This window comes from Sorex araneus, chromosome 5 (assembly GCF_027595985.1).
Source record: "Sorex araneus isolate mSorAra2 chromosome 5, mSorAra2.pri, whole genome shotgun sequence".
Taxonomy (NCBI): domain Eukaryota; kingdom Metazoa; phylum Chordata; class Mammalia; order Eulipotyphla; family Soricidae; genus Sorex; species Sorex araneus.
The window spans coordinates 29,211,425-29,333,320 of NC_073306.1; the positions used below are offsets into that span (position 1 = coordinate 29,211,425).

Consider the following 121,896-nt stretch of genomic DNA (forward strand, 5'->3'; position numbering starts at 1 on the left):
AACAGGTGGAGTGGGGGGTTGGGCGGAATGTGATTGGAGGGTGGGAGGGACACTGGCTTCATTAGTGGTGGAGAATGGACACTGGTGGAGGGATGGGTTCTCGAACATTGTATGAGGGAAACACAAGCATGAAGCTGGGTAAATTTGTAACTGTACCCTCACGGTGACTCACTAATTTAAAAAAGAAATTAAAAAAAAAAAGAAATGTATGCATGAAAGTTTGTAAGTCTGTAACTGTACCCCACAGTGATTCATTTAAAAAAAAAAAAAGAATCTTAACCTGAACTAATCCTCAGGCCTTCATAAAAAGTATTTTAAAGGGTCAGGGATGAAGCTCATGGAAAGAACATTTGATTTGGCTTGCGTGCGTGAGGCCTTGAGTGAAATCTCTGGCACCACCAAAAACAAAAGAAGAAAACTTTGAAAAGTTGATTTTTGGAGGGCTAGTTGAAAGGTAGAGCTATTTCAGTATTACTGCTGCGTGTTTATAAATTACTAGCTTTACTTTTTTAATTAGTTTTAGCAGGTATGGTAGCACTGTAGCACTGTCATCTTGTTCATCTATTTGCTCTGAGTGGGCACCAGTAACATCTCCATTGTGAGACTTGTTGTTACTATTTTTGGCATATCAAATACTCCACGGGAGCTTGCCATGATCTGCCCTGAGCAGGTATGATGGGAAGGGTAATTGAAGCCATTGTGGAATTCATAAGCTAGAAGCTATAATAGGGTCTTCTAATCTCACATTTATATCTGTCATTATTTCTTACAACTCTTACAACACTAGTTTAAATATGCATTCCCCTGCAAGTATGTATACAGAAGTTCCAAGAAGTTAAAGTGATTTGCATAATATAATGAGGGGGAAGGGGTGTGTATACACATACATGTGAAGCTTTCCGTGATTACAAAGTGAGGTTTTCATCACATGTGGAGAGATGATGTGACATGATAATTTAGAATACCAGTTTTGTAGCCTGGGTTTGAATCTCAGAACTGGTACTTAAAGCTTTGTGAGTTTCGGACAGCTCACAAATACCAAATTTTTTTTTTAATTTTTTAATTTTAATTTTTTTTTTTTTTTTTTTTTTTTTTTTTTTTGCTTTTTGGGTCACACCCGGTGATGCACAGGGGTTACTCCTGGCTTTTCACTCAGGAATTACCCCTGGCGTTGCTCAGGGGTCCATGTGGGATGCTGGGAATCAAACCCGCGTCGGCCACGTGCAAGGCAAATGCCCTACCCGCTGTGCTATCTCTCCAGCCCCCTACCAAATTTTTTTTTGGCTTTTGGGCCACACCCAGCTGTACTCAGGGCTTAATTTCTGCCTCTGAGGGATCACTTAGCAATCACTCCTGGGTGGTGCTCAGGGTACCTCTTACAGTCTGGGTGATCCAGCCCTGGTTAGTTGCAAGCAAAGCATAAGCTTTACCTGATATTCTATCTCTTTAGCCCCTACAGGAAGTTTTTAGATGAAATTAGGTGCTCTTTTTTCATGTGAAGTAGAGGCACTAATAGCATTTTCTCATGGGTTATTGTGCGACTAGATAATGGTTTTTAGTAAGAACATCATTATTATTAAACATATAAAAACTATCTCTAATGAGCATCCTTTCACCACACCTAAACAGATGAAATCTAAACAGAATGTTGTACATAGTGGTGTTTTTCTCCCTTTAGATAATATGATTCTGTGAACTTTTTTTTTTATTGTAGTTGAGGTAATATGGTTACATTATGGATTCTTCTATTTTATTTGACTCAGAATTCAGGTTCCACACACTTGTAATTGACTCTTTCAAATCTCTTAATTTGTTGTGTGTTTCTCGTTTTTATTCTTTGCAGTTCCTCAGAGAAATCAGATTATTTGTCTTCAGTTTCCGACTTTATAGATTTTCTTGATTTCCTAAAAATTGATAATTGAATATAGAAGCTTAGATTGAGATTTTTCTATTGAGGGAAATAGAGCAAGATGACTTTGTAGTTGTGATTCTTTAGATATTTTATTTTTTCTTTCTGTTCATTGGTTCCCATCCGTATAATTTTTTTTTCCGCTTTTTGGGTCACATCCAGCAGTGCTCAGGGGTTACTCCTGGCTCTGCACTCAGGAATTACTCCTGATGGTGCTTGGGGGACCATGTGGGATGCCGGGAATTGAACCTGGGTTGGCCACATACAAGGCAAATGCCCTACCTGCTGTACTACAGCTCCAGCCCCATCAGTATAATTTCCTAAGTTAATTTTTATTAAAAACACCATGATTTACAGAGTTGTTCATTATACAGTTGTTTCAAGCATTTAGCGTATCCAAACCACCAGTGTGACTTTTCCTCCGCCAATATCCCCAGTTTCCCTCCCAATCCCAACCTGCTTTCCTAGGCATATAACGTTAATACCATTTTCTTGGGGGCTTGAGTGATAGTTCAGCAAGTAAGGTGCTTGTCTTGCACATGGCTGGTCTGTGCACCGCATATGGTCTCCCCAGCCCTGCAGAAGCGATACTAAGCATAGAGCCAAGAGTAAGCCCTGAACACGACTAGTATGAACCAAAAGCAACAAAATACCATTTTCTTAAAATTTCTCTATTATCTAGTGTATATTATTCTACGAGTTACTCTCCTTCAATATTCTTTTTTTTTTTTTTGCTTTTTGGGTCACACCCGGCGATGCACAGGGGTTACTCCTGGTTCTACACTCAGGAATTACTCCTGGCGGTGCTCAGGGGACCATATCAATGCTGGGATTCGAACCCGGGTTGGCCGCGTGCAAGGCAAACGCCCTACCCGCTGTGCTATCGCTCCAGCCCCTCTCCTTCAGTATTCTTGTCAAAGACAAATGATTTGGTTTATTCTGTGCTCAATTCATTTGTTTCCTTTCTAATCAACCCCCTGCCCCAGTTGAGTCAGGGATACATCTAGCAGTTGGGTGCTTGCTTTACATGTATGAGCTAAGTGTACTTAGTTTGCATGTTTTGGGATTTTTTTTAAAGGGGAGGGTCTGTTTTTAGTTACTATCCCTGTTTGATCTGAAAACTTTACAAAACTACATTTTTCCTCTCCCGCCCATAGTTTACTCCCCCAACTCTCATTTTTTATTATATTTTCAGTTCCCCCCTTCTCTTTTGTTGATGTTGTGAAGAGAAATCATACAAAATAGGGTGATTTGCATCCTAGCCAGAGGCTGTCTTTCCCTCAACTGCTCACTAAAGCTCAGGCACTACTTTTGTTCCCTTCAAAAATGTTTAGGCAGTTAACATTTATTCATTCATTTAACCAACGTTTCAACAATCTCCAAATTACTTGAAGCAAAAAAGAGATGAACGTGTCTTACCCAAATCACACAGCTATTTCAGTAGCAGAGCCAGCTAGGTCAAAAATCTGCTTTTTAATATAGAATAGTCCTTATTCTTTCAGCATCACTGACTGAGACTGGACTGTTCCTGAGAATGATTTTATGCAGTTGTATTTTTGTGATACCACTTAGAATGTTCCCCTCTAATACTTGAATTTTTCCTTAAGCTTATTGCTAAAAGTGTTGAACTTTTTTGATTAAAATACATTATCCCTTATATTTCCTTTTGTATCATAGAAACCCATAATATTTGTTTGACCTTATTATTGCTAAAATTGATCATTGGATTAAGATACTGGTCTAATCTAGTGTTTCTCATGGATGCCATAGGACTCCCCTGTGGCGCCAGGATATGGGGGGAGGATGTTAACAAGTTTAAAAAATTCACATAAATGGAGAGGGGTACACAGCTTGAGACTAGATGGCCACCTGAAAGACAGGGGGGTTACAGGAAGAGAGTAGGTCTGAAGGAGGCCGTAGTCACAAATAGGTACAGAAACATTACTGTTTAATAAATGTTTTTATTTATTTTGATTTTGGGTCCACACCCAGCCCAGTGCTCAGGGATCACTCCTGGTGCATATGGATGACATACAGTACCTTAATATGCTTAAGTATTTCTAGCCCCTAGACAGTAAGTTTTTTCCCCCTTGGAAAAGAAACTTACTTGCTTAAATGCTACTTTGCACACATGTTCTCCAGTCCAAGTCTGGGGAACTAGCTCAAAAAGGCAGGAGATAATGTAGCAAGTAAGGTGCTTGCTTTGCACTCTGCATGCTCAAATTTAATACTCTGCACTGCTGTTGTGCCCTGCCTCTGCTCCACTAGAAATGATCCCTGAATGCAGCCAGGTGTCCTCCACCCACCCCCACTCACTAAGAGGGGAAAAAGAAAAGAACCACTAACCTTCATGCACAAGATCCGTCAATTTGACAGTCAGGACAACATAGCTCCATAGCACTGCCAGGTAAAGCCTTGGTGGCCTCCAGGACCACTAGAACTGACCATCTAACCATCTTAGACCAAGAATACCCTAGTATAGCTGGGGAGATGGTAATGTTTTTTGTTTTGTTTTTTAAGTGAGCCAGAGCTATAAACATTAGGTGGATGTACACAGCTGACCTGATACCACTTATGGTCACCCAAACACTGCTAGGATTGATCCTTGAGCACTTCTGGGTATGTCCCCTCTCCCCCCACACCCGGCAATATACAGGGGTTATTCCTGGTTTTGCACTCAGGAATTACACCTGTGGTGTTCAGAAGACCATGTGGGATGCTGGGAATGGAACCCGGGTCTGCATGCAAGGCAAACGCCCTACCTGCTGTACTATTGCCCCAGCCCCCCTCTTTTTCTTTTTGGGTTTTGGCAAACAGCTTTCAGAATTTGCTCCTGTGCTGTGCTCAGGGATCGTGTGTGGTGCTCGGTATCAAACCAGAGTCAGCCATGTACATGGCAAATCCCTTAACTTCTGCATTATCCCCAGGACCCCAACCTAATTTTTCAAAAATAACTTTATTGAGATTAATTTACATTAATAAAATTCACCCACTTTAGATCTATAATTTATAGAATTTTAGTAAAGTCACAGAGTAGTTACTACATAGTTTAGTAACCATTTTCATGATTTCAGAACATTTCATCCCAGAAGAAAACTCTGATCTTTATCAGTCATCTCTGCAGCCCTAGTCAACCACTAATCTACTTTCCATTCTAAATTTGCCTGTTTGGACTTGCAATTTTTATACTTATTTATTTTTAAAATTTTTTTCTTTTATATAGTCTAGCACTGTCATCTCGTTGTTCATTGATTTGCTCGAGCGGGCACCTGTAACGTCTCCATTGTGAGACTTGTTACTGATTTTGGCATATCAAATATGCCCCGGGTAGTTTATTTTATAAAGTAGTTCACAATATTTGATTACATTTAATATTCAAACACCAATTCCACCACCATCACACCTTCCCACCACCATATTTAGGATGTTTCCATCCCAAACCCTAATCCCTGCCCCAAAGCAGAACTGAAATATATTTTGTATTGCTATGGAAAAAAAACTGAAAATGCTACAAAAAACTATTCTTTGTGTAAAGGTTGTTGTATTTCACCCAGGGGCCATTAGGCCCTTTTACAAGACATCACTAACATGTTGTTAAAGATTGAGCCTTGAGTGCTTTTATATATATATATATCTGTAAAAACATATATATATCCCTCTAAGATTGGTTGCCTCCTACTTTGAACTCCATCAGATGTGGTACGGTACTCTTGGAGTATGGGTAGTGTGTGTCGTATGAACTGTCGCGCAGCCTTAGATGTAGCTGCATGGTCCAGGAATAGGTTCACTTGTGGTTGAGGCTTGGCCGAGCATGTGGAGAGTGGCTGAGCCTGGTGCAGTTGAGTTCTGGAGGTTTTCAGCTGCCGTGCCTGGGTCCCTTGGGGCAGGGAGGGCTCTCACCCTCCCTCCTACCAGGCACCCTGAATTAAACAGCCTGGCATGGGGTCCTGTGGCATGGTCATTGCAAGTGTCACATTATGCTCCCTTCAGGGAGAAAAGGACATGTGATCTCTATTCTGGACATTTTAAACAAATAAAATTATACACTACAATGTCTTTGTGGTTAGTGTCCTTTGCTTCAAATGTTCTTACCTATGTTGTATTAGGCATGTATACCCAATAATATTTTTGTTGTATATATCACATTTTGTTAGTCTGCCAGTTGATGGACATTTGAGTTATTGCCACTTTTTGTCTGAGTATTGCTATTATAAGCATTCATGTACAAGTTTAATGTGGTCATCTTTCTTGGATTTTTCTAGGAGTAGCTGAATCGTGTTTGGTGCAGAATAATAGAATAATCTCTGTACTATCTCTCCAGCTCCTCTGTCCACCTTATTGATGTATTTTAATGAAACACATCAGTAACCTAACTTAAAATTACAGAAGTTTTTCCCTGTATTTATTTTTAGATCTTATATCCAGGCCTTTGAGTCTGCTGCCCATACCTGGCAATATATGTGCACCCCAGTTTGTGGTTCAGAGCTGAGGTGTGTGGATGAGTTGCTACTCAGGCTATTATTCAGTGCTGAGAACACCAGTGCAGCGCCACCCCAAGGGGTGCTCAGGGACCCTGACAGTGCTCACGGGATTAAATTTGATTCCTAGGATTAATCTTGGTTTCTGCCTTTGGCAAGGCAAGTGCCTTAACTCCTGTATTATCTCTCCAACCCACACCTGCCTTGCATTTTAGGAACATCTGTCCTAGCTAATACCTGTGTAGTTCTGGTTTATTTCTGGTGCAGTTTGTTTTAAACTTTATTTTTACAGTAGACTTTGTAATATTTTGTATATGTGTGATAGGAGTATAGTGAAGCGCTTGATGAATGAGAGTGAATTGGTGATTCCTGTGAAAATAAAACAATGTAGGTTTACACTGTCTAAATCTTTCAATAAAAAGGTGATTTTAATTGTTACTGCAGTTTACCAGTTTACCAGAGTACCCAGGGGTCACACCCATAAGCCACCGCCTTCAGGCGCCAGCCAGATAATCTCCTCATCGGCCACCCTCCAGAACTCACGCCTGCTTTTCCTGGAAGGGAGCATAAAATGAAGCCCCTATAATCATGCCACTGGACTCCACGCCAGACTGTTTTCACTCAGGGTGCCCCAGAGGGGGCGGGTGAGAGCCCTCCCCACCCCAAGGGACCCAGCCCCGACAGCCGACCTTTACTACCCAACTGCTGCCATGCTCCAGGCCGCTTTCCACACTCAGGCCGAGCTCACGCATGAGTCAATCTATTCCTGGACCGCGTGGCCACAAAGCAGCCATGCAACACGTAATCGTAAAGAGAAATACATATATGTAAATATATATATATATATACATATGCATATTTGTATATATATACCTCTCTCAGAGAGCCTGGCAAGCTACCGAGAGTATCCCGCCCGCACAGCAGAACCTGACAAGCACCCCATGGCATATTCGATGTGCCAAATACAATAGGAATAACAGGTTTCATTCCCCTCACCCTGAAAGAGCCTCCAATTGTTGGGAAAGAGGAGTAAGGAGTGGTTGCTAAAATCTCAAGGCTAGGACAAATGGAGATGTTACTGATGCCCACTTGAGTAAACTGATGAGCAGGGGAATGTCAGTCATACAGTGATCGCAGTTTATAACACTATACAAGGTTCAAATGCACAGTTTAGGGGCTCAACAAGTCTGTATATGACATAATGCCACCACCAAATAACCAGTTGCTATCATCACCAGGGCCCTGAGTGATAGTGCAGTGGGTCGGGGTGCTTGCCATGCACGTGGCTGACCTGGGTTCGATCACTGACATCTCATACAGTCTCATGGGCCCCACCAAGGAGTGATCCCTAAGTGCAGAACGGGGAATAAGACCGGAGTACTGTTGGGTGTGGCCAAAAAACAACCAGAAAGCTCTCCATTACTAGCCAGTTAACCCCTCTCTGTTTACCTGTCCTCAGCCCCATTGTTGAGTCTTAAGGGTTTGTTTTTATTTTGTTTTGTTTCACATGAGTGAAATTCAGTAGTTGTCTTTCTCCTGACTTTCCATTTAGCATGATTCTTTCAAGTTCCATCTGTGTTGTTGCAAAAGGTAAAACTTAATTTCTTTGCCAGTGTCTTATCCAGTCATCTGTCTTTGGGAGCTAGGTTGCTTTGCATCTTTTATGAATAGTACTGTAGTCAACAAAGGAGTGTGTATGTATGTATATGTATATATGTACATATACAAATATATATTTTGGAATTGATGTGTTCATACTCTTCAGATAAATACCCAGGATCTGAGTAGTTTTGTTGTTGTTGTTGTTTGTTTTTGTTTTTAAGTTTTGGAGCTACACCCAGCTGTGCTCAAAGTTTAGACCTGGCTCTGCATTCAGGGATGGGGAACCCTGTAGGGTATCAGGAATTGAAACACCTTACTCACTGTACTGTTTATCCATTCCTGATATTTTAAATTATTTTTAGGAACTTTCATATTGATTTTCCATGGCAGCTACATTAATTTACATTCCCACCTTATAGAGCATAAATGTTACCTATTTTGTGTGGGAAGCTAGTTTTTTTGTTCGATTTTGTTTTGGGGCCACACTCAGCTGCACACAGGACTCACTTCTGACTCGAACCTCAGGTTTCACCCCTGCTGGTACTCCAGGGACCATATGAAGTGCTGGGAATCAAAGCCATGTCAGCCATGTGCAAGACAGTCATCCGTACCCTCTGTACTATCGCTATGGCCTCAAGATAGTTCGAGTTGAAAAAAAATTTACTTGTGAGGGGAAAGGAAAAGAGGAATACTTGTTCAAGAAAGAACACAGGCTTCTCCAAAGTGGGAAAAGCAAGCAAAGCAAGAAGCAGAGATAAACTTTTTTCTTAATATAAATTTATTTATTGAATCACTGTGAGAGCAGTTACAAAGCTTTCAGGTTTGTGTCTCGGTCATACAGTGATGAAACATCTCTCCCTTCACCAGTGCACATTTTCCACCACCAAAAACCCAAGTATATCTCCCATCTCACACCCCCCCCCCCAACTGTCTGGCAGACAATATCCACATTACTCTCTCTACTTTGATTACATTCATTATTTCGACACCAGACCCACCGTTATTATTGGGACCCCAGTTATTATTTTACCCCAATACTTAGATCTGCCGAAAAGGCAACATTAGACAATTTGTTTTCTACTTCTGCTTATGAATAGCATATGATGTCACGCGGCCTCAGTAGCGGCCGTGCAATTTTGGAATTCTGAAATTTTAGAGATAAACTTCCACAGGAGAACACAGGCTTGAGATGATAAGCTCCCGTTTTTACCTGACCTCCTCAGCACTTGGTCTTTCTTTTTTGTGTTGTTTTTTGTTTTTCTTTTCCCTTCCCTTTGTTGTTGATGTTGTTGCAGTGACTGGTGCTGGAACACTTGGTTGTAGTAATTACACACTTTAATTACAGCTTTCAATACATACTTGGTTGTAGTGCAGTGGATATTGCCCCTTTGCCCCTTTGCCCCTTGCAAGGACGACAGCTTTATTGATTGAACTTCGGCTTACTGGACCTCTTCTAGCCTTTGGATAACAGCCAGCTGTTCTCACCAATATGAGGTGAAATCTCATTGTGATTTTGATTAAATTTCCATAATGATAAGCAATGTATAAGCAAAGCATCTATTACCCCATCTGTATGATTTTGGTGAAATGCCTCTTTAGATCCTTTGCCCTTTTTTTTAATTGGTTATGTTTTTGTTTGAGTTGTTATTTAACATATTTTAAATGTTACTCCTTTCAATGTCTGAGATAATGCTTTACAGATAGTTCCAGTGTATAAATTCCAGTTTATAAATTCAGTAAGCTTCCTTCCCTGCCCCCTCCCCCCCGTAGCACTGAGGATTAAGCCCCTGGCTAACATGTGCAAGACAAGCAATCTATCAATGAATTACATCCTGCCTTTTCATCTTAGTCATTTTTTTTCCATAAAGAAGCCTTTAATTTGATATAGTCCGGTATATACATGACTTATATTCTCTTTCATCTTACTATTGGAGATGAAACCACAAACATCACTATGGTTGATACCAGAGAACTTAATTAACTGTTTTAGTCTAAGGAAAAGTTAGTTTTAAAAAGTTTCAGGGAGTTTGGCAGATAGTATAGTAAGAAGTTTGCCTTGCATGCAGTTGACCTTTGTTTGACCCTGGCACCTCATATGACTCTAAGTACCTCCTTGCATGCAGGAGGCCCAGGTTTGATCCTTATGTACCACCTGGTATGGCCCAAAAAAACACAAAAGAATTCTTCCTTGATAAGCAAGGTGTGTATGCACACACACACTTTCTTCCTCCCCCACCTCATGTATTATTTCAGTTTATATATTTCGCTATTCAAATCTTTAACCTATTCTTACTTTTGTGAAGCACAGTAGTTTTTAAAAAAAGATGTGAGGGTAAAAGAAGAGAGGAAATATGTGATTGAGAGAATAGAGTGGGAAAAGCAGGCTAAGATACAAGCAAGCAAGATGCATGTTCAAGGGAGAAACTAGCTTAAAGAATAAGCACTTTTTTTTTTTTTTTTGGCTTTCATACCCAATGATGCACAGGGGTTACTCCTGGCTCTGCACTCAGGAATTATTCCTGGCGGTGCTCAGGGGACCATGTGGGATGCTGGGAATCGAACCCGGGTCAGCCAGTGTGCAAGGCAAACGCTCTACCTGCTGTGCTATTTCTCCAACCCCAGAACAAGCTTTTACTTTACCCATATGCTTGTTCTGGCAATACTCTTTTAATTATTACAAGTGTAGAAAATGTACGGAGATAAGTCTTGTACCCATCACTTAGGATATAATGTATTACATATGAAGTCAGAGTTTCTTGGGGACTTTTTTTCCTTCCCACATTTCCCCAGAGATGCTGTCTTGAATTTGTTGTTTCTTATACCTCTGAACCTAAAAATATATGGAGCAAGCCAAATAACCTTCAAATTAAAATTAACACTGTTGAGCAGAATTCCCCACAGATGCAAGCATACTTTCATTCTAGAAAACTTTCTTGAAACTGTAAGAATGTTGGAAATTTACCAGCTAAATCTCTGTCATCTCTTAACTATTAAGTCAAAGTGTAAGAGTCTCAGTGTCTTAATATCTAGATGTCTTTTAAGAAGAAAATACGGGGCCAGAGCAATAGTACAGTGCTAGGGCATTTGCCTTTCCGTGGCCAACCCAGGTTCAATCCCTAGCAGCCCTATGGTCTCCTAAGCTCCCCTAGGAGTGAGCCCTGAGTGCAGAGCCAGGAGTAATCCCTGGCCCAGTATTGCCCCCAAAAAAACAAAAGAAGAAAGGGAAAAGCATGAGAAATGTTATAATTGCTGATGTTAAAATTTTTATTGAGGTTAACAAGATTATAGTAGGAGTAACATGTATGTTTTAGGCATACAGTGTTACTGTATCTCTCACACACATGTATATCTCCACCCTAATTTCCTTGTTCTTCTTTCCCCCCTTTTCTTCTTTTTTCTTTGGTGGATGCAGTGTTCAGGGACTGCTTCAAGTGCAGTTCTAGAGGGACCATGTGCTCCTAGGACTCAGATTGGGGACTCCTCCATGCAATGCAAAGCATGCTTTCTAGCCCTTTGAGCCACCTCCTTGGCCGTATGCCACAATTTCTTTATCTACACATCTGTTGTTGAACACTTGAATTTTTCCCAGGTCTTGACATTTGTAAACAAATGCTGTGGTAAACGTAGGGTATATATGAATCTTTATGAATCAGTGATTTTATTTTGGGGGGGTTAATGCAATGGAGTGGGATTACTGGAGCATAACGTAGTTCTGCTTTTAGTGTTTTAAAGAAGTCTACTGTTTTTTGTAATCTTTTTTATAGAACTAGATTGCATTTTTAATGGTGAATAAGCAAGCATTTCTTATTCCCTGGTTTATTTCTTTATATTGCACATAGGAAAAATACACTCCAGATTCATCCATGTAGTAGCAAAGTGCATGATTTTCCTTTATCCTCACCAGCACTGGTTGGCTGTAGCCTTTTTGATATAGGACACTGGTGTGAAGTAATTTCTTTTGGCCTATCTTTTTTGATTTGCATTTCCTTAATAGTGATGTTACGGTTATTACTAAATAATTAGGTAGTTGATGACTGTGATGAACAGAAAGTTAGATCATGGCAAGCTCTTGCTTATATGAGGATATAAATCTGACATAATTTGCATTTCTGGATTACCTTTGTTAGCTAATTGGAGAAATAGTTATATATAAAAACAAAACTTGGGGGCTGGAGCGATAGCACAGCGGGTAGGGCGTTTGCCTTGCTCAGCCAACCCGGGTTCTAATCCCAGCATCCCATATGGTCCCCTGAGCACCGCCAGGGGTAATTCCTGAGTGGAGAGCCAGGAGTAACCCCTGTGCATCGCCGGGTGTGACCCAAAAACCAAAACAAACAAAAAAAAAAACTTGACAGCTCAGGGGGCTAGAGCACATGCTCTGTGTGCAGTAAGCTTAGATTTAATTAACCCCAGTACTAGGTGGTCCCCCAAGTACCACCAGGAGTGACCCTGTGTAGCCAAGGATACTTCCTGAGGCCCTGCTGGGTGTGTCCCAAACACACACGTCTCCCCTGAGGAAAAAAATAAACCTTAGGTTCAGGCAGCTTTTGTAAATTTTTTTTAATCATTAAAATAATTATAAGCTATTATGTTGTTGTTATCAATGGTGGCATGTTAATGTCTAAATCAAAATTAAGAGATTATTTCACTTTGCATTTATATATATAGTGATTATTCCTATGTGATAATTTTTATTTGTAGAAATTGATTCCTGTGGCCTTTTAAATGATTGAATGATGATGGAAATGGATCCAAAATAATACGTGATTTCTATACTGAAGACATAGAAGAATCTTCATATGACCTTCCAGTAGTTCGATTCAGTCTTCTGGAAGGAACAGAAGAACCAAGTGACATACAGAAAACTGAAGAGAAGAAAACCTCACTTTTGGAACTGTTTTTCTCCTTTTCCCTTAACATTTTTTCCCTCCCCATTCCCACTCCTTTCTACTTGTTTTAAATTTGCTCTGAGTTTATAGTGAAGACCAAAGACATAGAAGATACATTTGGAATCTTTATGGCAGGAAATTTACCTTGAAAGCTGCTATTCTGTGGAGAAGAAAGTATATGAAGTTCCTGTCTTTTTTTTGTTATTAAGATTTCTTATATCCTTAGATTTTGAAGGATAAGACAAATATTAAGAAAATAATACACCTGTATACTTTTTAGCAGCTGCATAAATTATGAGATAAGTAAATCAAGGGCCTTTCATGTCAGTGTTTTGCCTCTGGAGTTGACTTCTCAGAAGATCTTTATAACTCTTTAAGATTTTTTATCTTTTACTTTGATGACATTATTTGCCCACATGAGATTATTTCTTTTTCCAGTTATGATCTTGTTATGAACAGTATTTGCACTCACTGTGCAAATGTCCATGTATTATCTATTTAATAATAGAAGTGTCACTCAAGAGAATTGAATGAGGTGAACATAGACTTAGCTTTTTCCCCTTTCCCCCATTTTTTAAATGTAACAAATACTTTTTATGTCCCCCTTCCCCCTCCCCCTTTCCCTTTTCCCCTTGGAAACGTGTCAGAAACTAGATAGTAGTTTAAGATGAGCTATCGAGGGAACTGAGTGGCGACACAGAACCCAGCTTCTTAGTGCTTCATCACAAGGCTTTGGACAAGGCTCGCTGCTGGCCAGCCTCATTAAGCACCCTTTTAACAAGAAAACCTCGTGGGAATTCCAGCTTACAGTCAAGGCGTCAGGAAACAGGACCACAGAGGTTACACTCTGGGGTAAATATTCTTCTCTATTTAACTTTGGAAGAAGGATTATCACAGACTCCTTTACACATTGGTATCAGGTTCTTGCAGGTGTAAGTGCAAATTTCTTTTTTTCTTGTTTTCAGATCCTGGCCATGAGGTTGGATGCCTCACCTTGCTGAAAAGAGACACTGGACCTAAATGGCGCAGCATGACTTTGTTCCTGCTTGGCTAAATTTCTCCACACCACAGTCAGCTAAGGTACTATACTCTGTTCGATAGTGATTTTCCAAATATTATTTCTTCTCATCTCCAACTGGTTTATTCTTTTGAGGGTTTTTGGGGAGTCACACCCGGTGGTACTCAGAGCTTCCTCCTGGCTCTGTGCTCAGTGATCACTCCTGGAAGGGCTCAGGGACCGTATTGGGTACCAGGGATCAAACCTGGGTCATCTATGCCCAAAGCAAGTGCCCTACCCACTGTACTGTCCCTGAAGCTCCTTGTGGTTTATTCTTCATGGATATTGACAGAGTGGGTGTTGTTGTTGTTTTTTTCCCCAACCTTTCTGTCCTGCAAATTTACTCTTTTTTTGGAATAAAGGAAATGAGTTAATGATTAAATGTTTAACCTAGGATTTCTCGATCTCAGAGTTCTATAATATCCATATGGCTCATGCTCACAAGTGGGGTTTCAGCCATCATTTCTAAAAGTCTAATGCAAAAAATAAAAATTAGAAACTGATGTCTACATATGTTTCGCGTCTCTGTATCATCTCAGTCATCTACAGCCACCTTTGAAAAACACGGAGAGCACCTACCACGAGGTGATGGTAGATACGGAGTAAGCCGTCGTAGACATAATTCCTCTGATGGCTTTTTCAACAATGGACCTCTGCGAACTACAGGAGGTAAGCCATGCCCAACTTCCATGAGTACTTTTAAGCGAGTTACAGACCTAACTGGGAGATGTATAGTTGTAACTTTAATAATCTTTTGGGAGGGAATCTCACAGGCAGTGCTCAGGAGGTCCAGGGACACCCTGAATGTGATGCTGCTTGGTCCTGAGATGTCGGGGATTACTCCGGTCACCTCAGTGGTGCTTGGTGGCCTCCAGGGCTGCACTCAGCAGTGTTCAAGGGACCACAGTGGTGCTGGAGATTGAAGTAGGGTTGACCTCATGCAGAACAAGTACTGTCTCTGGTCCTTAATAATTTTTTTGTTTGTTTTGTTTTGGAGCCATACCTGGTGATACTCAGGACTTACTTCTGGCTCTGCACTCAGAACTTACTCCTGGTGGTGTTCAGAAAGGGAATGATGGGATCAAATCTGGGTCAGCTGTGTGCTAGCTATCTGCCCTACCCAGGCTGTAGATGACTGTAGATGACTATACTATCACTCTGGCTCCTGAGTAATAATCTTTTAAAAACAATTTTTGGATCAGAGATATGACTGAGTGGTAGAACACTTGCCTTGCATGTACAAGGCCTTGAGTTTAGTTTCTGGCACTGTGTGGTCCCCCATAGATGTGATTGCTAACCAAAATTTTTTGTTCTGTTTTGTTTTGGGGCCATGCTGGCAATGCTCAGGGGTTATTCCTGGCTCTGCACTTAGGAATTACTTTTGGCTGTGCTCAGGAGATCATTTGTGCTATAACTATGGTCCCCAAAACAAAATTTTGAATAAAAAAACAGTTTTGGGGTCTGGAGCGATGGTACAGTAGATAAGGCACTTGCCTTGCACATGGCCAACCCTGTTTCAATCCCCAGCACCCCGTGTGTTCCCGTGAGCACTGCAAAGAGTGGCTCCTGAATGCAGAGCAGGAGTAACCCCTGAGCATTGCCAGGTGTGCCCCCCCAATAAAAATCTTAAATAAAAACACAATTTTCAGGTCCTCCAGTGGTCATTAACTATTGACTTTCAAAGTGTGCCATTCTTATCCTTAAGTGCATCATTTATTCAGTTGAGAAATGTAGAAATTATCTTAAAAGAAATATATTTTGATTTATTTTGTCTCCGGTAACAAATGGAGACATTCCTGGCACCCACTCGAGCAAATAAAGGATCAACTGATGACAAGTGATATAAGTGATTTGTGGGTTTAATCCTTTAGTAAAAAGATCCCCTGAAGAACTTTTCGGCAGTCCTGTAACCAGATCAGGAAGCATCCAATCCAACTCTTGCTGAATTTCCAGGAAGCAAACAGCCATTTCTCTTTCTTTTTCTTATTAGATTCCTGGCACCAGCCCTCCCTGTTTCGTCATGATTCTGTGGACTCTGGTGTTTCTAAGGGAGCATATGCTGGAATCACAGGGACCCCGTCTGGTTGGCATGGCTCTTCACGAGGTCATGATGGCATGAACCAGCGTAGTACAAGTGGCACAGGGAACCATCGCCACTGGAATGGCAGCTTCTACTCTCGGAAAGGCTGTGCCTTTCAGGAAAAGCCTCCCACAGAGATTAGGGAAGAGAAGAAAGAAGACAAAATGGAAAAGTTGCAGTTCGAAGAAGAAGATTTTGTAAGTATGAGGATTCAGATGTATACTTGAAATCTTACGAAGTCTCAGTAGAAGATGCTCTAAACTGGCTCTGGAGCAGTAGTACACAGGTAGCGTGTTGCCTTGCTCATGGCCAATTGGGTTCGACCCCTGGTCCCCCAGCACCACTTGGAGTGATTCCTGAGTGCACAGCCAGGAGTAAGCCCTGAGCTCCCTGGGTGTGGGGCACCTCCCCCCAAAAAACCCTCTCCAATAATTAATGAATCATTTTACCAGTTTTTAAAAAATGAGTTCCCTGAGCTTGAGTTATTTCTTTTTTTTTAATTTCTTTTTAGAGAGGAGTGTGTTAGTTGTTAGCATGAATTTTTAGCAATTAGATTGCACATCTCAGTTTAAAGTATAAAGGTTCCTAGTGATCAGCAACCACATATGACAGTGGCTACCCTATTGAATAGTGCGACTTTCTTATATATAAATAGCACATTAATTATTTCTGTGATGGCCATTTTTTAATACATTAATAAAACAAGGTAAAGAAGTGTGGAATTTAGGGACTGAGGATATGGCTTAGTGGTAAAGCACATACTTTACCTGTAAAGACTTACGTTCAACCCTTAGCCCTGAAAAATAAAAGTGAAGTTTAGATGTCTTTTAAGATTGTCCTCTCTTCTTCTTAAGACTAGCAAATGTCCAGGGATCTTTTTTTTTTTTTTTCTGTTTCTGGACCACTCCCAGTGGTTCTTAGGATACCGTATATGGAAGCAGGTCACAGAAAGACCAGATCTTGCATGTGCAGCTACATGCAAGATAAGTAAGTACCATGACACCTGTATTATCTCTCCAGTCAGTTTTTATTTTCAGTGTTAATACTATGTGATTCTACCTCAAGGCGCCTATCCTTGCAGCTTTTACTCAGAGCGGCTGGAGTGAGAGTAGAGTGGCATTTGCCTTGGATGCAGCCAATCTGGGTTTGATCCCTGACACCCAGGCCCAGGTGTGGCCCAAAGGAGAATTTTTTTTTTTTAAAGACCTGTTATCTTAGAAAGGTCTGTACTGCTCTAAAATGCTGAATATTTGTCCAGAATGTTCTGAATTTCTAGCGGTCCAGAAGTTACCACAGGGGCTGGAGCGATAGTACAGTGGGTAGGGCATTTGCCTTGCACGCGGCCGACCCGAGTTCAATTCCCAGCGTCCCATATGGTCCCCCATGTACCACCAGGAGTTATTCCTGAGAGTAGAGCCAGGAGTAACCCCTGTGCATCGCCCGGTGTGATCCCCCCACCCCCGCCAAAAAAAAAGTTACCACACAAAACAAAATTTTTATTTAATAAACTTCTCAGTCAAGACTAATAGGAATTGTCAAGAAATAAATAGTCTGTGGTATTGAGTTAGAGAGAAAGCTTAAGGGACTTGAGTAAATACATATCGAGGCCTGAGTGTGATCCTTGGCACCCCATGGTACCCAAATACTGATAGCAGCAGACCCTGAGCACTGCTGACTATGGTCCTCTTCTTCTTTTTCCCAGTTTTTGGGTCACACCCAACAGTGCTTAGGGATTACTTCTGGCTCTGATCAGTGCTTTACCTGCTGTACTTTCCAGCTGTGTGTGGTCCAAAACTCTTTCATGAAATTTTTTTTTTTTAAAGACGTGTTATCTTAGAAAGGTCTGTACTGCTCTAAAATGCCCTGAATATTTGTCCTCCTCAAGATGTTTAATTTATGTCTACTATGAAATCCATAATACGAATATTTACATTAATGAATTTTTTTATCCTTCTGATTTTTTTTGGTGGTGGGGGTGAGCATAACCAGAATACTTAGGGGACTGTGCTGTGCTGGGGATTGAACCCAGACCTTCTGCATGCAAACCATGTGCTCTAGCCTTTTGAGCTGTCTTCCCAGCCTATACCATATAATAATAAAATAAAAAACTTGATATGATTATCTTTTTTGGGGGGGGGTCACACCCGGAGATACACAGCAGTTACTCCTGGCTCGTGCACTCAGGAATTACTTCTGGCGGTGCTTGGGGGACCATACTGGATTCTGGGAATTTAACCCGGGTCTGCTGTGTGCAAGACAAACACCCTACCCGCTGTGCTATTGTTCCAGCCCCATGATTGTTTATCTTATATCTTACTGCAACCATCTAAGCACATAGAAAAATTGTTTATTTGGATCTAACAGTTTAAATTTATTAAATATTTTAGTAAAGAGATTTTAACAAGCTAGAAGTAATGTGGCTAAAAGTGGAATTTATTTAGCGTACCTTTTAACATATGGCAGTGTACTGCAGATGGGCATAATTTAGTAACGTGATATTCCCTGTGGAAAACGAATTGACAATGAAAAGAAAAAATATAAAGGCAGCCAGAGCTCATACTGTCTGGAACTTTGGTTGTTGCCAGGGTATCTTGTGTCAGTCTAACTAACTAACCTTGAAAGCCACAGCACCAAACAGTGCACTGGAGATGTGATACTGTGGACTTTTTTTTTTTCTCTGACAGCAATGGCTACTAAGTCATGCTGCTAATTTACCTCCGAAGGTTTGTGTAGTAATTCTTCTGACAGTGCTGGAGAGATAGCACAGTGGGGTGGGTAAGGTGCTTACCTTGTACACAGCTGACTTGGCTCCATCTCCAGCATCCCATATGGTCCCCCAAGTACCCCCAGGACTGATTCCTGAGTGCAGACCCATGAATAAACACTGAGTATCACTGGGTGTGGCTCAAAAACAAAATAAGAAATTCCTCTGACCTCTTTAGTGCTAGAACTCAGACTGCAGGCAGTTCTGCTCTGGTGGCAGAACACAACATCGAGAATGTACTGCCGAGACCTTTGCTAACTTGGAGAAACTGAACCACATTTCTCTTTAATATCTGCCTACCAGCATAATCATCACATCATTTCATGCTGGTGACAGGCAGAACTCAGCTGTACAGAAAAAGCACTAAAAACCCAGTCATTTTTCAGTGACTTGAAGACAACCAGAAATAAATAGCCAGCTCCTGCTCTGGGTCATGGAGACCTATAAGCGAGATGTCCTTGCCCATCTGGATGCACAGTTGGGCATTCGGGTATGGTGATGCCCTCAACCTATCTATGCCCATAATTCCTTCATTGGACAGGGGCACGTTCCCCTAGAAGCTAGCAATTCTGGAGCTTAACTGTCAGGATCTCCGCATTGTAGAGGAAGGGGAGGCTAGTGTTCCCTCTCCTGCCACCACCCAGTCATCAGTCATTGATAGTCCCTACAAGGTCCCCATCACGTCACCATGGTAACAACATTTCTGATAACAAAACAAATGCTAATGGCCAGGCCTGAGAGATGTTGACTCCCATGCCTGTGAGGGCCTCACTAATCAGAACAGTTACCTGTGCCTGGCAGTTTTACCAAATCACTGATAATTCATCATAGCTCTTTCTTGTTTGCTGTCATTGTGAATACGAAGCCACCTCTTCCCTAGCTGAACTGAAACTGAAGCTACAGAGCAGAGTTAGGGACAAAAGAAGAGAAACATTTGGCCTCAGTCTAGGCCACCCTGAATTGAACTTTTCTTCTTGGTCAGTGACCACAACTTTGCCAGGCCCCAGTCACAGCACCCATGACTCCAAAAGTGGGGATAAGGACAGAAACTTGGGGCCAGAGAAATGACTCAATAAGCTGAGTGCATGCTTTGTATGCTGAAGTCCAAGTTCATTAACCAACACTGTGTCAGCACAGAGCTAGGACACAGCCCATGAGCATTGCGAGGGATGGCCGCAAATCCAAAAACAGTGGACATACACACTGACACAGAAACATGACTGACAATTTGGACCTCTTTAAACTAAAATCCCTGTATAAGTTTGATTAGGTAGGTTTTGCCATCAAACCTACAGAGGAGCCAAGAGGCCTTCTCCAGTGGAGCTGATCGATGTCCAGACCACGTGAATGGCTGAAGATTGAGCCATCTTGAAGCAGCCACGTTGAACATCCCGGGAACCAAGGGAAGGAACTCCAGTCGACCATAGGACTTACATCTGTTCACAATCAGTGGCTTCTATAACTTCATTCCAGGGATTGAAGAAAGGATGTCTGATTCCCTGTTAGCCTTAACTCTCACATAGGAAAGATTTATGGTGTTGGGAGGTTTTTTAAAATTTTCTTTTTCTTCTGAACTTTGGGTGTCAGATAGATAGTTCTGGGAATAAGGTGCTTACCTTTCACATGGTTAACCTGAATTTAATGCCAGTACCACATATAGTTTCCCGAACATAGAGCCAGGAGTAAGTTCTGAGCCCTGTTGGGTGTGGCCTCAAAATAAAAACAGACCCCCTAAAAAAGCTTCTAAGCTGAGGTTAAAACTGATTGGAGTGACTTGGGAAGTGATGGTTTTGGGGCTGCACCTGGCTCTGCTTACAGTTCACTCCTGGCCATTCTTAGGGTGCCATTTGTGGTGCCACTGATAGAACTCTGGTTGGCTTCAAGCAAGGCAAATACCTTAACTCCCTGTACTGTATCTAGGACTTCACTACCTTCCATTGTATTGTTGAGCCTAGATACAAATTTTGTAATAATAATCAGGGGCTGGAGCGATAGCCCAGCGGGTAGGGTGTTTGCCTTGCATGCAGCCGACCCGGGTTCGATTCCCAGCATCCCATATGGTCCTCTGAGCACTTCCAGGGGTGATTCCTGAGTGCAGAGCCAGGAGTAACCCCTGAGCATCGCCAGGTGTGACCCAAAAAGCAAAATAATAATAATAATAATAATAATAATAATCTAGGATGTGATTGAGATCTGGGTACAGTTCTGTTTGCAGTCAGGGGACCCCCTTCCTCTGCAGTCCCATTTCTGGTGGAACTGAGAATCTTGCTCTCCTTTTCTCACTGGTCAGAATAGCTTTTTTCTTACTCTCTCTTGGCCCAGTCCTGGTGGAGTGACACTTCTCTTTCATGTCATGTAATGAACATAAGTTTTCCATCTTTGTTGCCCCTTTTTTGGTGTGGGGGTGAGGGGCACACCCAGCATTGCTCAGAGCCTACTGGCTCTGTGCTCTAGGATCACTTCTGGCAGGCTCAGGTTACCATATGGGGTGCCCGGGATTGAACCCAGATTGGCCACTTGCAAGGACAATGCCCTACGCCCTACTTGCTGTACTATCACTCTGGCCACTCTGTTGTAGGGAGGGAGGGAGGGAGGGAGAGAGGGGCAAAGCAGTTTTGTTGCAGCTTACTTAGATGTGAGCTAGGGAGAAGGAGAAGTACATGTTCCAGAGAGAACACAGGCTTCTCCAGAGAGGAAATAAGTAAAGAAACAGACAAGCAAGTGAGATATGTGTTCAAGAACATGTGCTTGTAGAGCTAGCTCTATTGCACTTCTTTTTTTTTCTGTCGCACTTTATTTATTTATTTATTTATTTTTTGCTTTTTTGGTCACACCCAGTGATGCTCAGGGGTTACTCCTGGCTTTGCACTCAGGAATTACTCCTGGCAGTGCTTGGGGGACCATATGGGATGCCGGGAATTGAACCCAGGTCGGCCGCGTGCAAGGCAAATGCTCTACCCGCTGTGCTATCACTCCGGCCCCGATTCTGTTGCACTTTATTTTTTTTTTTTTTTTTGGTTTTTGGGTCACACCTGGCGATGCACAGGGGTTACTCCTGGCTCTTCACTCAGGAATTACCCCTGGCGGTGCTCAGGGGACCATATGGGATGCTGGGATTCGAACCCGGGTCGGCCGCGTGCAAGGCAAACGCCCTACCCGCTGTGCTATCGCTCCAGCCCCTCTGTTGCACTTTAAATTGAGATTCACTCCAGTTTGGTTGAAAACTTGCAAAGGGAGAAAAACCTTAGTTTAATGGTTTATAGAGATAGGTGGCCATTCATCATACTTTTTTTTAATTAAAGAAGGTGGGAAGAACAGTACTTTTTTTCTGGGGGGGGGGGTTCACACCCAGCGATGCACAGGAGTTACTCCTGGTTCTTCACTCAGGAATTATTCCTGGCGGTGCTCAGGGGGACCATATAGGATGTTGGGAATCGAACTCAGGTCAGCTGTGTTCAAGGCAAACACCCTACCCGCTGTACTATTGCTCCAGCCCCAAGAACAGCACTATTATTGGATTTAGATACTTGTAAAACTAGTCACCTTAGTTTGATTTTGTTTTGTTTTCTTTCTTTTTCTTTTTTTTTTTTTTTATTTTTTTTTTTGCTTTTTACTTTTGAGGTCACACCTGGCCACCCGGCGATGCACAGGGGTTAGTCCTGACTCTGCACTCAGGAATTATTCCTGGCAGTGCTCGAGGGACCAAATGGGATGCTGGGAATCAAACCCGGGTTGGCCACATGCAAGGCAAACACTCTACCTGCTGTGCTATCACTCTGTATCCCCCTTATTTTGATTTCCTTTCAGGCCAGGCTGAAACGTTTTCTGGGTAGTCGAAGAATTAGTAATTTTTCTGTTAAAATCACTCTTCTCTCCAAATGAGCCTCATTGTTTTGTTTTGTTTTGGGGTCACATCCAGCATGCTCAAGGCCCTGACAGGCGCCCGGGGGTCAAACCCGAGTTGTCTGCATGCAAGGCAAACACCCAACTCCTGTGTTACCACTTGGCCCCGAGTCTTACCTTTATAAACATACACCTATTTGAGTAAAGGAACTGGAAAGCCTCTTTGTTGTATCTCTTATCCAGGTGTATGTTCAGTCTCTGTCTCATATTTCTATTAATTTTTGTTAGAGACAGTATAATATCTTCCTAAATAAATGAGCTAACCTTTCTCTGGTGAATGGCCCCCGAGTCTAGATTGATCACAGCAATTAATTGGTATCTTCTGTTAGGCCTAGTTCTCTTTTGTGCTCTGGAGTAAGATCTGAGCACCAATAGGTGTGGCACGAAAATGGAACAAAACAAAGCAGTACAATAGAGTTAGCTTATGCAAGTTGAATAACCCAATATTTCCATACGCTCTTAGTAATGTCTGCCCTGCAGCTTTCTGCTAAGGAATGCAGGTCACATGTGTTGAATGATGTGCATGAAATAGCACAGACCCTGACATAATAGCTGTGTGAGTTGTTTGTTTTAATGGTGCCAGTGATCAAACCCAAGTGTTATTCATGTAAGTTGAGCCATGTTCTTCCTCTGATACAGGTTTTGGCAGTTTGGGGTAATTTTTTTTTTTCTTTTTGGGTCACACCAGGCGATGCACAGGGGTTACTCCTGGCTCTGCACTCAGGAACCATTCCTGGCAGTGCTCAGGGGACCCTATGGGATGCTGGGAATCGAACCCGGGTCAGCCGAGTGCAAGGCAAATGCTCTACCCGCTGTGCTATCGTTCCAGCCCCCAGTTTGGGGTAATTTTTTAAATGTTATTTTCTTTGTTCTTGCTTGGTCTCTCCTCTTTTCTCCCACTCACTCTCTCCCTTTCTTTTTTCCCTTCCCCCTTATTTTTTTTATTTTTTTTTTTTCTCTTTGGATCACACCCGGCGATGCACAGGGGTTACTCCTGGCTCCGCACTCAGGAATTACCCCTGGCGGTGCTCAGGGGACCATATGGGATGCTGGGACTCGAACCCGGGTCAGTCACGTGCAAGACAAACGCCCTCCCCGCTGTGCTATTGCTCCAGCCCCCCCTTCCCCCTTATTCCCTCTCCCTCTCCTCTCTCCTCATTTTTATTTTCCTACCTTGAGTTGTGGTATTGCCCAGGAGCGTTCAAACGCTTAAGCCCTCAAGTGTCATTTTCAAAAGTGAAGGACTTTGGGGGGTGAGCAATAGCTGGTATCAGGCAGGGCATTTGCCTTGCACTCCACCAACTAGGTTTGATCCCCAGAACCCCATATGTTCCCCTGAGCACCCCTGGGTCTGCCCCTTACCCCGACTCCACCACCACCACTCCCCAAAAATGTGAAGAGCTTGGTTGAAAGTATTAGAGAATGATTGGTAAGTTACTCTTAAAGTAGTCAGGTATAAAGGTAAAATTTTCAGGATAGAGAGACCTAGTATGTGACTTTTGTAGTAAGAAGTTCTGGAAGAAATCCTAAGAGAGAATTAATTCTGACAGGATGGCAACAGTGCCATAACTTTTGAATCCATTCAAATTCTCCAATAAAAGCAGAGCTCTGGGGGCTGGAGTGATAGCACAGCGGGTAGGGCGTTTGCGTTGCATGCGGCTGACCCGGGTTTGATTCCCAGCATCCCATATGGTCCCCTGAGCACCGCCAGGGGTAGTTCCTGAGTGCAGAGCCAGGAGTAACCCCTGTGCATTGCCAGGTGTGACCCAAAAAGCAAAAAAAAAAAAAAAAAAAAAAAAAAGCAGAGCTCTGTTTATTATCATGTGCTCTGTTAGGATATTTATTTTCACTGCATATATTTACCTTTGTATTATAGTTCCTAGAAAGTACAACAAGGGGGAAAAATTTTTTTAAACACAGCTTAAAGGAAGAAGTGAAACTTGGCATTTGTAAGGCCAAAGAGCTAGTACAGTGCGTAAATTATTGCCTTGCGCACAGCAAGCCCAGGTTTCCTCCCCAGCTCCACATTCATTTTTCTGAGCCCTGCCAGGGCTGGTCCTTAAGCACCACCGGGTATGGCCAAAAAACAAAAAACAAACCAAGTAAAATATAACTGTTCTCATAGAAAGTAATAAAGCTCTACAAAGAATTACAGGATACAAGGTCAGCATTTAAAAAAAAAAATTGTCACAGCTTGCAAAACAATGGTCACAGCTTGCAAAACAGTTGTCACAGCTTGCAAAAGGGGGGGGGGGGCGAGAAAAATTCCATTCTTTGTATTTTTATACACTAGCAAGGAATCATTTTTGAAACAAAGTTTTGTAATGTCTTTGGAGGGGGGTGTGGAAGTTTGGGCTACACCCTGAAATGCTCAGTGTTACTCTTGACTCTGTACTCAGGGATTATTGGGATGCTAGAGATAAAACCCGTGATGGCCACATGTAAGTACTATCATTCTGACCCCTAAAATAAGGAAAGTGGGTCATTCCTGGTCGTGGTCAGAGCTTACTCCTTGCTCTGAAAATGAGGGTCACTCCTGGCGGGGCTCAGGGGACCTTGTGTGGTGCTGGAATCAGACCTATTTGAAAGGCAAGTGCCCTTCCTGCTGTACTGTTTTCCTGGTTTCTTGTTGCTTTTAATAAAAATATGTTACTGGTTTAGCAGTTTTCTTTGTTTAAACTGAATGGTAATTGCAGGAACTTCGGTATACTTGCTTCCTACACTTTTGTGTATCTGACATTTTTCTGCTTTTTCTTTTTTTTGGTTTGGGGGCACACCTTGCTTTGCTTTGAGACTATTCTTATCTGTGTGGTCAAGAATGATCGCTGGTGGTGCTTGATGAACCATATGTGATTCCAAGAATTTGAATCAGGGTTGGCCAGTACTAAAAGCAGACACCTTAGCTCTTAACTGTCTCTCTGGACCCATGTTTACTTTTTTCAAAATTCAGGGGGAGATGGAGATATAAATAGAGGGAACACTTTTGATTGTTGTGTAGAATGTGAATGAGAATAAAAGAACAATACTAGAAGAAAACCACCATAGTTTCTGATTTTACTATTGTGAGGGGCTGGAGATAGCACAGCGGGTAGGGCGTTTGCCTTGCACGCGGCCGACCCGGGTTCGAGTCCCAGCATCCCATATGGTCCCCTGAGCACGGCCAGGGGTAGTTCCTGAGTGCAGAGCCAGGAGTAACCCCTGTGCATCGCCAGGTGTGACCCAAAAAGCAAAAAAAAAAAAAAAAAAAAAAAAAAACCACCATAGTTTCTGATTTTACTATTGTGTGTAAGAGTATTTTTCTGCCTTTAGTGTTTTGTCACTTCTGTCACCATTTGCCTATTTCAGTTGTGATTTGTTAATTCAGTATATAGTTTGTGTGTTTTATGCTGAAGCGATAGCACAGCGGGTAGGGTGTTTGCCTTGCACGCAGCCGACCGGGGTTAAATTCCTCTGTCCCTCTCAGAGAGCCTGGCAAGCTACCGAGAGTATCCTGCCCGCACAGCAGAGCTTGGCAAGCTACCCGTGGCATATTCGATATGTATATGTAAACAGTAACAAGTCTCACAGTGGAGACATTACTGGTATCCACTCAAGCAAATCGATGAGCAGTGGGATGACAGTGACAGTGACAGTTTTATGCTAGTAGTTCTCACCTTTAACAAGTTGAAATGCATAGCATGTGGGGCCAAGCCCTTGAAGAAGACTGCTTCAAATGTTCTAGTAGACTCATGGGCATAATGTTCCACTAATAGTTTTATGTTAAGAAGCTATTTTCCTACATTGTTACCAGATTGCAAAGTCTGAGTTTGGACACTACTGTTGTTCATCCTCATATGTCATATCTTATGTATTTACTGGATCCATTCTGTTGTTGCTAACAATTCATTCCCTTCTATTCCCTTAATCTTCCTTCCTCTCTTAGACTATGGAATAATTCTCCTAGTATATATATATATTTTTTTTAACTGATACTTACACATCAAACTTCTGCCGGACTGTTGTAAATTAATAATCGTGTTAACTGCACAAAAGATGGATTCCCATATGTTGGGACTAAAATTTGGTTATTCAAAAAAAAGGGCAATTTGACTCTTGCCTACTTTGACAGATAACTAACCTTCCATAGTACTAATCCTGTTGACTTTTTGTGTTATTTTTTTTAGACATCTGAATATTCTTTTTCAGACTTCTGTAACTTGGTATTCACTGAGCATTCAGTCTTTTCACTCATTTTACATCTTCCCCCCGCCCCCCAGGAATTGTCTTAAAATTGTCTTAAGTTGATGTCTTTTTAGTCATCAACTCTAATAAAACTTTCTCATAGGTCTTCTCTTCACTCCTTCATCCCTAATGGGAATTTTTTTGTCACAGCCCCTGTTAACCTTTGATTGTACTTCCTTATCTACAAGTTTATTTTTTATTGTGAGACTATGATACTTATAGGAACAAAGGCTTCTCTTGTCTTATTTGCATTTGTGTTTCTAACTGTATCTGGCACATGGTCTGCCTTTGCCCTAAAGCAGTCTTAGAATTTGAATACTACACTGATGATTTCTCCTTAAATCTGAGAATAATCTATATTTTTGTTACTTTAGTTTCTCATGCCCCATCATTTGGCATGCATGTATAATGATGAGAACTTAGCTTGTAGTCTTTTTAAAGAAAAAATTAATTCTCTTATATTGGAAATCAAACTCAAGAGAACCTTTAGATTATTAGAAACCCTGTTGATATTGCATTTTAATATCTTCTGTTTATTAATTGGGAATGCAGTGTTAAATAAGTGCTTCTGATATATAATTATAGGTTTCATGGGTGATGGCTACTTTGTAAAAAGTGCCAAAATGATTAGCTTTCTGTATCAACCATTAATATCCCTTTTTTCCTAGCCTTCTTTGAATCCAGAAGCTGGCAAACAGAATCAGCCATGCAGACCTATTGGGACCCCTTCTGGAGTGTGGGGTAGGTAGTTTTTGCCACTTTAAAGGCAAAACTTAAAATTTTTCTTAGAGGGGAGAGGAGCAAAAACTCTTTATCTTTTTTATTTGTGTCCTTATCTCTTGTTTCTCTTCTCATCCATTTTTACATGGTAACTAACATCTATTAGATATACTGTGACGCCAAAAACATCACTAAATATATTAGTGAAGTCAGTACATAGACAGTTGAAAGGCATAGAATTCTAGATTTGGAAGGCATACTTTAAACAAGGGTGAATAATATAAACGTGTAATAAGTAATTTTAACTTTGCTAATTTATTTTACATCATTTAAGTGAAATTTCATGTGTTGTGGTTGTCTTTTAAATATTTGGTTTATGAAGTTTGTTCTGAATGTTCTTCCATGTTACTAAATGACTTGCCTAAAGTAGTCTTTGAAAAAGTATATAATAATGCATCCATCAGACCATCCTTTTTCAACCAGATCCTAGTTGTTGGGTTTTTTGTTTGTTTTACAGTTATAAATGATGCTTGCTACATAGACTAAGGAGAACACATAAATATTAATTGTATATGTTGGGAATAAGTACCTTATAAAATATTGACAAATCAGTTCATTTCAGCTGAACATGATCTGTGGCATTGAAATATTTGTTATTTCTAAATTGAACTCTATTCAATACATTAGAAATATTTACTAGCCTCGGCATCTTAATGGGAAGAGTTTGTATCTAAGAATTGGTTTTGAATTTGAGTTATGGGATTAAGGTTGATTATCATTTTCCCTTTAATGATACATAACTTTACTCTAGTTTTTCTTGCTGGAAGGTCCCAGGGGAGATTCCTTTCCCCATTTCCTTACTTCTCCATTTCAATGACTGATAGGAACTGCCGTCCTTGAATTTATTCTTTTTGGCCTGTGTGAGTGATTATGTAATACACTAATTTGTTATGCTCCTGAAGGAACTGCTTGCATGTTTGGTTTTTCTAGTTTATTTATTAATTTAAAATCAGGAGCATCATGTGCTGCTTTCCACCCTTTCAGATCCCTTCAAATTTAAAGCTATCTGTAATGTACACACCAGGAAATAGTTGTCCTTAGTCTCAACTCTCAGCTCTTTATTGAAATTGAGTCCTTAATATAAACCATGCTCCATTTAAGCTAAAGGTTTGACACTTTTGTCTGTCCACTGTTGTATTTCACAGAAAACCCACCTTGTGCCAAGCAATCCTCGAAGATGCTAGTCATCAAAAAAGTTTCCAAAGAAGATCCTACTGCTGCCTTCTCTGCTGCATTCACCTCACCGGGATCTCACCATGCAAATGGAAACAAATCATCAACTATGGTTCCAAGTGTGTATAAGAACCTGGTTCCTAAGCCTGCACCACCCCCTTCCAAGGTATGATTCTGAATCTGTACAAAAGTTTTAAGCGGAGTAGTGTGTCTCACCAGTAGGTTTACACATATTAAAGCACTGACTCAGAGGATGATTCTTACATGTCTGGTGGCAGCTGGCCATACCGTACAACCCACACCACAGGGTTGTAAGGCATGGTTTATGTACAAAAATAGAACCAGAATTGGCAGTTGCATAAGCAAGATTGTAACTATAAACAAAATATGGTCGCATGTCTTTGGTAGTCATAAGTAGCTGGCCAGGGAGCCAGCATGACCTTGAGAAGGAGGCTGTGAAGTGAATAGCATAGCTGCTCTCGGCCTCAGATGTGCATGACTGCTCTGGCTTCTTTTCTTTTCCAGATCAATTTATAAAAATACAAAGCGGGCTGGAGTGATAGTGCAGCCAGTCTGGTACTTCCCTTGCATGGAGCCAATATGCACTTGATCACTGGCACCCCATCTGGTCCCTTGAGCTCAGAGCCAGGAGTAAACTCTGAGCACCATTGGGTGTGACTCCAAAAAACATTATTAGCTCACAGGCCGTACGTATGCAAATAGGCATCAGGCCAGATTTAGACTATGGATCGTAGTTTGACTTTTTGTGGGTTTGTTTTTATTCCTGGGCCACACCTACATTGGTCAGGGTTTGCTCCTGACTCTGCACTCAAGAATCACTCCTGGCAGTGCTCAGGGGACCATATGGGATGCCAGGGATCCCAGTTGGTCACTTGCAAGGTGAGCACCCTACGCACTGTACTATCTCTCCAACCCCAGTGGGTTTGTCAATCTGACCACAGAATAACTAGTACCCAAACTACTTAGCGTGAGTGATTGTTTTTTTTTTTTGTTGTTGTTGTTGTTGTTGTTGTTGTTGTTGTTTTTGCTTTTTGGGTCACACCCAGCGATGCTCAGGGGTTACTCCTGGCTCTGCATTCAGGAATTACTCCTGGCGGTGCTTGGGGGACCATATGGGATGCCGGGGATTGAACCCGGCTCGGCCGCGTGCAAGGCGAACGCCCTACCCGCTGTGCTATCGCTCCGGCCCCTGTTTTGTTTTTTTAAGAGCCTAACTCTAGTTCATTTTACTGCCCTTCTTTCCTCATCCATCAAGTTCATGTTCTCCTTTGGATACTTTTTAAAGATCTAGTTCATAGGGCTGGAGCAATAGCACAGCGGGTAGGGCACTTGCCTTGCACGTGGCCGACCCGGGTTCGATTCCCAGCATCCCATATGATCCCCCGAGCACCGCCAGGAGTAATTCCTGAGCGCAGAGCCAGGAGTAACCCCTGAGCATCGCCAGGTGTGACCAAAAAGCAATAATTAATAAATAAATGAACAAACAAATAAATAAATAAATAAAGATCTAGTTCATATAGGGGCTGGGAGATGTGCATCGACAGGTGTGACCCAAAAAGAAAAAAAACAAACTAACTAACTTGCAGCTGGAAAGATGGTACAGTGGATAAGGTATTTGCCTTGCATATGGCTCTCCAGAGGTTCCCTTTCCCGGCATCCTATATCGTTCCCTAAGCCCAGAACCAGGAGTAAGCCCTGAGCACCACTAGGTGTGGCCTCCCCAAAAAAACTAACTTGACTTGATCTTTGGAGAATGGTCCAGAGTTAAGCTGGCTAGAAAGTTAATAAAAACTGCAAATTTTAAGAGAAAGGGGTGTTTAAAATTTCTAAAGCCAGGAAATTTGGCGTATTGGAGAGGTAGTGAATGAATTTACTACTTCAGTAGCACTGGGAATTTAAGAAACATCAGGACTAAAAGTTATCATGATAATGAAGTTTTCAGAGTAGTAAGAACTTGAAAGGAAAACAGTAAGAAGAGGAGGCTAAGGGAAATAGCTCAAAGGGCTGAAGCCCATCCTTTGCATGTGGAAGCCCCCGGTTTGACCCTTGGCAGTACGTGGGCCCCTGAGTACTATCAGATATGACCAAAAAACAAAATTAGTGAGGATTTGTATATGTAAAGAGATAGAGAATGAGACTTGGAGGACATGTTGAGTATTTTATAAGTAGTAGGAAGGTACAATAGAGTCAGTGGGGCCAAGAAATTGTAATTCAGGCATAGCAGAAGCAGAGCAGAAATCTTGTTAGGTGAGTTAAAGATAAGCAGCAGGGGTTGTCAGCACTGCTTAACTGCCACTGACTAGTTAGTGTTGTTGACAAGTTACAGAAAATAGCTGAGAAATGGTTTTGAGTTTAGCAGGTGTAATTGGTAACCTTTGAGTTCTAGGTTAATAAATAGGATTTCAGGGGATTATATTATTTTGTGGATGGAAATGGAGATAGACTTGAGAAAATCTATAGAAAGAATACCTGGGAGCATCTGATATCTATTTACAAGGGAGTATCAGAGAGATCATCACAGTCCAAGAAGAAATTAGTGGGAGTAAAACAGTGATTATTGAAGTTGTCTTTGGAAAAAGTTCTAAGATAATGACTCTTCTCTTGTAGGAGAAAAATGAGTCAAGAGAGCAATTATTATTTTGTAGGTAGAGAGAAGTTGGCCCCATCTGGTCCTGTGCTGAGGCATTGTGTGGTTCTGGAGACTTAACCAGGATCCACTGCATGCCTCACCCCTATGTCTCTTTCTTTTTTGGGGCGGGGGTTACACCCGGCGTTGCACAGGGGTTGCTCCTGGCTCATGCACTCAGGAATTACTCCTGGTGGTTTTCGGAGGACCATATGGGACGCTGGGAATCGAACCCAGGTTGGCTGCACGTAAGGCAAAGCCCTACCTACTGTGCTATCGCTCCAGCCCCTTAACATAAATTTTTTTTTTTTTTTTTTGCTTTTTGGGTCACACCTGGCAATGCACAGGGGTTACTCCTGGCTCTGCATTCAGGAATCACCCCTGGTGGTGCTCAGGGGACCATATGGGATGCTGGGAATCGATCCCGGGTCGGCCGCGTGCAAGGCAAACGCCCTACCCGCTGTGCTATTGCTCCAGCCCCTTAACATAAATATTTTTTAAAAATAAAAAGTAACAGTGTAGGGGCTGGAGCAATAGCACAGCAGGTAGGGTGTTTGCCTTGCACATGGCCAACCTGGGTTTGATTCCCAGCATCCTATATGGTCCCCCGAGCTCTGCCAGGAATAACCCCTGTGCATTGCCAGATGTGACCCAAAAAGCAAAAAAATAATAATAATAATAATAAGTAGCATTATATTGTGGAAATTAGCAGGAGAGCTTTGGGATAGACAGATTCTTTTTTGCATCTTCTTTCAGTTATGACCTTGGGCAGTTGTCTTACATTCTAAATCTGGAGAAATGGCCGAGCTGCACAACTAATCTCCAAAGAACATGAGAACATGATACCATTAAGGTCTAAATCTCCATTTTATTATCTATAATATGGAAATGGCTTGCTTTTTTTTTTTTTTTTTTTGAGGTGAGGGGTATTTTACACCAGGCGATGTTCAGGAGTTACTCCTGGTTCTGTACTCAGGGATCACTTCTGGTGGTGTTCAGAGGGCCATTTGGGGTACCAGGGGTTGATCTTGTGTTTGTCGGCTACCTCTGTACTATCTCAGGCCCCCAAAAGTATGTGGGATTACATGAGGACATGATACTGCACGATCTGCAGCTGTAGAAAAACTCTAGCCCTGAGAAAGTTCTAGCCTTGAAGGCCAAGGAGGAATGTTCTCAGGAATCCCACATACCTCCAAGATAGATTATCTTGACCTTGGCTCTACCCAAAGCACGCAAACACTGATGGCGCCAAGCTGCAGCTGTGCTGAGACACCCCACAGAAACAGTTACCACTATTAATAAATCACTGAAATTGGGCTGCCAGTGGGAGAAGGAAAAGTAAGGGTGTAAAATTAATGACTGAGAAATAAACATTGCCTTGGAGCTCCCCTTGGTCTGCTGTTCATTCTTTAGGACCACCATGCCCAGGTCCCCTGACCCTCTTCAGTGGGTCGACACTCAAAGGATGTGACCCCTTCAAGAGAGGAATAGTTGAGCCAAAAGTAGCCGTCTTTTATATATATATATATATATATATATATATATTTTTTTTTTTTTTTTTTTTTTTGGTTTGCTTTTTGGGTCACACCCGGCATTGCACAGGAGTCACTCCTGGCTCTGCACTCAGGAATTACCCCTGGTGGTGCTCAGGGGACCATATGGGATGCTGGGAATCGAACCCGGGTCAGCCGCGTGCAAGGCAAACATCCTATCCGCTGTGCTATCACTCCAGTCCCTGTCCTAGTATTCTCCCCCTAACTTGCCCCCTACTCCCAGCATTCCAGTGGCAAGCTTCCAACTGAAGACCAGTTTCCCTGTGCTTTTGCGGCTTTGTTATTCTCTTACAAAGTTTCTTTATATCCCACATATGAGAAACTTTTAAGGTTTTTGTCAGAGGTAAATGAAATTTTGGGGAGGTTGAATTGGAAACTACTCCAAGGTTAGTGCTCAGGGGTCTCTTCAGAGGTGGTGGTCTGATAGGCCTAAGCGTGTACCCAGTTCTTTGAGTTATCTAGTGACAGGTAAGAAATGGTATTAAATACTTAACTGCATGTAGTTAAGTGTTTACAAATGTAAATATTAGGGGCTGGAGCTATAGCACAGCAGGTAGGGCATTTGCCTTGCCTGTGGCTGACCTGGGTTCGATTCCCAGCATCCCTTATAGTCCCCCGAGCACTACCAGGAGTAATTCCTGAGTGCATGAGCCAGGAGTAACCCCTGTGCATCAAGGGGTGTGACCCCAAAAAAAAAATAAACAAAGAAAACGAAGGTAACTATTAGAAACATACCAGCACACTTTGTGTTTGTTTCATTCCTTAAGAGTATAGAGTTTGGGGGCCAGAGTGATAGCAGTTAGGGCATGCAGCCGACCCGGGTTTGATCCCTAGCACCAATAAGGTCCCTTATGGTGTCTCTCTCTCTCTCCATCCATAAAGCGACCTAGCTGTTTGTAGACTAAAAGAATTTTATTAGATTAGGATGTTAAAAGTAGGTGGAGGAAGTAATTGTTAATTGTTAATTCACAGTGAGAATTGTGGTTGGGGCCAGAGTGATAGTACAGTAGGTAGGGTGCTTGCCTTGCACACAGCCAAACTGGGTTCAATTCCTAGCATCCTATATGGTCCCCCAAACCAGGAATAACTCCTGAGTGCTGAGCCAGGAGTAAGCTCTAAGAACTGCCAAGTGTGGCACAAATAAAATTACAGTAATTCTGTAGTTCATTTTAGAATCTACATACATAATTTCTCTATTAACATGGACATTTTGTTACATAGATATTCCCCAGCCTAGGGTAACACCCAGGAGGAGAGGTCAGTAGGCACAGCTGTCAGGGTCGGGGCGCTGGGCTGGAGAGAGAGCACAGAGGGGAGGGCACTTGCCTTGCGTGGACCCAACCTGCAGATGGCTGCTCAAATCCAATAAGTCATATTGGATATAACAACATATCATAGCTGAAAATTAAGATTAAGTTGAAGTCAGTTAGACAGGACCCTTGCATATAAAACTTTAACTACCGGCAAGCCTTTAACTACTGTGATAGAAATAAAATTATTTCTAAAGGGCTAGAGAAAAATGTGACAGGTAAGGTACTTGCCTTGCTTGAGCTGATGTTGGTTCAATCCTGGGCATCGATACTGCCAGGAGTGATTTCTGAGTGCAGAGCCAGGAGTAACCCCTGAGCATTGCCATGTGTGACCCCAAAATAAAATATTTCTGAGATTGGAAATAGTGCAAAGGAAGCCATCATTTTCTCTACAAACCGGATAAACTATTAGGCAACTTAAGAGTCTTGGCTAGTTAATTGAACATAAGCAGCCATCTTTAGATTTTCATTGGTGTGAGAAGATTAATCTGTGTTCGGTGGTTTTTTTCTACTTGCATGTTCTGTTTGGAGATATTGAGAAAAAATATCACATATTAGAAAAAATACCACATATCACAAGTATCCTTATTTTTATATTTTTATTGTTCTCAGTACCATTCTCTGTAAAACGTTGACATATTAAACCTGTTTTGGGGTAAGATTTAAACAGAGCCTGAGGATTTTGCTTAGTGGTTGAGTATTTGATTAGCATGTATGAAGCCCTGGGTTTGATCCCCAGTTCTTGGGGTGGGGGTAGAGGGAAAAGATGTGCTGGGAGACAGTACAGAGGTGAAGCTTTTGCCTCTCATGCTGGTGTGGTTCAGATTACAGCATCACATGTGCTCCAGTACTACCAGGAGTGGCCCAAGCAACGTAAGATGTGGCCTATATACCAACAAAAAAATGAAAAGAAATGTAACAGTCTGGTAAGCGTCTGTTACATGGTAGATACTTGTTTCCATTCTAATGACTCCTGAAAGAACATAGAGCTTATGTTCTTTTATATAACTGGAGGATAAGGAACTCATCTTAATGTTGCCTGCCCTCACTTAATCCCTGACATGAAGCACTGCCAGATGTGGCCTAATCGCCAGCCCCTGACCCAGCCCCCCCCAAAATCATAATACTCTTCCTTTGCCCTAGGGAACTCTTTCTGACAAAATTAATATTGTCTCTTGATTTAGCTTCAGTCTGTTCATGTGCCCTGACCTCATTGTTCTCAAACTGTGTGATTGACACAATGGAATATTCCCACTAAACTGTGTTGCTTTGTTCTCATAGTCGAGGCCAGGGCCAAAATGACCCCACAAGCCTCCTGAAACCAGCCTCTGCAGTCTTAAATTTCTGAAAATCAGTATTTTTGTAAGCTGGTTTGTTTTTTCCGGAGTAAGCACAGTGACACCAGCCACTCTTTTTTGTTTGTTTATTATGGGCCACACCCAGCTGTCCTTAGGAATTACTCCTGGCTCTGCACTCAGGAATCACTCCTGGCAGTGCTCAGGGGACCATATGGAACACTGGGAATTGAACCCAGGTCAGCTGCATGCAAGGCACACGCCCTACCCATTTCCTGTCACTCTGGAAGACACCAGCCTTCTATTCCACACAAGGGCAGAGGGCATGCTGCTGTGGAGGCCTTGCAGTGCAGAGAAGCACGGGCCACCCAGTACTGCTGAGGGCCTCTGGGGCTGCACCCAGCAGTGCTCAGGGACACACTAAGGTGTCAGGACTCAAGCCCAGCTGATAAGGTCCTGGCATGCACCCCAACCCCCTCCGGGCTGTTGGTTTGGGGGTCTTGGGGATTGTTTGGTTTTAGTTTGGCTTGTTTTTGGTTTGACTTTTCCAGTTTTCATACTAGAGGTTAATAAGCACACCGTAAAAGAAAATAACAGGTTAGGTTTGGAAGATTGTATATTTTATTTCTCTCAGATTCATTTTGAGAAATAGTACATTCATTATTTTGAGAAATAGTACAGTAGAGTAACTTATTAACTTATAAACTGATTGAAGCTTATTCATCCCAGCATTTCTAAAACCTTTTTCCCCTTTGGGATGGAATTTGGTTATATATCCAGCAGTGCCAGGGCTTTCTCCTGGCTCTGTGCTCAGGGATCACTCCGGCAGTGCTGGAACTGAACCCAGATTGATCACATGTATGACACACCCTTTGCTTGTGTACTATCTCTCCAGACCTTGACTTGTGGATTTTGTTTGTTTTGGGACCACACCTGTGTACAGGTGTCTGAGGCTTTTTATACCAGAAACCTTTATGAGAAATAACACTCAATAACTAACCCCATGGCTCTTTTACTTATTTTTTGTCTCTAATCTCCAAAAATTGTTTCAGGGGCTAAAGAGATAACACAGTGGGTAGAGAGCTTGCTTTGCACACAGCCAACCTGGATTCAGTCCCTGGCACACTCCATATGGTCCCTTGAGTTCCATCGGGTAAAGCACAAAATCCGGCAGGATGGGGGAATATATATGTTTCATATCTCTGAAACCGGTTGAGACAGGTTAACTCTGGAAACTCCCATTCTATATGCCATTTTACTCTGACTAAGCAAGATAGTTTTTATTGAGAGAATGTACACGTGGCCTTGCACGTGGCCAACCATGGTTCAAACTTCAGCACCGCATATGGTCCCTCGAGTCCACCAGGAATGATTTCTGATTGCAGAGCCAGGTGTGGCCCAATAAAACAAATTAAAAATGATCTAGTTTTTTTTTTTATTTATTCTTTTATTGAATCACCATGTGGAAAGTTACAAAGTTTTCAGGTTTAAGTCTCAGTTACACAATGCTTGAACACCCATCCCTTCACCAGTGCACATATTCCACCACCAAGAATCACAGTATACCTCCCCCCACCCCCCCATAAAAAATGATATAGTTTTTATTGAACAAAATTTACTTAGAGCTGAAGGAAGAATAAATGTTTAAGAGAGAACATGGTCTTCTCTAGAATGGAAAAGCAAGCAGTGCAAAGATACATGGTCCAGGGGCCAGAGCAATAGTACAGCGGGTAGGGCATTTGCCTTGAACGCGGCTGACCCAGGTTCGATCCCTGGCATCACGTATGGTTGCCCCAAGCACTGCCAGGAGTAATTCCTGAGTTCAAAGCCAGGAGTAACCCCTGAGTATCTCTGGGTGTGACCTAAAAAGCAAAAAAAAAAAACAAAGTTCGTGATCCAGAGATAATATGGGCTTGAGAGGGCAAGCCTTGACTCTTATTTTAAAACAAGCAAAACCAGAAAGAAAAAGAGAGAGAGAAAGTGCACAAATAGTAGTAAAGGGTGCATGCTTTTCATGCATGGGTCCCCTAGTTTATTTTATTTTATATTTTTGCTTTTTGGGTCACACTTGGTGATGCACAGGGGTTACTACTGGCTCATGCACTCAGGAATTACTCCTGGCAGTGCTCGGGGGACCATATGGGACGCTAGGATTCAAACCCGGTTTGGCCTCATACAAGGCAGATAGATGCTGTGCTATTGCTTCAGCCCGGGTCCCCTCGTTTAATACCCAACATTGTTTGGCTCCTGAAATGTTGCCAAATTTACCTTAGTAGTCTCCAGCGGCACTGCATCTTTAGGTTTCAGCACTGAACCATCTGACCGTTTGACTAAATACCACTGAGATTGGCCCCTTGACCCTTGAGTACTGCTTGAAAAACCACATACACTCCCCTCCTTAACCCCTTCCCATGAAGAAGAGCTTACACACTGAACTCCTATTTGCATGAATGATTTTTGCCCCCTTTTTGTTTTTCCCGTGTAGCCCAGTGCATGGAAAGCTAACAGAATGGAACACAAGTCAGGATCCCTTTCCTCTGGTCGGGAATCTGCATTTACCAGTCCAATCTCTGTTACCAAACCAGTAGTACTGGCTAGTGGCTCAATTCTGAGCTCTCCCAAAGAGGTAAGTAAGGATCAAGCTGTACTTCAGAGCTGCTTTACTAGACTTAAAGACATGCAGAGCTATAACTCCATATCCTTTGTAGATGTCCTTCATCCGTAGTTCTTATCTGATTCACCATTAGCATTCAAAAGTGGGCAGTAGCAATGTGGGAAAGTTGTGTGCCCTGTATTAGACTAACCTACTGATGTCTGTGGAAAAATTAATGTACTGTATAAACCAGTATTTTAAAAGCTCTGTAAAGCTTAAGTCTGTCAAGAGAAAAGAATTAATTGTACTTGGTAAAAGCTAGGAGCTTCTGGAGGTGACCCATACAGAAATGATCCAGAGAATCCCAGTTCTTGCTCTTGTTAGTATTCATCTATTCCTGTGTGTTTATTTGCCTAGAGTCCATCCAGCACCACTCCTCCCATTGAGATTAGCTCCTCTCGCCTGACCAAGTTGACCCGCCGAACTTCCGACAGGAAAAGTGAGTTCCTAAAGACTCTGAAGGATGACCGGAACGGAGACTTCTCAGAGAACAGAGACTGTGACAAGGTAGAGGATGTAAGAGCTTACGGGCTTTTTGGAGACAAATTAGTGTTTTTCCTATGTGGGTTTTCTTTTTTCTTTTTTTTTTTTTCCTTCTGAAATTTTGGGCCACAGCCTGCAATGCTCAGGGCTTACTCCTGGCTCTGTGCTCAGGGATCACTGCTGGCAGTGCTGCAGACTGAACCTGTATCAACCACTTGCAAGACAAGTCCCCTACCTACTGATCTCAAAGGGGTTTTTTTTTCCTTGGGGAGAAGACATGGCATATTTTTTAAGTATACAAAGATTTCTCTCAAGGAATAATAGCATGACAAAAATGAGGTGTTTTTTTTTTTCTTTGCTTAGCAAATTTCAGCTTAGGGTTTTTTTTAGTTGCAGTTGTCTTGGTACGTGGTTTTGTGGTTTTTTTCTTTAACAGTAGAATCTGTAGTTGTTTAGTATGTGCAGTGCTAATATACCGTGCCCAAATCCAAAGTACCTGGATCCCTCCATCGTTAGCCTGTCATTCCTCCCCCTCCCCACCCTCATGCTCTTAACACTTGTGTAAGCAAGGGCAGTAATGTCATTGAGTCTAAAATTGCTCAGTGCTAAAAGCTGATAATTATATAAATGTTGTCAGTTATGATTATCTTTCATTGTAAATAAAATCTGGGCGTGAGGGATATTGGGAACATTGGTAGTGGAAAATGTGCACTGGTGGAGGGATGGGTGTTCGATCATTGTATCACTGAAACTCAAACATGAAAGCTTTGTAACTGTATCTCACAGTGATTCAGTGAAAAAATAGATAAAATCTGAGGCTGGTGAGACAGTACCAGGGGTTAAAGCTCTTCCTTTTATTGCAGCCAATTATGGTTCAGTGGTTTCCCCAAACACCACCATGAGTGACCCCAAAGCACAGAAGCCAGGAATAGCCCCTGAGCACTGCCATTACAAACCCCCAAAAATGTTTTTTTATATCCTGCAATAAAGGCAATAGATTACTGATATTATAAGGAAATTAACCCACCTTGGGCATTTTATCCACATTTAAAGAAGGTTCACACCAGAAACCTGAAAAAGAACCAACGATATAGCCCCTCTGTTTAATAAATAATTATAATAATACTGCTTTTTTTTTGGGGGGGGGGGGTCATACCTGGCGATGCACAACTGTTACTCCTGGCTCATACACTCAGGAATTACTCCTCGCAGTGCTCAGGGGACCATATGGGATGCTGGGAACCTGGGTCGACCCTGTGCAAGGCAAACGCCCCACCCGCTGTCTATTGCTCCAGCCCTATAATAATAATGCTTTGTAGTCACACTTCTCAGCAGCTGTCATATTTGGCTGTCAGAATATCACTCCTAACTGGTGTCCGAGAAAAGTGAACTTCCAAAAACTGAACATTTCTTAGTCCATATTGGTGAAGGAAGAACAGAATTGTTATTTATAAGCCTTTGTCTGTTGGGTAGTCTGTGGATATCGTGGGTAATTTGGATACTTTGGTAGCCTTTGGATATCTGCAAAGCAAACAGGTCTGTGTTTTTAACTGGGGAAAGACTTAATAAGGCTGAGGTTATCTTCTCCTGGATACTCTATGGTTTTTGTTAGCTTAATCTTACGAATTACTTATCTTGCTACTAGGGTTATTTTAAATCCATTATATTGTCCTTCCCTTCTTATTGCAGCTGGAGGACAGCAGCACACTTGAACCAAAGGAAAATGGAGAGGAAGGCTGTCATCAGAATGGTCTTGCTCATCCTGTAGAAGAAGAAAGGGAGGTCCTCTCGCACTCTCTGGAAGCGGAACATCGGTGAGGATCAGATCACAGGGCACGCTCTGTGTGGAGTCTGAACATACTTACAAAGTCATCTCAGATCAGATCTAACCTACAAGTCCCATAAACTTTGGGGGCTGGAGAAATAGTACAATGGGTACTACCTTTTGCCTTGTTTGAAGCCAATTCAGGTTCCGTCCTTGGCACCCCTCTATAGTCCCTAATTACCACTTAGAGTAATTCCTGAGTGCAGAGCTAGGAGTAAGCCCTGAACATCGCCATGTGTGGTCCAGAAACAAAAAAGAAAAGTATCATAAATTCTGTTTCCCAGTGAGCATTACATACTTGACCAGTTTTTGTTTTCATTTTTTCACATTTTCCTTTCCAAGGCTTTCATATATTTTAGCTTTACATTCACTCTATGGCTTCATTTTATTTTATTTTCGCCAGTAATAATTTATATTTTAAAATTATTGCATCCGTGACTATAATTGAGCATCCCAAAAAATAAGTGGGAGTGGGGATTCCAGCATGGGTGAATTGCTTCAAACAAAACAAACAACATGAAATCTACATTTAGGTCATGATGATAAATGAAATAAGACAATCAGAAAAAGACATTGTTCCATGATTCTGATATATCTGACTTCCAGAGAAGCAGATGCCCCATTAGTAGGAGACAGAGTAGTACTTTTCACAGCTCAAGTGTCGAGGCACAGAAGATTTGTTTGTTTGTTTGTTTATTGAATTGCCATGAGAACAGTTACAAAGCTTTCAGGTTTAAGTCTCGGTCCTACAGTGATGAAACACTCGTCCCTTCACCAGTGCACATTTTCCACCATCAAAAAACCCCAGTATGTCCCCCATCCCATACCCTCCCCCTACCTGTGTGGCAGATGATTTCCACATTACTCTCTCTCTACTTTGATTACATTTAATATTTTGACACCAGACCCACCATTATTATTTGGGATTTTCCCCCAACACTCAGACCTGCCAAAAAGGCAACATTGGACAATTTGTTTTCTGTTGCTGGTTATGAATAGCATATGATGTTTGAAATTTGGAATTCTGAAATCTTAATAATTAAATCTGGAAGGATTTCCGTATGGCTTCATTTTAAAAGGAAACCTACTTCCTCATTCAGTTCAGAGATTCTGTGACTCTCTTAAGAGATAGAAGGTATGATAGGACTCCGTGTAAGGACTGGCCGGGTAGCTCAGTGGGCCTAGAGCACATGCTGTAAATGCTGGAGGCCCAGGTTAAATCCCTGGCACCACCTGGTCCCTGAAGACCCTTGGAAGCAAATAATGAGCAACAGGCAAGGTAGTAGCCCATGAGCACCATTAGGTATGATCCAAAAAGAAAAAAAAAATTATTGGGTGAGAGCAATAGTACAGCGGGTAGGGCTTTTGCATGCGGTTATACTGTTTTGGATCCCCAGCATCCCGTATGATCCCTCAAACACTGCCAGGAGTAACTCTTCTGTGCAGGAGTAATCCCTGAGAATCGCTGGGTGTGGCCCAAAAACAACAACAACAACAACAAAAACCCACTATTGGGGTCAGAGATAATATAGGTGTTTTAGTGCTTGCCTTGCATGTGACCATCCCAAATTCAATCCTTGGCACCACATGTTCCCCCAAGCATCACCAGAAAACAAGGAAAAGGTTGTTATATCTTCTGTTCAATCTCCACCAGGTTACTGAAAGCAATGGGATGGCAAGAATATCCTGAAAATGATGAGAATTGCCTTCCTCTCACAGAGGATGAACTCAAAGAGTTCCACATGAAGACAGAGCAGGTAATGTGTATACTTTTTCTGGAGACTGGTTAATGACTGAGGGAGAAAAGAGTTAGGGCGGTCTTTGCTTTTGGGGATTCACAGTGTCATGTGAGAAAAGAACCTTGAAAGAAAAAAATAAAGTCAGTTGCACGTGGCAGTAAGAGACAAAACCAAGCCATTTGCTGCTATGTGAATGGATCTGGAGAGTGTCCTACTGAGTGAAGTTAGAAGGAGAAGACATCTAATAATCTCTCTCACATGTGGGATAGAAAGAAACAAAGTGGGGCTGGAGCGATAGCACATCGGGTAGGGCGTTTGCCTTGCACGCGGCCGACCCGGGTTCGATCCCCGGCATCCCATATGGTCCCCCAAGCACCGCCAGGAGTAATTCCTGAGCATCGCTGGGTGTGGCCCAAAAAGCAAAAAAAAAAAAAAAGAAAGAAAGAAACAAAGTAGGGAAATAACCAATGCCCAGAGCAGCAGAAACTGGGCTCAGAGCAGCAGAGTGATAGTACAGCAGGTAAGCCATTTGCCTTGCACATGGCCAACCTGGCTTCAATCCCCGGCATCACCTATGATCCCTCATAATTCCTGAACACAGGACCAGGAGTAGCCCCTGGTGTATCACCAGGTGTCACACAAAAAGCACCTCCCCCCCCCAAAAAAAAGCAAGTTGCCCAGGAAGATCACTTAAAGGTCTAGAGCATATCCTTTGATGTGGATTTAATCCCTGGCATCACGTGGTCTCCCTAGCACTGCCAGACGTGGCCACAAAGAAAGGGACTAGTACAGCAGATACTTATTTCCTTGTACATGATTTCATCCTGTGCACTACATAATGGTTCCCCTCACCAGTTCCCCCAGCACCACCACTCCGGTAGTAAACCCAGAGCACAGCCAGGTATGGCCCCCAAATTTACAAATGCACGCATGCACGCACATACCAGGATTTGCAGCAGTGAAGAAGACAAGTGAGTCTTGGGGCCAGGGAGGTAATTCCGAGGACTAGTGCCATGCTTTGCATACAAGGGACCAAACTTTGATCCCTGGCACCACATGCCCTCTGAGTAGCAAGCAAAATCAAACGCAGATAAGTGGTTCTCTGCAAGCCTCATAGAACTCATGGCTTGATAGTGTAGATTTAAACATAAATTACAATTAAGTATTGTATGAGAGACAGGTTAACTAAAGACGTATGTGGGGGAGAAAAACAGTTTGCTACTGAAAGTTTTGTTTGCGATTTTCATCACTTGAGTACTGGTAGAAATAGGGAATCTCAAACCTTACCGAGACATATTGAATCGGGACCTGCATTTTAAGAAGATCTTAATAATCAGGGAGGCAGCTTGTAGGACAAGTGCATTTGCTTTCCACGTAGGAGATCTGGTTCCCTGGCATCACATAGCCCTCCTGGCACCTCCAGTAGCAGCCGCCAAGAACTGCCAGGAGTGACCTCCCAAAAGTGGAAAATATATATATATATATATAATGTATATATATATATATAATTGAAGATTCATTTGTACATTTTGAAAAGCTCTACTCTGAGGAATCTTCAGTCTCATATAAGGGTCCTTCTCTACATTCTACCTGGAATTTAACTAAGGACTAACCTTTTCCTGGGGCCTTTCCCAGTTCTTCATGGTGTTCATTTTGTTTGTCTTTCTTTTCCCATCTTATCCACAGCTGAGAAGAAATGGCTTTGGAAAGAATGGCTTCTTGCAGAGCCGCAGTTCCAGCCTCTTCTCCCCTTGGAGAAGCACTTGTAAAGCAGAGTTTGAGGACTCAGACGCAGAAACCAGTAGCAGTGAAACATCAGATGATGATGCCTGGAAGTAGGGCGTGTAGATGCTGGTAGTTAAATCTGGTCCAGGAAACTCAGCTTACGTGTTTAGAGAGTGTACAAAAGAAATCATTCTTTGCCTTTGCCTTTTCCTAGGTTCTTTGTTTATATTTCATGCACAAGGGAAGTAATCATATCCCAAAGAGCAATTGTCTTGTTTAGCTTTTGTTCTTTTTCCCTGTTTTCTGCTTAATAGAAGTTTGTGGTGGGAAAGATTTTAAAATGCACACACGTACACAGTATAGATGGGGCAGTGCACAGGTGGGAGCTGGCCATGCAGAGGAGATACTGGTCTGCAGCAGCTTCTACTACCAGCCCTTGGGGCATGCACCCCTGTGCTCAAGCAATCATTGTCAATGACAAAGTGACTATTGAAGTTATAATTGTATTAAATTAATGCTAATAATTTGGATATTTTATTTTTGGCTGCTCGGGTAACATTAGCCCTTAACCAAGCATACGTGGTTTTCTTTATTTTCCCTTTTTGGGTACAGCTGTAAAATATTTGGATATAAGAAATGTTGTTATTCTTGCAGCCTTGATATTCAGGGTGGATTGTAAAATATAAATTTTTGTGAAATTTCAAAGATTAAGATTATTTTGATAACATTATTTACAGATTTAAAAGAAGTGGTTATCACAAGCCTGTTGAGGGGGGAAAACTACTGCATAAAATAACTAACTTGGAATAAATATTTTGCATCAGTTTTGGATTGTCTTGTGTAAGAAGTATATTTTCTTTAAAATTAAATGAGTGAATTCTGGGAGGGGGGATACTCTGTGAGGGGAGGTCTGAATTCAGACACACCTGTTTCTCCTTTTAGCGGATACTTTTTCGATGCAGAAGAACCTGTGCAATAAATTACCAGTAATAAAATCAGAACCCAAGTTTCCTTCCTGAAATGTTTTCACTGTTCGTGTATTTATCAATGCGCATTATTTTAGTGAAGTGCTTTTTCTTAGTTTTCTTGCTAAATAAGAACATTTGTGGCCGGTTTGAGTTGATGCTGACTGGGTGACCAGTGAACAAGTAAATCAGTAAATAATTTACCTTGCTTTTGTGTCCCAGACATTGTTCAAGACTCAGGGGATATAAGAATATAGCCCAGGGGCTGGAGTGATAGCACAGCGGGTAGGACGTTTGCCTTGCTGGCAACCCTGGTTCGATTGCCAGCATCCCATATGGACCCCTGAGCATCGCTGGGTGTGACCCAAAAAGTTAAAAAAAAAAAAAAGAAGAAGAAGAATATAGCCCAGGGCCAGTGATAGTACAGTAGGTAGGAATTTGCTTTTGATCGTAGCCAACCCAGGTTTGATTCCCAGCACCCATATGATTCCCCTGAGCCCCCCCAGGAGTGTTTCCTGAACACAGAGCCAGGAGTAATGGGAGACAGAGGAACAAGAAGCCTGATTGCATATTATAAGGATAGCTTGTTTAAAAAATTAATCACTTGTACCACTTGTCATCCCACTATTCATCGATTTGCTTGAGCGGGCACCAGTAACGTCTCCATTCGTCCCTGTCGCGTGCTAGTGTAGCCCAGTGGCATCTGCTCGCTCCAGGAACATGAAGAGCCTCAAACCATTTATTCAGGGTCTTGGTGAAGAAGTCTGACCATCTTTCAGGTGGGCAGCCACGTGGTCTTTTGACGTCCCGTGGAACCCAGTCAGTAATAGCTCTAGTTCAGTGGTCGTCTCTGAATCGCATTACGTGTCCAGCCTATCTGAGTTTTGACGCCTTGGCAAACAAGACATTGTCCCTGATTCTCGATCGTCGACAGAGGTCCGAACTCTGGATTCCTTCTCTCACTTGGGTGGAACCTGATACTCCAAGCATAGCTTGCACACTATGGTTTGTGCTATGATGTTGCGCTATGGTTTGGTTAGGCGGTCTGAGGCTCTCGAAAGAAAATTATTTACGGAGGATCACAAACTATCTCTGGTATTGTGACCCAGAGGAGCCTGTTCAACCTCTCTTTATTAACTAGCTTAATATTATAATCAATAATATTCAGTCACATAGGCAGAATATGTGAATTAACTTAGTGAACAGAAACAGAATCAAAGTCAGTTACCATAACGGAAAACATAGTTAAAGTAACAGAAAAACAATTTTTACATCTAAGCCTAGCTAGGCCCGAGATATGTGAGATGTTGTACACCAACATTTCCCCCTTTTTTGTTTAAAATGGCCAGTAACAAACAACACAGACATTCTCATTTACAAATCTTTCCAACAATACCTCAATGTTGTTTTAAGAAAATATAACCTTTTTCTACAGAAATTCTTTTTCATTACACAATAGAGTTTACATACACAGAGTTTACACATATTAAGTATTATTACACAGTTCCAGTCCTGGCTCAGAGACATTTGTCAACGAAGACCTAGACATTTGTCAATGAAGCCTCTAAACAGAAATAACACTTTCATGCCGTTTCTGGATGAACTCCACAGTCCAGGTTTTTAATACTTAAGTATTAAAAAATTAATATTGAAGTTAAAAAAGAGATAACTTGTTAGGCCAGAGAGCCTTCATAGGGCCACCCCATTCCATCCCTGGCACTGCAGGGGTCATTTCTAAGCATAGAGCCGGGACTAGCCCTATATACTGCTGATTGTATCCCCAAAATCTAATTCACATGCCACCAAAATGCTAGCTTTATTTTTTATTCTTTGAATTATATGTCACTCTATTGAGGGTGCTTGCCTTGCACACAACTGACCCATATTCAATCCCCAGCACGCCATATGGTCCCTTGAGCCTAGTCAGGAGTGACCCTTAGTGAAGAAGCAGGAGTTAAGCCCTGAGCACAGCCAGATGTGGCCCAAATACACTAAAACCGATCATGATCCCCAGCTCTACAAGTGAAATCTCCAGCATTAAAATCTAAGTGTGTGCAGGGGCTGGAGTGATAGCACAGCGGGTAGGGCGTTTGCCTTGCATGCGGCCGACCCGGGTTCGAATCCCAGCATCCCATATGGTCCCCTGAGCACCACCAGGGGTAATTCCTGAGTGCAGAGCCAGGAGTAACCCCTGTGCATCGCTGGGTGTGACCCAAAAAGCAAAAAAAAAAAAAAAAATCTAAGTGTGCCATATCACCACAACCCCCAGAAAGCAACCGGTAGGACGGGGAAGATGTCTCACCTGGATCATATGATTTGTTGCAGAATTCAATATATAATATCCAATATCCAGAACCACAAGATCCCTGACTACCAGTGGGAATGATCTCTGAGCCAACTCTAGGCCTGCCCCAAAAGAAACTACAAAATAGATAAGCATGCAACTTTTAAGTCACTGCAGAAACAAAGGGAGTAAAGGAGAGGCCTCTGGCCTTGATGCGACTTGGTTTTGTGAATGCTATGGTTGCAAATGAGTCAGAGATAGCACATGAGGTAATGGCACTTGCTTTGACCCAGGTTTGATCTCCAGCACTGCAGATCACCTCCCTAAGCACCTCCAGGGGTTACTTTTTTAGTTTGAGGCTATACCCAGTGGTTCCTGGGGACCATATGGAGTGCTGGAAGCACATAATGGGTCAGCCACATACAAAGTTAGCACCTTGCCCTCTGTGCCCAGCTACTATTTTTTGGTTTTGTTCTTTTTTTTTTTTTTTTTTTTGCTTTTTGGGTCACACCTGGCGATGCACAGGGGTTACTCCTGGCGGTGCTCAGGGGACCATATGGGATGCTGGGATTCGAACCCAGGTCGGCCGCGTGCAAGGCAAACGCCCTACCCGCTGTGCTATCGCTCCAGCCCCCAGCCACTGTTTTAATTGATGAATTTTGTTTACTTATTTGAGGTCATAATTAGTATAATCTCAGTTCTGGAGCATTTAGAATCCTTTGGGGAGCAGAGGGCAGTGCTCAGGGGTCACTTCTAGCAGGGCTCAGGGAACCATATGCAGTGCCAAGAATCAAACCTATGTGGATCAATTGTATACAAGGCAAATGTCTCTCCCTTATCCACTGTACTCTCTCTCTCCAACCCCAGGAGTTACCACTGACCACAGTGCTGGCCAAACTCATAGTGCGAACCCCCCACTTCCCTCTCTGAAGCTGTAGCTATGGACCAGAGAGCTCAAGGACCATACACGTGCTGTAGGAAGCCTGGTTTGTGTGACCTTCACAAATACAGAGCTGGAAATTGCTTTAAGACCACTGGATACAACCCAAGATATTCTCTGGAATGATAGTGACATGGAGTATACTGTCCCTTGAGCAAACACCATTCAGAGGCTTATATGACCAGTACTATGAGATGGCCCCATCTAGTCTGAGGCAGTCTGTTCCCCTTTAGGTAGAGAAACTGGCATAGTGTTAACCAGTGCTCACGCAAGAACAGATTTGGTGACATGTTTACAAGGGCTCCTCCCAATGATGACCAGCCTTCTCCACATTCTGCAGACCTGCCCAGACCTGTAGTTGCTGCCCAGGGAACTGAGGCTCCTCCCCAAACATAAACTTGATCTTGTAGACACAATAAGCCTGGCCTTTCCTCTCTGCCTTGGCTCTTTCATCCGCTCCTCTCCCCTTTGCCTTCTTTCTGTCTTGTCTTCTGCAAGTCTTGGTTGATGTCAGGGAAGGAGGCCCAACCCGTGGCTTCCTCCACCAAGGAATCAGGACTCCTCCCTTGTGGGTCCTGTGACATGGTTTTCCGTTCCTGGACCCTGTTGGCCACCCATACTCAGCGTTTCTGCATTGGCCGTCTGACCCAGGAGGTGACACTTGGAGCACAGCCTTCAAAGGCCACAGAAACGGACCCCTGTGCGGTAAGGGTCTCCTTTGAATTCACAGATAGGGCTTTGCCAGCAACCTTGATCCTCCGATGACCCCCTCTTCACCCCGTTCTCTGACTCAGGTTTTGTCACAAGAACCCCAGGGCCTTTCAGATCCGGAAGCCAGTAAGTTAGCTCTAACAAGGCTGACAGAGGAGGTATGCCTGGCTTAACCCATGGATTGAATATTCTCCCAACATCTAGGTCTTCTGTTACCCTAACAGTGAGTGGTGATTTATCTCCAGGTACAAAGGCTGCGGCTGTATCTGCAGGATGTGCAACCCTGGATGAAGGAGGTTCCTGGGGATTCAGAGAGACCCTGGAAGCCTTCAGAGGCACCCACTCAGAGTCCTGCATCTGAGGCAGCAGGAAGCCCTGATGAACGTTTGCAGACGCCGTACAGGATACATGCAAGACGCGTGGCAGAGACCGAAGCACAGGGCCCGGCTCTGCAGACACGTGGCGAGGGTGAGGGTATGCGAGGCACAGGGACCCCATTCAGGCCCTTGCCCTTGGACTTGAGGCTGCTGCTGGGCCACATTCCCATGAGTCCCTTATCCCCTCAGAACTGAGCAGGTGCCTGCAAGATTTAGCCCCGTCGCAGGGCGGATTAGCTCGCCCGCTCAGTGTGGAGCGGGAGCTTCGGGAACTGCGGGCAGAGGCCAGGAGAACTAAGGGAGCCCTGGAAATGTTGGAGGAACAAATCCAGCAATTACATTTGGAGCCCGGGTGAGATCCGAGCTGGGCGGGTTGGGCGGGGCGCAGACTCTACTGGAAGGCAGGTGTGCGGGCGAGAGGGGCGGGCGGAGCACAGGCACCGTCCAGGGTCTGGAGCCAAGCCCCCTGGGTGTGTCCTTCCCGCACTCCAGGATCCCACTGAACTCCTTAAGAGCAGCAGAACTTTGTTATCCGGGGCTACAGACCAGCGCGGGGACTCTGGCTGCCGAGATAGGGTGAGGCCATGGACCTGGGTGGGGAAGGGAGTGAGGACAGTGAATCTTGCAGAGCCGCAGCTGCCTCTTCCTTCCTCAGCGCTCTGCGGGAGGCCTACCTTCGAGGCGGGGGTCGGGACCCGGGCCTGCTGGGCCAGATGTGGCAGATGCAAGCGGAGGCGTCAGCCCTGGAGCAGCGGCGGTCGCGGATTCGCAGGGGTGAACAGAAAGCACCCCTTTGAAGCAGTGGTCTTAGTCCTGGCAGAAGAGGGGCATGAGGGAGCAAGTCTAAATCGCCAAAGCCGCGAAGGGGCAAACTTGGATGGTCTGTGTGGCAGTGGATAGATGAGCCTTGCCCAGGCTCCTAAGGTGCCATGGTGAGCCTGCCAGACCCCTATGCCAGTCACCAGGTCAGAGGTAACAGGGCTGACTTGTTCATCACAGGAAAACATGCAAGAGATGCATCCGGGGAGCTTCTGGCAGTGGAAACTGAAAACCAGCGCCTGGAGGCTGAAATCTTGGCTCTGCAGATACAGAGAGGCCTCGGCCCATTCTTCCGGGGTTAGTGAGTACCCACCCAGCCTTGTTGTCCCCAGCAGGCTGGACTCAGAGGAAGAGGCAGAGGGACAATGCACAAGAATGGTCAGGGGCAGGGCCTGGAGCGCACAGCAGGTAGGGCGTTTCCCTTGCACCCAGTCAACCCAGGTTCGATTCCCAGCATCCCATATGGTCCCCCGAGCACTGCCAAGAGTAATTCCTGAGTGCAGAGCTAGGAGTAACCCCTGTGCATCGCCGGGTGTGACGCAAAAAAAAAAAAAAAGGTCAGGGGCAGAGGGGACAGTGCATGGACAATGATCGCTATTTGTAGCCTGTGTTCACCAGCATCTCCAGATGCCCTCTCTTGACTTCTGCTGCATCCTCTGCTCATAGCATCCCAGGAGAGTGGACAAGTGGCAGCTTCCAGCTCACGCCTGAGAAGATGGGGAGATCCCCCACTCCTTCCACCATCAGTAGCTCCCCCACTGCCACCATTTCTACCCTCTACAGAAACCCTCTTGGATGGCAAGGAAAAGGCTGTGAGGACCCAGGGTTTGGGGCAGGGCTGTTCTGTGCAGTTGAGGGACCACTCTAAGGAGTCAACTCTTACCCCACAGCCACAGCTTTCTGGAGCTAGGACCAAGAACCTGGGCCTGGATCCCTACTTCCTCCTACCCTCATCTGATGTTCTGGGCCCTGCACCTTATGACCCCGGGTGAGGCCTGCTGCTTCCCTTGATGAACTGATATGGTCACATTACTGGTTATGGAGACATACTAGGGCGGTTGGAGAACAGCCCAGAGTGGGTGAGAAAACGCATGTGCACTGAGACTTATGTTCCCCAGGACTGGTCTGGTCATTTTCTATGACTTCCTGCGGGGCCTTGAGGCTTCTTGGATTTGGGTGCAGTTAATCTCTGGCTTGGCACGAGATGGACAGGATACAGGAAGGAGTACAGCATTGCCCCCAGCCCTTTGCTTGCCCCCACCGCCAGCTCCTGGACCCATGGGCAATTGTGCCATTCTTGCCAGCAGGCAGCCTATACCCAGGTCAGTGGAAATAATGGGTCCCCTGCTCGATTGAGGCTTGTTCCTCACTCAACTTAGATCTGGTTGTTGCAGGTTGCCACCCTCACCATCAGTGTCCTTGATCTGTGAGCTGCAGGCGTGGCAAGGGCCATCATGGTCGAGGGCACCAGAACCAAAGGCCTGGGCCTCACTACACCTATTTGACCGGGGTCAGAGGGTGTTAAGTGGTCGATGGCGTCTCCCACTTCGAGCCCTTCCTCGGGACAACAACCTTAGCCTTGGGCAGCTGAATGGAATCCCCCAGGTGAGTGTGGATAGTGGGACTAGGTCTACTCCTTAAAGTAGGTACAAAACCATTTCACCTCTCCCCAGGTTGGACAGGCTGAACTTTTTCTGCGGCTGGTCAATGCAAGAGATGCAAGTGTTCAGACACTGGCAGAGATCAATCCAACAAGTGCCCAGGAGTACCAGTACCCACCTCTGGTGAGTACAACCTGACTAGAGCTAGCGGCTCCACAGATGTGGTTGGTATGGTTATTAGCCTCGTTCAGTTAAAATACTTTATCACTACCAAATGTTTGACTTTAACTCATGGGACCTTCATGCACCCTATTAAGTGGATACTGTCATAAGGTAACTTAAAGGTGAAGCTCCAGATTCCAGTAAACATGCTGTTACCCTCTAAACTATCTCCCTTTTCCCCATCCACAGATGTCCAGCTCTACACTGGAAGCCAGCAACTTGGCTCCAGCAGCTGGCTTTGTTGATCCCCCTCCTCCAGAACCCCTCACAGACAGAGTAAAGGAAAGAGATGAAAATCTGAGCCCTACAAGTGTTGACCCACCAATTTGACTTCCTAAAATGAATGTGGATTGTGAGTACTTTCTGTGTGTGTAGAACTAGAGGCTACAGTGACTTTTACCAGATCTAGAGCTTTACTGCTCCATATCCTGATTAACAAATAGCAGGAACAGACTATTAGCACCAAGCATACTTTTACCACCTTACCTCAATACCGTCTGTCCTTTTTCTAATTTTCAAGTTCCTGGGCCACACCCAGCAATGTTCAGCAATCACTCCTGGCAGGGCTCAAAGGGCTACGTGGGGTGCCAAAGACCAAATCCATGTCTACCTCTTATAAGGCAAGTGCCCTACCAGCCCCCTGTACTATCTCTCCACATCTACGTCTTGCAAGGCAAATGCCTTACCCCCCTGTACTATCTCTCCAGTCTTTTAACCACATGGCTGAGGATTAAATGAGTATTGTCAGTTATCTGCAATATTGCTTGGTGTATAAAAAATTTCACTCCTGGGCTGGAGTGATAGCACTGCGGGTAGGGCATTTGCCTTGCATGTGGCCAACCCGGGTTCGATTCCTAGCATCCCATATGGTCCCCCCCAGCACCACCAGGAGTAATTCCTGAGTGCATGAGCCAGGAGTATGCACTCAGGACCCTGTGCATCACCAGATGTGACTTCCCCGCCTCAAAAAAAAAAAAAAAATCACTTCTCCCAAATTATAACTGGGGAAAGAGGGAGGTGCTAGTTTATGTAAAAGAGGAGCTGAAAACTAAGTGCTGAATGGATCTGCTCCATTGATGACCAACAAAGGTCAAAAGGGCTAGCTAGAAGCAGCATAAGCCTTAGTACATGCAATATCCTTGCAGATGCCACCACTCATCTAGTAAAAAGATTAATATTTAAGATATTTCTTTATATAAACATTAAATGTTTACTATATATTTGTTAAATCTATTTATAAAGTATATATTGAATATTAAATGTCAAAATATTAAAATATTAATGTTAATATATTAACATTATATATTAACATTAACACATAAAAACTGGTAGGATTTGACAAGAACAGAACATACCAAGAGCAAGAGGCAGGGGTGCTTGCCTTGAATGTATCCAACCCAGATTAAATCCTTGGTACTCCATATGGTCCACTACAGACAAGTATAAACTGCAGGATGTGACCCAAAAATCAAAAATGGCCAGATAGTACAGCAGGTAGGGTGCTCGCCTAACACGCGGCCAACTAGCTTTTAATCCCCAGCATTCATATTACATCTGCCAAGAGTAATTCCTGGGCATCACAGGATATGGCCCTAAAACCAACATATTGAGAAACTTTGAAGCAAAAGATTTGTCATGAGTTCTTGTAACCACCCCAGAAAAACTCCATTTTACCTTCTATTTTCTTTTGGATTTAGGGGTCACCAGGGCTCCTCTGGTTCGGAGGGCTATCCTCCACTTGTGTATGGTGGTCACATATAGGTTCTATCCTGTTCTGTCCATTGTAACAGCAGCCGTCAGAATCCTCAGGTTGACTTTGGGCAGTTTGGAAATTAAATTCAAATCTGAAATCCCAAATCACAAAGCCTTGTATATGCAACTTCTTTTTTTTGCTTTTTGGGTCACATCCATTGATGCACAGGGGCTACTCCTGGCGGTGCTGGGGGACCATATGGGATGCTGGGAATCAAACCCAGGTCAGCCATGTGCAAGGCAAACACCCTACCTGCTGTACTATCGCTCCAGCCCCAATTAGCAACTTCTTAAGGGTCAGTCAGGTGTGAGTGCCAGTTGCCTTGAATGGAAAAGCCAAAATATATCCTCAATCCTAGAACCACACATTTAAATGTTCTAAGCCACTGTCTTCAACTGGGGCCCATATGGCCCCTAACATGAGCCCTCATGATAGTCAAAGAAGGCCCTATGAGACTAATAGTACCCCTTTAGTACCAAATAGCAGGAAGAGAAGCAACAGGACAGAAACAGGATCAGAAGGGGGCCACGGTCAGGAAGAGGCTGTAAAACACTGCGCTAGGCAGTCCAAGACCCCACTGATCTTTCAAAACAAGTCCAGACCACCTTTTTTTAAAGCATGTTTATTTGAGCCAAAACTTGGCAGATGTGATTAACAATTTCAAGAGTTGGGTGATATTTATCCTTTCTATACATAAAATAACAAATATCTTATTTGCCAATTCCCCTCCCTACCAGTCTTCCAACAACATCAAACTGTCCAGACAGTTCCCAGTTACCACTATGTGTTTTCCTCAGGGTCCCGTTTCTCCCCACATTCCCCAGTCCTCTTTCTAGGACTAAAAACCGGCCCCAAGTTAAACATGTTAAAAAGCACAGATACCACCCAGGCCCAGCAGTCAAAGTCCAAATGACATCAGCACCAAAGAACAAAATCTTCATGGCGACTTGCTTTTGTTGCTCCCATCCAGACAGTGAAGATGCTTAAGGTTTGTTTGCAAGATGGCTGGATCCAGCCAAATATTTGAAACAGAAAAATATAGCACCATTGGAAGACAGAGTGTCCAAAGCCACTGGCTTTCACGGTCTCCACAGAAATCTGGACAAGAACTTCCAACGCAGATCAGTACAGATGGTGGAAGAGGAAGAATGGGTATACCTTTGGTCACTATGTAAAAACCAGAGGCAACACTTAAGGAATAAAAATAATCAAAGCCTCAACCTTTGCTTATAATCTTTATTGAAGTTATACAAAAAGAATTCCCCCAAAGTGAAAAAATACATTATATACAAAAACACTTTCCCTCAGGAGGAAGGCTATCCGCTCCCTTTCTTAACATGCAGTGCTCTCAATTGTAGCTCCAGCCTCCACTGTCCCCTCCACTGCTGCCTGACTTTCGGCCTGATTCTCGGTCTGGAAGAGAAACAGGGAACATCAGCCTAAGTGACCGTTCTTTAGTCCTTCCATCTCAGACAACTGAGTAAAACATGAGTTCCTGCCAATTGTGCACATGAGCGAAAGAGTACATGGTCATTTCCAAAATGCTTGATAATACTGATTACAAAGGCAACACTTATATGGAAATCAGAGAGCGGCAGGCCAGAGCACTTTTTTATTAGCTGGGAAGGGGGTGCAGGTGGGTTTGTTTTTAGGCCAAACAGAGATGCTCAGGTCACTCTGGGCTCTACAATCAGGAAATCACTCCTGGCAATTCTCAAGGGACCAAGTGAAATGCTGGGAATTGAACCCAGGTGGGCCTCATACAAGTGGTGCCATCTGTCTGGTCCCTGGAGTCTTTTGGGGGGTGGGGGTTTAAGCTACACTGTATTTGTGGGGCCTATTTTCAGCCTGATGCCCTCCTTCGGGGGTGTTCTATAGATCATGAAGTGACCAAGGTCAAATTCCTGCATGCAAAATTATGTGCTCAGCTCTTAGAATTCTCTGGCCCAGGATCATATGATGCATACATGCCTCTGATCCCTAACCTCATATGTTCCTCAAGCATAGTAAGGGGCAACCTGAACCCAGTGCCGAGCAAGGTGTGACCTACCACACTCAATATACAGTGAATATACACACTTAATATACAGTGAACTGTCAATATATTCATTACCTACAGAACATGTCCCATTTGCTTGAGGCAGATTATACTCATTCCATACCCAGTTTCCTGAACAATAATTTTTTGATCATTTAAGTAATCAAATAAGATGGAAAACATACATTGGAAGGAGTTATTTCCCTGGGCCTTGAGAAGGGAGAATTAAAAGGGAACAAATTTGCTTTTATCCACTCACCTCTTCCTGCATGTTTTCTAAAACTTCATTTCCACTGGAAACAGTATCCCCACTGCCTCCATTCACCTCTGGCTCTTGTTTGGCTTTCTTTGCATCCTCTTTCCGAGGGCTTTCTTCTTCTGGTTTCCGCTAAACATATAAATCATGAAGGGTTTTGTCTTTTGTTTTTTAGTTTTTTTCTTTAAATCATCAAGATTTTACAAATGAGCCTAATGTTTTTAAAAGAAAAAGAGCAAAAAACACCTAACACCCTTCTCCCCTATCCCCTCTTCTACTCCTCAGTGCAGATTCTGAACACCAGGATTCAATGCTTCGCTCCCAGGGTACCTTACCTCCCTTACCACAGAAGGTAACTGCCAATCTGTACTCTGCAGAATAAACTGGTCTATGCCAACATACCAATGTAGCACGCCTAATGAAATGGTGATGTACGGGTGACAGGGAAATATGAAAATAACATAATCCCATGTATGAATCCCGTTATTTTAGTGAGGAAATGAAACAAGAGTTAAGATTCTTCCATAAGAGGGAGGAGACAGGACGTGGGGGTCTGCTACTGAAAAACAACGTTGTCAAAATTGCAGGTACTTGCTACCTTTGCATGCAGCAACTCATATATATGGTCCTGAGTCCTGCCAGGACTGATACCTAAGCACAGAGCCAAGAATAAGCCCTGAGCACCATGGGATGTGCCTTTGACCCCACCAAAACAGTCTCATCACCACAAAATGAACTTTACCACATCAAATATTGGAAAATTTTACAGAAATGTTCAGATGGGGGTGGGGATGTCAAGTTAGAAGAAAATAAATGATAGCACACAAACTTACCTTCTTTCTTACAAGGTGGGAAATATCAGTCACACAATTTGATGAGGAAGCACCATCTGTTGGTTTTCTACTGGCAATCTGCCAAAAAGGAAGCATGTTAACAAGTGGTCTCATTCCCTTGACCCTGAAAGAGCCTCTAATCGTTGGGAAAGACGAGTAAGGAGAGGCTACTAAAATCTCAGGGCTGAGTGTAATAGAGATGTTACTGGTGCCTGAGAGTAAATCGAAGACAGTGATACAGTTACAAGAGACAGTGATACAGACAAATAATAAATACTAAGGTCTAATATAAAATAACAGGTCAGGACAAAAGCTTATATCTTGCATTCAGAAGGCTAGATTCAGTCCTTGACACCACATAGACCTCGAGTACCACCAGAATGTCCACAGAGAAGGAAACGAGAATATTGCAAGCACCACTAGATGTGGCTTCCCCATCAAAATACTCACCATGGAGACCGAGCTATCTCCTCCACTAGGAGTGAAACCTGAAGTAGCGCTCTCCACCTGTATGCAAGATGATAGATCCAAATGAGTCCTCACAGAGAACCAGAGTTCAGTCATCGTCCTATACCAAGTACCTGCCATCCAAGCAACTAAGAGCTCAAATGCTAGGACTCCATACAGCAGATGTCCAGACAAAATGCGGCACACAGGAAGGATGCAGGTATAAAATAAAACCTCCCATACCTGTAACTCCAAAACAAAGTTCAGAGATCTCTAAAACAGTCCAATGCAGACATATCTAGAATGACTCACTAATCTATATAGGAGTTCTGAAAGAAGGTAACAGCTACATTTAAGTAAATACCATCTGTCTCCTGATGTCTGAAGTATTTGAACACATAGGTGCTACCACTCCCATTTTGCAGCTGAAGTCAACTAGGAAATGTTCTTCAGCTGCTGTTGATCCACAAGTATAGAAAAGTTGAGAACCACTGGTCTGCCACCTCCTTGATCATAAGCACCAATTCCACGGACCATACGGAAAACAGGTGCTGGTTTTCAAGTGTAAAACCATTATGGAATGCTGAACTAGAGCATCTTTGTTATAGTTAATAAATGCTAAAGGAACAAGAGCAGCTCATTAGGGAAACTGAGATTTGATATCTCACGGTCCCTGAGCAGACTAGAGAGTAGCATCTAAGCATCACTGGTGGACACAAAACCTAAGTAAATGTTAAGAATCATGATCAGTCACACAACAGCAGAAACAGAATTCAAGGGAGCTGGAGTGATGTCTAGCGGGAAGGGAGTTTCCTTTGCATGCGGCTGTCCCAGGTTCGATCCCTAGCATCCCATATGGTCCACTGAGCAACACCAGGAGTGATTCCTGAGTGCAGAGACAGGAGTAACCCCTGTGTAGTGCCAGGTGTGACCTCCGCCCCCCACCCAAGAAAAATAATTTAAACACACAAACCCTTCCTCACCAAAAACTTAGAGAGGCCAGGGCTGTGGCTTGGTGGCCAAGTTTAGAATTCAAACCAAAAAATTATGCTCTAGAGTAACCTCTCAACTGGCAGTTGGGACTGGCAGGATATTTAAAAAGAGCCAAGGCAAACAATATGTAAGCAGGGGCCACAAAAAGGAAGCAAGGGGCGGGTGGGGCAGAGCAATAGAACAGTAAGTTGAGTGCTTGCCTTGCACGCAGCTGACTCCAGTTCGATCCCTAGCATCCTATATGGTCCCCCAAGCACCACCAGGAGTGATCCCTGGATGCAGAGCCAGAAGCCCTGAATACCATCAGGCATGTGCCCCACACAAAAAAGGGAAGGAAGCAAGGTCAGAACCAGGCCAAATAAAATTGAAAAGCATTTAACCGTGTGGGGGCCACACCCAGCAATACTCAGGGTTCACTCCTAGTGGGGTCTGGGGGGCAATATGGGTAGATTCAACTAAGTCAGCCATAAATCCTATTCACTGTACTATTTCTCAGGACCTCCAACCCCAGAGCATATTCTCATCAGGATTATACTATTATACATTATATTCTTTAATACTAAGTTTCTGGTCCATACCTCGAAGTGCTCATGGATCAGTCCTGGTGGGGGATCACTAAGTGGTGCCCCAGATTGAACCCAGGTCAGCTGTGTAAAAGTGCCCTATCCACTGTACCATATTCCCAGCCTCCCCTTAAAGTTACAGTTGTCTTTAATCACCAACACCCTGGAAACTAAATCATAAACTAGGATTCCTGGAAAACAGAACATTAGTTTGATGCCTTCAGTATTATCAAATGGTTATCATAAACTTGAAAAGAAACCAAACCGGGGCTGGAGCAATAGCACAGCGGGTAGGGCGCTTGCCTTGCACGCGGCCGACCCAGGCTGACCCAGGTTCAATTCCCAGCATCCCATATGGTCCCCTGAGCATCACCAGGAGTAATTCCTGAGTGCAGAGCCAGGAGTAACCCCTGTGCATCGCCAGGTGTGACCCAAAAAGAAAAAAAAAAAGAAAAGAAAAGAAACCAAACCAACCAAAGTTGCTTTCAGAGCTAATTCAGCTACATTCCCACTACGCTGGGACTCTTTTGCATCTTCTATCTTCTCTCTAATTTCAGGTAGCAGTTCCTTTAGTTCCTCAATTTCTTTCTCACATTCAGTCGAGGAGTCTCCCGCCTCCTTTACCTGCTCACTTAGTACAGCTACCAAAAAAAAAACCAGAGAACTGCTCAGTTTTAGTTACCAGAAAAACTCCTTTAAAATACAAAACTATCCATACTGGTCAAGATCACTGTGAAACAGTTGACACTCACCCATTCTCTTCTCAATAACCTCAATGGATTTGCTAAACTGTGCCACTGCTTCATCGTACTGAGAGTTGTACCCATATGCCAAACCCAGCTGATAGTGGGTCTCAGCAAGTAGACGATCATGGGCATCCAGGTACTGCTCTTGCAGGTTTAGGCAAGCCTGGAATTCCTCCACAGCTTGGACATAATTCTCTAACAAAGAGAAAAAAGAACAGCAATGGACACCCCTCTAATATGTAGCACTTCTAAAATGTAGGCCGTTCTGCAGTTTCCATTTTCAGGATCCTTAAGTATAATAATTCCCCACCCCCAAGGGAGTTTAGGGAGGGGGGAGGTGCAACAACACAGAACAGGAAGCAAGGCCACTTGCCTTGCATGTGACCAATAGCATTTTATCCCCGGCACAGTATATGGTTCCCCCAAGCCCACACAGCCCGAGAAACAATCATCAGATGTAGCCCTCAAACCCCAAATAAGCAAATAAAATTCCACCAATTTTTAGTAGAGTATATTACTAACTTTCTTTTTAAAACTGTTTTTGGGCCACCCTTGGAGATACACAGATGTTACTCCTGGTGATGCTCAGGGATAAATATGGGGTGCCGGGGATCAAACCTAAGTCGTCTGCATGCAAGGAAAATGCCCGATCTGCTGTATTATTGCTCCAGCCCCCATTTTAGTAAATTTCAAGAACTAAACCTCTTGTCATTTGTTTTGGGGCCACACCTGACAGTGCTCAGGGAACTGTATGTGGTGTTGGGGATCAAACCCAGGCCAGCCACATGCAAGGCAAGCTATTACCCACTGTACTACCTGATCCAACCCTGCCATCATTTTTAAGTCAATCACACATAACTACCAGCTTAAGTTTTAGCAATTCAGGGAAGGCAGGGCACTAGCATTGAAAGAGTTGAAATAGAAAATTTATTACCAGATTCAACACTAACTTCTCCAAGCTTAAGATGAGCCTGTGCAGCATAAAGCTGAGCTTCTTTTGTTTCTTGCCTAAAAGGAAAGGTGATCAGAATCTTAATGTCATTTGTGAAATTCCAACTACTATTTTCAATCAAGATCCCTACCTGAATTGCAAAAGCACCAGGATTTTTACCTTTTAAAAATGATCTTTGCTAAGTCCAGCATATCCCAGGCAAGCTCTAGATTCCCAATCTCTTCCTCTTCATTTTCATGAAAAGACTAAAATATATTCAAATCATTGGTATTAGGATTAGTACAAGGCTGACACCTTTACGTACAAATATAAATTTATACGTTAGTATTTTTTTTTAAAGAAAACAAGATTAAAAATTGACTTCCCCCTCTAACCCAAAAAATAGATTCTCCCCTACAGTTTACATACAATCATTACTATGTCACTTTTTTTTCTGTGCTGGGAACTGAACCCAAGGCCTTAACATGCTCTACCACTGAGCTACATCTCCACCCTCTTGTCTTATTTGAAAGATGCTGGGTCTAGAGATACAACAGACTACTCATCAAGAGTCTCCAGTTAGTAAACATCTATTCCCAGTCAAGCATATGCCACTTTTTTTTTTTTTTTTTAGTAAGCCACATTTCTTTAAGAACACAATGAGTGACAAGAGATAGTACAGAGGACAAGGAACTTCCCTTGCATGTGACTGACCCGGGTTTGATCCCCAGCATCCTATATGGTCCCCTAAGCACAGCCAGGTGTGACTCCTGAGCAGAGCCAGGAGTAAGCCCTGAGCATCACCAGGTGTGGCCCAAAAAACCAAATAAAAAAAGAAAAAAAGAAAACAATGACACTGAATGAATTCACCTTGGTTTCAGTAACTGAATCAGCTGGTGTTTCTTTAGCCTTGTCATTTTCTTTGTCTTCCTCTTCTGAGCCTTCAGTTTCTGTAAGAAAAAATACCTCAATATTGAGAATACTTAGAATTATCCTCTGATAGAAATTCCAACCAACATGTGTCAACTTTCTCAGGTTGAACAGGTGAAATGCTCAGCCAAGTCAGTTATAAATATAAATAGTTAGATATAAATATAAAGCCTGTATGTAATATATCTTAAATGGCTACAGTGTCAACCATCAGTACACCCTCCCCACCACAAGGGCTGAGTGTTTCTCTCATAAAAGTGAGACTGGCCTTTATAGGGAATCCCAGTTTTATTCAACCAAGCAGTGGAAGCTTAGTCAGTGTTCCTGTGTCTTCAGGTAACTTGTTTCATAATGTGAATGGTTAAGAAGGTACCAAAAAATTGTCATTCCAATTCACGTAAACAATACTTGAGACCAGCTTTCCCACAACAAAGCTGACAGAGAGAAAAAGCATAGCCCTCACAATGGACATGCCACAAACGCCAGCCAGCTCTAGCAGGTGAACTTGGGTGAGCATTACCACAATCAGTTATTTATTCCAGTAACAGGTTAATACTTGTAGATTGATAAACACAGGTCACTGCCTATAAAACACAGGTCAACTGCTTCTAATAAACATTTAAGTTAGAGTGGAGTATCAAAAGACTGACTTTTTGACCGACAACGCATAAATTGGGTATAATGACTACCTCTGAAATCTTCCATAAGCATTTTTAATTCCACCAAGAGTTCAATTTTTAACTCCTAATAACCAACATCAAAGGGATGTACATATATGGCAATCAGGTTTCAGAACCATGAAATGAGGTGAAAAGACTGTAATCTGTCTAGCAATACTGAATGAATGGATGAATGAGTAGGTAAAGATGCACAGAAAACTGCTCGATTTTACAAGATAGTAAGACAAATCAAAAAATCTTAGCAAGAAGTCAGTTACAAGTTATAAACTAACCTATACAAAACTGTCTTCCTCCTGTTGGCCATGTAATTTAGTGGTTGTTATTTATATATCCCTACAACACACATTATTGATGTACAAATACCCAAGTGGGTTACATAGATGTGAAGTTATACTAACTGGCAAAAAAAAAAAAAAAAAACTCAAAATTCAGCAGAATATGCAAGGCAGGAAATACCTATATATTTATTGAAAAGGAATGTTTTTTAAAACAGGGGAAACATGCAATTTGCAGGGAAAAGCAGCAACTTTTTTTTTTGCTTCTTGGGTCACACCCAGAGATGCTCAGGGGTTACTCCTGGCTCTGCACTCAGGAGTTACTCACAGTGGTGCTCGGGGGACTACATGGGATGCTGGGAATTGAACCTGGGTCGGCCACATGCAAGGCAAACGCCCTACCCGCTGTGCTATTGCTCCAGTCCCAGCAATACATTTTTATCCTAAATATCACTTTGGAGTTGGGGGGCGCACATCTGAAGGTGTTCAGAGAACCATATGGTAGCAGGGATCAAACTAAGGCCTCCTTCATGCACACCATGTACACATGCTATCTCCCGTCCTTTTATTCATGTTCTGAATAAAGCAAGCAACAGATATGGTTGTTGATTTCTAACCATACAAGAATGCTACAAAGTTTAACTTCAAATTTGGCTTATCTATTTGGGAATTAATTTTAAATTACACCGACCTAGTCTAGATATATAGTAAAGGAAGAAAGCCTGGACCTTAGTTCAGGTCCATAGTCTGGTACCATAAAGACTTCTAAGCATGACCAGAGGTCTCTCCTGAACTTTCAGTGATAGCCCCTGAGCACACTGGCTGTGGTCCAAATTGCTTGTCTCCCAAAATTTATACTAACTGTAAACCATTACAGAAATTATAAAAATTAAAATTTTAGGACCTGAAAAATAGCACATGAGGCACTTGACTTGCATGTTTACTAAATCACATCTCCAGCTCCACATAGTCCCCTATGCACCACTAGGGATCACTCCTAAGCACAAATAGCCAATAAGCCCTGCCAGTGTGGCCCAAGCCCATCCCCCAAAAATCTTATCTGTACATGCAATTTCTCACACAATTCTTGGTATTTACAATGCACTATGCAATTTTAATGTTTCAGGTGAACCAAATGCTGGGAGATGAACTAAGGGATTGAAGCTATCAGGACTAGTTTAATACTCAGCAATGCGTGGAACCCAGCACTGAGCTAGAAACAGCCCATGAGCATCATCAGGTCAATCAAAAATCAATCAGCAATCAGTTACTTTTTATTAACAGTTTACACCAGTTTGAGAGACACAACTCAGAGAGTATGTATTACCTTTGTAATGGAGTCAGATTAATGAAAGACATTACTTGATGCACTTTTCAATCTGAGAACTTACATGCACATAATTAATGGAAATGCCTTAATGTTCTCAATAATGAGATCTTAAAATATACCCCAAGTTTCTTGGGGGTGAGGGATATATAGCTATGCTCAGTGCTTACTCCTGCTGGGACTCAAGAGGACTATATTGGGGTGCCAGGGATAGAAACTGAGTCAGCCTGGTGCAAGGCAAGTGCCCTACCTGCTATACTATCACTCCATTCCCTGAACACAGTATTCTGAGTCAATGCACTTTGTTTTAGAAAAATTATATTTTACAAGCATTTCTTGATTTTGCAGTCTCACCAAAATATTAACAGCAGAGAGATATATAAATCTGATTTACTTATAAAGGCAATATGCAGATTCTTTGGTTATTCCACATTCATGTCAGTTGATTTTATTCTATGCACTGATTGCATAGAACAATAAATTTATCTTATAGACTGGAAAATCTTTATGCCCTAAATCTTTTTCACTTGAAAATCACATTCATTGGTGGTGAGGAATGTGCACTGGTGGAGGGATGGATGTTTGATCATTGTGTGATAGTAACTCAGACATGAAAGCTTGTAACTATATCTCACGGTGAATCAATAAAATTAAAAATTTAATTAAATAAAAAGAAAAATCACATTCACTCTGTTAGAAAAAAGCAGACCATTATTTGTATTAGAGACAGGGACAATCCAAAAGGTGTTTGTGGCAAGCTAATTCTGCTAGAGTACTAAAAATGCCAAACACCATGCCAGTCAGCAGTAGCCAGAGTATCATACCACATGCTACTATGTATGGCCCAACTCCCAAAGTACTATAACACACACAGGGTCAGAAAGATAGTACAGGAGGTAGGGGATTGCTTGCCTTGCACACAGCTGACCAAAAGTCCAATCACCAATAATCCACATGAACCCCAATCCCACCAGGAGTGATCCTTGAGCAGTCAAGACTAAGCCCTCAGCACCCCAAGGTGAGGGAAGGGGAAAGGGGGGAAGGAAGAAAGGGAAAGAGTGATGGTAGGAGGAGAAAGAGGAGAGACAGGGGAAAGAGAATTGAAATTAAGATCCCAAAGCCCATGTTCTTTCTCTCTTGAATCTTTTCCTTTCCCCTTCCATTTCTGTTAAATTTCTTTCAATAAATCTATTTTGCTTCGCTCAAAAAAGACAAAAAAACAACCAACAACAACAATTAATTAAAAGCCTGACCTGCATTCTCTTGCTATGTAACATAAGGCAAATTATTATTTGGGGGGGGGGGGGGGGTTGTCACACAGCAATGCTCAGGAGTTACTCCTGGCTCTGCTTTCAGAAATTATTCCTGGAAGTGATCAGCTAAAACTAAAATTTGAAAAGGAGCTTCAGGCCAGAGATGAAGCTCAGTTGTAGTGCACTTGCCATACATACTCATGAGACCCTTAGTTTGATCCCCAGCACCCCCATCCCCCCCCAAAAAAAGAGCACAAGGGTCGCTAAAGCAAAAGATATAATATGCCCTTTTGATCCCTAGTCCCACCAAGCACTGCTGGATGTGACCCTGGAAGCCCTAGCACCTTGGAACACAAGATCCTTGCAGCACTGCATCTCAGGCCCTCACATTTAACTGTAGGCCATCACCCCAGATGCCCCAAAAGCACCACCAGGAAATCTGAGATGGGTAAAGAGAGAGATAAAAGTTGCTTCTTACTCAGTGTCAAGGTAATATAAGAACAATACATTTATATCAGATTCGAAGACAGAGGGATTTAGTACCACAGGTAGGGAGTCTGCCTTGCAATGGTCAACCCAGGTTCGATCCCCAGTATTCCACATGGTGCCTCAAGCTCCCTACGAGGTGACCCCTGGGGAACAGACAGGCGAGTCCCCCACCAACCCAAATCATCAACATCAGATCTAGGGTTGGAAACCTGTATCCTGACTTACTGCATGACCCTAAACAGGTAACGACTAAAGTTAAATTTACAGTATGTAAATTTACAGTATTTACATACTGTAAATTTAACCTTAATAATACTACAAAGTATTATTTTCCAACCAAAAGTTACTATGTCAAAGATCAGTGTTACCTGTGATTCAAAGTCTAAACTAATTCAAAGTCTGTTATATACCACAGACCTTTGTATATAAAATATTCATCATCATTAAGATCAAGACATGGAAGAGTTTGTGTACAGTTTTATTTTCTTAATAAGAAAGTCAGTTTTGTGCTTTTACCATAAAGAATTCTTTGTCTAATTGATAGCCCAATCATGATGCCATTTAACCAATTCACTCCAGGTTAACAAACTTTCACTGGCTGGAGTGCAGGGACCTGCACACAGGTCAAAGAATTTTTAACAATGAGTTGCAAATACTCATACTATCTTCTAAGAGAACTCTTAAAGCAGTCTGGCAATTATGTGAAGACTATACCTGTGATTATTAATACCAATGTTAGGTGAACCTTTGACAGTAGAATCCTCAAATGAAAGCACAACTCAAGGCAGACGTGCCAATTACATAATTACTAATTAGAGGCTTATATTCTTGATAAAAACTAATTACAATTGACCAGTACTATACAAAGCACCCCACCACTTTAAAATTTTCTAAGTAATACTCAGTTCAGCAGCCAAAGCAAGCATGAAAATAAGGGGCAAAGCAGCAAGCGAGCTAGAAGTTTTCAAATGACCTTTAAGATTACTCGCTATTGTGAAAAAGCCTCTAAACACTGAAGACTACAGAGGGACACCAGAATCTTACACTGGTGATAACTGCCTTCATTTAAATGGCATGCCTGGTTAAGTGTACCAACTCAGGGGATTCTACTGCTCCAAACCTGCTTTCTAAAGCAGAATAAAGGAACCAGGTGAAAATAAAGAAAATCCATAGGCATGCAAGTGAACATCCATTCAGCATTCTCTGCCAGCCTAGTCTACTATTCCTCACTATTCCACCCCTTATATAACATTTTTAGCCTCTTTTATTGGCTAGTATGACATAAGTTAATGACTGCTAGCCAAGTCTCACAAATCAGAGCCTATTTTGCAGTTAGTAAAAGCATTAGTTTATAAGCCAGCTAAGAAGACTTGCCTTAACTTGCTCACAATCTTAAAATTATTATTTTTTTAAAATCCGAATTATTTTTAGCCCTTTACAAATCCAAAGGCAGACAGAAAATTCTGAATGGAAGGCTAACTTTTACCCGTGATTAGTGAGTCAAATCCAGAATATACTCCACCCACTGCAGCTCTTTCATATCCCATGTTACCTTCACCCTCTTTCATCTGTTCTTCTCTCTCTTCTGTCTCTTCATTAGCAGCTAGCTTAACTTTGTCTTCAGGAGATTTCTCAGTAGCCCCCTGGGTTACTTTGTTCTCAACCCCATCTCCAGCTGCCTCAGCTTCTTCTACAGACAACTTAGTCTCCTGACTAGGTACTATTTCTGCACTGACCTCACCTAATCCTGAGCCATCCTTTGTTTCTGTCACTCCTGCAGAAATATCTGTTTCCATAACAGTCTGATCTCCTGCAACTGACAATCCATTAACTGTACCATCCTTAGGGAGAACTGTCATTTCCTGCCCTGGCTTCTCACTGATTTCTGATTTAGCTCCTCCAGCTGAGGCCTCTGGAGCCGCTGCCATCACCTCCGGTGACTCTTCAGCAGGAATTACTTCTTGCTCACACATCTGCTCAAGGGCAGCCTTTCCTGGCTCATTTTCAGCGTCAGTTACCTGCGTCTTTGGCTCATCGCCACCCACATCAACTGTTGGATCTACAGACTTGGCTTCTACCTCCACTGTAACACCCTGCTTTTCTAAATTCACAACAGGTTGCTCTTCTGAGGCCTTTTCTGGCTTCTCCTCTATGTTTACAAGTACTTCTTCCTGCTTCTCCTGAACAGCTTTTTCAACATACTCTTCTTGAACATCTGTGCCAGAAAGTGTTTTTTCCTCTTCAGCATCTGGTACTTCCTGCTCTGACTTCACAGAAGTGATGTCAGTTTCTTTCAGTCCTTCTGGTGCTGATGTTCCTTTTGCCTCTTCAGTGGTTTCAGTTAATTGATCTGAAGTTGATTCAGGTTTTCCCAGTAGTTTCTCTGAAGATTCACTGACATCCATATCTTCTCTTCCACCCTTCTCCATTTTGGTGTCCTGTTCTTTATCAGCTTCAGGCTTTACCAGAGACTTTTCTTCTAGTTTTTTTGCTTCTGTTTCTTTCATGGCGTCATAAACCTGTTCTCTCAACTCTTCCCTTGCTTCCTCTACATGGTTAAAGAACATGAAGCATAAACATGTCTTCGAGTTTAACGATAAAGGTATAAATGGAAACTAAAAATGCATACCCTTTAAGCCCTCAAACAACCTAGCTTTAGTTTTAGCAGATGACCTAAACACTATCTGCCCCTTAGAAAAGCAAAGGGCAAAGTTCAAGCTAGCAGAGCAGCTTACTGCAAAAGAAACCCAAGCTCCTTAATGTTTTACTTGAGCATTAGGATTATCAGTTAGGTAAGAGATGCCAAGCTTTAAAGGCTCCTTTTAAACATTAGAAACTCCCAGTCAATACTTTTTACAAATTAGGACTTCTTGAACACAGAAAGAAAAGTGAAAAAGCTCCCAAAACAATGTTATTAAAGTAACTGAGCAGCATAGACTTAAAATTTTACATCATAATACTTAGCTTGTGTAATATTTAAATATCAGTCTTATTTGAGTTAAGTTATCCTCTTACGAAAGTCTGCTGTCAGTTTCAATGACTGGCTATCTCTACTGCAGTCACCAGCAAATATAAGGAGGCAGGTGCCATTCCAGGCATCTTATAGAAGAGATGCCCTATTTTTATTACTTGGGTACAAGAAATAAACGTCGCATCTCTTGAATACCACATGCAACTCCACATACCATCTACGTTATCATTATTTTCTACCAGAGATTCATCTTCTGCTTTGTCTCCTTCCTCCTCTTCCACATGCACACCTTCCAGGGCATTTCCCAACACACCATTCTCCATTCTAGGAGAACAAAAGAAGAAAGCACCAAAGTATGATGGCTGGAACCTAACAATTTTGCTAGACAGAAATTAATACTCCTATATTATAAAAGCAACAGGAAGCAAGTGCAGAGACTATACATTCTAAATTTCATAGAAGAAAAGTAATGATCTCTACACATCTAACAGATTATGGTAGTAAAAGCGTTAAGAGGAAATAAACATACCCTACCATCTAGCAACCTGGAAAGCAATGAATTGTCAAAAGAACAAGGTCTGGGCTGGAGAGACAAGTACACAGTCGTGGCACTTGCTTTGCATATGCCTGCCTTGGGTTTTATTCTGGGCACCACATATGGTCCTCTGAGCACTTCCAGGAGTAAGCCCTGAGCACTACAAGATTTAGTCCCCAAATTGAAAAAGATTAAATTTTTAAATTAAATTTCCCAACTTTAGGGCTGGAGCGATAGCACACTGGGTAGGGCGTTTGCCTTGCACGTGGCGGAACCGGGTTCAATTCCCAGCATCCCTGAGCACTGCCAGGGGTAATTCCTGAGTGCATGAGCCAAGAGTGACCCCTGTGCATTGCTGGGTGTGACCCAAAAAGAAAAAAAAAATCCCAACTTCACATCTGTGCATACTTCTCTGTATCACCAAATATTACAGAAAGGTTTACATTACTTCCCAGGAAACATGCACAAGCACCTAATAAATAGCCCCAGAGCCCCAGCACTGCTGGACAAGTATCACTGGGAAATGGTCCCCAGATTTCCCAAGCACTGCTGGGGAGGCCCAACAGCAAATCAGTATGTTCCATATGGTTCTATGGAACATATATGATTATTACCAGAAATGAAATTAAATAGATTTTTATACTATAGACTATTTTTATAAATAGATTTTTTAAAGTTTATTTTTTATAAATACTATTTTCATACTATCAAAACACTCTTAAAAGCTATTTACTTAATAAACTCAGGAAGAAAATAGATACTAACTTTCCAATAGTCTACTTACTTTGGGTTTTGGCCACATCTGGTGGTACTCGGAGTACCACATGCAGTACTAGGATTTTGAACCAGGGTTGCAGCTACCATAGCTGCATGCAAAGCAAATGCCAATCTTCTGTACTACCTCTCCAGCCCCTAGGTAACTAGGTAAGACTACTTATTAGACATTCTCACAAGCTAGTGTTTTCAAACTGTCCTTAATTCATCCTTGTTAAATAAGAGTTGGGGGGTTGGAAGGGCCAAAGCAATAGTACACAGGGCAGGGCACTTGCCTTGTACACAGACGACCCTAGTTTGATTCCCCAGCACCCCATATGGTCCACTGCCAGGGGTGATCCCTGAGTGCAGAATCAGGAGTAAGACCTGAGCACAACCAGGTGTGAACCAAAATCCAAAAAAAATGAAAAGTAAAGATGACAGAGCAAAGCTGAGAATATATTTAATCTATCTAGGGGCCGACAGGATAGTAGAGTGGATACAGCATTTGCCCTGCAAGCAGCCAACCCAAGTTCAATCCCCTGCGTCCCCTGTGCACCACCAGGAATGATGCTTGAATAGAGTGCCAAGAGTAAACCCTGAGCATCACCAGGTGTGGCCCAAAAATAAAACAAAAAATGATACTAAGGGAGGTGCAGCGATGATAATACAGTGGGTAGGGTGTTTGCCTTGCACGCAGTCAACCCGGCTCGATTCCCTGCATCCCATATGGTCCCCCAGCACTGCCAGGAGTAATTCCTAAGTGCAGAGTCAGGAGTAACCCCTGTGCATCGCCAGGTGTGACCCCCCCAAAAAAGGCAAAAAGATAAGGTAGGAAAGATAGTACAAAGGTTAAGGCACTTCCCTTACATGCAGCTGACTGGGTTTGAGCCCAGTAACACACTTTCCCCTGAGAAGAGCCACATGGCCCCTTCATAGTACCAGTTTTAGGGGCACCAAAAAAACCTGCCAGTTTCAGCAGCACCTAGTACCACTGACACTCTGTGGCCAAAAACATAAAACAAGACGGCCAGAGAGATAATACAGGTAATTAAGATACTTGCCTTGCAAGCAGCTGACCCTGGTTGAGCTCTTAGCACCACATAAGAGGTCCCAAGCACTGCCAGGAATGATTCTGAGCACCATCAGGTGTGGCCCAACGCCCCCCCCCCCCCGCCCCCGCCAAGATTTTTCTTGGCTTCTAATATCCTCAAAAGTAAACACCTAGCACAGGAAGAAGGGCACCTGTCTTGTACACCACTGACCGGAGTTCAATTCCAGGCACCCCATATGGTGCCTAGAGCTAAGAGTAATCTGAGCACTGCCGGTATATCCCCAAAACAAAAGAGTCAACACCTAACTATAACTTTGCGTTAACAAGTTCATGTCAGCATATACCACTAGTGACTCACACTTTGATGGGGCTTTATCAATAAAAATTACAGCACATTAAGTGCCTTTCAAAGCTTTAATCATGCATTCGTCCGACCCCAGTTTGACTCCTGGCACGCACATGCTGCCCTAAGCACCACCAGAGTGGCCAAAAACAAAAACAAAGAAAACAACTTCCATCAGTAATGGATAATTCAGCAAGCAGAGCATTTGCCTTGCAGGCAGTTGACCAGGACCCCCCAGCACCCCATCCCTATGGTCACCCAAATGGTGCCAGAAATGATCCCTGAGCAGTCAAATCATGGGTAAGCTCCTGAACACTGCCCATGGGTGGCCCAAAAATCAAAAACGTGCATTAGTATTTCATGGTCCTTCTGAACTCCTTCTAAAACTAGTCTCAGCTCATATGAAATCCCAAAGTCAACAGAACAGTATTAAGAAATAGTCTTTTTTTAACAGATCATTAAGGGTGATACAGAACATCTTACAAACTGCAGCTTTAAAGACATACCTTGCCAATTCCAAAAGTGATTTCCCATAGAAAAAGAAGGCTTCGCCACATTCATTAGCTGTTTCTCCATACTTCTTACCTCTATAAAGAGAACAAACATCTAAGATCTGAATTAACATCTAAGCTAAAACATTTATTTCCAGTTCTTTATTAAATGGCACCAGTATACAAAGTCCTGCTAGAAAGACCCCTCCATACTTTCCAAGTCAAAGTCTAAAAAACAATGAATGATGGTTCAATCCCTGCAAAGATGGCCAGAGACACTGCAGGACATAAGGCACTTATCCTGCATGCAGCCAACTTTGGTTCATTCCCAGCAATGCATATACTCACTCCATTAAGCACCATCAGGTCATACCTGAGCAGAAAGCCAGAAATAGACCTGAGCACTGCCAAGTGGCTTAACTCCTATCCCACCCCCAACAAACAAAAAAAAAAATCGGGGGTTAGAGAGGGAAGAAGAGGAGTAGGATGCTTTAAGTTTATGTTGCCTGTTTTTTGCTGATATAGGGGCCAGAGACAGTGTAGCAGGTAGGGCACTTGCCTTGCATGTGGCCAACCCAGGTTCAATCCTTGGGACCCTATATAGTCCCCTGACCCCACCAGGAGGGATCCCTGAGAGCACAACTGTGTGTAGTTCTATAATCTTCTAAAAATCTTCCGGGTTATCAGTTTATAATTTAAGATCAAACTACATTCACAGGGGCTGGAGTAATAGCATAGCAGGTAGGGAGTTTGCCTTGCATGCAGCCGGCCGACCTGGGTTTGATTCCCAGCTTCCCATATGGTCCCCCAAGCACTGCCAGGAGTAATTCCTGAATGCAGAGCCAGGAGTAACCCCTGTGCTTTGCAGGGTGTGACCCAAAAAGAAAAAAAAAAAGAGGGAAAAAAAAAACCCTACATTCACAGGTATTCTGTTACAAGATCACTGAGTCCAGAGCCAGCCCTAGGCACAGCTAGATGTGCACCCACCTGGACAACAACAAAAAAATATAGTAAGATCCATAGAAAGACATTATGATAAGATCAGGAGCATTCTTTGTTCCTTAGTTCGGATTACATGGTTTTAATCCCTTTCAATTTTGGGGAAATCCTCAAAAGCAGTGTAGGGGGAGAGGGAAACAAAGGCATCCAATTGGCAATTCTCAGCCAATTGAGCCAGCAGTTTGATGAAATGCTGCTTCGGTGACAGGGATACCTGAGTCCTGGCAGAGCTGGTGGCTTCCAGGGCTGCACCCAACAATGCTCAGGGACCGTAAGGAGCCAGGAATCAAACCCAGATGAGACACATGGTAGACATGTGCCCTAACCACAGTACTATCTCCTGCCCTTACTTCTAATTATATAATCTTGTTTAAACAAGTTACTAAATCTGTTAAATTTCTCTTCTACAAAATGAAAATATTACAAATTTAGTAAACGACCCTAACAACTGGCTGAGCTCATGCTTTACATCTGGATGGCATGGGTTCACTATTTGGCACTGCATGGTCCCCTGAGCACCACTTAGATTAATGTCAGTATGATGTAGGCAGTTAGACAGGAAAAGGCCCTTGGCAATGAAATTTAGGTCAACAGAATTTAGAACTGGGAGGAAAATCCTAAGACTGATTGATCCACCCTGTGGATACAGAAAACAGACCTGATAAAACCTTCAGCAGACCCTGAGGAGGCTGGACCCTTCCCCATGAAGTTTCTCAAACCTCTCCCTTAATCTGATTAAAATGTAATCCAGCCGAGAAGACTCCAGTGTGTCTTCTGGAGACAATAGTACCTATCTGAACAGTACCTGTGACTTGTAAAGTCAAATTGCTCACAAATCTCTGGATTTGTATTTGTACATAAAATACTGCTTTTCTCTTTCCCTTATGTCCTTTGCATAGTTTACTTCCAAGCAATGTCCTTTTGTATAGACACAGGAAGACAATTAATGCTATGCTTTTGTAATTTGCGAGTTAACTGACTCCTGGGCATCTGTCATATGTACTCGACTTTTAAGCCTCAGATGCCCTTAGTTCCTAGCACCCCAAAAGCAGTGTCCCGGAAAAGGGACTGTATGGACCCAGAGCAAGCTGTAAACTACCCTGGCATTAAAACAGGACAGACCATGTGCCAAAATACCTAACTGTAAGTTAAGAGCATGGACAAATTCTATCATGATCCAAAGGGAAACAACTGGACAAGGACTCTGCTAGGATTTGGAAAGACTAATTCTGGCCTAAGCACTGTAGTCTGGGATCTATACCGAGATGTCCCCAAGGAAACCACCCTTTAAGCTTAATATATCTCTTACTGTGTTCATACAAAATGACTAGAAAGATTATTAGAAGCTATGGGGCTGGAGTGATAGCATAGCGGGTAGGGCATTTGCCTTGCACGCGGCCGACCCGGGTTCAAATCCCAGCATCCCATATGGTCCCCTGAGCACCGCCAGGAGTAATTCCTGAGTGCAGAGCCAGGAGTAACCCCTGTGCATCGCCAGGTGTGACCCAAAAACCAAAAAAAAAAAAAAAAAAAAAGATTATTAGAAGCTAACTTAAGGTGTACTGGAGCGATAGCACAGCTGGTAGGGTGTTTGCCTTGCACGCGGCCGACCGGAGTTTGATTCCTCCGTCCCTCTTGGAGAACCTGGCAAGCTACCCGTGGCATATTCCATATGCCAAAAACAGTAACAAGTCTCACAATGGAGATGTTACTGGTACCGGCTCCAGAAAATCGATGAACAGTGGGACAACAGTGCTGCAGTGCTTAAGGTGACTGTTTAAATGGTTTTGGACTAAGGAAAAGAGAAATATGGCCTAAATGAAATTCCACCCTTGAGTGATCTCCTGGCAGATCTTTGTCTTAGAAGAGCTTTTCTGGAAGGAAGGGCTTTACATACGTTGATTGCGCTATCTGACCTAGATGTAGTTGCTCCCCCAACCTTGGGAGGTCGAGGTCTGGACTAAGGCTGCAAGACAGCACAGAGAGACTAACATGGGGGGGGGGGGGGCAGGAGGAATACAGGAGTGGATGAGACTGGGCTGCAACTGATCACCAACCAGCCTGGCAGCCCTGTTCCCTCTTTCATGTGCCTGCTGGCAGTAGCTGCAGGTCAGGGTGGAGAAGTGGCTCATGGCCACCTAACACGTAGTGGGAGAGCTTGCCACTGCACACTCATTTATTTTTTAAATACGCACCCCTCAAATACTGTTAAAACTCATTCAATATGCACATGAAAACAAGACAAGAGCTGGAGAGATCTCAACTAGCTAAGTGCACAACAGGCCCAGAATTGGGAACAGACAGTACAACGGGTATGGAAGTATGCAGCCTACATGGGCTTGATACCTAGCACCCCATATGGTTATGAGTCCTGCCAAGAGTGGTCCCAAAATTAAAAGGGCACAAGAAAAGACTGAAGAAATAGTATAATAGGCAGGGCACCTGCTTGCCTTGTATTCAAAGCTAACCTAGGTTGAATCCCTGGCACCCCTTATGGCCCTGAGTCCTGCCAGGAGTGATCCCTGAGGTCAGAGCCCAGAGTAAATCCTGAGCAGCATTGAAAAAACTTTCCAGATAGTGGGAGGGTGAGGAGATGGGTAGAGTTTAAAGTGCTTGCCTTTAAACCAAACTCATGGTCCCCTCGGCTTCCCAATATGTGCCCCCCCAAAAAAAAATCAGATTCAGGGTTAGATAGAGTTCAATAAGCTGGAACATATGTAAACCGATGTTCAATCCCACTCACCACATATTCCCCCGAAAACTATAAGAAACCCTGGAGGGGGAAGATGGGTATGCACAGGAACCACCTGATTCCCACCAGATGTGGCACCAAAACCAGAAAGCGGTGGCGGGGGGAAAGGGGAATAGATTCTAGAACCAGGGAACTAGCTCCAAGGTTAGTTTACATGCTTCAAATGTAGGAGACCCCATTCAAGAGCTAAGTGTAGCTCATAAACAGTCAAATATAGTCAAAATTTTAAAATACTCACCTCATACTTATAACATTTTATATACAAGATAATCATGAAATTTAAAACTAAAAAACAACATAAAATGCTGGCTGGAGTGATAGCACAGTGGGTAGGCCGACCCGGGTTCGATTCCTCCGTCCCTCTCAGAGAGCCTGGCAAGCTCCCCGTGGCATATTTGATATGCCAAAAACAGTAACAAGTCTCACAATGGAGATGTTACTGGTGCCTGCTCAAGCAAATCGATGAACAACTAGACAGTACTACAGTGCTATTCTCAGCACATCGGTAAATACCAGAGACCTGATTTTAATTAAAGGCAAAGTGGTGACAAAAGAAAGCAGAGGATAATAATCATGCAACAAACACTGATACCCAGGAATAATTTTATTTTGATACTGAGAATGGGAATGGAGAAAGAACAGACTAATAGGACCTAACTAATAGAAGAAATGAAGCCAGGTTTTTGTTTTTGTTTCTGCTTTTTGGGTCACACCCAGCGATGCTCAGGGTTACTCCTGGCTTGTACTCAGAAAATACTCCTGTCGGTGTTTGGGGGGACCATATGGGATGCCGGGGATTGAACCCGAGTCGGCCGCGTGCAAGGCAAATACCATACCCTCTGTACTATTACTCCAGCCCCCAAAGCCAGGTTTTTAATCCAGTAAACCCCAAAGCTAAAACTCTGCTTTAAGTATCAACAAAACTGGTATATAAATGCAATCAATCAGAAAACAAATGGTTGCAACTGCTACTGATGTTAGGGGAAATTACCTAAAATAAGTCATTAAGATTACTGACCAAAGATCTAACACTTTTCCTCAGTTCCTGAAGTACAATCTAACAATCTTTACGACCTATAAAATAAGCTTTTGGGGGCAGAAAGATTGTGAACATGCCTTGCATGTTCAAACCCATACGGTTTTCCAATGCCCAAGTAAAGCTGGAAAGAGACCAAGAACAGCAATACATATGGCTTAAAAAAAAAAAAAAAAAAAAAACCCTATAGGGAGGGAAACTGTTAAATGATAGCAGTATTGATGGTAGGATAGCCAGTCTTCATGGTTTGCTTGGGAGTGAGGCATTTCCCAGGAGAGATTCCTTTATTAAAATTGGAAGTCCCAGAAATAGAATAAGAAAGTCATGCTAACAGTGGTGGCTGGAAAATAAATTACCTTAACTGAATGCTGCTATTGTTCAGTGACATGCAGATTTTACAATGTTATAGGAATAACTCCCAAATGAAAAAAATGATCAAATATTTAAAAAACTGTTGCTGGACCAGAACCACAGTACAAGCGGATAGCAGCCAACCCAGATTCAATCTTCAGCACCCCACACGGTCCTCTAAGCTCTGCCAGAAGTGATTCCTGAACCTAAAGTCAGGAGTAAGCCCTAAGCTCTGCCACTCTTGGCCTAAAAACAAACAAACAACAAACAAACAAAAACAAAAAAGATTATTCTTTTTCCCCATTGAACAAAACATTTTTTGGCCTCAAGTTTATTAGGAACATACTATTACATCAAAACAAAACATAGTACTTACAAAAGACTAGCTGCTTCCTGGAATGCATTGACAGCTCCTGGGATATCCCCCATCACCAGATGTTTCTGTCCTAAACCCAATAGTTTCTTTGCTTCACTATCCACATCCAAACTGCAAGAAAGATATGTTTCATATACTTTAAAAACTTGAAGATCTACTACATTTAAGTTTCTGTAACTACTTAAACCTTTGAAACTAATCTAACATAACTAAGCTAGTTTATCTGTCACTGCAAAAGCAAAAATCTCAAAGATTTTCAGAATATTTTTCTTCTTTTTTTTTGTTTTTTTTTGGGGGGAGGGGAGGTTACACCCAACAAATGCTTGGGATTGAACCAGAGTCAACAGCGTGCAAGGCAAATGCCCTATCCGCTGTACTATCGGTCCAACCCAATATCTTCTCTTAAAGACAGTCTATAGAATGCTCTAATACTTGTTTAATCAAATAAAAAAGAAATTATTAAAGCAATAAATTCTAACACAAAGAAAAAGCAAAGAAGTATTAAGACAAACAGGGGAAAAAGCACTGATCAAGACTGAGACAATTTAGTAACTACCATAGATTCTGTCAAACAATACAAAACTAGAGTCAAGGAGATGACCTAAAGAAATTTTCAGATGCTGTTCACAGGCTTTCTAGAATCTAAAATTTAAAAGCATAAAATTTCTAAAAAAAAAATCTGTTTTTGAGTTTGACAAATACCTCTTAAATGTGACCCAAAAAAGCACAAGCTATAAAACGTTAAATATTGGGACTGGAGAGATAGTACATCAGGTAAGGTGCTTGCCATGCAGGCAGTTGACCGAGGTTCGATCCTCAACATTCCATATGGCACTCCAAGTACTGCAAGGAGTAATTCCTTAGTGCAGAGCCAAAAGCAACCCCTGAGAATTGCTGGGTGTGGTCCCAAAACAAAGCAAAATAATTATGTCCTTAAAAAAAAAAACAAAAAAAAACCACAAGTGTTCAGCTTTTAGATAAGCTTTCTAATTATTTATCCTTGTCTTGTGCAACACACCAAGCAGTGCTCAGGTACAACTCAGGAGACCGTATGCAGTTCCAGGTATTAAACCAGGTAGTCATATGCAAGGCAACCACCTTAACCTATTATTTTGTCTTTAAACCAAGCTTCCAAGTTAGCAATTATACTTTCCAAACAATTCTATTGCGTACCTGGTTCAATCGTAGGCACCCCATATGGTCCCCCAAGCTACAACAGATGTGATCCCTGAGCACATCTCAGTATGGGCCACAAACAAAAAATATTTTTACTATGCTTGCCTCTGCTTAACAACTATGGTCACAGGCCAGAAAGACAGCTCAATAAAAGATGAGCTTTGCATACAGGAAGCCTGAATTTGATCCTGGACATTGCACGATTCCCTGAGTACCATCAGAAGGCAAACCATAAGCACAAAGCTAGAAGTCCCCAGCAACAATGGGTGTGGCTCCAAAATGGAATGAAATGGAGAAACTACATGAAAAGTGTATTTAGATACAATATAAAATTTAGACTTTAAAAAGATAATCTTCCAAAGTAGGTTATCTAGATCAAAGAAATATTTAACAAACAAAAAAACTTCAAAAAACCAGGTTAGCTGCCAAGCATGTCAAAATACTGAATGAGGGCACAGAACACTTATAATTTTGTATTTTAATCAAATGCAAACTATCTGTAGATATCACTGTCAGGACCCACTACTTATATTAAAAATCCCTTAATAATCATACCTCTCTATTTTATCTGCTGAGGTAGAAGGAGCAGGAGCATCTTCTTCAATTCTGTAAAAAAAGAAAAAAAAAAGTAGCAATGAAGAGGGCCAGATAGTACACCAGACAGGATGTTTGCCTTGCACAGGGCCAATCTGGAATAGTCACCAGTACTCCTTGTGAACCCTGGAAGTGATTCTTGAAAACAGAGCCTAAAGTCCTAAGAACTGCTAGGTGCACTCCCCTACACCCTCAAAAGCTATTCCTTACTAGATGCATACTTTTTTACTATTTCAGAATTTACTTAAGTGACTGAATTTAGCCCTTAACTATTTAACTATCTGTTAAGTGCTTAGTTGCCAGGAAATAAGTATACTAGAAGGACTGGATCAATAATACAGTGGGTGGGGTGAATGGCTGGATATAGGTTCTATCTCTAGCCCTTATAACCTTCCCTCATTCCCTCATCCCACCAGAAGTAAACCCTGAGCATCCTGGGTGGAAACACACCAAAATAAAGAGAGACACATAAATATACTAGAATGAACAAAGTTTAACATCCTAGCTTTTGAATGTAGTAATCTAAGATGACCGCTAGACTAGAGCTGTTACCAACTGGATTCCCCGGGAGGTCAAAAGACCACGTGGCTGCCCACCTACGAGATGGTCAGACTTCTTCGTGAAGACCCTGAATGAGGGGCTAAAGTAATAGCACAGCGGGTAGGGCGTTTGCCTTGCAAGCGGCGGACCTGGGTTGATTCCCAGCATCGCATATGGTCCTCTGAGCACCGCCAGGAGTGATTCCTGAGTGCATGAGCCAGGAGTAACCCCTGTACATCGCCAGGTGTGACCCAAAAAGCAAAAAAAAAAGACCCTGAATGAAAGGTTTGAGGCTCTTCATGTTCCTGGAGCGAGCAGATGCCACTGGGCTACATTAGTTCGTGACAGGACAAATGGAGACGTGATTGGCACCCACTTGAACAAATCGAACAAAACAATGGGATGACAAGTGACAATCTGAAGGAAAAAACTATCTTCTGTTATGCAATATATAAATTCCTGAAAGATTCGGGTGCTTGTTTGAACTTTTAGCCCCCCCACCCCCTTATTTTTTGTTGTGTTTTTAGCCCTACCCCTCCGCCTCCCCAGGGCTGGAGCAATAGCACAGCGGTAGGGCATTAGCCCTTCACCCGGAGGACCTGTGTTCAATTCCTCCGCCCCTCTCGGAGAGCCCGGCAAGCTACCGAGAGTATCGAGCCCGCACGGCAGAGCCTGGCAAGATACCCGTGGCATACTGGACATGCCAAAGACAGTAACAATAAATCTCACAATGAGAGATGTTACCAGTGCCCGCTCAAACAAATCGATGAGCAACGGGATGACAGTGTTTTTAGCCCACACCCAGAGATGCTCAAGGCTTATTCCTAGCTCTGCACTCAGGAATTACTCCTGACAGTACTCAGATGGGATGTCAGGGATCAAAGCTGGGTACAAAGTAAGTATCCTACCCACTGTACTATTGCTCTGGCCCCTCCTGAAAGATTTAACACTGCAAAACTACTCACCTCTACCACTAAGCTACAATCCCTGGAAAAGATTTACGTCCAGATTTTTTAATTCCTGCTGAGATCCCACTTCCCTTTGATACCATTTTATTGTGACTGCAATAGTGACATGGTGGTATCTTATTGCAATAATGAGAAGGTCACACATATGCCTGGCAGACTTCAGTAGTTACACTTAAGGACTCCTGACACCATGACCACCACTGCTAAGGTCCTTATAAACCATAATGCTAAATCCTAGCATTATATCATCTAGCCCAGCAGGGAGAGTATTGCAAGGACTGGCCCCTGAACCTCCAGCACTGCTTGGGAGACACCCCAAAAATGTATGAATACCATGCACTTGGTATCGTCACTGCCACTTTTTTTCTCTGGTTTTGGTTTCTGGACCAAACCCAGCAGTGCTCAGGGGACGATATCCTGAGAGTAGGGGACTGACCCAAGTTGGCCGTATGTAAGACAAACACATTACCTATTACAGAGCTCTAGCCCCAAAGTCACTGCCATTTTCATCGTTTTCACCTACATCCCAAAGAAATGTTCAGTAAGTAAAGATAGGTATCAAAGCACATCAGAACTGGGGCTATATATATAGTGGGTGAAGAACAGGCTTGCACGCAGCCAACCCAGGTTCAATCTGGAACCAAAGATGGTACCCTGAACCCAGCCAGGAGTAACTGATCCCTAAGCACAGAACAGGTGTGGCATCAATAAATTAAATAAATAATTCATGGTTATGCTTATATACAACTTTGATGAAAAGGCAGATTCTGTAACTAGAACCTTCAAGTTGAGGCACAATTCGTAAGGCAATAATCAAACACTTGACCTAACAACAACGCTATAAAGTGGGTTTGGATCCATACAAACTGTCCATAGCCAATTATCTTCAAATAATTTCACTAAAGGATTTTCTTTTTTGAAAAGCAGTATAGCATTTAATGATCCTTCTTTTAGGTGACTTCAAGCTATCAGGACACAGGCCCCTCCCACTTTCTTAATCTTCTCAGCTCTTCTGCTTAAGAATTTGGCTTTCACGATGACAGGCTGCTTCGGGAGCTTTCCCTTCCCAAGAACTTTGTAGTAGCCCGATCGCACCACATCAATGATAGGAGCTGCTCCAGTCTTGTTTTTGGCAGCATTAACTCGTGTCTGCTCACTGACCAAGGCTCACAGTTTGTCAAGATTGACAGCTGGGCAGAAGCTTTGATTTCTCTTTAAGTGATAATGCCTCATACCCACTTTCCCAAAGTAACCTGGATGGCGGCTTAAGGGACTCAGTATACCTGGCACATGTCACTAACCCGGTGACCGACTGTGCCATGAGGGCCACAGCCAGTGAATAAGGTCAGCAGTTACTCTTCGAGGACTCTAGCACACCAAGGCAACAGGATACCTAAGCGTGACTCTAGTCTCGAGCACTAAGGGATTTTTTCTGGACAAATTCTAAACAAGCTTCTTGGTTGAGGAACCAGATTGTTTTATGTTAAAATATAAAAGATGGGGGCTAGTTAATACAGCAATAAGGTGTTTGCGGGGCCGGAGCGATAGCACAGCGGGTAGGGCGTTTGCCTTGCACGCGGCCGACCCGGGTTCGATCCCCGGCATCCCATATGGTCCCCCAAGCACTTCCAGGAGTAATTCCTGAGTGCAAAGCCAGGAGTAACCCCTGAGCATTGCTGGGTGTGACCCAAAAAGCAAAAAAAAAAAAAAAAAAGGTGTTTGCCTATGTGGTCAATCTGAGTTGAATCCCTGGTACCCTGGCTCAGCTGTGTGCAAGACACTCTACTAGCTGTACTATTGCTCTGGCCACAGATAATGATCATTCTACAATTTATTTCTGATTGCGGGGATAGGGGTTTGGGCCACATGACTGGTGCTCAGGGCTTAAGCTCGGGGAACTATACAGGGAAGCCACGTATTGAACACAGTTGGACACATGCAAAGCAAGGGTCCAGGTTGCTGCATTCTGTCCCTGGCCACCTCTAGCTTTTTTTTTTTGGCTTTTTTTGGGGGTCACACCCAGCAATGCACAGGGATTACTCTTGGCTCTGCACTCAGGAATCACCTCTGGTGGTGCTGGGGGACCATATTGGATGCTGGGGATTGAACCTGGGTGGGCTGCATGCAAGGCAAATGCCCTACCCGCTGTGCTATTGCTCCAGCCCTCACCTCTACCTTTTATGTCTAAAAATATTACTTTTTGAGATACCTCATTACACTTAACTTTGTGATTGGCTTCATACACTTTTAGTATTTTCAAGGGCCATTCAATGTAACATCTGTCAGTACTTTCTCATTTTTGACTCATATTCAATTATATGTACAACTGTATGTACATACATTTTACTTATTCATTACTCTATCAATGGGACATCTATATTGCTTCTACATCCTGGCTAGTGTGAATAGTACTACTATAAACATCAGACACAAATATGTTCAACAATCTGACTTCTTTTTAATAGATCCAAAGAAATAGTACAATGGGTAAAGTGCTTGCCTTGCACACAGCTGACTTGGGTTCAATATCCAGTACCTCATACAGTCCTAAACAAAAAAAAAAAAAAAGAGCTCTAAGGCCCAAGCTCACACATGGCTGTTCTGGTAAACTATTTTAGTTCCTTAACTATTCATCCTCCAGGTCTCTAGGCTTTTTTCTTTCTTCTTTATTGGGGCCACACCAGCAGTGCATATGCCATATGAGGTGTCAAGAATCAAACTGCAGTTGGCTGAATGTAAGACTTTACTTGCTATACCTATGGCCAGGACCTCAGTTTTTAAGCTGATTAAAACTAAGGACAAAGGGGCTGGAGGGCAGGCTAATAGCCATGCAAGGGGCAGATCCATGTTCCATCCTCAGCATCCCACATGGTATCCCAGAACCTGCCAGGAATATTTTCTGAGTAGTGACAGGAGTAATGCCTGAAGACCACCAGGTATAGCAAAAAACAAACAAAGGACATAAAAAGGATAAAGGGTAAGGTGCTTACCCTGTATGATGCTGAGGCTGACCCTCAACACAAACAGCCCCCCTCAGGTCACTTCTGAGTAGAGAACCAGAAAAGCCCTGAACACTTAATAGGGATGGGCCAAATTCCCCTAAAAAAAACAAAAAAATAATGTGGACACACAGGTCAGAAAGATAGCTCAATGAGCTGAACAAGTTTTTTGCATATGGGAGGCCTGGGTCTGATATAGGATACCACTGAGCATTACCACAAAAGACAACAGAGCAGAACCAGAAGTAATCTACAACCAAACCAAAAAATAAACATGCAGAGTAGGAAAGATAAATCAAAAGAAGCAGTTGCTTTGCATACAGAAAACCCCCATTCTGGGCTGGAGCGATAGCACAGAGGTTAGGGCGTTTGCCTTGCACGCGGCCAACCCGGGTTCGAATCCCAGCATCCCATATGGTCCCCTGAGCACCGCCAGGAGTAATTCCTGGGTGAAGAGCCAGTAGTAACCCCTGTGCATCGCCGGGTGTGACCCAAAAAAAAAAAACAAAAACCCCATTCTAAGCCCCCAGCACATGAGCCTCAAATGGTATGGATATTGAGTCCCCTGTCACACATGAACATAATTACCATATCAGGTTAATGAATATGAAGATAAGCAAATAGCCTTTGGGAAGGGGGTGGTGAAGTCATAAACTGAGTTCCAAGGGCCATTCGTGACAGTACTCAGAGGACCTGGAAGGTATGCTGCAAGAAGACAAGTGCCCTAGACGCGGTACCATCTTTTTAGCTTGAGCGGTTATGTAATCTTTTGGATTTTTTTTGTGGTGGTGATTTTAGACCACACCTGTGCTCAGGGCTTACTCCTGGCTCTGCAACTCAGGGATCACTCCTGGCTGTGCTCCGGGGCCATAAGAGGTGGCAGGAGTCAGAATCAGGTCAGAAATATGATCACGTGTGATCACGGAGCACCACCAGGATTAATTCCTGAGTGCGAAGTCAGGAGTAACCCCTGAGCATCGCCGGGTGTGACCCAAAAAGTAAAAAAAGCTAATGACGCTAAAGAGTACAGCAGTTTGGCGCTTGTGTTGCACGCTGACAACCCAAATCGCTCTCCAACACCACATATTGTACCAGAGCCCGCCAAGGGCGATCCCTGAGCACAGAGCCAGGACTAACCCCTAAAATCAAAAACTAAGATGTCCTCTCAGCTCAACCCTCTTTACAGCGTGAAGGGAAGCTAACTTCTAAAGCGCACAAGGAACAACTAAACCCGGGTCCTTCAAGTGTCCGAATTATCGCAGTTAGACCTAAAAGATGGAAAAACACGTTTCTTTGCTCGATTCAACGTGATTCCCTTCACCGTTCAGTACCCTGAGTCAGAGTGGCTCTGTGCTTCCTGGCCTCCCACACTCTGCGCGCACTACTGCCCGTTTGCCTAGCAACCGAACACGGATGCCAGCGAGGGGACGTTCTACCCAACGCTGGGGGAAGACGCGAAGCAGTCTCCCACATGCAACCGCGTCTCCGGCCAACAGTCCTGAAATTCCCACCCAGCTGAGGGCTTAGGGGCACGGGGAGCGCCGGGGGACCATGGAGACACACGCCTCGCCGCGCACCACCGCAGAAATCCCAGGCTTGGGCCGCGCCGCAGCTCCACAAACAATGGAGTTTTCCCGCCTCCTCAGAGCCCCGCCCACCTGCTCCAGAGCCGGCCGCGCGGAGGCCGCGCGAGGCCCCGCCCACGGGACGCCCCGCCTCCCGGCCCACCGGCCCGGCCTCCTTCCTCGTGCAAGGCTAGGGCTGGGTTTTTTTTTTTTTTGGCGCCAAATCTGTTATTTCCCCGGGTTGCCCGTGGATCCTCCTGGAAGAGGGCGCCGCGAGCGCGGGGACTCCTTGAAGGGCCGGGAGGGTGAAGGCAGGGCGCGCCGCCCGGGCCCCGCCTTCCCACCGAGAGTCTCGGGCCTGGGAAGGAAGGCGAGGGGAAGGCGATGGAGACAGCCGCCGCTGCCCCCGGCAAGATGGCGGCCGCGAAAAGCCGGGCAGGGGGCGCCAGGCGGCCGGCGTTACCGCCAACGAGCGAGGCTGCCTGCAAGAGGAGAGTTTCTCCAGCGACGGGCCCCCCGAACTGCGACGGCTGTTCACTGGAGGCAGGCCCTCCCCTCACCAGACTGTCTCTCCGGAGATGCACCCGCTCCCTGCGGAACGGCCAGTGCCTCAAGCTCTCCCACAGTCCCGCTTACTTGTCCACCGAAACCAGCTCCGCGTTGACGGCGGCAGCGGCTGTAGATTCCGCAGCCATCGTTCCCCTGAGGAAGTGAACCAGCGGGATACTGCGCAGCCTGTGAGGAAAAGAAGAACTGTGGGGCGCCAGACACTTTACCAGGAACAGAAAATGGCAGATTGGAGACCCCGCGCGGCTCGGGCCCTCTTATATACGAGGAGCCTTCGCCCCGCCCATCCACTTCCGGATCCTCCCCCCCGAGTTTAAAGGGCCAGAACTCAGCCCCTGCCCAACCCGAGAGTAACGCCCCCTTCGCTGTCTGTTTTTAAGGGATACCTTACCACTTTGCTTCTCTTCCCCCAAAAGCAACGTCCTGTTTCCCTAGAAAGGTCGCGGAGGGAGAACTGGAGTCTTGGTACTAAAACTCCTGACGGGGCGTCGGCCACTGCCTTCCACATAAGAGGAAATTGGTGTAGCTTTGCACGTTTGCAGAGTAGCCGAAGGGGCGGAGGTGGGTTGACTGTCCTTCGGCTCAGTTGTTATAACGGATGGAGACGCAGGAGGCGAGCACCGGCACGGCATCAACGGCTAGAACTGATTTCGGAGACAGACTCGTGGCTCTGAGTCTCAGCAACAATGACGCAAGAAAATGCTATTCTAAGATTGGTTCCCTCTGAAACTACCGCGCTTGATTCAAAGTTCAGGGCTGCCGCGAGACGCGCCTGGCGCCTGGCTCCAAACCCACTCTCTTCTTCTGGCCCAATAAGCTGACGCAGCCTCCGGTTCTCCCCTCTGTAAGTGTCTGCACTGTAAGCTCTGAGGCTTTTCGTCCACTCGGTGCCTGTGTTTATCGCTTACCCACATCGCGCGAGGGTACTGCGCTTACACACTTTACAGCTATTAGCCACTTTATTTGGAGGGGAGGTTGAACCATACCTAGCGGTGCTCAGGGCTTACTCTTGACTCTGAGATCAGGGATCACTCTTGGAAGGTTCAGGGTGCCGAGGATCAAACCCGGGTCGGTCGCGTGCAAGACCTACGCCCTGCCCGCTGTACTATCGCTCTGGTCCCCTTAGCCATTTTAATCTTAAGAATAACGCTATGGGGCCGGAGCGATAGTCCAGGGTGATAGGGCGTTGGCCTTGCACACGGCCGACCTGGGTTCTATCGCCGGCATCCCATATGGTTCCCTGAGCATCGTCAGGAGTAACTCCTGAGCGTCTCTGGGTGTGCCCCTTTCCCCTGCCCCCTCCCCCCCCCAAAAAAAGGAAAATAATGCTTTGGTCCTGAGCAATAGTATAGCGGGTGAGGCGCTTGCCTTGCATGCACCCGACCAGGTTTTGATCCCTGAGCCCAGAGCCAGAAGTAAGCTCTGAGCATGACCAGTATGGCCAGAGATCAAATAGAAGAACGCTTCTAGTGATATTGGTGTTGTCAACCCCACTTGGTAGAAACAGAAGCCAAGGTTCAGTGATGATGTGACTTAGTGACAAAGTCAGTTCTGGAAAGCAACGTGTGCCTGCTTTCTTAAAATGGCTGAGTGGAAGCTAACTGGCAGGCTGAAATAGTCCTGGCACTTCCTTACGCCTGAAGCTTCTTCATCTGTAACATCCCTCCATGTATGGTTTTCCCTACTACAGTAATCAGAACAGAACAGGAATTTATTTCATCTAGATTAGGATACACTGGGATATATTCCTCCAGAGGATTCTTATTCCTGCTTGTCAAGACTCCAGCAGGTTGAAATTTGGGGGGCGGGACCAAATGTTTATCCTTGGGACAGGATAGAGCTTAAGGGGCACTGCCTGGAGTAATCCCTGAGCTCAGAGTCAGGAGTAAGCCCTGAGTGTCACCAGGCGTGGCCCCAATACAAAATAATTTTTTAATTAAAGAACAAATAAAACTAACCTAAAAATCCAACTTGCAAAATTAAACAAAGGGTTGAAGAGATCTTTCAAGGGACTTCTCTGCATACTTTGCATGGGGAAACATGGGTTCAATCCCTAGAATCACATGGTCTCACGAACACAGCTCGATGGGACTTACACCAGAGCACCTCACGAGGAGTATCCCCTGAGCACCATGGGGTATTGGCCCAAAGAACAAACAGAAAAGCACAAAATCAAAAATGCAATGGATTTGGAGAAGGAGGGATAGAGAGCTCAAGTATGCTCTCAAGGAATGTATGCTTTGAATTCAGGACTGAGTTTGATCTGGCACTGCATCATACTCTGAGTATCACTGGAAGTGACTTCCAGATAATAAGACAGAAGTTACCCCCTAAAAACCACTGGATAATCTTCAAACTATACTATAAAGCTCTAGCAATTAAGGGGCTGGAGTGATAGCACAGCGGGTAGGGCGATTGCCTTGCACACGGTTGACCCGGGTTCAAATCCCAGCATCCCATATGGTCCCCTGAGCACCACCAGGGGTGATTCCTGAGTGCATGAGCCAGGAGTGAGCCCTGTGCATCGCCAGGTGTGACCCAAAAAAAAAAAAAGCTCTAGCAATTAAAACAGCATGGTACTGGAATAAGAACAGACCCTCAGATCAATGAAATAGAATAGAAAACCCAGAGGCAGACTCTCAGGTATATGGTCAGTTAATCTTCGATAAAGCAGCAAAAGGTATGAAGTGGAGCAAGGAAAGCCTCTTCCGCAAGTGATGCTGGGAAAACTGGTCAGCCACATGCAAAAAAAATGAACTCAACCATCCTTTCTAACGTCATGCACAAAAATCAAATCAAAAGAAATTAAAGACCTAGATATCAGACCTGAATGCATAAGTTACATGGAGAAAAATACAGGCAGAACACTCCATGACATTAGGGCCAGAGAGATAGTGTACAGGGGGTAAGGCACTTGGCCTTGGATATAGCCAACCTGGGTTCAAACCCCGGCATCCCATATGATCCGTACAGGGCTGGAATGATAGTATAGTGGGTAGGGTATTTGCCTTGCACACAACTGACCCTGGTTCAATCCATGACATCCCGAGCATCACCAGGAGCAATTCCTGAGTGCAGAGCCGGGAGTAACCTCTGAGCATCACCAGGTGTGGCCCAAAAAAGAAAACAAGAAAAATGATTCCCCAGCATCATCAGGAGTGATTCCTGAATTCAGAGCCACCAGGAGTTATCCCTTAGTCTTATCAGCTATGGTCCAAAAAACTAAAAACAGAAAAGAACTCTCCATAACACTGAAGTCAGAGGCATTTTTTTCTTAATTTTTCTTTTCTTTTTTTTTTCTTTTTGCTTTTTGGGTCACACCTGGCAATGCACAGGGGTTACTCCTGGTTCTACACTCAGGAATTACTCCTGGCGGTGCTCAGGGGACCATATGGGATGCTGGGATTCGAACCCGGGTCGGCCGCATGCAAGGCAAACGCCCTACCCACTGTGCTATCGCTCCAGCCCCCAATTTTTGTTTTCTTTAAAAAAAAATTTTTTTTTTTACTTTTCTAGCTAGAGACATCTTTAGGGGGGAAGAAAATCACTGACCAAGCAAGAGGAAGCAAAGATAAACATATGCATCTTCATTAAACTAACAAATTTCTGCACCTCAAAGGAAATGATGACCAGAATACAAAGACAGCCCGGAGACTGGGAGAAATTATTTATCTACCACTTATCCAATAAAGGGTTAATACCTAAGATATATAAAGCACTGGTAGAACTCTACGTGAAAAACACACCCAACCCTATCAAAAAATGCAGAGAAGATGGGACCGGGGAGATAGTACAGCAGGTAGGGCACTTGCCTTGTACCCAGCCAATCCAGATTCTATCCCTGGTATCCAATATGGTTCTCCAACCACTGCTAGGAGTGATTCCTGAGTGCAGAGCCAGGTGTGCCCAAAAAACAAAACCAAAAATGGGGGGGGGGCTGGAGCGATAACACAGCGGGAAGGGCATTTGCCTTACATGTGGCCAAACCGAGTTCGATTCCCAGCATCCAATATGGTCCCCTGAGCACTTCCAGGAGTAATTCCTGAGCACAGAGCCAGGAGTAACCCCTGAGCACCGCCGGGTGTGACCAAAAAGGAAAAAAAAAAAGGGGGAGAAGAAATGAACAGGAACTTCTTCAAAGAATACAAATAGCCAAAAAGCACATGAAAATATGCTCTATGTCACTAAACATCAAGGAAAGGCAAATCAAAAAGTGAGATACTACCTCATACCACAGAGACTGGCACTCATCAAAAAGAATAACCAAAAAAAAAATGAAAAAAAGAATAACCAGTGTTTATTGGTGAAGATGTGAGGAAAAAGAGACCCTTATTCACTGATTCACCTTTCTGGAAGACAGTATGGGTGGGCATTTCTCAAAAACAAAGGAATTGATCTTCCATATGATCCAGCAATTCCACTCCTGGGAATAAACCCCAAGGTTCCAAAAGCACAATACTGAATAGATACCTGCACTCCTATACTCATTGCAGCACTATTACAATAACCAAAATATGAGAGCAATCTAAATGCCCAGAAACAGATGACTGGATAAAGAAACTATGGTTCATATACACAATAGAATACTACTGTGCCATAAGAAAAGATAAAATTATGAAATTTGCTACAGTGTGGATAGATCTGGAGAGTATCTTGTTCAGTGAAATCAGAGGGAGAGGAACAGACTCAGAATGATGTCTTATGTGGGATATAAAGCACTGTATAGGAGCATATCAGATACCCAGAGGCAAGAGAAATCAATAGCGGAAGAGAACTGGTCTTCAGTAGGGGCCGTGCCACTGGGGCAGGGGTGGGGAGATAAACCAGGGAAGGAAATACTAGGACAATGAGATAGGAGAAAAGTGACTGCCACAGAGGCAGGCTGGAGGCGCAAGAAGGAAATGGGGACACTGGTGGAGGGTAATAGGCACTGATGAAGGGATTGGTATTGGAACAATATACACCTGAAACTCAATCATAAATATCTTTGTAACTTTGTAATTCATAGTGATTCAATTAAAAAAAAATAACAACATTGGATATGGATGACCCAAAACAAACAAAAAAATCCAAACCCCAAAGCTGGAGAGATAGTAGAGCAGGTAAGGTTACACTTGGCCAAGTGGGTTTGGAGTTCAGTCCCCAGCATCCTATATGGCCCCTGAGCACCACCAGGAGTAATTTGAGAGCAGAGCCAGAAGTAATAACTGAGTATTTCCCGATGTGGACCAAAACAAAAATGCAAACCAAACCCGCTATTTTAGGCCCTCCATCACCACATCCCAGGATTAATGTCATTCTACTCCCACTCAATTTCCATTTCTCTCAGAGGAGCCTTCGGGTTTTTTCAGCAGTTTCTTTCAACTTAAAGCTTTCCCCCAAGCTACCAATTTAGATGGAACTCTATTCCCTCTCACCTCTTTAACTAATTACTCCCTATTCATCCTTCAGATTTCAGCTGATTAACTCAGTAGGTTTCCTGCTCTGCACACTTTCAAAGCCCTTCCTCCAACTGTAATTAAACTAATTATGCAATTACTTTAAAGTCTGTCTCCCAAGTAAACTGCAGGGACTTGTATAGTGGTTAGAGCTGTTTCTCCAGGGGTTAGCATTGTGCTTAAACCATATAAGTACCCATTAATTATTTAGTGAAAAGTAATGGTTTGGCTGAAATACTCAGATGAAATTTGTGTGGCTGGAGTTTAGGAAGATTTCTCAATAAAAACTTCATATCTTAAAATCTGATTGTCAGGTGCAGGAGACAATTCAAGAGTGAAGTAGGGGCTGGAGCGATAGCACAGCGGGTAGGGGGGTAGGGCGTTTGCCTTGCATGCGGCCAACCCGGGTTCAATTCCCAGCATCCCATATGGTCCCCTGAACACCGCCAGGGGTGATTCCTGAGTGCAAAGCCAGATGTGACCCAAAAAGCAAAACATAACAAAACAAAAAAAGAGTGAAGTTTATACTTTGCATGTTAGAGCTCCTGGATCAATCCCTGACACCTGCACGGTCTGAGCACAGCAAGGGAGTAATCCCACATTTTTGTTTGGTTTGGGGTGCACACCCGGCATGGTCAGGGGTTACTCCTAGCTTTGCACTCAGGAATCACTCCCAGCAGGCATGGGAGACCATAAAGTTTGCTGGGAACTAAACCCAGGTTGCTGAGTGCAAGGCAAGCACATCACCTTCTGGGTCTTGTAATTGCAAGTATGAGCCAGGAGTAAACCCTGAGCATCACTTAGTGTGACCCAAATACAAAAAAAAAAGTCATTTCTTTTGTTGAAGGCAAGAACGTAGCTTAGCTGAATGGACAGCATGCCTTGTATCTGTAAGGCTTATTGTTAGGTCCAGGGCACCATGCCCACAATCAAAAATAAAAGTGTAAAAAAATTTTTTTTTTTTAATTTGAGGCTCTGTGTTTAAGTTTGAGTCGGGGAGATTAAGGCTGAACTGCACGTACTGCACGTAGGAGCCCAGGGTGCAAAACCAGCGCTGATATCATGGCTCCCAAGCACCTCAGGGAGCAACACCCAAGCACTGAGACAAGAGTAGCCCCAGAGGTGAACCCCACACACCAAAAAATAAAATCCTTGGGGTTGGGCAAGTTGCTTCCTTTGCTTACAGTCGACCTGGGTTCAATCTCCAACACTATGTACAGTCCCCTGAGTTTGGCCCTTAGTAAACCTTGAGCACAGCTAAGTTGTAGCCTAAAAACAAAACCGACAAAATAAGTTTTTATGGGGCCGGGGAAATAGTACAGGAGATAAGTACAAACCACATGCAGCCAACCTGGTTTGATCCCTGGTATCCCATCTGGTCCCCTGATCACTGCCAGAAGTAACCTCTGATCATTACCAGGTGTGGCCCCTTCCAAATTTTTTTGTTGCTTACGTCTGTTGAGGAGGGGTTTGGGCAATAACCTGCAGTACTCAGGGGATCATATTCTGGTGCTGGGGATTGGACCAGGATCAGAGGCTTGCAGGACAAGCACTTTAACCTCTCGCCTGCCCACTTTGGGGATAAGCCTAGGGTGGATCAGGGTGGAAACTCAAGACTAAGACCCAGCAGTGCCTTGAAACCTAAGGAGTCTCACCACCCTAACTCAATTCTGAGGTGATCATTAATTTTTGGCATTCTTCCTAAGACATGTTGGGCTAGCAATGCAGTGTTAAGAGTGGACACTAGATGGCACTCCTCACTAGTTCATTTGATTCAGAAAAGCAGAAGGGAGGGTTTCAGTCATATCCCTGGTTCCTTTAGAAAAAAAAAAGTGGGCCCAGGGCAGGTCACACACATTCAGCACCCCTAGTTCCAACATTCTAAGATATACTGTCCACTCCGGGTCTAGTCAAACAAATAAGACAAGCAAGCAATGTGGATGCTCCAATAGCTTTATTAATTCCCTCTTGATGATGCAGGACCTTACAGCTGGAGAGCTGGAAAGGAAGCCAGGAAGCTGTCATCTCAGTAGGGATCATTAAAGGGGTACAGAGGATGCCCTGCATCTCTTGGGACCCTCTTCCCATCCACCTGAAAGCAGAGATGCACAGACAACTCCATTAGCAGGAACTGACTCCAAAGATTCTAGTTTGTCCCAAATCTTCCTGAACAGCGGCTACATTGATCATGAAGCAATAAGGCAGTGATCTTAGAGAGTCACAGTAAACTGTATTCCATCACCAAACCCAGAGCCCCATTATCAACTACATTCCATTACCAACCCCAGAGCTGACCCTCCTCTAAAAGTCTGCAGTCTCAGCTGAGGTAAGAACTATTTGTGTTTTGTTGCTATGCTACTGAGTGAACCCAGAATCATACATGCAAGGCAAGTGTTCTATGGCTGAGTTATATTCCAGGCCCTTATTTCCCTACATGTAACAGGGAAATAGCAAACCTAAACACCTCTAACAAGGCAAAAAACTCTACAATTTACTGAGATCTTAATGACATATAAGGAACTGGAATCATGCAGATTCAAAACTGAAGAGCCAGGGATACAAGTTCAGTGGTACGGTGTATGCCTTGCATGTGTAAGGCTCTGGGTTCAATTCCTGGAAGGAGAAAAAGAGGGGAAAGAGGAAGATAAAGGGGAAGAGAAAGGAGAGGAGAGAGGAGAAGAAGAGAGGAGGAGGGGAAGGGAGTGAAAAAAAAAAAAAAAAGGCTGGAAAAGTTTAGGAACTTTAAAAGATCTCCAGTGCCTAAGTCAGCAATCTTCTCAGCAAAATGCTGCCCCTGTGCTGCCCAGGAAGACTGCTGCCAGAGGCTGGAACCCCTCCCCGACCTCACATCCTCCTGCTGACTGTGGGGGCAATACTTACCGTAACCATGGGCACAATGTATCTCCAATTTTTATTCAGGGCATTGATCTGCTTCACCTCCTCTGGGGTTAAGGTAAAGTCAAACACCTGGGGTGGGTGAGGAATGAGGGTCAGGAACGGAAGCTGGGGTCCCAGACAACTACCTTCTCACCTAACCATCAGAGTCAGGCTGTGCCCCCAGAGGTTTAGCCAGAGCTGCGGGACTGCGAGCGCATGAGGGGACCGTGGCATGTTCAGAAGGTGTAGAAGGGTCATGTCCTTTCCCCGACCACCCTTGACAGCACTTCCTGCAGAATGCTCATCTATCCTTGATCATCCCCTTTTGTAATACACCAGGAATCCAGTGGGCCAGGGGAGAGAAGAAAATAATCCTTGGCAGGTACCTGGATGTTCTGAAGGATTCGGGATGGTGTGATGCTTTTGGGGATGCAGATCACTTTCCGCTGGACCTGCCACCTACGGAGGAGATGTGACAGGTGAGGAAGAAAAGTACTCATGAGCACGTTCTGTCCTCCCTGCAGTCGCTCCCCTCCTGGAACCATCCAAGTCCCATGGTGAATGCAAGAACCTGCTAGAATGGCATTTCCCCACATCATGTGGCAAGTCTTTTTTTTTTTTTTTTGGGGGGGGTCACATCCAGGGGTGCTTAGGGCTTACTCCTGGCTCCGTGCTCAGAGATCACTCCTGATAAGGCTTGGAGGACCATATGGGGTGCTGGAGATTGAACCTAGGTTGGTCGTGGGCAAGGCTAGTGCCCTACCCTCTGCACTATCACTTCTGCCCCATGAAGCAAGATTCTTAGGTTCCAGCTGGCGCGTGAATAAGGAATCCCTCTATTCCCCGCCCAGCTATGCCCTCCCAACCTCACCATCTTTCTTCCCAAAACAGTTCGCACCTAAGCAAGATCTGGGCTGGAGACCGGTTATACTTTTTCGCCAATGCCAAGATCACGGCCTCCTCAAGCAGGACAGGCTCATTAGGATCACGCCAAGCACGATCAGAGGAGCCCAGGGGGCTGTAGGCAGTCACCTCCAGGCCCCGTGCCTGGCAGTGGGCAATCAGCTCATTCTGAGCCAGGAATGGATGGCATTCCACCTGTGTGGAAAAAAGGGAAAAGATCCATCACCAAGGATGGCCCTCCCAGACAGGCACGTGCTACCCACCCTCCTCTGCTCACCCCCTCACATCATATCCCTTTGGCCCACTTTTCTTTCCATCTCCTTTCCTTTTTTCCGTACACTTTGATGCCCTTTACTCGGTTGTCTTTTGTGGGTTTTTTTGTTTGGGGGCTACACCCAGCAATGCTCCTGGCAGTGCTCAGGTGACCATAGGGGATGCCGGGATCAAATCTGGGTCGGCTACCTGCAAGTAAAGTGCCCTTTTTTAATGAAGAGATTCCTGTAACAGGCACACCTGGCAATGAGCGAGCCCTCTCCAGGAAGCAGACCCTTCGCCTGCTCTGGCTCCCCCCAGTCGGCAGCTCTGCCTGCAGGGCTCACCTGCAGGACAGCGGGGCGCACGGTAGCCACACTGAGCAAATCATCAATCTGCCGGCTGCTGAAGTTGGACAGGCCCAGGGCCCGCACCAGCCCCTTTGCCACCAGGGCCTCCAGAGCCTTCCAGGTCTCCTTGTAGTCGATAGAGTCGTAGCGTATAGTCCCGTCGGCGTTCTTAGGAAAGGGGTCATCTCCTTGCCTGAATGAGACACAGCAACTGAGAATGGGCAACCAAGCAAAGCTTCCGGCCTAACGGCTCCTCCTGCCTCTCTGACCTACACTCTAGGCTCTGAGAGGGAAGGACAAGACTGAAAACAACATAGGACTGGAGGAAGTGTAGAGGGCAGGGCGCTTGCCTCACGTGCGGCTGACCTGGGTTTGATTCCTGGCACCATCCCAGTGTGGCTCAAACAACAGTAAAAGACAACAACACCCCCTGGAATGGCCCCAGGACCCTGAAGATTGCCACAAGTGCCCCACAAGCAAGAATGTAAACCAGGGTGTTTTTCACCCTTCCAGACTGACCTGGGTGCTAGGGTGTTAACTCCACAGGAATGCCCAGCGTCCCCCTCTTTTTCTTAGACGTACACTCGCTTCTCTGGGAAATCGGCCCAGCTCCATCCTCAGAAGAGCAGCTCCTCCAGCCTCCTTCCAGCACAGGCCTCCACGATGCAGGCTCCTCCCACCCCCTCCCCAAAAGCTCAATCTCGATAGCCAGCCCAGGGCCTTGCTCAGAAGAAGGGAGTTCCCTTTTATAAGCTAATATTGTTTGGTTTTGGGTCGCACCTGGTGACACTCAAAAGATCACTCCTCTTGTGCTCAGGGATCACTCTTGACAGGACCTGGGGGACTATATGGGGTGCCAGGGATAAATTCTGAGTCAGCCACATGCAAGGCAAACACCCTACCCATCATACTATTTATTACTTCCAACCCAAGATCATGCCTCATGAAGGTGCTAGGGGGGATCATATGGGGTGCCCAGAGCAGCCACATGCAAGGCAAACACCTTAGCTACTATACTATTCTCTGGCCAGTGAATAATGGGAACTGAAAGGCCCTCTCTCTGCACGGGGCGCCTGGAATCTGCACCCCGGAAGCTGCACTACTTTCTCTGGTGCTACCCTATCAGCTGCTGGAGTGGGAAAGGCCGTGTAGGATCCCACATCTTCAGAGCTCATCCCAGAGCTGCAGTGGTCCTCAGTGATCGGCTGCTCCTTGGGAGAGAGTACTGCTATGGCCCCCAACCCCTCTCTTGATGAACACCCAGGCAAAGGCAAGACTCACTCAAAGGCATAGGGCCAGTGTATCAGGTACAGATCCAAGTACTCCAGCTGGAGATCAGCCAGCGTCTTCCGGAGAGCAGGCTCCACGTCCTTGGGGTGGTGCTTGGTGTTCCACAGCTTGGACGTCACAAACACTTCCTCCCGGGCCAATGCCTGGTGTACAAGACAGGGCCCGGAGTGAGTATTACCCTGGGCCCTCCTCTCACCCCCCTTTACCTCTGAGAAAGGAGCTGGAAAGAAACTGAGGCCAGATCCCGCCGAGCAGCCCCAGCCCCAGGCCCAGGCCCAGGCCCAAGCGCACCCCCTCCTCGTCTCTGCAGCCCCAGACCTTACCTTGCCGGGTCCCACACTCTCCTTGAGGGCCTCTCCAATCTCAGTCTCATTGCCATAGATGGCAGCACAGTCAATGTGGCGGTAGCCTACACTCAAGGCATATTTAATGGCTGCTTTCACCTGCCAGGGGAGAGAAGCAGAGGTTTCAGCCCTATGAGCCTAGGCCAGAACTTGTCCTATCAAGGGTCACTGAGGGGGGGCTGAGGGCAGTGATCCAGGCAGTGGGGGCAGAGGAGAAAAGTCAGTTGTAGTCAAGGGAACCCAAAGCCTCATCAGATGCTCCTAATTCCTTTGTCTTCATCCCACAAGTCCCTAAAGTTCCTTCTGACCCAAACCGCTTCAGCCAGCTCAGCATAAAATTAACAATGGGACTGGTAAGATAGTGAAAATATAAATACATGCCTAGCATATTCAAGGCCTGAAGTTACCCTTATATCACATGGGCCCCTGAGCACCACCAGGTACATCCCTAATGGCCCCCGAGTATTACCACACTGCTCTACTGGGGCCAAACTATCAACCTAGCTCAGCTGGAGAGGCGCCCTGCAAAACAGGATGTGCCCATCATCTAGTGGAAAGAGTTTAGTACATTTTTCTGAATAAAATATGGATGAATTGACAGAGGAAGTAATATGTACTACTGCTCTGGTCATAAGGCCCAGAGAGATGTACAATGGTTAGAGCATTTGCCTGCTGACCTGGGTTCAATCCCAGGTATCCCATACCAAGTCTGCCAAGAGTGATTTCTAAGCACACAGCCAGAAGTACATCCTAAATACCACCAGGTGTAGTCTATCCCTCATGCCCACCCCCCCCCAAAAAAAAAAAAACACAGTTCATAGACACAGAACCCGGTTTTTTGGGTTTTTTTGTTTGTTTGTTTTTTTGCTTTTTGGGTCACACCTGGCGATGCTCAGGGGTTACTCCTGGCTCTGCACTCAGAAATCACTCCTAAAAAAAAAAAGTCACTCCTGGTGGTGCTCAGGGGACCATATGGGATGCTGGGAACCGAACCTGGGTCGGTCGCGTGCAAGGCATACGCCCTGCCCTACCCACTGTGCTATTGCTCCAGCCCCAGAACCCCAGTTTTGAGGAACTAGTTAAGAGAAATAGAAAACTCTGGAAAGATGGTTCAATGTGCTGCAAAGTATACACTGCATACAGGAGATCCAGGTTCACTCCTCAGCACAGCCGGGAGACCCCTGAGCACTGAGCTGGGAGCAGCCCCTGAGCACTAAAGTAACCCTCCAAAAGAAGCAAAGCTAAAAGTGCTGGGCTGCTGTCACTCAGGGTGCCCATTTAGAGGCCAGGAAGGAAACCCAGAGGATAGGCGCTTGCCTTGCAGGTGGCAAATCAGGTTTGATCCCCAGCAGAACATATTATCTCCCATGTCCAACCAGGAGTGACCTCTGAGCAGAGCCAGGAGTAAGACCTGACACTGCCAGGTGTGATCTAAACTTCCCCCCCACACCCCCCCCCAAAAAAAACAACAAGAAAAAGAAAAAAAAATCTTAAACCCTAGCCCTGCTCTGTGCTCATAGTCTTGGCCTGGGCGCTGGTCTCCAACCACTACCTTCACCTACTTAGTTCCTGGACTCATCCTCAGGTCATGTCAAGTACTTGTTGGAGTACAGAGAACGCCACTCTAGAGTCCTACATGGCCACAGGGAGGAAAACAACAGCACTGCCCAATCACACCAAAGCCAAGCCCACATATACAAGTCCCAGAAAAGAGCTGCTCTTCCCGCCGCCGCAGCCAAAATCAGTCCCCAACTTCTCAAAGTAAGTTCGAGGAGCACGAGGCCCTGGGAGAGGCACGCCCCCGCCCTCGCCCCCACCCCCACCAGGCAGCAGATGAATCACTGGCTGTGAAACTCCAAAAAGCAGGTCCCCATTCACAGGCTCGCCTAGGTCAAAAGGGTCCCTAGATTCTGATACCAGCAGATTTTTCTTCTTTTCTAATTTTTTCTTTAAATTTGGTGGTGGGGATCAAATCAAGCCTCCTGCACACGAGGTATGTGCAGCCCCTCAGCTGACTTTTGTTTTCAGTCCTTCAGCTAAGAAAAACTTGTGCCCCATTAAAAGGTTACATAACACCTTCATAGCACCATAACACCATAATTACCTTCACTTGGCAACTCATTCAGCGAAACCTAAATGATTAACCATCGGCTTCGTTAAGAGAAAGCTCGCTGACCTCTGGTCTACAGTGGACCTGGTTATTCTTCAAACTCTGTCACAGATTCTGGGCCTCACCCTGTGGCCCAAGCACGAGGGAGAGGTTCAGCCCACGAGGAGCCCATGTGGGAGAGACATGATCAGAACACAAGGTGCTGCGTTCCATCTGGGGGTCGCTGTGGGGTCAGCGCGGACCCAGACAGGGTGTCGGGTCCTTCCTTGGCCCTTGGCCTGCTGGCCCCACAGCAGGACAAGTCAGCAGCTCTCTCTGTTGGTCCCTCGTTCCCTTCTTTCTTTCCCCAGGCTTATCTAATCTGAAGGGGAACTTAGGGAAGGGGCAAGGAAAAAAGAACCCAAAATACCACTTTTCCCAATTAGAGGTCGTTCTACTCATTTCCCCTCACCTGGCCGGGCTCACTCTTCCAGGTGCCCAGTCCAATCAGGGGCATCTTCTGCCCCGTGTGCAGCACGACACAGGAAGCCGTCATTGTTCCTGGAACACAGGAGGGAAGAGAGTGATGTGGGGGGTAAGGACTGCTCGGTGGGCCTTTGCTACCCACTGGTAAAGAGCCAAGAATACAAGGAGGAGGAAGTGGGAAAGGATAGGAAAAAGGCAAGAAAAACAGACCAACAAAATACATTGAGGGGCTGGAGGCTGGAGTGATGGTCCAGTGGGGTAGGGCCTTGCATGTGGCCCGCCCAGGATTGATCCCTGACATCCCATAAGGTCCCCCAAGCACCACCAGGGGTGATTTCTGCGAGTAGGACCAGGAGTAGCCCTTGAGTATCGAGTATGGCCCCCAAACAAAAACAAATACACTGAGGGGGCTGGAGTCAGTGTAGAGCATTTGCCTTGCTGTAAGGCCCTCGGTTCTATCGCTGGCACCATAAAAATATAAATAAGATAGATTTTAAACAAAATTCAGTATCAGAGTTAACACAGCGGCAGGGCACTTCCTTATACTTAGCAATCTGAGCACAGAGCCAGGAGTAAGCCCTAAGAATCACCACATGTAGCTCAAACCCCCCCCTCCAATAAATTAAAAGTAGAATAAAACTGATTTTAGTAGCCTGAGATATAGCCCCTGGTGGAGCATATATTCTGAATTCAAGGCCCTAGTCCTCCCTTCTGAGCACTGAAATAGTTTGTTTCCCTTGAAACCATCATTTAAAAACAGTTAATAGGGGAGCTAAAGCAATAGTACAACAGATAGGGCACTTGCTTGCATAAGGCTGGCCCAAGTTCAATCCCTGGCATCCTATATGGTCCCCGAGTGCCACCAGAAGTAATTCCTGTTGGCAGAGCCAGGAGTAACCCCTGAAAATTTCCAGATGTGACCCAAAACCAGAAAATTTAAAATTTTTTTTGTTTTGTTTTGTTTTTTGGGTCACACCTGGCGATGCACAGGGTTTACTCCTGACTCTGCACTCAGGAACCACCCCGGGGACCATATAGGATGCTGGAAGTCGAACCCGGGTCAGCCGCATGCAAGGCAAACGCCCTACCCACTGTGCTATGGCTCCAGCCCCAGAAAAAAAAAATTTAAATAAGAAAAGGGGCTGACATGTGGGAGAAGGGAGTTGCGGGCTGAATGAGGGCTAGAGACTGAGCACAGTGGCCACTCAACACCTTTATTGCAAACCACAATAGCTAATTAGAGGGAGAGAACAGAAGGGAATGCCCTGCCACAGTGACAGGGTGGGGTGGGGGGAGATGGGATTGGGGAGGATGGAAGGGATGCTGGGTTTACTGGTGGTGGAGTATGGGCACTGGTGAAGGGATGGGTTCCCGAACTTTGTATGGGGGAAGCATAAGCACAGATGTGTATAAATCCGTAACTGTACCCTCATGGTGATTCATTAATTAAAAATAAATAAATTTATTAAAAAAAAAAAAGAAAAAAAAAAGGGGGGCTGAAGGAATAGCACAGCAGGTAAGGCGGTTGACTTGCATGCAGCCAACCCAGGTTCAATTCACAGCATCTCATCTCATATGGTCCCCGGAGCATGGCCAGGAGTAATTCCTGAGTGCATGTGCCAGGAGTAACCCCTGTGCATCACTAGGTGTGACCAGAAATGCAAAAAATTAAAAATAAATAAATAAATAAAAAGAAAAAAAACAGTAACAAGGAGGCAATACAAAGATTAAGTTGTTTGCTTGCATGCAGCTGAATCCTACTGCATAAGATCCTCTGAGAGTGACCCCGAAAACACAGAGCCAGGATTAGGCCCCTGCACACTGCCAAGAGCAACAACAACAACAAAAAACATAAAACAAAGAGAAAAGAGCCGAGTTTGGATGCCTTCTTGGAGGGAAAGAAGTGATGGTAATAAAAAGGAAAGACTGCACGCCAAGTACCTAAAAGTAGAAGCAGTCCTTTCCCTCGAGTCAATCTGCACTATAAATCAATAGTAAGGGGACTAAATTAATTGGCAGCTATATCTTTATAGCTATAACCTTTGTTCTGAAAGGAAATCAAGAACTTTAGAGAACAAGAAAGATAGCTAAGTGGGCTGGGCTTTCAGCAGCAGGTCCAAGTCTGATCCCTATCCCATATAATCTCATAAACACAGCAGAGAACAATGCCTAAGCACAACCCCGAGTAACCCCAAGCAGGGTCCAAAAGTTAAAAGTAAAATATAGGGGGCCTAGGGCACAGCGGGTAGGGCACTTGCCATAGCAGCCAACCCCAGTTTAATCCCCATATCCCATATGGTCACCTGAGCACCACCAGGAGTAATTCCTGAGTGCAGAGCCAGGAGTAACCCCTGAGTATCGTCAGGTGTGGCACCAACCTTAATAACTAAACAAATACAAAAAATGATGCTTGGCGTACCAGAAAGAGTGATCCCAGAGCACAAAGCCAGGAGTAAACCATGAGCACCATCCAATGTGGTCCAAACATAAATTTTAAAAAATGAATAAAGGGGCTGGAGAGATAGCACAGCGGGGAGGGCTGTTCCAAAAAGGATTCAGCACAATCGACCATATCCACACGGTGACCAAGCTCATTGAGGTTTCGAGAGTTCAAGATGCCGCTCTGTCTAACGTTCATTGATTTAAAGGCCTTTGACTCTGTTAAGACTGATGCGGTCATCAAAGCCCTAGCCAAACTCAGTATATCAGGATCCTCCATGAGCTGTATTATGGATTCACCACCAGGATCTCACCATTCTACAAGGAAGTGATCATCGACATAAAGAGAGGGGTTCAGCAGGGCGACACCATTTCACCGAAACTCTTCAGTGCCACCCTCAAGAACGTCATGTGATGACTGGAATGGGAAGGAATGGGAGTGAAGATAAACGGTCGGCAACTACATCACCTCCGCTTCAATGATGACATCATTCTAATAACACCAAACATTAGCCAAGCAGCACAAATGCTGACCAACTTCGACCGTGAGTGTGGAAAGGTTGGACTGCAGCTGAATCTCACCAAGACAATGTTCATGAGAAACGGACTAGTTCCATCTGCTCTCAATAGAATGAACATCTCTGAATGCAGCAGTTATGTGTACCTAGGTCGAGAACTCAACATGTTGAACGACCTGGCACCTGAGCTGTGCAGGAGGAAGAGAGCAGCGTGGAACGCCTTCAAGAGCATCGAAGAAGTGGTTAAGAGGACGAAGATCCTCCGGCTCCGGGCACATCTTTTCGATTCCACCGTTCTTCCTGCAGAAACATACTCCTCAGAGACCTGGGCCCTACAAAAACAGGGTAAGAACGCTATTCGGGTCTCCCAAAGAGGAATCGAAAGAGCTATGCTTCAAATATCACACTTCACTCAAGTGAGAGAAGGAATCTGGAGTTCCGACCTCCGTCGGTGATCAAGAATCAGGGATGCTGTCTCGTTTGCCAAGGCATCAAAAATCAAATGACCGGGGCTGGAGCGATAGCACAGCGGGTAGGGCGTTTGCCTTGCATGCAGCCGACCCGGGTTCGAATCCCAGCATCCCATATGGTCCCCTGAGCACTGCCAGGAGTAATTCCTGAGTGTAGAACCAGGAGTAACCCCTGTGCATCGCCGGGTGTGACCCAAAAAGCAAAAAAAAAAAAAATCAAATGACCAGGAGTAACCCCTGTGTATCACCAGGTGTGACCCAAAAAGAAAAAAAAATCAGATGGGCCGGACAACCGTTGGACTAGAGTTGTTACTGATGGATTCCACATTCATGAGATGTCAAAAGAACACCTGGCCGCCCACCTATGAGATGGTCAGACTTCTTCATCAAGATGCTGAATGACAGTTTGAGGCTCTTCGTGTTCCTGGAGCAAGCAGAAGCCACTGGGCTACACTAGCACGTGACAGGAACAAAAGGAGACATTACTGGCACCCACTCCAGCAAATCAATGAGCAATGGGATGGCAAGTGATACAAGTGATACAATAATGGAAAAAAAACTGTGTTTAAAACCAGCAGACCAGGGGGCTGGAGCGACTGCACAGTGGGTAGGGTGTTTGCCTTGCAAGCAGCCGACCCGGGTTCTAATCCCAGCATCCCATATGGTCCCCTGAGCACCGCCAGGGGTAATTCCTGAGTGAAGAGCCAGGAGTAACCCCTGTGCATCGCTGGGTGTGACCCAAAAACCAAAAAAAAAAAAAAAAACAAAAAAAAAAACAACCAGCAGACCAGAATTGTCTTTGTGATACTGCTGACCCAGAGGCCAGAGTCCCAGTACATACAGTGAGCAGGGTACTTGCCTTGCACAAGGCCAATCCGGGTGTGATCACCTGACCTGTATTCAATCACTGACATCCCATATAGTCCTCCCCGCAACAACAACAAAAGATACTTTTGACTCAGGAAAACTTTTAGTCTACTATAACCTGATTATGGGAGCCACCGTTTGGACACTGAGGGGTTGAATTCTAGGCTGCACCTGGCAGAGTTTAGCAGTTATCCTTGGCTCTGTGCTGGGTGAGCATGTGGTGCCAGGGACATGCAAAGCAAGAACCTTAACCCCTGTACTATCTCTCTGGTCCAGAAGTCACTTTTTTTCCTAGGACAAAAATAAAATTATAGGGGGCTGGAGCAATAGCACAGCGGGGAGGGCATTTGCCTTGCATGCGGCCGACCCGGGTTCAATTCCTAGCATCCCATATGGGCCCCTGAGCACCGCCAGGGCTGATTCCTGAGTGCAGAGCCAGGAATAACCCCTATGCATCGCCAGGTGTGACCCAAAAAAAGCAAGAAATAAATAAATAAATAAATAATAAAATAAAGTAAAATTATAAAACCCAAGTATTCAGTGGGCTAGAGAGACAGTGCAGTGGGTAGGGCCTTACACGTGCCAACCTGGGTTTGATCTTTGGTACCCTAAGCCACACCAGGGACCCGTGATCCTTGAGCCCAGAGCAAGAAGCCAAGAGAACCACCAGGTGTGTTCCCCCTACCTCACCCCATCCAAAAGAAAAAAGAAAGAACAAAGATCAATCTAGACAATAAGTCAAGAGAGCTGAGTGCAATACTCTGTGTAACAAACTTGGCAGGGACACAAACATCTCATCAAATCGAGCAAACAAGCTGGACTTCACAAGAATACCCAGGGTCTGCAGCCAGTTTCCTAGGCTTGATCCCCAAACAAGTGACCTGTTGGCCTCGCTGCCCAGATTTCTCAGCGCACAGAGGGCTCTGAAATTACATCTGTGCTGAACCACTGGTACAAAAACCTGGCCTAAGAGGAAAAGGAAGAAACCTAATGCTTGTTTCTCCCTTTCTTTTGTGGTGAAACTCAAAGGTTCAAGGCTTAAGGGGCGGGGATCACAGAGGTGAAAAACACCTAACAAAGATCTCAGAGAACAAAGGCTCCAAGGAAAAATATGGACTCACTGGGAAGAAGTACTCCTTGCATGTGAGGCTCAGGATTCAATCTCACAAAGAAAAAGAGAGAGAGAAAGGGACAGGGAAAAGAGAGAAAGAGAGTGATGGGGGACGTAGAGGACAAAACAGAGACAGAGAGACTGATGAAGGGTCTGCAGAAGATTCAAGCATCTCTAGGATGCAAAATTACTCTCTGCCAGCACTTCATCTCTCCATTTCCTTCCTTTCCAGCTATTCCACTTTAATAGGCTCCAGCATTCCGGTGCTTTCAAGGAATCCCCCTGTGCAGCACTCAAAAAGCCACACACTACCTTGGGAGAAGTCAGGCCATAAAAGTGACAAACTGGAAGTGTTTAGGAAGGGGCACTGGGTAGGATGAAGACTCGGGTTGTTGTCTATATGTATGACCTCTATGTCTATGTGGTCTCTGTCCTCTCTGCAGCTCAGCAAGGGCTCTGCAGTTGCTGGAAGCAGGATTTGCAGGAGTGTTCTCCTTTCTTCTGCCTTCCACAAATGTTGGTGTTCCTCATAGTCTTTTTGTGTTTGTTTTGGGGCCACACCTGGCAGTGCTCAGGGTTTACTCCTGGTTCTGCACTCAGGAATCACCCCTAGCAGGCTCGGGGATTATGGAGGATGCCAGGGATTGAACCCTGGTCAGCCACACGCACGGCAAGGACCTACCCGCTGTACTGTATCACTCCAGCCCCAAGCAAGATAGTTTTTTATTGAAACTTATTTAGAAAGATATAAGGAGAGAGAGGAGGAAAGTGTGTCCGAGAGAGGACACAGGCTTCTCCAGAGTGGGAATAGGCAAGCAAAGAAACAAGCAAGTGAGATACATGTCCCTGGGAGAACACGGGCAAGCGCCAGAGTCTCACCAGAGGTCAACTTCGCACTCCCTGGTGGAGCTCTCATCTTCTTTTTTTTTTGCTTTTTGGGTCACACCTGGCGATGCACAGGGGTTACTCCTGGCTCTGCACTCAGGAATTACCCCTGGCCATGCTCAGGGGACCATATGGGATGCTGGGATTTGAACCCGGGTCGGCCGTGTGCAAGGCAAACGCCCTACCCGCTGTGCTATCGCTCCAGCCCCTGGAGCTCTCATCTTCTACCTCTCCAGGTATTCCACCCACTCTGGGTAGCTCCACCAGGGTGGTCTGCCAGTCGCTGTAACTCTGCTCTCCAAAATGAAGCATCAAGGCCAGCCTTACCGTCCTGATAAAAATACTGAACGCCCTGAACAAACACAATGAACTCTTACTACCTGTATTACAAACCATAATGCACAAAACGAAAAGGAGAGAAAGAAGAAAAGTTTCTGCCATATGGGGCTGGAGCGATAGCACAGCGGGTAGGGCGTCTGAGCACCGCCAGGGGTAATTCCTGAGTGAAGAGCCAGGAGTAACCCCTGTGCATTGCCAGGTGTGACCCAAAAACCAAAAAAAAAAAAAAAAGTTTCTGCCATAGAGGCAGGCTGAGGGTGGGGGTGGAGGGTACTAGAGGATGTGGAAGGGAAATGGGGGACATTGGTGGTGGGAAATGTACACTGGTGGAGGGATGGGTGTTGGATCATTATACAACTGAAACACAATCATGAACAGTTTTGAAATGGTCTATCTCACAGATATTCCATTTTAAAAAACTGAAAAGGAAAAAAAAAGCAATGTGGAGTTCGTGCAGTTTCAGCAGTACTCCTACATTAAAAAAAAAACCAACTTAGCTGGGCTGGAGCGATAGCACAGCGGGTAGGGCATTTGCCTTGCACACGGCCGACCCAGGTTCGATTCCCAGCATCCCATATGGTCCCCTGAGCACTGTCAGGGGTAATTCCTGAGTGCAGAGCCAGGAGTAATCCCTGAGCATCGCCAGGTGTGACCCAAAAAGAAAAGAAAAATGAAACAGCAGAGGGATGCTGCAAGCTCTGAGGCACAGTCCTGAGTCTCAGCCCCTCTACTTTGGAGATCCGATATCAAAAGCACTTCACACCGTGTCTGACACACAAGGCTCTTCTCCAGTATATTCCTGTCACCAGGGATTCAAGACCTTGCATGAAAAGTGCCAAAGCAGGATAGGGATGTGGCTCAGGGACAGCGCACTTGCTTTGTCTGTATGTAGCCCTCAGTTCAATTTCCCACACCACATGGTGTCCTGAGCATCTGTGGTGTGGCCACAAAACAAAACAAAAACAGAGCGGTCAAGGCAAATAAGACATGTTCACAGTAGTATACTGCATAAAAAAAAATGTCTTAAATAGGCCAACCCTGGCATTACGTGGTGAGGTGACCCCAGTACAGAGCCAGGGAGCAGCCCCCAAGAAATCCTTGGCGTGGGGGGCTAGAGCGATAGTACAGCTGTTAGTGAACTTGCCTTGCATGCAGCCAACCTGGGGTTCAATTCCCAGCACCCCAAGTGGTCCTCCGGGCTCACCAAGAGTGATCCTAGTACAGAGCCAGGAGTAACCCCTGAGCATTGCCAGGTGTGGCCCCCAAACAAACAAAAACTCTAGGGGCCAGAGAGATAATACAGTGGTTAGTATGCTTGCCTTGCACATGGCTAATGCAGGTTTGATCCCCAGCATCTCATATGGTCCCGCAAGCACCAACAGGAGTGATTCCTGAGTGCAGAGCCAGGAGTAATTTACCCCTGAGCATCACTGGGTGGGCCCAAAAATAAAAAAATTCTAGGTATAGCCTAACACTTTCCCACCATCAAAACCACCCAAATAAAGGCCAGGGTGCTAGCTTAATGAGTTGAAAGCCTGCTCTGCATGTAGGAGCCCTGGGTTCCATCCAGGGTAACGCATGGCTCTTCAACCACCACCAGGAGAAATCCCTGCCCAAAAACCACCAACTTCACAGTAGCTCCTAGCACCACTAGGTGTGACACAAAAGACAAAACAAACCTCCAAAACAATCCATTTAGGAAGCATTTCAGAGGCAGGAGAGATAATACAGGGGTTAAAGAACTTGCCTTGCACACTGCCAACCCCAGTTTAGTTCCCAGCACTGCCAGCAGTAACCCATGAGCACTGGGCCAGGATTAAGCCCTGAGCAGGCGTACCCACTACCCCCAAAAAAAATATTTCAAAAAAAGTATCTCAGGGTTTGGAGAGCTAATACAGTGGGTGGGGCATTTATTTGCCTTGCACACACCTAACATGGGTTCGATCCCCAGCATTTCATGAGTAATTCCTGAACAAAAAGCAAGGAATAACCCTGAGCATTGTGGTGTGTGAACAAAAAACAAAAGACAACAACAGAAAAGGAAGGATTAAGCGGTGTCTGAGTATTAACAGATTGTGGGTATTTTGGCTTTGTTTTGTTCTGCATTTTAGGGGGCCACATCCAGCAGTGCTCAGGTTACTCCTGGTTGTGCACACTCAAGGCAAGACTCACTTAGGGCTCGGGGACCAGATCGGGTGCTGGGGATCAGACCCAGGTCAGCTGCGCGTAAAGCAAATGCCCTACCCACTATCCCCTCCAGCCCAGTTTGTGTTTTGTTTTTAACAAGTGACAGGAGGGTGTGTATCTTCTATATGTCTAAGAAGGCAACATGAAAAATTATCTTGTGTGGGACTGGAGAGGCTTACTTCTTGGGTAACATGTAGAAAATTGTCTCTGAAAAAATATCAAAGCACTTTTCCATCTGCAGCCGCCCCCAATTTTTTTCTTATTCCCCAGTGTAGATGAATAGATAAAGCAAACAGGATGAGCAGTTTATGGGACCCTTCAATTAAGAATGCGAACAGGGGGCTAGAGCGACAACACAGTGGGTAGGGCGTTTGCCTTACACGGGGCGACCAGGGTTCGATTCCCAACATCCCATATGGTCCCCCGAGCACCACCAGGAGTTAATCCTGAGTGCAGAGCTAGGAGTTAACCCCTGTGCATCGCTGGGTGTGACCCAAAAAAAAAAAAAAGCAACAACAACAAAAAAGAATGCTGACTGAAGCTATGTATGTTTAACCGATAAACTAAGGCCCACAGATACTTAAAGTCTATCCCAGACAGATTAAGATAGTTCTGCACTTGACCAAAGAACGTTGTTCTTCAGATGATTACTGGCTCTAAGCAATAAATACTGTACACAGAGACAGTTGAAGCTCTCAATCTATGACACTGTGAGCCCCCAGGCCCCATACTTTTTCTCTTATTTCTGTCTTTTTCCTCAGTGAAGCAGATGTCACTGCTTCAAGGCTGTTCACCTGGGCCAGGTCCCGGGCACCTCAATATCCTCTAACAGGATGCTGGGAAAATGGGGGTAATCTTGGGGTACAAGAGATAACTTAGTAACTGGGACTGCTGCTGTGTGATGGATGAAAAAAGTGAGGCCTTAGGAAGACTAAAAGTCTAGGTCAGAACCATCAAAACTCTTCAGGAAAAAGTCCTGCAGGCCCTGAACACAGGCAGACTTAAGAGAAATTTTAATAACGGCTAACCCCATTCGGTGAAAGTACAGATTCCGAGTCTCACTGGACACAAACTCTGCAGCAACAGCTCTGGCTGTTCGCAAAAACCACGGCAGGAGCCAAGGCACGCGAATTCTATCCACTTCCTCCACTTCTGAAAAAGCATTCCTGTAACTGCATGGAAAAATCAGAACTCCTGGGGAAATGGAAAAACAATACTGGCAACTAAGCCTTGGTGAGCACCTACTTAATTTGTGCCCGCAGCCTTGAAGCTCTGTCTCACTGAATTCTCGCTACGGCCGTTCTGATGTCATTTTACCAATGCGGCCCCAAGAACGAGAACTGATCCAAGATCACAGAGCGCTGAACACGAAGAGTTTACATCTCACAACAAGTCTAGCCATCTTCAGAGCCTACTTTGGGGAGGGCGGATACTTCCTTCGTGAAGGCTCGATGCCAACGTCTCGGCGGGGAAAACGGCAGCAGGAGAAACTCACCTCTGCACCGGCACGGAGCTTGAAGAGCGCGGGGAGGTTTCGGCTCGGTTCCGCGCCCCGCCACCGACCCAATGAGCCCCGACTTCCGGGACGAAGGCAGCAAACGAAGGCAGAGGAGCTGGTGTCGCCGCAGAGAGCCGCTGCGTCCTTAAAGTCGAGCGGCGAGGGGGAGGCTCCTCCCGCAGGAGGGGCGTGGGCCGGGCTTCGGCAGCACGCGCACCAGTGGACCCCGCCCTTTGGGCGGCGAAGCCAGCGGTGGGTGGTCGGGAGGCCTTCGCCGGGAGAACGCGCCGTCCCCTCCCCGGGTGCAAGGTGGCGGGATTGGGCCGCTCCAGCGCCAGGGGGAACTCCTGCCCGTTTGAGGAACCCGCCGGCCGGGGACCACGTGGCGCGCGCCGGGGGCGGGGCCGGCCGCGCCCGCTGGCCCACAGTGCACCGGGGCGCCGGGGCCCTGGGCGGGATTCTCGGGGCCCCTCGTGACCCGGGCGTGGACCCCTAGAGTCCGCTCTGTGGTTTTTCTAGCCTTGACCCAATCTGGTTCCTTGATTTGGCCAGGCAAACTGGAGCCCAGGGAGATGTCGCTGGACTAAAGTTGCCCCCTTGCCCCCGCCCCCCCAGCAAGGAAGATTGCAGGTTTCAGGAGCTCGAAAACAGCCGGTTCACGGGCCGGAGAGAGAGTGCAGCGGGTAGGGAGGGCACTTGCCTTGCACGCCGCCCACCCGGGTTCCATCACCGACTTCTCGTGTGGTTCCCCCCCCCCCCCCCAGCACCATGACCCCTAAGCGTAGGTGGGTGTGGCACCCTCCCGCAAAAAAGAAAAAAAAAATAATAGCAATTCGGTGGTTTCTCTTATCTGACCTCACGGCCTAGTCTTATTATGTGTGCCAGATTTTACAAGCATGGTTTTATGGAATCTTCCCAACAAATTTGTAAAAGAGTAGTTAGTTCTTTTTGTTGTTGTTTTTATTAGTTCTAATCTAAACCTTTCATTGAAGTGTAGCACAAACGCACATACACACAAACGCAGGGTTTTTTTTTTTCGTTTGTTTAAGTGGGCACAGCCAAGAGTGCTTATGGGTTGCTCCTAGGGACCAACTTAGGGGGAGGTGAGGTGGGGGAAGCGGTGGGACTGGCCTGACTGGTGGGATTGGCTCCTTTCTAGAGTTATCCCACACATTCACAAACACCCCACCGAGGGGGGAGGGGCGTGCAAATCTTAAAGGCGCAGCTCTACATATTTGTAATGTAACTTCCTTTGCAAACACACTGAAGTCTGTGAAGGAGGTGCTCATGCTTCAGTTTATGGATGGAATAGACCTGCCAGGGGCAAGAATGCACAAAGCACTTGTTAGATCTCCCTGAACTTTCTTTTTCTTTTATTTTTGGGCCACACTCAGTTGTGCTTAGGCTTAATTCCTGGCTCTAAACTCAGGAATCACTCCTGCATGGGGATGGAATGGGGGAACAATATGGGCTACCAGGAATCAAACTGCGGCAACTGCTTGCAAGGCGAGCACCCTACCCACTGTACTAAAATTCTGCTCTGGCCCTAACGTTTCACTCTATTTTTCTCATCTTGTTGATTTTGTTTGGGTAAGAATCATTGTCAATATGCACGTTTTCCCATAGTTCATAGCACCCTAACCCAGTTAAAATATAAACCAAATATAATCGAAACTGAGATTAGTCCCCTCCCCTTTTGAATCCTGTCTTGGGAAATGGCTGTGGTGGCTGACCTTGAACCATGGACAAGAGAATGGGAGAATATATGATCAACAACATTCAAAACTCCAGAGTTTGGCAAAACCTAATCCTATAATCCTGACTACAGCCCATCCCTCACCCTGTAGCTGATCAAGAACACTTCTGGGTTCCCTCCTACCCCGACTGTGGACAGACTTGGATTTGGGATCTTGCTGCCCCCTTGCCTGTTTGCTTTAACAACCACTCCTCTTTTTCCGAAAATTTGTGTTCCGTGATTGACTTTGGGGCGCAAGGTGTCAGAGAGGTTCAGTATCAAATGCATGAAACACGAGTTTGAAACTGGTACTGCAAAAAGAAGGCTTATCATAGTCATATTGGTGATTAAATTACAGATTTGAGGGGCTGGAGTGATAGCACAGCGGGTAGGGCATTTGCCTTGCACGCAGCCGACCCGGGTTCGAATCCCAGCATCCCATATGGTCCCCTGAGCACCGCCAGAGGTGATTCCTGAGTGCATGAGCCAGGAGTGACCCCTGTGCATCGCCGGGTGTGACCCAAAAAGAAAAAAAAATAATAAAATAAAATAAATTACAGATTTGGGATTTTTTTTAAATTTTTTGGCAAACGCCCCACCTGCTGTGTGCTATTGCTCCAGCCCCCAGATTTGAGATTTGAAATAGTCCTTTGCCATTGTGACTGGAGAATATTTTGTATTTATATGTTTTTCTTGGCAACAGTAGACAAAATAAAACAGTCGTCCAATTAGCTGGCGTTTCCTCTGACCCTCTCAGTAAATGCTTTCTTCATCTTTTGTTTAGTTGGCTTTTGGGCTACTACTTCTGGGCGTTTGAGGGGACTCTCAGTGTATTCAAGGGACCATGCAGTGTGTAGGTCCTACCTAACCAGGCTACTACAAGCAAGCAAAGCTTACACCCCCGGTCTTGGAACTATATTCCAGCCCCTTCTGCATCTTTACACTCCTGGATTACTCCCCAGGGGTTCTACAAAAAAAAAAAAAGGAAAGGAAAGAGATTGTCCAGAGGTCCAAAGTTAAACATTACCTACCCTCAGAAAGATGAGCAGAAGCTAGGATTTAGGATCCCTCAAATTCCTTTTAGCAGAGACAATTAAAACACACACACACACACACACACACACACACACACACACACACACATGAGCTGTGCACACAGCTGACCCACAGCATTGTGTATGGTTTCCTGCCAGAAATGATCTCTGAGCACAGAGCCAGAAGTAAGACGTGAACACAACCAGGTGTGATCCAAACACCTCCCCGCAAACACACACATCAGCGCAAATAAACTATGTACCCTACTAGTTCCCCAACCCCCTAGGGTCTGAGAGACATCCTGCGATTCCTCTTTCTTGCTGACCCTGACTTCTGAGAAGTCCGAAGTGCAACTATGTGATGACCTCGCCAACTGATAACTGCTGAGTCACTGTTGTAAATCAGTGCCCTCCTCCCCCAGTTCTGAGGCTTTTATTTCAAGTTTAGGCAAGAGGGGTGTTAGTGAACTAGGCAGGCAAGGGGCTCCTTGGCAATTAATTTTTTTAAAAAGCCCTTAAAAATGTGATCAGGAAAGGAGTTCCAGCCCAGGGCCCAGCTCCAAAATGAAGACTCCAGCTCCAACCCTAAGGATCATCAGGGGATGATTCAGCAGAAAAGGAAAATCCTGGCAAGACTGAACAAAGTAGAGTTAAGAGGGGGGAATGAAAGAAGGCCTCTCTCTGAACTCAGAGTTCTCCCTTGACAACACCCTAGCGATGGACTCTTATCTGCACTGAAACCTCCAAGCAGGGCCTGTGAAACACTCTTGGGACAAATAGGCAGCTGTTGCCGCATCCTAATGGGTATGTAATTCCTTTCTTTTACTCTAGAGGGTTGTCTCTTCTCCCTTTCTCTTCTCTCTGGAGAAACCACTCCCTCTTAGGCTTGTTTCTTTTTCCTCCTTATTTTCTTTTTTTTTTTTTGCTTTTTGGGTCACACCCAGCAATGCACAGGGGTCACTCCTGGCTCATGCAGTCAGGAATCACCCCTGGCGGTGCTCAGGGGACCATATGGGATGCTGGGATTTGAACCCGGGTCGGCCACGTGCAAGGCAAACGCCCTACCCGCTGTGCTATTGCTCCAGCCCCCCTCCTTATTTTCTTTATTCATTTCGATTTGGGGGCCACACTCTGCAATGCTGGGGAGGGAGGTGTTCCTCTGAAAGCCACTCCTCTAGGTGCTCAGAGAACAATGTGGTGCTGGGGATTGAAACTGGAGGTTCTGGGGTCAGAGCAATAATGCAACAGGTAGGGGGCTTCTTACTCTGCAAGGGGCTGACCCAGGTTCAATCCCAGCACCACATATGGTCTCCCAAGCCCCAATAGGAAGGACCCATGGGCATAGAACCAGGAGTAAACTCTGAGCTCGGCTGGATATGAACCCCCAAAATAGAAATTGGAGACTCCTACGTGCAAAGCATCTGACCTAGGTCATTGAGCCCACTTTCTGGCTGGTCCCTCCTGATGCCTTTTAATAACATTTCTTTCTTTCCTTTTCTTTTCTTTTCTTTTCTTTTCTTTTCTTTTCTTTTTCTTTTTCTTTTTCTTTTTTTTTTTCTTTTTTGCTTTTTGGGTCACACCCAGCGGTGCACAGGGGTTACTCCTGACTCTGCACTCAGGAATTACTCCTGGCAGTGCTCAGGGTACCATATGGGATGCTCGGAATCAAACCCGGATCGGCCATGTGCAAGGCAAATGACTTACCTGCTGTGCTATTGCTCCAGCCCCCTTAATAAAATTTCTTGAGGAAAAAAAAAGTGAGGACAGAAAAGATAGCTCAAAGGATTGAGCACATGTTTTGCATGCTGGAGGCCCAGATTATATTCCTAGCAATACATCGTTATCCCCCATTCCTGCCAGGAGGCATCCTGAACATTGAGCCTGCTCTAGTCAATGAATACTTCAAAGTGCATCACTGTCACTGTCACTGTAACCCGTTGCTGATCGATTTGCACCAGTGGGCACCAGTAACGTCTCCATTGTGAGACTTGTTACTGTTTTTGGCATATCAAATACGCCACGGGTAGCTTGCCAGGCTCTGCTGTGCGGGCGGGATACTCTCGGTAGCTTGCCGGGCAAAAAACAAAATATAGGGACTGGAGATAGTACAGCAAGGGCACTTGCTTTGCTTGCAGCCAACCCACGTTTGATCCCTGGCACTCCATATGGTCTCCCAAGCCTGCCAAGAGTGATGCCTGAGCACAGAGCCAGGAGTAAGCCCAGAACACCATTGGGTGTGCCCCCACACACAATTAATTAAAATTTTGTTTCACTATCTTTTGAAATTCCTTCCTCCACATTCTGATGCAGGGTTTAGTGTTAGAACATGTGCTTAAAACCCTGTCACTAACAGTACTGCATGTCACAGTGTCCAGGCTTGCTCTTCAACCCCTGTTCTCCCTTGAGCCCTTACTTTTTTTTTTGCTTTTTGCTTTTTGGGTCTCACCTGGCGATGCACAGGGGTTACTCCTGGCTTTGCACTTAGGAGTTACTCTTGGCGATGCTCAGGGGGCCATATGGGATGCTGGGGATCGAACCCGGGTCGGCCACATGCAAGGCAAATGCCCTACCTGCTGTGCTATCGCTCCAGCCCCCTGAGCCCTTACTTTACTTGCTTGTCTCTGTGTTTCATTGCTTGCTTATTTCCATTATGGAGAAGTCCATATTTTCTCTGGAATATGTACTTGTCTTTTTTTTTTCTAGATAAGTTTCAAAAAATTATCTCGCCTCACACACACAAATCTGCCAGAGCTTGCCTTGCGCGTGGCTGACCCAGTTCTATCCCAGGCATTCTATATGGTGCCCAAGAACTGCCAGGAGTAATTCCTGAGTGCAAAGCCAGGAGTAACCTCTAAACACTTCTAAGTGTGGTCCAAAACAAACAAACAAAAATTAGTTTTGTGTAGGAAAGGGGCATACCCCGCAATTTTCAGAGGTTGCTCCCAGATCTGCACGCAGGAATCACTCCCGGCAGTGCTTGGGGAACTAAATGGGATGCTAGGGATTGAATCCCAGGTCAGCCTTGTGCAAGGAAAGTTCCTTACCCACAGTACTATCACTCTGGCTCCCCCAAAATAAAATGAAATGAAATTTATTTCTGCAGGAACAGGCTGTGAGCCTGAGATACCTGAGTGGAAATCAGAACTGACTCCTTTTTATGCCTCAACTTGAGAACCATGGGTCCCTCCAGGGTCATTCATGCTGAGGACCAGCTCCTACACGGTGCAGAGCCATCTGAGGACTGGCAGAACCAATGTGTCTGATAATGGTGCAAACTCCTGTGCATTGTTTTGAGATTTTTTGGATGAAAGTGGAGGGGGGCAGTAAAGGAGACAATGGGTGACCTCCCGTGCCATCATTGGGTGCCAGGGAGCCACTCCTGTAGACTCAGTCAAACAGGAAGTTGAACACTAGAGCCTGAGAATATGGTGCTGCACATACCCTGTAGTACCAAGAATCACCAGGGGCCACACCAAAGTTGCTGACAGAGAGAGGGGGCCTTAGGAGGGGCCCTACAGAATAGCCTTCAGAGTTATATGGGAAGCACCATGGAACCTAAAGGGCTATACCAAACAATACATGTGATGTTACGGAGCAGACCTGGTCTTGGCATGTTCCCAAACTGTTCTCTGCCCCCCCCCCCACTCAGCCCCTTGTGTAAGCAATTATGAGTGTTGACCTCCCCTTCAGTGGGATATTCTTTCTGTTGTGGCTGTCTTTCCTCTGTTCTGTGGCTCCCCACTCACCCCAGCACTCCAAAAATTTTGAGACCTTTGTTCATCGAATTGGTAGTGAAGATGAGGCAGAAGCGGTGATGGTAGGTCTCTGTGTTCATGATTCCCGGATTCTTCAATAGTTTCAAGAATGAAAATATTGAGTAATAAAGATGGTCAGACACAGAGTTAGAAAGTAGAAAAGTGGATTGAAAAGTAGAAAAGGCAAAAAGCTTCCCAAGTGGGGAGGAACTTAGTATAGGACTAAGTTAAGGGAGTTTTGTGGGTCCCCTTTAAAATCTCCTTGCATTCCTTATAGGTTAACAAGGATTTACAAAAGATACCAGAAAAATTGCCCGGGATGTCTACATTTCTCCAGGCATAATTGCTCATTATCTTAGTTTCCCTGTCAGCCTAGGCTCCAGGGCAGAGTTTGAAAACCCAAGGAATGCTGAGACAGAACCTTGGGTGTGGAATGTGTTTCAGGTTGATAGGAGAGAGATTTAACATCTGGAGGGAGAAAACTGTGGTTTTCTCTCTCACTGGCAAGGGGAAACTGAGACTTCCCCTTTCAATAGTGTACCATTTTCCATAGTAGATGTATTTGGGACACATACCATTTACAGCCATCCATCCTGTAGTGCATGAAACAAGCTTCTTATCTAGCTTCTAGGGTGCACTGTCCCGAAGTTCAAATCTTGAATCCACAAAAAAAATGGTCTTGAAATACTGATGAGCCTGCATACTGGATCATAAACCCTTGGGCAAGCTATTTCCAATTATTTGCTTTAAAAGCTATTAGCAAAGGATAATAGGTCACTAAAAGAAGTTTGTATTGTGCTGGGGTGAGTCTTAATGGTAGAGCACTTGTCTTTCTTCAGTTCTCAACTCTATAAAATAGTAATATTAATTTTTCAGGGCTATTATTCTCTCCCCCCAGTTCATCTCACTTTCCAGGCCAAACCTTCTCTCTCTCTCAGGCTCTCTCTTTTGTTTTTGTTTTTGGGCTACATCAGGAGGTGCTCAAGGCTTACTCCAAGCACTGAGCTCAGGGATCACTCCTGGCAGTGCTTGGGGGAACCATGTGGGATGCCAGAGATCAAATCCAGGTTGGCCATATGTAAGACAAACTCCCCACCTACTATAGTATTGCTCTGGCCCTCTATTTTTTATTTTATAGTGAGGTAAATTGGTCTAGAGAGATGGCTTAAAGGGCTGGAGCACATACCTTACATGCAGAAGGCGTGGGTTCAATTCCCAGTATCACATGTTCCCATGAGCACCATTGGAGCAAACTCAGAGCAGAGTCAGGAGTAGCCCCGAGCACTGCCAGATGTGGCCCCCAACTTGAAAAAAAAAACAACAGCAATAATAAACAATAAAGTGGGGTAAATTAAGTATCAGAGATGATAATGAACGATCCTGTTTTCAATCTCATAGTGGAGTAACAAATGAGGAATGAAATGGGAGCCCTCTCATTGGGACTTTGGGAGTACAGCTTTGGTAAAAGGACTTACTCTGGGGCCAGAGAGTTAGTACAGCAGGGAGGGTGTTTTCCTGGAACCCCGTTTGGTCTCCAAGCCTGCCAGGAGTAATCCCTATGCACTGTTGGATTTGGTCTCCCCCTCCCCCACCAAAAAAAGAGTCTTAACAGATTTATCTCTAAAACTTTTTTCACAGGATCTGCATCAAGCCTTTTGTATAAGTTGGAGACTTTACCACTTTAAAAAATACCAAAAAGGGGCTGGAGTGATAGCACAGCGGGTAGGGCGTTTGCCTTGCACGCGGCCAACCCATGTTCAAATCCCAGCATCCCATATGGTCCCCTGAGCACCACCAGGGGTGATTCCTGAGTGCATGAGCCAGGAGTGAACCCTGTGCATTGCTGGGTGTGACCCAAAAAGCAAAAAAAAAAAAAATACCAAAAGGAAAAATAAAATAACAAAAGGATGGGGCTGGAGCGATAGCACAGCGGGTAGGGCATTTGCCTTGCACGCAGCAGACCCCGGTTTGATTCCCAGCATCCCATATGGTTCCCTGAGCACCGCCAGGAGTAATTCCTGAGTGCAGAACCAGCAATAACCCCTGAGCATTGCAGGGTGTGACCCAAAAGGCAAAACAAAAAACAAAGGATGACTAAAAAGGACTGTCTCCATACTCCCTGACCATCTCAAAGAATCCTGAATACACAACTCCTGTCATAAGCAACATCAAAAATGTGGAAAATATCCCCTGAAAGTTTATACCCTGTTGCCTGCTAGGGTCGGTTGTGTCTTCTTTGGGACCTGGCCATATGGATGTGTGTGCCCTAATAAACCCTTTGTTTCTCACTGCCTACCAACTTGTGAATAGCACCAGTAGAGGGGTTTAATGATTCAAGATGACACAATCGGTGTACAAAGGTTAAGGCACTTGCCATGCAGGCAGCCAATCCCAGTTCCAATCCTCAGCACCATATAATGTCCCCAGAGCACCAGGAGTGATCTCTGAACCTGGAGAGTGTGCTCCCAAAAAGTGAAAACAAAATAACACCTTGGTAAAGAAAGGATTAAGTTTGCGTTAATTTCAAAAGAGAGTGCTCATTTCACTGAGATCAAGGAAGGCAGATTAATCAGTGAGTGAGGTATGCACATAACAATGATCACTCAAGAACAGTTTAGCAGTTGTAGAACCTAGACTATCAGACTGGACTATGAGCTGTTAAATATAGATATAGAGATATGTTAATGTTTATATATATATATTTTTTTCTTTTCTTTTTGGGTCACACCCGGCGATGCACAGGAGTTACTCCTGGCTCTGCACTCAGGAATTACCCCTGGCGGTGCTCAGGGGACCATATGGGGTGCTGGGAATTGAACCCGGGTTGGCCGCGTGCAAGGCAAACGCCCTACCCGCTGTGCTATTGCTCCAGCCCCGATGTTTATATATATTTATATATAAATATCTTAATATACTTTTGGTTTACTTTTATTTATTTATTTATTTTTTTGCTTTTTTTTTTTTTTTTTGCTTTTTTTTTTGGGTCACACCTGGCGATGCACAGGGATTACTCCTGGCTCTGCACTCAGGTATTACTCCTGGCGGTGCTCAGGGAACCATATGGGATGCTGGGAATCGAACCCAGGTTGGCCGAGTGCAAGGCAAATGTCCTACCCATTGTGCTATTGCTCCAGCCCTCGAGGTTTACTTTTTTTTAATTTTTGGAACACACCCCCAGTGGTGCTCAGGGTTACTTCCAGAATGGGATTTGGGGGTCACTGCCAATGGTGCTCAGGCACCACGTAGAGCCAGATTCTGAACCAAGAGCTCCTGCATGCACAGTATGCACTCAGCCCTTTAGATCTTTCATCAGAAACCGCCAACTTGAAAGCTATCCAACTACATAGGCTGTGAATCTGCTTGAAGCAACCCCGCTAGCAAAGAGCAGGAAGTAATCTCAAAGTGCAGGGAACTGTGGCTCCCCCCTACCCCCAGCCCCCAAAGGAAAAAAGACTGTGTTTAAATCCTTGCTATGGTCCTTGGTAGTTGTGACTTTAGGTATAGAAATTTTAGTAACAAAAATTATTTGAGACTAAATGAAACAATAAATATAAACAGTACACAGTCCAGGTACAGCAGGTAGAACACTTCCCTTGCACATGGCCCAGTCAGGTTCGATTCCTGGCACCCCATGTGCCCCCCCTTCCCCAGCCCAGCCCTGCCAGGAGTGATCCTACACAGAGCCATGAATAATCTCTGAACACTGCTTGGTGTGGCCCTCAAGCCAACAAATCAAACAATGAAATAAAGAGTAATTATGTTCCCAGATCAGATAATTTACCAACTCTCTCCTCTCCCCCCCATGCACACCCCAAAGCATGCACACTCTACTTCGGGCCTGCAGGCGAAACTGATATACAATCCACAAGGGTGGTGTGGGCCTGGGGGTAGCCACTCAGCAGTGCTCAGAGGCCAGTGGCACCTTGAGGGAATTAGGGGGTGACCACAACCAGATAGTCAGCCTGAGGAGGGGGTGAACAGTGGAGCATCGAAAAAGATGATGGAGCTGGAGGATGGGCAGTGGGGAAGGAGGATGACCCGCCACGGAGTTAAATGGTCAGAATTGTGAGGGGATGGTAGAGATAGAGATGGGGGAGGAGAAGATGGAACTGCTGGATTATGGGGTTGCCGGATGATGGAGCTGCCAGATGATGGAGCTGCCGGATGATGGAGCTGCTGAATGATGGAGCTACTGGATGATGGCGCTACTGGATGATAGAGCTGCTGGATGATGGAGCTGCTGGATGATGGAGCTGCTGGATAATGGGGCTGCTGGATGATAGAGCTGCCAGAAAATGGAGCTACTGGATGATAGATGGAGCTACTGAATGATTTCAAGCCCTTAATTATTTGACTTAAGTGAAATAGTTTTATTTAGAAAATATGAGAGCAGACACCATTGGGCTACACTAGCACGCGACAGGGACAAATGGAGACGTTACTGGCACCCACTTGAAAAATCAATGAACAATGGAATAACAAGTGATACAAGTGATATTAGGACTAATATATATTATTGTATAATAATATATTATTATATATTATATATATAATTAGAGTCTCCTGCCCCACGTCTGGCTGTCTTCACCAGGGCCCCTCGGAAGGGGGTGGGTTGAGTTTCCCTCCCCGCACCAAGCAGAGCCCCGGCAGCCAATGACCTTCGGAACCAAGCTATAGTCGTGCTCAAGGCCCCTCTCCACATGCTCAGACAAGCCTCACACATGAAGGAACTGGCAGAGGAACCTGGGTGTGCAGGACCTGGGGCTTGTGTGCAGGATCAGAGCTCCAAGCCTGCTCGGATCAGGCCTGGGCCTCCTCTACCCAGATCCCCCATTTTCCAGTAGCTATGCAGTCACATCCATAAACTGCCCCTGCCATGTAATCCCATCAATGGCCAAGATTCAGAGACTATAAAACAAAGCTCCCAGAAGCGAACGCGGCCGCCCGTGCAACCACTATTGTCTAGTTCTCCCTCTCGGAGAACTTGGCAAGCTATTGAGAGTATCCTGCCTGCACAGCAGAGCCTGGCAAGCTCCCTGTGGCATATTCGTTATGCCAAAAACAATAACAATGATGGGTCTCATTCCCTGACCTTGAAAGAGCTTCTAATGCAGCACCATTGGGAAAGATGAGTAAGGAGAGGCTGCTAACATCTCAGGACTAGGACAAATGGAGACATTACTGGCACCTGCTCAAGCAAATCGATGAACAATGGGAGGACAGTGATACAGTGATATACAGCCCAGGATTTGGTGAATGGTAGTGATTGTTATTCATCTATTTTTTTAATTTATTTAAAAAAATTTTATTAGCAAATCATTGTGATGTACAGTTACAAACTTATGAACATGTAAATTTCATGACTTCATCTTTTCTAACAGCTGCATAGTATTCCATTGTGTAGATGTACCAAAGTTTCTTTGACCAGTCATCTGTTCTA

General features: G+C 44.6%; 5 protein-coding genes and 1 non-coding gene across 9 annotated transcripts in view; 3 read left to right on the forward strand and 3 right to left on the reverse strand.

Moving 5' to 3' along the window:
• The window catches only part of IPP (intracisternal A particle-promoted polypeptide), a 72,494-nt gene extending 59,688 nt beyond the window's left edge, over positions 1–12,806 (forward strand). The window contains exon 10 of the mRNA XM_055140382.1: positions 12,691–12,806. Coding sequence (XP_054996357.1) covers positions 12,691–12,722 — 32 coding nt within the window. The 3' untranslated portion in view covers positions 12,723–12,806. The remainder of the gene's footprint in view (positions 1–12,690) is intronic.
• A 786-nt stretch (positions 12,807–13,592) lies between these two features.
• Positions 13,593–44,917, forward strand: GPBP1L1 (GC-rich promoter binding protein 1 like 1). The gene is made up of 11 exons (XM_055140383.1): positions 13,593–13,730; positions 13,844–13,958; positions 14,475–14,604; positions 15,926–16,212; positions 27,572–27,644; positions 28,829–29,022; positions 38,147–38,287; positions 38,672–38,821; positions 40,487–40,611; positions 42,277–42,379; positions 44,048–44,917. Exons 2-11 carry the CDS (start codon positions 13,899–13,901, stop codon positions 44,198–44,200), a joined length of 1,416 nt encoding a protein of 471 aa, XP_054996358.1. The 5' UTR covers positions 13,593–13,730; positions 13,844–13,898; the 3' UTR covers positions 44,201–44,917.
• A 3,865-nt stretch (positions 44,918–48,782) lies between these two features.
• On the forward strand, positions 48,783–52,335 carry CCDC17 (coiled-coil domain containing 17). Its single transcript, XM_055138409.1, has 13 exons — positions 48,783–48,997; positions 49,066–49,144; positions 49,232–49,454; positions 49,553–49,715; positions 49,856–49,939; positions 50,019–50,137; positions 50,363–50,483; positions 50,849–51,014; positions 51,073–51,170; positions 51,301–51,504; positions 51,577–51,787; positions 51,856–51,966; positions 52,195–52,335. The coding sequence occupies exons 1-13, from the start codon at positions 48,783–48,785 to the stop codon at positions 52,333–52,335; spliced, it is 1,935 nt and encodes a 644-aa protein (XP_054994384.1).
• A 2,641-nt stretch (positions 52,336–54,976) lies between these two features.
• On the reverse strand, positions 54,977–85,870 carry NASP (nuclear autoantigenic sperm protein). Of its 2 annotated transcripts, XM_004620541.3 has the most exons (15): positions 85,659–85,870; positions 78,912–78,962; positions 77,181–77,291; positions 71,682–71,762; positions 68,705–68,814; positions 67,072–68,067; positions 61,436–61,515; positions 60,746–60,831; positions 60,569–60,642; positions 59,641–59,829; positions 59,363–59,529; positions 57,336–57,392; positions 56,886–56,963; positions 56,056–56,184; positions 54,977–55,171 (listed from the first exon to the last, which is right to left on the reverse strand). In XM_004620541.3, the coding sequence occupies exons 1-15, from the start codon at positions 85,715–85,717 to the stop codon at positions 55,091–55,093; spliced, it is 2,349 nt and encodes a 782-aa protein (XP_004620598.2). In that variant the 5' UTR covers positions 85,718–85,870; the 3' UTR covers positions 54,977–55,090. The 2 variants fall into 2 exon arrangements, with proteins under 2 accessions (XP_004620598.2, XP_004620600.2); XM_004620543.2 differs by lacking the exon at positions 67,072–68,067 and having other exon boundaries at positions 85,659–85,842.
• Positions 81,747–81,874, reverse strand: LOC129405381 (small nucleolar RNA SNORA3/SNORA45 family). The gene has a single exon (XR_008630533.1). It is a non-coding gene; the product is annotated as a small nucleolar RNA SNORA3/SNORA45 family (small nucleolar RNA).
• A 7,096-nt stretch (positions 85,871–92,966) lies between the features above and the next one.
• On the reverse strand, positions 92,967–110,077 carry AKR1A1 (aldo-keto reductase family 1 member A1). 3 transcript variants are annotated; one of them, XM_055137946.1, is made up of 10 exons: positions 109,930–110,053; positions 102,759–102,907; positions 99,605–99,693; positions 97,023–97,142; positions 96,691–96,842; positions 95,407–95,602; positions 94,803–95,002; positions 94,291–94,363; positions 93,908–93,994; positions 92,967–93,119 (listed from the first exon to the last, which is right to left on the reverse strand). In XM_055137946.1, the coding sequence occupies exons 2-10, from the start codon at positions 102,805–102,807 to the stop codon at positions 93,054–93,056; spliced, it is 1,032 nt and encodes a 343-aa protein (XP_054993921.1). In that variant the 5' UTR covers positions 102,808–102,907; positions 109,930–110,053; the 3' UTR covers positions 92,967–93,053. The 3 variants fall into 3 exon arrangements, with proteins under 3 accessions (XP_054993921.1, XP_054993922.1, XP_004620601.1); XM_055137947.1 differs by lacking the exon at positions 102,759–102,907 and having other exon boundaries at positions 109,930–110,077; XM_004620544.3 differs by lacking the exon at positions 109,930–110,053 and having other exon boundaries at positions 102,722–102,833.
• Between the last annotated feature and the right edge of the window lie 11,819 nt (positions 110,078–121,896).

What these genes read in the sequence shown, in the direction of transcription:
- GPBP1L1 (XM_055140383.1), top strand. Translation starts at nt 13,899, where the DNA reads ATGGCGCAGCATGACTTTGTTCCTGCTTGGCTAAATTTCTCCACACCA. An exon ending in GACCCCTTCTGGAGTGTGGG is followed by an intron (nt 27,645 to 28,828) that starts GTAGGTAGTTTT and finishes TGTATTTCACAG; the next exon opens with AAAACCCACCTTGTGCCAAG. An exon ending in CTGCACCACCCCCTTCCAAG is followed by an intron (nt 29,023 to 38,146) that starts GTATGATTCTGA and finishes TTTCCCGTGTAG; the next exon opens with CCCAGTGCATGGAAAGCTAA.
- AKR1A1 (XM_055137946.1), bottom strand. Translation starts at nt 102,807, where the DNA reads ATGCTCTTGAAGGCGTTCCACGCTGCTCTCTTCCTCCTGCACAGCTCA. An exon ending in AGAGTGTGGGACCCGGCAAG is followed by an intron (nt 96,843 to 97,022) that starts GTAAGGTCTGGG and finishes CTTGTACACCAG; the next exon opens with GCATTGGCCCGGGAGGAAGT. An exon ending in CACTGGCCCTATGCCTTTGA is followed by an intron (nt 95,603 to 96,690) that starts GTGAGTCTTGCC and finishes TGTCTCATTCAG; the next exon opens with GCAAGGAGATGACCCCTTTC.
- NASP (XM_004620541.3), bottom strand. Translation starts at nt 85,717, where the DNA reads ATGGCTGCGGAATCTACAGCCGCTGCCGCCGTCAACGCGGAGCTGGTT. An exon ending in GCAAAGATCATTTTTAAAAG is followed by an intron (nt 60,643 to 60,745) that starts GTAAAAATCCTG and finishes CTTTCCTTTTAG; the next exon opens with GCAAGAAACAAAAGAAGCTC. An exon ending in TAGCTCTGAAAGCAACTTTG is followed by an intron (nt 57,393 to 59,362) that starts GTTGGTTTGGTT and finishes TCTTGCATACAG; the next exon opens with GTGGAGAGCGCTACTTCAGG.
- CCDC17 (XM_055138409.1), top strand. Translation starts at nt 48,783, where the DNA reads ATGTCAGGGAAGGAGGCCCAACCCGTGGCTTCCTCCACCAAGGAATCA. An exon ending in GTGAGGACCCAGGGTTTGGG is followed by an intron (nt 51,015 to 51,072) that starts GCAGGGCTGTTC and finishes CTTACCCCACAG; the next exon opens with CCACAGCTTTCTGGAGCTAG. An exon ending in AGCTGAATGGAATCCCCCAG is followed by an intron (nt 51,788 to 51,855) that starts GTGAGTGTGGAT and finishes ACCTCTCCCCAG; the next exon opens with GTTGGACAGGCTGAACTTTT.